The sequence below is a fragment of the Mandrillus leucophaeus genome, unplaced genomic scaffold (assembly GCF_000951045.1).
Source record: "Mandrillus leucophaeus isolate KB7577 unplaced genomic scaffold, Mleu.le_1.0 Scaffold330, whole genome shotgun sequence".
NCBI lineage: Eukaryota > Metazoa > Chordata > Mammalia > Primates > Cercopithecidae > Mandrillus > Mandrillus leucophaeus.
In genome coordinates this window covers 1,819,934-1,964,112 of record NW_012103477.1, presented here as the reverse complement: position 1 = coordinate 1,964,112, position 144,179 = coordinate 1,819,934, and the positions used below count along the sequence as shown (strand labels likewise).

General features: G+C 50.5%; 1 protein-coding gene across 1 annotated transcript; it reads right to left on the bottom strand.

Moving 5' to 3' along the window:
* Positions 1 to 38,480: 38,480 nt before the first annotated feature.
* On the bottom strand, positions 38,481 to 111,039 carry AJAP1 (adherens junctions associated protein 1). The gene is made up of 6 exons (XM_011988448.1): positions 111,008 to 111,039; positions 109,517 to 110,313; positions 51,701 to 51,788; positions 49,137 to 49,382; positions 47,105 to 47,236; positions 38,481 to 39,066 (listed from the first exon to the last, which is right to left on the bottom strand). Exons 2-5 carry the CDS (start codon positions 110,307 to 110,309, stop codon positions 47,164 to 47,166), a joined length of 1,200 nt encoding a protein of 399 aa, XP_011843838.1. The 5' UTR covers positions 110,310 to 110,313; positions 111,008 to 111,039; the 3' UTR covers positions 38,481 to 39,066; positions 47,105 to 47,163.
* Positions 111,040 to 144,179: the final 33,140 nt, after the last annotated feature.

Here is a 144,179-nt window from a genome sequence, read left to right as displayed (position 1 = left end):
GCGGTCTTGTGCAGATAAAAGGTCGCTCAGGTAGTAATAGTCTGGGCATGGTGTCAACTTCCAGTTTTCTCCCCTGTGATCAGAGTTAATCTTCCCTGGTTGATAAAATTTCTGGGGAAATGATTCATTACAAGGGCGCTCCTTTTGGATAATCCAGTCTTTAGGCAGATCAAGGAAGCTCAGAGAAAGCCGCTCCCTGCATTTGCTGCTTACCAAGTGCCTTCAGTTTGAAGTAGTCAGCACACAAAGTGGCACGTTTGGGGTAATGTTTTCTGAATACTTTCATTTGCATAAAGAACAGTGCATGTAACATCACTGATCAAATTAATACATAGTTCTGAAGTACATGACCACGTAACCATCATTTGAACCAAGACATGGAATATTACTAGCACCTCAGAAGGACCTTAGGATTCCATCAATAGGGGTGGCCAATGTAAGAGAAAATAAAATTTCAGGACTCCTTAAATTTATTATGCCAAGGGGGAAGGTAAGCCCTGGAGACTGAGTCAGTAGCGTATTTCCAATTCTGCTTCTTAGATTATAGCATGACTGTCTTCCTCATTGTTCTTTTTCTGTAAATGACTAGGAGAGACAGAGACCAGATCTCCCCTCTTTCAATCACTGATCTTTATTACCGATTAAGTGCCTCTTTGTTGTTCCGTACCTAACTCTGACCAGATGGCCACCAAGTCCCCATGACTCTTACATCTTCGGTGTGGAAGGTTAATATACCTTCCCCGTAAGAAAAAGACCACCTTGACTAATAAGGTCGTTGTAACTATCCATTAAGGCTTACATAGAAAGATGTTGACATTCTGTTAAGCTTCCCCAAAATTTGTGTATATACACAGTCCCAAGGTTCAACACTTCACAAGACTGAATGGAAGTCAGTGGAAGACTGGCTTCCACTCTTTGGCATCTGTGCTTTCCTGAGCAGCCTGTCTTCAAACTTTGGGCTTGAATAAACCCTCTTTAAACTAGATTCTAACTCTTTTGATAATTTTAAGTTGACACCATCATCTTGACTTTCATTGTGACAATTTTCTTGCTTTTGTTGTTGTTGCAATAGTTATGCTGCCTAAGTGCGTATCCCTAAATACCAGACATCAGCTTTGCCTGTTGTGGAACTTAACAGAATGTGTCTTATGTTGCATCTGACTTCTTTCATTCAAAATTACATTTGTGAGACTCATCCATGCGTGTAGATGTACTTCGTTCATTTTACTGCTGCTTAAGTATTTTTTCATAAGCATATACACAATTCATGTATCTATTCTACCAGTGATGGAAATCTGGCTTGTTTCAGTGTGGGCTGTGAAAGTAAATAATTCAAACATAAAGCTGTTGAAACTTTAAATTATTTTGAGCCTTGAGAGGAAAGTGGCTATGTGGCCTGAGTCACATAGCATGCAGCTACAACTTCTGCTTTTTCCTGTAAATGAATAGGAAAGGCCTTGTGGCACTAGAGATAAGACCCTCAGATCATCACCCCTCTTCATGTAGTGCTAAAGTGATCTTCCATGGAATATAGTGAGGTGTAACCAACCAAATCACTATAATTATAACCAACTAAATCACTATAACATACATACTGAACATGTATGGAAAATGTTGCAACCCTGTCAACAGCCTGTATAAAGGAAACCTTAACCTCCCCACTTTGGAATGCTGAGCTATTCTTTTGGAGTCTGTATTTTCAGGCAGGCTGTTCTCAAGCTTTGTGCTCAAATAAATTCTTGGCTTCATCATATTTCCCAAAACTCATTATTTAAGGTTAACAGGGCTATTACAATAAATGTTGCTATGGACAATCATATATATATATATATACACACACACACACACACAGGTGCATTTAGGCACCAGGGTATATACCTGGGAGTGAGATCAATGTCATAGGAAATGTGTACATTCAATTTTGGTAGATAACACTCCACTGTGTTGCAAAACAGTTGTAACAATCAACACACGTTTCTGTTGCTCTGCATCCTCAACCAACATTTGATGATGTCAGACTGTAACTTTTGCCAGTCACACAGTACAAAGTGGCATATTCTAGTGGATTTCATTTGCATTCCTCTGATCACTTTTTTAATGTGTTTATTGGCCATAGGTTGATACTAAGAAAGATTCTTTGCTTGACCAAACTTTAGTCAGGCTCCTGAACCTTCTCCTTGGCCCATCTGTGAACTTTCTTGCAAAATTATATTTTAGCAAAAAACCCTGCAAAGCAGTTTAGCCAGAACACACCATGCTGGTCACACTCAGTGATATCTGATCAGTTTCCTCATCCTCCACCCTCCCCGAGGTGAGGTCTGATCACCTTGGCCTGCCTTCAGCAAGGATCCTATTAAGTGATGTTGTTAGCAGAATGCTCCTCACTTCTGGTGTTTCTTTTCTCTTAGTCATTTTCCATGCACTGACTCCTCCCTGTTACCTGGCTATAAATGCCCACTTCCTGTGTTGTGTTTGGAGCTGAGCCCAATCTCTCTCTTCTACCACAAGACCCCTTTGCAGCGGTCCCTATGCCCATCACAATGGTCCTGAATAGAGACTTCCTTCCCGTGCTTAACAAATGTCATTGAATAATTTTTCTTTAACAAGATTCCTTCTGAGGTGTCCGCTCAACATGTTTGGCTCTTTTTACTGGAGCTATCTCACCTTAATTTCTTTTATTTGTACATTTGCTTGTTTAATGGTGTATTAGCCAGGATTCTCTGGAGGGACAGGACTAAAAGGACAAATGTATACATGAAAGGTAGTTTATTAAAGACAATTAACTCACACGATCACAAGGTGAAGTCCCATAATAGGCAGTCTGCAAGCTGAGGAGCAAGGAAGCCAGCCTGAGTCCCAAAACCTCCAAAGTAGGGAAGCTGACAATGCAGCCTTCAGTCTGTGGCCAAGGGCCCCAGAACCCCTGGCAAACCACTGGTGAAAATCCAAGAGTCCAAAAGCTGAAGAACTTGGAGTCCAGTGTTCCAGAGCAGGAAGCATCCAGCATGGGAGAAAGATGGAGGCCAGAAGACTCAGCCAGTCTATTTCTTCCAGGATCTTCTATTTCTTCCAGGCTTTATTCTAGCTGCGCTGGCAGCTGATTAGATGGTGTCCACCCAGATTGAGGGTGGGTCTGCCTCTCACAGTCCACTGACTCAAATATAATCTCCTTTGGCAATACCCTCACAGACACACCCAGGAATAATTCTTTGCATCCTTCAATCAAGCGGACACTCAGTATTAACAATCACAAATGGCTTGTCTGCTCCTCATCCCTTGAGCAAATCAACTTCCAAATCCTTTCACTTTTTATCTCTAAATGCTTTTCCTCAGCTGTGCTCATTTTCCTCTGCTTTCTACATATCTAACTTCATCCCTAAGTCTCCTGTCTGACCTTTTGCAACTGCCTAAGAGGTTCACCTTGCCCACTACCTAGACACAGACCATTCATCAAGACAGGGGAATTGCAAATAAGAAAGAGTAATTCATGCACAGCCGGCTGTGCAGGAGACCAGAGTTGTATTATTACTCAAATCAGCCTCCCTCAAGCATTCGGGGAGCAGAATTTTTAAGGACAACTTGGTGGGTGGGGGGAAGCCAGTGAGCCAGGCGTGCTGATTGGTCAGGAATGAAGTCATAGGGAGTCAAAGTGCTCCTCTTGTGCTGAGTCAGTTCCTGGGTGGGGCCACAAGATCAGATGAGGCAGTTAATAGATCTGGGTGGTGCCAGCTGATCTGTCAAGTGCAGGGTCTGCAAAATATCTCAAGCACCGATCTTAGGAGCAGTTTAGGGAGGGTCAGAATCTTGTAGCCTCCAGTTGCACGACTCCTAAACCATCATTTCTAATCTTGTGGCTAATGTTAGTCCTACAAAAGCAGTCTAGTCCCCAGGCAAGAAGGGGGTCTGCTTTGGGAAAGGGTTGTTATTGCCTTTTTAAACTATGAACTGTAAGCTAAGTTTCTCCCAAAGTCAGTTCATGAATGAACAAGGGCAGCTTGGAGGTTAGAAGCAGGATGGAGTTGATTAAGTTAGATCTCTTTCACTGTCTCAGTCATAATTTTGCAAAGGTGGTTTTAATCTTACAACTTATTATCCACACGAGTGCCAGATGTGAGTATGGGAAACAAATCTCGATACCTTAGTTCCTGATTGAAACCCTTCATTAGTCAACATTCACGAGATACATCTAATTCTTAGTCGACCACGTGAGGGCCATAGGTGGAGACCTTGCTCCCCTGTCGGTGGGTTCTGCTGGGTCTTCCTTTTCATACTGTAGACTGTAATGCTAGACGGATTGCAGTTGCCCCTGCAAGCTTCTGTGTTGTTGCATCTAGTTCTTCATGCTTGCCCCTGGAAAACCCTTTGTACTTTAAAATATCAGCTTTAGGCAGGATATGGTGGCTCACATCTGTAATGCCAGCACTTTGGGAGGCCAAGGCGGGAGGATGGATCACTTAAGCCCAGCAGTTCGAGACCAGTCTGGGCAACATAGCAAGACCCTGCTCTAAAACAAACAAAAAAAAATTAGCCAAGAGTGGTGGCACAGGCCTGTAGTCCCAGCTACCCAGGTGGCTCAGGTGGGAGGATTGCTTGAGCCCAAGAACTCAAGGCTGCAGGGAGTTGTGATCGCACCATTGCACTCAGCCTGGGTGACAGAGCAAGACTCTGTCCCAAAAAAAATAAAATTAACTTTACAGATGTGTACGTTAAAAGCCATAAAACTTATTCATTTTAAGTGTAGACTTTTGACGAGTTTTGGCAAATGTGTAGCCATCACTGACAAATATAAAATATTTTTACCACCCCCAAAAGTTGCCTTATGTTACTCAATGATCAACCTCCTCACCCCCAACCCTTGACCCCAGGCAAACTCTGATGTGCTTTGTGCCATCAAAGGCTAGTTTTGTCTATTTCAGAATTTCATATAAGTAACATCATACAGTGTGTGCTTCTGTTATTGTTTGCCTGCTTTACTCCTCCATACCATCATATCTATCCGTATTCTGATCTCTTGTGTTGCTGACTAGTATTTCTGCGTGTGGATCTATCTTCTCTTTATTATTTCACCTGAGGATGAACATCTGGCTCTCTCTCAGTTTCTGTGAATAAAGTGGCATTGAGCACCTGTGAGCACATCTCTGTGGACATGCATTTTCATTTCTCTTAGGTAAACGTCTGGCAGTGCATTGCTGGATTGCCTGGTAAGTGTATGTTTAACTGACAAGAAGTTATCAACACCATTTTCCACAGTGGTTGCTCATGACCAGCAAGACATGCAGATTCCAGGTGATGCATCTCCTTGGAATACTTGGGATTCTCACTTCAGTTTTAGCCATTTTAGAGGTACAAAGGGATATCTCTCTTTACACACTTTAATTTGTATGTTCTGATGACTGAGGATGCTGAGTGCCTTTTCTTTTTCTTTTTTTTTCTTTTTTTTTTTTGAGATGGAGTCTTGCTCTGTCGCCCAGGCTGGAGTGCAGTGGCGCGATCTCGGCTCACTGCAAGCTCCGCCTCCTGGGTTCACACCATTCTCCTGCCTCAGCTTCCCGAGTAGCTGGGACTATAGGCGCCCGCCACTGCACCCGGCTAATATTTTTTGTATTTTTAGTACAGACGGGGTTTCACTGTGTTACCCAGGATGGTCTCGATCTCCTGACCTTGTGATCCGCTCGCCTCAGCCTCCCAAAGTGCTGGGATTAGAGGCGTGAGCCACCACGCCTAGTGCTGAGTGCCTTTTCATGTGTTTATTCGTTACTCATCTTTGTGATGCATCCAATTGTTCTGCACATTTTAAAAATTGAGTTGTTCGTCTAATTTTATTGGGTTCTTTAAATAGTCTGGATACATGTTCTTTGTCAGGAATGTATATTGTGGATATTTTCTCCTAGTCAATGACTTGGCCTTATTTTCTATTTATTTTTATTTTTATTTTTGTGAGCAACATGGCTGTTTATTTCACCTGGGTGCAGGTGAACTGAGTCCAAAAAAGGAGTCAGCAAAGGGTGGTGGATTATCGTTAGTTCTTATGGGTTTTGGGATAGGTGGTGGAGTTAAGAGCAATGTTTTGGGGGTAGGGGGTGGATCTCACAAAGTATATTCTCAAGGGTGTGGAGAATTATAAAGAACCTTCTTAACGGTGTGGGAGATTACAAAGTACATTGATCAGTTAGGGTGGGGCAGAAACAAATCACAATGGTGGAATGTCATCAGTTAAGGCTATTTTCACTTCTGTGGATCTTCAGTGGCTTCAGGCCATCTGGATGTACACATGCAGGTCACTGGGGATATGATGGCTTAGCTTGGCCTTATTTTCTTATTGATATGTTTTTTATTTTTTGAAAAGTCAAAGTTTTTAACGTTGAATGAAGTCCAATTCATAATTTTTTATTTTGTGCTTTGTTCTTTTTGTATCTCATAAAATCTTTGCTTACCTCAAGGTCATGAAGATGTCTTCTATATTTTATTCCAAAAGTTTATAGTTTTAGCTTTTACATTTAAATCTAAGATCTATTTCAAGTTAATTTTTACATATGGTGTAAGATAAAAATGAAAGTTCTTTTTTTTTTTTGTATATGGGTGTTCATTGCCTCTGGACCATTTTTGGAAAGACTATCATTTCCCCCATTAAATTACCTTGACACCTTTATTGAGCATTAATTGACCATTGAAATGTGAACTTACTTCTTAGATCTCTGTGCTGTTCCATTGACTTATACGTCTATCCTTATGCCCATACCACACTGTCGTGATTACTGTGGCTTTATAATTCATGTTGAAATCAAGAAGCAGTAAGTCTCTTTTGTTGCTATTCTATTTTCAAAAAATTATTTTGTCCATTCTAGGTTTTCTTTGCATTTCCAGTAAATTTTAGAATCAGTTTTTTTTTTTTTTTTTAATGTGCTGAGTTTTTAAGTGGGGTTATGTTGAATTTTTAGTCAATTTGGGATGAATTAACATCTTAATATTGAGTCTTTTAATCTTTGAACAAGATATTTCTCTCCATGTATGTAGATCTTTAATTTCTTTTAGCAATGTTCTGTAATTTTTTAGTGTATGCTTAATATACATATGTATGTAAACATATATCCCCAAATATTTACATATTTTATATATCTGATATAGTATGTTATACATTATATAATTATACAACTACATTGAATAGATATCCTTAAATATTTCACTTTTTTGATGTTATTGTAAATGATGCTGTTTTATGTCTCATTTTTCTTTCTTTGCTGCCATTATATGGAGATAAATTTGATTTTTATATTTTGATTTTGTTTACAGAGAACTTGTTGAATTTAGTTATTTATTCTAGTAATGTTTTTAGACATTCCTTAGCATTTTCTACATTCATGGTAGAAAATCTGTGAATAAAGACAATATTACTGCTTCCTGTTCAATTTGTATGCCTTTCATATATTTTCTTTGTATTGTTACACTGGCTAGGATATCCAATAACATAGCAAATAGAAATAATGAGAATAGGCATCTCCTTGTTATGTTTCTATAAACGGTCAGGTTTTCATCATTCAGTGTGATTTTAGCAATACGCTTTTGTTCATGCTTTGAATGCCCTTAATCAATTCATAATGTTTTGTCTGACTTCTACCTTGATAAGAGTTTTCAACATTATAGGTGTTGAATTTTGCCAAATGCTTCTGAAATGATCTTATGGGCTTTTTTCTATTAATATGGTGAAATACATTAATTGATTGAAATATTAGACCTACCTCATCCCTGAATAAACCCAGTTGGTATACCCTTTTTATGTATACCTGAATTTGGTATAGTAAGTTTGTATTAAAGATTTTTGCATCTATGTTAATGAGGGATATTGGTCTACAGGGTGTGTGTGTGTGTGTGTGTGTGTGTGTGTTTTCCTTGGTAAAGTCTCATTTGGCCCCAACACATATATGAGGGGGGAAGTATATATTATTTTATTTTGTGAAAAAGGTATGGAATTCATATTAGTTCTTCAGAACTGGCATTATTATTATTTACCAGTGTGAAACCATCTGGACCTGGCCTTTTCACTGTAGAAGGTTTTTAGTTGTGAATTGACTTAATAGTTATAGAGCTATCCAAATTTTTTCTTATCGTATCAATTTTGGTCACTTGTATCTGTTAAGGAATTTGTCATTTCATCTACATTGTTCATCTTATTGGCCTAAAGTTGTCCCTAATACCCCCTTATTGCCTTTTTCATGTTTGGAGTATCTGTGTCCCATCTTTATTCTGATATGTTATTTTATCTGTTTTTATTCATGATTTGTTTAGCTAGAGTTGATGGTTTCTATAAATATTTTCAAAGAACTCATTTTTGTTTCATTGATTTGCATTGTTTATTAATATTTTTTCTTGATTTTCACTCTTGTTTTTATTATTTTTATATTACTTTTGGGTTAATTTTCTTTTCTAAATTATTAAAGTGAAAAATTAGATCATTGTTCTTAGAACTTGATTATTTTATAATATAAATATTCAAAGTTATCACTTTTCCTCTAAGCACTATTTTAGCTGCATCACTCAAATTTTCATATGCTGTATTTTTATCCTCATTCAGTTCCGAATGTGTTCCAATTCTCCTTTGTGATTCCTCTTTGTGTTTTCATTGCAGTCTGCTTAAAATATTTTCTCATGTCTCTTCTAATTTTTGAGAGTGTTAATTTCTAAATGTTTAGATACAATGCAAACATGTTATGGTTTTTCATTTTGAATAAAATCAAAATCAGAGTACATACTCTGTATGATTTAAAATATTTTAAATTTATTGAAACTTGTTTTATGGCCCAATACATGGTTTATATTGGTGAATGTTGCATGTGCACTTGATAAGTATACATATTATTTTGTTGTTTGATGTAATTTTTGAAAAATGTCAAAAAGGTCAAAGCTATTGAGAGTGTTGTTCAAATCTTCTGTATCCTCCCTGATTTCCTGTCAAATTGTCCTATCAATACTAAGGAGTGTTGAAACTATAATTTCAAGTATATCTGTCTTTCAGTTCTGTCAGTTTTTCTTTAGTGTCTTTTGAAGTTCTATCATTAGTTGCATAAATATTTAGAACCATAATGTCTTCTGGATAAGTAGATCCCTTTATTAGCATAAAATACCCTTTTTATCAAAATTTTCTATGTCAGAAATTAATGTAACCACTCAAATTTTCTTATGCTTCTTAGTAACATTGTACATCTTTTACCATTTTTTACAGTTGCAACTTATCAGTGTCTTTATATTTATGGTGTATTTCTTGTAAACAGTATATAGATGGGTTTTTAACAGTGATGTGCTGGGGCCAGCACATACTGACTCACAAGAGCTAATTGTTACATCTTCAGGAATTTTGCAAGATGGTAGATGTCACCTTGTACCTTGACATTGATCATAGTGGAAGTCCCCAAAACCCACAATTGATACAAATGAGGACATTTATTCCTCTGTGGAGCTGGTTGTTGAACATTTAGCAGCAGACCACTAGTTTTTTCTTTTTTTTTTTTCTGTTCTATGATCTCTGCCTTTAAATAGAATATCACAACTATTTACATTTAATGTAATTACCAACATGGTTAAGTTTAAGTGTATTATCCTTCGGTTTGTTTTCCATATGTGTCATTCTTTCTGTTTTAAAGAAACAGACTTTTTTTTTGGAGCACTTTTAGGTTTACAGAAAAACTGAGCAGAAAGTACAGAGATTTCCCAAATAGCCCCTGCCCCCACACAGGCATAGCTTCCCCCATTATCAATATCATCCACCAGAATGGTATGTTTGTTAGAACGGATGAACCTACGTTGAAACATCATTATCACACAATGTCCATAGTTTACATGGGGTTGATTTTTGGTAGGGTACATTATATGAATTTGGATACACTTATAATGATAGGTATCTACCATCACAATATATACAGAATAGTTTCACTGCCCCCTAAATCCTTTGACTATCTCTCTCTTTCTCCCCTCAACCCCTAGAAACCACTGATAATGGTACTGTCTCCATAGTTTTGCCTTTTGGAATGTCGCGTAGTTGGAATTATATAATATGTATGTAGCCTTTTGGTATTGGCTTCTTTCCCTTAGTAATATGTATTTAAAATTCATCTATGTCTTTTTGTGGCTGATAGCTCATTTCTTTCTAGTGCTAATAATATTCCATTGTCTGAATGTACTACAGAGTATTTACACATTAGCCTACTAGAAGATTATCTTGCTTGCTTCCAAGTTATGGTAATTATGAATACAGCTGCTATAAATGTCTGTTTCCAGGTTTTTGTGTGAACATAAGCTTTCAACTTCTTTGGGTCAACACCAAGGAGCACAATTACTGACTCTGTTAAGAATGCGTTCAGCATGAAACCATGAAACTGTCTTTCAATGTTACTGTGCTATTTTACATTGTCACAACAGTCAATGGGAGTATCTGTTCACATCCTCATCAGCATCTGCTGTTGTCACTGTTCTGGATTTCGGACATTCTAATAGATGTGTAATGGTATCTCACTGTTTTAGTTTGCATTCCCTAATGACTTACAATGTGGAGAATATGTTCGTATTCTATTTGCCATCTGTATATCTTCATTGGTGAGGTGTTTGCTAAAGCCTTTGGCCCATTTTTAAATTGAGTTGTTTATTTTCTTATTGTTGAGTTTCAAGAGTTCTTTGTATATTTTGAATCACAGTCCTTTATCAGATGTGTCTTTTGCAAATATTTTCACCCAGTTTGCGGCTTATCTTTTTATTCTCTTGACAGTGTCTTTCACAGAGCAGAAATTTTTAATTTTGGTGGAGATCCAGGTTATGAGTTCTTTCATTTATGTATCATGCCTGTGGTATTGTATCTAAAAAATCATTACCAAACTCTAGGTCATATAGATTCTCTTCTATGTTGTTTTCTAGGAATTTAGTTTTGCATCCTACATTTTGAGTTAATCTTTGTAAATGTGTAAAGTCTGTGTCTAGATTTATATCTTTGCCTATGAATGTCCAGTTGTTCCAGCATCATTTGTTAAAAAGGTTATCTTTTCTCCACTGTATTTTCTTTTGTGCCTCTGATAAAGATCAACTGACTATATTTATCTGAGTCTACTTCTGTGCTCTCTGGGTGTTCCATTGATCTTTTTGTCAATTCTTTCACCAATACCACATTGTGTTGATTATTGCAGTTTTATAGTAAGTCTTGAAGTTGGGTGATGTCATTCTCTCAATTTTGTTCTTCTTCAGTAACGTGGAGGCCCTTTGTGGCCTTTTGCCTTTCCATATAGACTTTAGAATCAGTTTGTCAATATCCTCAAAATAACTTCCTAGAATTTTGATCAGAATCGCATTGAATCTATAGATCAAGTTGGGGAGAACTGACATCTTGATGATATTGAGTCTTTCTATCCATGAACATGGACTAGTTCTCCATTATTTAGGTTATTCAATTTATTTTTTCAGAGTTCTGTCATTTTCTTCATATAGATTTTGTACATAATTTGCTAGGTTTCTATCTAAGTATTTATTTTGGGGGGTGCCAATGCAATTTATTTTACTTTTAATTTCAAATTGCAGGTGTTCATTGCTGGTATATAGGAAAATGATTAAATTTTGTATGTTAATCTTACATTCTATAACCCGGCTATAATCACTTATTATTTCCAACAGTGTTTGTGTGTGTGTGTGTGTGTCAATTCTTTTGGATTTCCTATGTGGATAAACACGTTATCTGTGAACAAAGATAGTTTTATTTACTCCTTCCCTTCCCAATCCGTGTACTTTTCTTTTCTTGCCTTATTGCCTTAGCTAAGACCTTCTTTACAGGAGCTGAAATTCAAAAAGTTTGGGGTCCCCAGTGAAAACCTTAGATTTTTTTTTTTAAATCTTTCATACTTGTTCACCATGAGGTCTCAGTGGTTAATCAGTTATTCTACCTTGGCCCTACTTTCTGCAGAGGTTTGTGCTCTCATGTGTTGTGATTTTCTGTATCTACATCTGTCTCTCCAATTTTGAGGGCAATAGTTTGCTTGTGATGTTACTTCTTTTATGGATCTAAGAAGAGTTGCTGATCTTTTCCATCTATTCAGCTTTTTACTTTTGTTAGGCTGAACTAGAAACTGTGTTTTAAATTTTTATTTTCCATCTTTTTCTGCCATACTTTGGATTAACTGAGTATCTTTTAGTATTCCATTTTATTTCCATCTCAGCTATACCTCTATTTTAATTTTTTAGTTATTTATGTAGGGCTTACCATACACGTTTCAACTAACTCTTGTCTGAATTCATCCTAATATCATACCATTTCATGTGTAACATGAAAACTTTACAAAAATGAACTTTTATTTCTCCCTACCATTCTTTGCGTTAATATTGTCATATATTTTACTTCAATATTTCTTTAGTCTCTGCAGAAAACTATGTTTTTTTGCTTTAAACAGTAAGTTATCTTTTAAAAAGTCACAATAAAAATATTTTATACTTACTCACTGTATTACTCACTGTTCTCACACTGCTGTAAAGAAATACCTGAGACTGGGTAATTTACAAAGAAAATAGGTTTAAATTGGCTCACAGTTCTGCAGGCTGTACAGGAAGCACGATTCTTGGCTCCTGGGGTGGCCTCAGGAAACTTACGATTATGGCAGAAAGCAAAGGGGAAGCAGACTCATTTTACATGGGTAGAGCAGGAGTGAGGGGAGCGGGGGCAGGGGCGGGGGGAGGCGCCACACACTTTGAAACAACCAGATCTTGTGAGAACTCACTCACCATACAGTACCAAGTGGGGATGGTGCTAAGCCATTCATGAGAACCCTGCCCGCAATCCAATCACTTCCCACTAGGCCCTACCTCCAACATTGGGGATTACAATTGAACACGACATTTGGGTGGGGACACAGATCAAAACCATATCACCCCCATGTTTACCGTTTATGTTTTTCATTGTTTTGAGAAAATATGAGTTTCCTTTCGGTGTCATTTTCTTTCAACCACAAAAGTTCCGGTATTTCTTTGTGCAGGTCTGCAGATCATGAATTTTTTCAGCTTCTGTTGTCTCTGAAAGTTTTTATTGCCCCTTTAGTTTGAAGAATATTTTTTCTGAGTACAGAATTTCAGGTTTAACGTTTTTCTTTTATTTAAATTCAGAATTTCAGAGATTTAATTTCCTTGACTTCTGTCTTGAATTGTTTTCAATGAGCTGTCTATAATAAGTATTATCTTTGTTGCCCTATATGAAAGGTGTCTTCTTACCCTGAATATTTTAAAGATTTTCCCTTTATCACTATTTTTTTTTTTTAGCAATTTGGTGATAATGTGTCTTTGTGTGGTTTTCTTTATGTTAATCCTGACGAATTAGGCTCCTGATGGATCTATTTGGCTTCTTAGATCTTTGGGTTATATTTTCATCAAACTGAAAAAGTTTTCAACCATTATTCATTCAAATATTTCTCTGATCCCTTTCCATCCTCTCTTTCTGGGCTTCCAATTACATATATGTGACACTGCTTGATTTCTCGATTTTGCCCTACAGATCACTAAGGCTTTGTCCTGTTTTATTTTTTATTTTTTTATTTTTTAGTCTTTTTCTGTGTCTCAAATGGGTAATTTATACTTACGTATCTTCAAATTCAGCAATCTTTTCTTTTTACTGATTGAATCTGCTGTTAAGTTGATCTAGGGAATTTTTCATTTCAGACACTTTATATTTTAAGGTCTAGAAACTCCACTGGGTGCTTTTTAATATCTTCTATTTTTCTCATTATTTTGGTATTTTTCTTTAAATACTTGAGCATGTCTATAGTTACTGTTTTAAAGACCATGTCAATTAATTCTATCATCTTTGTGGTTTCTGGGTCTGCTTCTGTTTAATAAGTTTTTTTTTTGCGTAGTTGGTCAAATTATCTTTCTTCCTCTCATGTCTACTAATTTTTGATTTAATGGTAGGCATTTTGATTATTACATTTTTAAGTGTCTACATTTTTTTATCCTTCAGAGTACATTGAGTTTTGCTCTGGCCAAAGTTAGGTTACTTGTGGATCCTTTTGACATCTCGGGTTTTTTTTGTTTCATTTTGTTTTCCTTTTTGAGACAGTGTCTTGCTCTGTTGCACATGTTGGAGTGCAGTGGCATGAATACAGCTTAGTGCAGCCTCAACCTCCTGGGCTCAAGTGATTCTTCCACTTCAGCCTCCCAAATAGCTGAGACTATAGGCTTATGCTATCACATTGAGCTAATTTTTGTATTTTTTGTAAAGACAAGGCCCCACTATGTTGCCCAGGCTGGACTCGAACTCCTGAGCTCAAGGGATCAACCCACCTTGGCCTCCCAAAGTGCTGGGATTATAGGTGTGAGCCACTGTGCCCAGTCTCTGAGATCTACTTTTAACATCTTTTAATACAAGTCTATAGTAGCCTTTAATCTATAGCCCTATTAATAAGGCATAACTCTGTGGTCTCCCTTAAGTGGCACAAGTGTTAAACAAAGTGTCTCTATTCTGGCTGATCAGAACTCAGGATTCCAGGAATTATTCATTCTCAAGTTCCTTGGTAGTTCTTTCAAAGTCTTGTAGAGCTGTACACTATGTGTTTCTTGCTCAGCATTTGGCAGTTGACTCCTGAGCATCTCTATGCAGATTTCTGAAGCTCTTTATGTCAACATGATTCTCTTTTCTTCAGCATCTAATCCTAGAACTTCCAGTCTCATTTTTCCCAAACTCCTGACTCTGTCTCTTCGCCTCATTGAGGCTGCTGTTGTCTACTTAGGTTCCCGTTCTCTATGCCACAGTATGAAAAATATGGCCAGGGAGAAAGGATTTGCCTTACTTGTTTCCCTTTTCTTAGGGACAACAGTCTTATCCTGCCTGTTGTCCAGTGTTTCATAGTTTTTAAAATCCAGCTTTCTAGTTGTTTATGATGGGAGTACAAATCTGATTCTATCTGGCATGATGGAAACATAGCTCTATCTTCCTACCCACTCTTGAGTCAGTAAATCAGACCAGTCTGTCACTCAGTGTCTGGCTTCTCATCTGTAATTACCTAGAGGACATTTCCTGCCCTGCCATTATCTCTGAGTCACCATTTTCTAAAGTGAATTCCTCGTCTTTCATTTCTCATCAGCTCTTCTTTCCAGCTCCCCTGTGTCTGTCAAGCTGAAAATCTTGGTCATCTTTAAATATTCACTTAATTGCTCATCTCCTATTTTTAATCAATTCCCATTTCAAGGCATGCCAATTTTTCCTTGAAGATCTTTTAAATCTACTCCTTTCTCTCCATTTCCATTGCAGCCTTACTAGGACAAGCCTCATCAATGCAATAATAACTTTCTAAATGGAAACTGTAGGGGGAAGCTGGATGAAAGCATGTATACCAAAGGCACAAGAATACCTCTGAATAATCAACAGGGTGCTTCAGAGATGCCTTGCCCACTTCATATCCTGTGCCCTGAGCACATAAAGAACAATATTTATCCCCTCCACCATGCTTTTTCCCATCTCTGAATCATCCCATATAGTATTCCCTCTTCTAGACTCACTCTTCTTTCCAACCTCTCGTCCCCACTCCCAACCACAGTTGGGAGGATAAGTTCTACTTATCCTTCAGTTCTCAAATTAAATACTATTGACCCTTGAACAACATAAGAGGTAGGGGCGACCCACCAGACACACAGTTGAAAATCTGCATAACTTTTGACTCCCCAAGAACTTAACTGCTAGTAACCTACTCTTGACCAGAAGTCTTACTGATAACGTAAACAATCAATTAACACTATTTTGCATGTTATATGTATTACAAACTGTTTTTACAATAACATAAGCTAGAAAAAGGAAAATGTTATTCAGACAATCATATGGAAGAAAAAATATATTTACTATTCATTAGGTGAAAGCAGATCATCTTAACAGTCTTCATCCTTGTCATCTTCACATTGAGTAGGCTATGGAGGTGGAAGAGGTTAGTCTTGCTATCTCAGAGGTGACAGTAGTGGAAGAAAATTTATGTATAAATGCACCTGCACAGTTCAAACCCAAGTTATTTAAGGATCAATTGTCTACCTTCTTTTAGAAATACTTCCCTTTCCTCCTTTTCACAGTTGGGGTTGGGAGGCCCCTGGGTTTCTTTCCCAGTGGACCATTTCTCTCATTGCGCAGTTTTGAAATTGTATCCTCCACCAGATTTTAGGATGAGGTTCCTGTAGCTTATATATTCATGGTGCTGCTACAATTACTACCCTACCAACAGTGCCTAACACAGGACCTGGCACAAGACGAATTATCACAAGATGATCAAGAAATATTTTTTGGGCCGGGCGCGGTGGCTCATACCTGTAATCCCAGCATTTTGGGAGGCTGAGGCAGGCGGATCATGAGGTCAAGAGATCGAGACCATCCTGGCTAACACGGTGAAACCCCGTCTCTACTAAAAAATACAAAAAAATTAGCCAGGCATGGTGGCGAGTGCCTGTAGTCCCAGCTACTCAGGAGGCTGAGGCAGGAGAATGGCGTCAACCCGGGAGGCGGAGCTTACAGTGAGTCGAGCTCGCAGGACTGCACTCCAGCCTGGGCAACAGAGCAAGACTCCGTCTCAAAAAAAAAAAAAAAGAAATATTTTTTGAATAAATGAATACCTGGATGAAGAAATAGAGTGATGTATACACTGTATGTTCTTGGTTCCATCAATACAATCAAACAGATTCAGAGATTTATAGGAAGTCAGAGTTAGAAAAGACCGACAGGTAACTTGGGCTAATCCTCCATTTAGAGTGCACACCCCCTTTGCCACTCCCTAAGCAATAGTCAGCCAGACTGTGTTGAACCCACTCAATAACTGGGAACTTATTTCGGGTCATGGCATCCTGTTTCATCTCGGAGCTATTTTATTGTTAGAGATTGCACCAGAATCTTCTTCCATATAACTTCTATCCACTGGTCTCAGTCCTCTCTGAAGGAGTGTAGACAAGTGTTGTTCTTTATGCCCATGATAGTTCTTAAGTATCTGAAGATTTTCTGCATCATCCAAGTCTTCCGGATAATGATAACAGCTGTCATTGTATCAGCTGATATTTTCAAGTGTTTACCTGCTTGCTTGAATTTTACAACAATCCCCCGAGATACTTCATATTTTCATTACTGTTTTAGAGATGAGAAAACTTAAGCTCACAAGAGGACCATGGAGAGATAGAGAGAGATGCCTAAGGAGCCCCAGCTCCTTGAGTCTCCCCAGCCCAGGCGCCACACATGAGTGTGGGAGTGGTCAGAGGATTCCAGCCTCAGCCACCATCCACTGCAACCATAGGAGAGACCTTGAGGGACAACCAGCTAGCTGAAGCCAGTCAACTCTCAGACAAGCTGGCCATAAAAAATAAAATGACTGTTTTTATGTTAAATGACAAAGTTGTGAGTGGCTTATCCCACACCAGACCACTCACATCTTGCACTGTCCGTTTAGGCGGACATTAGGACAGACTGTACATTAGGTGTGTGCAGGGTAAATGCTCAGTAGATGGTACTGTTGTTGCTGCTCCACTATCACCAATACTGCTGTTACAGCAATGGGCGCTGTGCGACGGGCATAGCCCAATATTGTGGGAGGATTGGGCAGGGATTGAGTAAACCCAAGTGATAGATAGGAGTGTTCTGGAAGAAGGAAAAGTGTCAGATGAATTGTATCCTGGAGAGTATGAAATACCTTTCCTGGGAGGATAATGTATGCTGTGCAAACAACTCAAGCATGGGCCCTGAAGAATAAGTTATATTGGGGACAATTGCTTTAGTCCCTGGATTAAAGGGTAAGATGGGTGAGGAAGGGGGCTAAAAAGGCTAGAAAGGTGGGGAGGAGCCCATCCAATCTGATATCTTTTGAGAAAAGGAAGCAACTTCTCATTGGCAGAAAAATAGGCAGGCTCTATAGTCTTAATGTTTTGGCTCTTCTCTGATGTCCCAGCCTGTGTGGGTTATCTTACTTGGGGTTCGAAAGCAAGAGTAATGGCCCTCCCACTTTATCTCAGGAGTGAACAGAGTGAACAGAGGATTTATCAGATGCTAACAGAAGGGCTACATCCATAAAAGATATGATCCTGATTTGGCCATTTCCCCACCATAGTTTTGGAAGTTGAGATTGTAAAGTTGAGATGGTGGCAAGTGCCTGTAGTCCCAGCTACTCAGGAGGCTGAGGCAGGAGAATGGCGTCAACCTGGGAGGCGGAGCTTACAGTGAGTCGAGCTCGCATGACTGCACTCCAGCCTGAGCAACAAAGCAAGACTCCATCTCAAAAAAAAAAAAAAAAGAAATATTTTTTGAATAAATGAATACCTGGATGAAGAAATAGAGTGATGTATACACTGTATGTTCTTGGTTCCATCAATGCAATCAAACAGAGTGCCTGGGCACTCTCCTTCTAGCTCCTTGTGTGCTCAGCCCAGCATCCCCAGCTGCAGGTAGGATACTGTGGAATGCTTGCCTACGCTTCCAGAACACAGTGGGAAAGGGCAGAGCAGAAGACGGATAGGCTGCCCCTCACGGGTGTCCAGCAAAGGGCCTCAAAATGCCTCTATGGGCTAGTGTGTGTGCTTTCTGTGATGTTTGATATTCTTATACCTGTCACCAGCCAGAGCCAAACTTTAATAAAAGGGAAATAAAGAAACCCCCTTCTGGTGGTGGGTTTCACCTTGGTCAGTTCCCAAAACTATGTACAGATGAGAGAAGACACCCAGAGAATAGCTTTGGGAGAAAACTGCTGCCTGACCATAACTAAACTAGACCTAGAAAGCCTGGATAAGACAGAAGTGAGAATCCCCCATGAAGGAGAAAATGGAAATATTCTTAAAATAATTGGCTTTATCTTTGATAGAAAATACCCTCCCATCCCCAACAGTTGTCAGTTTCCAGGGGACTGCTCTTTTTTTGGCAAAAAAGTGATTTCAACGGTGTCTATTTCCTGGGTAAGTGGATGAAATGAACCCCAGCCTTTCCTCGGGGCTGTCGCAAAGACAGAAGATGAATGAGTTTAGAGTTCTGTTAAGGCATTTAGACCAATAGGGAGCCACTGGAAGTTTGTGCAGAGAATATTAAAGGTCATATTTGTGATGGCAGTGGGAAGAGGAGGAGAGAATCCCAATAAGGACGTGGTGTAGACAGACTGGGTGCAGGTTACTGAGGCTTCATCAGAACAGCATGTGTGTTAGTCCATTTGTGTTGCTACAACAAAATACCATAGGCTAGGTAATTTATAAAAAACAGAAAATTTATTTCTCACAGTTCTGGAGGCGGGGAAGTCCAAGATCAAGGCACCAGCATCTGGTACTTGGTGAAGGTCTTCTTGCTGTGTCCCCTCATGGTCAGTGGGAGGGAAAGTGGGGATGAGTATTGTGCCCTCACATAGCAGAAGAGCAAGAAGAGTGAATTCCCCACCCACTCTGTAAGCCCTTTTTACAGCAGCATTAATCTATTCATGAGGGAAGATTCCCCATGGCCCAAACCCTCCCAAAAGACCGTATCTCCCAACAGTGTTGCATTGGGGATTCAGTTTCAGCATAACTTTTTGGAGAGGACAATAGCATTCAAACCATAGCAATGTGGGAGAGACAGAGACAGGGGAGGGTTCAGAGCCATTTCTGATGGGGGATCCCTGACACGTGTGGAGAGCTGGCCTCCCCAGTGATGGCATCTTCATGCTTGGGTGGTCCTCGTTGGCTTCTTCAGGACTTGGAAGCTCCCACGTTCTGCTCTTGCTCCTCTGTCCTCACTCAGTAGCACAGGCATCTTCCTCCCATCTAGCTACCTTCCTGCAAGCTTGAGACAGAAACAACTGTTGTATCGAGTCCAGTGGGTGGTGAGCAAGAGGGCACCCTGGAGGAGAGTTTGGGGTAATGGGACTCTCATGACCTGGTCAGGATCCAGGTGTCCGTTTCCTCCCCAGATCACACCAAAAGACCTTCTGCCCCTGCCCAGCCCCACTGTCTTTGTTACTTGTACACATCACTGCCAGCCCTGGCTTGGGTTTGGAGCAGCTGTGTGTGGACATTTTCCAGCACAGACATCTGGCTTCCTGGCGAGTACCCCAGTTGGCCATGGAAACAGCTCTGTGTTTTGCTCCTCCTGCAGGCCTGCCCCTCGGCCACGGGTCTTCCTCAAGTGGCCCGTTGGTCTGGCTGCCTGCTCTCAAGGCTCCTCTCTGGACTGCTGGCTCTAGTTTAGCTTCCCACTCAACCTCCTGCCTGTATCTCTTTTTTCAAATTCAGTCCTGTTCACAGCACTTCTTTGCAAAAGCACGAAGGGCTCCTCTACTCCTGAAGATGTGATTCTGCCCAAGTGGGGCACATCTGAGCCACCTGGGACACCCTCTAACATGAGACCCATTTAATCCGAAAGTGAGCCTCTTGTCCAGGTGACCCAGTGTGTTCCCCACTGGTCTACAGAATGAAGTCAAAGTGTCTGAGCTCAGCATCAAAGCCTTCCATTCACAGCCTTGACCCACCCCAACAACCTGCTGGAAACTGTACCTGGACAAGCTTCTGTGGCAGACTGGTCTCCTTCATTTCCCAACAGTGCTACCATCTACAATTTCCCTGGATACCTTCCCATCCTAGCCTGAATATGAGGCCCTGCAGGACTTACGTGTTAATGCTTTATTGCAGGGAGTGTAATTCTGGGAGTGAAACTGTTTGGAGGAAAGGAAGAGAGTAGGCGTGGAGGAAAACAAATGCAAGGTGGTACTGAGTTATTGTGCTGGCCACAGCCTCCCAATGACCTTTACTTCGTCAGGCTGGAATTCTCCAGAGAAACCACCTAGCAATGCCCTCTTTGGAGCAATCCATTAGGGAAAGGAAAGAGAAGAATTTATCCACACAGCTCCTTCTTTCTTTCCTTCTCTCAAAGTGTGTCACTCAGTTTAAATGACCTGGCATAGTGTGGCAGTCTCTGGGGAAGCTAAGCCCTATGTTTTACAGAGGGAGCTTCCAGGAACAATGTGCAGGGTGAACCACAGGCATCGGCCATGCACTGTCTGCCCACAGCCTGCAGCTGCATCTCACAGCCTGACCTTGCAGACAGGCACGTGTGTAAGGGCCAAACAGGTCTTGGGGCATCTCATACAGCTAAGGCGACAAGGAGGGTGGAAGATGGGAGGTGGGGGAATCAAATGAAGCCTTGTCTGGATGCAAGGGGCAGACACAGTGGCTTGAGAAGCCCAGTGAGCGGCTTGTTCAGGGGCCCAACCTCCACCATGGAGGCTGTGCCTCTTCTCTGGACTTCATGGACAAGTCTGGTGCCTGAGGACCGTCCTGGAGCGGCATCAACTGCACCAGTAGAATGCCTGCACTGTGTGTCCTAGGGAGGCAAACATAATAGGGAAGGTGCAGCATCCTCCTCTCCCATGGGGCCCCTGGTCACTTGGCCTGTAGGCTCCATCCCCTCTCAGGGCTCCCAGGCCCTCTCCTCTGTAACTTTTACACGTACGAATCACATGCTGTCTTTCATTGTTTATGTATGTGACTCTGTTTCCCTCCCTCTCCCGATGATACTTCTTCCCAGAACTTGCAAGTTCTCAAAGAATGCTGCTGGGAGAAGACCTTTTTCTAGAGGGCTAGGCCAGAAGCCACTCAGCCCCCATCAGCGTCTGTCATTTAGTGTGGTCTTTGACTGGTAGTTTCGCAGGGAAGGGAAGCGTGTGGGCACTGAGGTTCGACTATTTTGGCCGAAGTCAGGCTGTGTGATCCAGGGCAAGTTCCTCAACCTCTCTCTGACTCAGGTTCTTCATTGGTAGAGCTGGATGACACTAATGCCTGCTTCATAGCATGGTCATGAGGAATAAATAAGGCAATGCAAGCTGTGTGCTTGGTGCTAGGTCTGCAGTCTGGAAGGGCTCGAACCCTCCTGTGATGCTGCCATGGAGCAGGAGAAAACTCATGTCTCCCTGCAAAGCTGCAGGATCTCTGGCTTCAAGGCGTTCACTCTCCCCCTCCTCACCTCCAGCAGCTCCTCCAACAGGGTAGTTTTCGTTTTCTTAGCAAAGCCCGGAAGGGAAGGAGAAAGGTTCCACTCAAGGGAGTGTTGAGGCTGTCCTCCTTAAGCTCTAAAAGGCAGGCCCCATTCAAACCAGAGAAGTTGACATTCGGTAGGTGGGGGAGAGGGAGAAGGGAGGAGAGAAAGTAGAAAAAGGGTGGTATGTGGGAAGAGGGTGAGGAAAAGAGGAGACACACCATCCCCCGGGTTTTGGATACAAATGGTCCATGGAGGAGACCAGCCCTCATCTTCCTCCTGCCCCTCCCAATGGCCCTGCACGGGTAAAAAACCTGTGTTGCGCGTCTTAGGAAGGCACAGGTATTCTGAGCCTTCCAGCAGAAGAGGAGCCGCACTACCAGTTTTCATCACATGTGAGTTCAACCTAGTTATGTTGCTAATCAGTATTTATGTCCAGGCAAGTTGAATATGATCTTGGGAATTGGGTTGGAGGAAGTATCTCTCAGCCACTTCTCCAAAGATTCTGTGTGGAAGGCGCCAGGGTGAGCTCAGGGCTTAGAGACTATGCAAGATGTGTGATCAATGGTTGGTGCATGAATGTCTCCCAGCCCAGTCCTTAAAGGTGATAAAATTTTGCAGAGAACTACTGGAAGATGCTGTCACTACGGGAGCAATGCCCTTGAAGATGTTGCCAGAAACTTGACCGTACCAGTCAGAAAGAGCCCACAATAGATACGACTGTGTGTTAGTCTGTCTCACACTACTAATGAAGACATACTGGAGACTGGGTAATTTATAAGGAAAAAGAGGTTTAATGGACTCACAGTTCCACATGGCTGGGGAGGCCTCACAATCATGTCGGAAGGTGAAAGGCACATCTTACATGGCAGCAGGCAAGAGAGAGTGTGTGCATGGGAACTTCCCTCTATAAAACCATCAGATCTCGATAGACTTATTCACTATCACGAGAACAGCATGGGCAAAACCAGCCCCTATGATTCAATTACTTCCCACTGGGTCCCTCTCATAACACATGTGGATTATAATTCAAGGTGAGATTTGGGTGGGGACCCAGAGCCAAACCATATCAAACTGAAACAACATCATCTTTTACCTCCTTTTTAGTAGAACTAGTGGAAGATTCTGATTTGTACAGTGGAGGTTCTGCCACCTGGGATTGGACAGGAAGTAAGAGGAGGGGAAGAGGTGATCAACATTGAGTATGGCCTGGGACCCACTTGGGGAAGGCCAGGGATTGAGTTGGCTAGTGTCTCCCACATTTCTCTGGGTGTCTCACCCTTGCTCCTCAGTCTCTGGCCACATTTCCGCCACACACTGACCACAGGAGACAAGTCTAATGCCCATTAACACTCAGAAGAAAAGCCCTAGGTTTCACTCTCACCCCACCAAGACCTGAGGGCCTCCCTCCTCCACATGTCCCTCCAGCCTGCCTTGAACTGGGGCTTAAATATAGAAGACATCACACAGAACCCAGCATTGCTTCCTGTCCCTCCCAGTACTAGATCCTCCAAAGACAGTTTCCTGTGTCATTGATTCCAGAATGAGATGTTCATTTGCTTTTGAAAATAACATTCAGAATCATTCAAACAACCCTCTTCGATTCCAATAAATCACAGAGGATGGAACGGGAGCTCAGGATTGTATTTCATTTACAGGAGCCTTGCTCTCCTGGAGAGCACCCAGCATTTCCCAGTTGAAATACAGCTTCCTCCTTAATTTCATTCTACAAGCCCCCTGCCCACTGTCAGTTTGATTTAGGTGGTAACCCAATCCCAAAGTCAGCAACATCTTTGAATGGTTCTCATTATTTTCCTGCATAATGTTATCATATATGAGGTCTTGGACTGAAACACTCACTCCCCAACCATTACTCAGCCACGGGCCACAGTGTCCAAGCCAGCAAGGTTCTGGTTCAGGAAATTAGAAGGAAATAGTTCAGGAAATCTGCCTCATCTTTGGGGCGATTATGGTATGGCTTCCTTTCTCAAAGGAAGCACAAAGCTCAGCCAGATGCCTAAAATACGGCTTCATTATTGTTTTTCCTCCATGATCCAAAGCAATCCAGCATAATGGGAGGTCCCTTGCTGAATTGGAGAGGATATGAGATAACCCAGGTCTCAGGCGGAACTGTCTCGATGTGCAGCTTTAACAAAATCAAGGCCAAGTATTCTCAAGCCTGGGGAGGCTCTCCTCACTCAGCTGCCTTTGGTGATGACAGGCCCCACGAGGCCTGCTGGTGTTAATGGGATCCTTCAATAGGAGGTGGTATGTGGTCCCAGGAAGGTCTGGTCTGTGTCCACAGCTCATTCAATGTCATTAGCAAAAGCTCATTATTTTGTAGCTTTGCAGAAGCAATGGTTTGCATAGAGTTGCTCTCAACAGCCACACTGTGGGTGATTGTCTATAAAACTATCAGCAGGAGGTCTACACGTTCCAAAGAGTTCCAAAGAGAACAAGTGAACTGAGCCAGCCATCTCCAGCAGCAAGGACACTCTGGGGACCTACAGCCTTCTGGACCTGTCTGTGGGCGGAGCTGCAGGCACCAGAGCAGGACAGCCACAGACTCTGACCCGCTGCTAAGGCTGACTCCTCTCCATCCCACCCTGCCTCCTGCTTTAGTGCCTACAGCCTCACTCCTAGGAAGGCTGCCAGTCTGGAGAACCACAGCCTCGGGGGGTCGAGATTTTGCTGCATCACTTCTGCCAAGTTCAAGGCTGAAGAGTTAGAAAACGTGGGGAGGGCTTTGGAGAAGAGAGCACATAGAGAACAGAGTCTAGACAGATAACAGGATTCCTTTGCAAACCCAGACCATTTTGCTAAAGGTGAGCGGGAGAAGAAATACTGGAAAGAGCCCACCGAGTCACAGGCAAGTGGCCAAATGACTCTCCAGCAATGGAGGCCTCCTTCCCTCCTGCAGTGCAGCAGATCCTAACTGGGGGGCACTCTCCATGCTGCCAGATGAAGTGTGCCAGAGCCAGAGAGGAAGCTCGGAAATTCAGGGAAGAAGTGAAACAGAAATAAGAAATCGCAGATGCAAATAAAGAAGGAAAAAAAAAGAGGCAGAGCTCTGCATTTGCAGCTGTTCTCTGTGCAAGGAGTTACGTATTCCGCTTCCCTCGCTCTCCTTTTTTTCTAAGTTTTATGACAGCATATGACCGTGGCAGCTGCTTCACCTTTATCTGGCAACCTGAAACCAAAACAAAAACACTATTCTGGGGACAGTCACTTTAAGAGGAAGCTGTTTCTCCTTTTGAAGCCCAGCTGAACCTCCAACTAGAAACCCAGCTGCCTTGGTTTTAAAGGTGAGGCCACCACCATCCCCATTGTTTCCTGGATGAGCCCCACTAGCTTCAGTTGGGGGAGAAGAAGGAACTTGAATCTCCTTTCTGGGCATCCCCTACCCCTCGCTGCCTGAGGCCCTTTATGTTTTCTCAGGATAGACACAGAACAAAGGAAAGTGGGGCAGGTTCCGATACAAACGATGGCATCCCTGATTCCCCAGTGTCATGGGTTGAATTGTGTCAACCCCCCTGACCAAACGTATGTGCTGCAGTCCTAAGCCCCAGCAGCTCAGAACGTGATTATATCTGGAAATAGGCCCATTGCAGATGCAATTCATTAAGATGAGGTCCTACTGGAGAAAGGTGGGCTGCAATCCCACATGACTGGTATCCTTATTAAAAGGAAAAATGTAGACACAGACACACACACACAGGAAAGATGCCATGTGAAGGATGGAGGGAGGCTGCCACATGCCAAGTAACCACCAGAAGCAGGACAGAGGCCTGGAACAGACCTTTCCCTGGTGCCTTCAGAGGGTGCCTGGCTTTGCCTCTCTGGATCTCAACCTTCTGGCTTACAGAACTGTGATGCAATACACTCCATGGTTTTAAGCCATCCGGTTTGTGCTATTTTGTTATAGGAGCCATAGCAAACCAAAACACCCAGGCTTTAAAAAAACCTGGGAAAGGAGAGCTCACCCTGTGCTTCCTGAGATAACCCTGATGTTCCCTAAGGAAGCTGCTGGCTTCGGGAAGACCTGACGAGCAGTGCCGATTCTTGATGACCCTCTGCATAAAGCAGGTCGACTTCAGCATTTCCCGGAACACTGCTGTCAATGTCAGCACTATTGACATTTGGGCCCGGATTGTTTTTGTCGTGGGGCTGTCCTGTGCATAGCAGGGTGTTTGATGGCATCCCTGGCTTCTAAATTCTAGATGTCAGTGCCTGCTGTACTACTTAGTTATGACAACCCAAACTGTCACCAGCCGGTGCTAAATCTCTCCGGGAAGAGAGTCATCCCCTGAGAACTGCTGTCCTAAAGGAACCTATCCTCACACCTTAGAACTTCATTTCTCAGCTCTGAAGTTAATGCCCATTAATAAAGCAGAGGAGATGCATCGATTTGAACAAGCACTTATTACGAGTCACAACAAACGCAGAGAGCATCTGCAGACTAATAGGATCCAGAGTCCTACAGTCTCTCCCAACTTGGCACCAGCCTGGGTTGCTGGTTCCAGCTGGTTTTTGGAGAAGACCGAATGTGTACCTTTGACTCTTAGCTCATCGAATGGTCTTCACTCCGCTTCCCAAAACCGTATTTCCTGCCTCCTGTGGCCCCATACATTTGGTAAGGACAGTTTCTAGGGAGAACCTGTAGTTGCACCAGCCCCTCCCGATGCCCAACCCGCCTTCGCTGCGCTGGAGGGAGTACCCACAATCTTGTTCAGTGCACAAGGTTTCTGTTGTGCTTGCGTGTTCAAAAGCCCATCACAGGCAACTCTGCCAAACTTAGTCAATCATACTGGGACCCCGTATTTATTGTCTTGGCTTCAGTTCAAAGGCAAGAGCTCTATGCACTAGCAAATGGATACTAGAATTCCAATTTCCCCCTCTCACTGGTGAGCAAATTGAGTTTACTTTAATGGTATCCAGGCTGTTGATTTGTCTAAATCAGTTAAATGACCAAAGTGGTATTGTTTTTTTTCTGCTTGTTAAAGACAGTTATGTATCCCGTTCATCAGTGTGTCTGAGGACATTAGGCCCCTCATTGACTCAGACTCCGGAGAGGGTGTCCTGGGGAGCCAGTGGTCACCTCGGCCATCTGCCAGCCCCTGGCCTCACAGACAAACGGAAGCTCCCGGGGTGGGGATAAGGAGGAAGACAAAGGCACCGCGGGATGCTGAGGAGGCTGGAATGGAAGTGCTTTTGTCACAAGTGCCCTGCGCCTGGTGCTGGATGAGGCACTGGGTAAATTGTCCATTGATTCTCTGCCAGGTGAGGGATAGGGACTGGGGAGGAGCACCACCTGCTCTTCAGAGCTAATTAGGGGAAAATGCTGCTTTTACCAGGCTTGTAAAGAAGGCTCTTCACTCTGTGTTCGGGCCTCAGCACTCCTATGTCTTGGAGATGCCTAAGGCTGAGCACCTCTAGCTCTGCAGGCCTTTGGTGTGCATCCTTTTCCTACGTGCAGATCAGATCAGCTCTTGGTGTTGACTGAAACTGCAACCGTGCCTCTGACTCACCTCTCCCCCTCATCTTTCTGTGACTGATCCTTGCCCTTGACAATGGCTTTGATTAAGAAAGAAGGGCCAGACCAGACGTGGTGGCTCATGCCGGTAATCCAGTGCTTTGGGAGGCCAAGGCAGGAGGACTGCTTCAGGCCAGGAGTTCAAGACTAGCCTGCATAACAGAATGAGATCATGTTCCTACAAAAAATATTAAAAATTAGATGGGCATGGTGCGTACGCCTGTATTCCCAGCCACTCAGGAGTCTGAGGAAGGAGGATCACTGGAGCCCAGGAGTTTGAGGCTGTAGTGAGCTATGACTGTGCCACTGCACTCTAGTCTGGGTGATGCAGAGCAAGACCCTGTCTGGAAAGAAAGAGAGGAAGGCAGGCCAGAAAACATAGCAGCAGGATAACCATGTTCTGGAGATGTGTCTGGAGGTGTGAGAGGCTGCGGCTGGAGCTGAGGTGGGTTAGAAGAGGTCTGGGTCCACTGGGACCCCCCTGCTGGTCTAGGGACCCCTTACCAGCCATGCTCCTGTGCCGCTTGCTTGGTCTGCCCCATTTGGCAAATGGGGCAAAGTCATACGTGAGTGATGCATACGACCTTGGTGATATGTTCTGGTAATTTCAAACATGTGAAAAGACATTGGCAGGTTAAAAGGTGCTTAGCAGGTGTAGAGTACACCTGGGGCTGAGCCGCAGGGTTCACTAGAACACAAGGTCGCCCCGCCAGCCTTGCTTTCTTACCCTGAGGCTTAGCTCCAGCTGGCCCAGGGACTTTTGACGTTGATGTGAGGGCTTCACCTTTAAGTCCACACCAGGGTGAAAAATCACCCTGCCTCCCACGGGGAGCAAAGCTAAGTGCAGCATCCTACCCAGGTCTAAGAGGGAGTTTCTCAACCTCAGCCTCCGGGGCTGGACGACTGTGTAGGGGGGCTGTCCTATGCTGTGTGGGGTGCTTACCAGCCTGCTAGACTCTGCACACTAGATGCCGGTAGCACCCCATCCCCGTAGTAACAACCAGAAATGTCTCCAGACATTGTCAGATATTGTGGGGGTGAGGATCACCCCACATTGAGAACTGCTGGCCTAGAGGCAGGGGCCTTGCTCCCATATACTCTGCCTGATCCCAGCATGTCTGGAAGTGGGCAGAGCTCTTTTGCACCCCGCAAATACTGTGACTGTGCGAGGTACCTCCTGGCTCTGATACTGGAGGCCCTTTGCAATGTTTTGCCTTGGCACCAGCACACAATTATAAGCCTTGGGCCGACCTTTTCCCCAGGGTACGGTTTCCTCTGCAGGGATCTTTGCAAGACATTCGCTGGCCTGCGACTGCCCATAAAGGAGCCACTGGAACCCCCCAACCCTGAGCTTGTGGGCATTTGTGGTCTCAGGTACAATGTGGTAGAATCTGACTGGTTCACTCAGACTCAGTTAATAACCAACCCCAGGGCCCAGACACTGCGACTTGAAAGTGTTTTCAGAGATGTTTAACTGAGCAAAGCATTGGTTTGGAGATAATGAAGATTCAAGGAGGAAATCTTAGACTTTGTGAACCACAGGCATAGAAACAGTGCCTATGTTCTTAGAGGAGGTCTCAGATAATATTGTTAAAAAATAAACAAAGAAGTAACATAAAAAAAAAAAAGTCCTTACGAGGTCATGGCCTGAACTCATGGTAATTCTTTTTTCTCTTCTTTTTTTTTTCATATTATGTTTTTTTTTTTTTTAATAGCAACATCAGAGTACTAAATATACACAGGAAAGTTAATATAGGTGTTTCATTTACAATGTTTTCCAAATACATAGCTTTGAAATACAGAAACAACTTAAAAAAATCTGGAATAAAAGTTCACCTGTACGGAAATCACACCCAGCCACCTGCCCCCCGCCCCCACCCACATATATTGTGTCATTTTTGTTTATTCACATGATTATGATATGCATTTAAAGAAAAAAACACAACATTAAACTACAGGAGGTTAACTCTCTCGAGAAGATGATCTATAAATATGTCTAGAGAGACAGCTGTGGTATAGATATACGGAGAACATGAAAACAGAGAGGCTTTTGTTTTCCTTTCGAAAAATAACAAGTGCTCCTTGTAAAAGTATAAATAAACAGTTAACAGTTTATTGTATCAGAAAATAATTTAGGAAAATGAAAATAAAACCAGTTTTGGTATACATGAGTAAGGGGGTGGGGGATTAAGTTCTAAAACATTCAATGCAAAACCTGTGAAAAAATAGGCCATGTGGCCGTTGCTGTTTAATTTCTTGTCCTGTGGTTCAGCTTCAGGTTTGTGAATTTCTAGTTCCATGGGTGAGCTGAGGAGGAGGAGGGGACAAAGGGCTCCATCTTTAAATAAATGCAGTGAGACCTGGTGAATTCAAGAGTTATTTGAACACACTAGGAGCATCAACATGGACCTGGGTCCTTCTATTTCTCAGATCTGTGACCCTTAGAGAGATGCCCCATAGGAAAAATTCAGTCAATAATTTGGATGTTTCTCTGAGTATCCTGTTTATTCCATACCAATGTCCAGATGTGCCCAATGGCCAATGCTTGATGTTGTCAAAATCAAACATCCAAATGGTTGACTGTCTTTTCCACTTAATCGTAGACACTCTAATGATCAATGGGAAGTTCAGTGCATGACAAGTTCAGCTGGCAAAGATGCATTTGAAAGCTAATCAGACTTCATAAAACATACGTTGGAGCCAGACTTGTCCCTGGTGCTAACTCTGTGACTCGTCCCCACTCATTCAGCCTTCAGTGAACAGTTTCCACAGAATTAAACAATTGAAAGTTTTCAAACATTTCCCTTCTGTTTGGTTATTGGTATTTTCTAAATGGTTTGCAGTAAACATGTGTTCCTTTTGAAAAAATAATGTAAAAGACTCTAAAAATGTTATCAATGCATGGCCTCAAGCTTCCTTCAATGTCCAGTTCAATACTTTCTGGGTCTAACTCACATTTCCGGGGCTCCTGCTCTGCAAATGTGTGGAGCAACCTGATCCTGATCCTGGCTTTTAGTCCCACTCACCTCTCATCAATCCAGGTACCAGTGGTAAGTTAGTAAGGGTCATTGATAAGGTCATTTAAGTTCATGTGAGACTTTGCTGTCATTCTCCTTTCCATTTAAATCATTTCAGCTGGAGAGTGACCCCACTCTGGGCTCCAGCACCTGCCATCCTGTTTCTCCAGGAAAGAAAGAGAAGAAATGATCCAAATGGGGCTGCCAGAAGAGGAAATTAAACAAAAACAAAAACAAAACAAAACAAAAACACCTCTAAGAAGACCGGTATTTGATGCTGCAAACTGGGCACATGTTTCTGCCAAATCTCAATGTTTTATATCAACACACTGTTTGAAGGAGCAGAAACTGATGTGGACTCTGTTCTTTCGTCTTCACACCAAGCAACATGACATGTGACAGATCCTGAGACGTATGCTGAACCTCTGTGTGTCACCTCAGGCTGGGAATTCATCTTTAAGGATCACAGTTATCATCAGTTGACTGATAACTCACTTTGCCAGGACCTTTCATCCTCTGGCTTCAGAGGAAGCAACGCAAACACAAGTGAAAACAAACCGGAAATAGAACAAAACATATCTGCGGATAGATTGTGGCAGTTAGATTCAAGGAGGGTGTGGCCAAACACCCCCTCTGGCATGCCAGCGGGCTTTTCAAAACCAGTTGCCCCGCTTGTCTTCCAGTCCCTTAACTGGGAGAATTGTGCTTGTATGTGGAAGTGACACCGTATCTAAGAGCACCTTAGAGAATCCTGCTCCCCACAGTTGCTAGGGTCCCGTTCATGCCGACTTGCTGCACACTCGAGAAAAAAACTCCCATGTTGTTTTGTAGGCCTTAGGTGGTAGGCAGTCACATAACTCAATATTAGAAATCCACACGTATGTGAGAGAAATAATAGAGAATGGCGTTTCCACCCCAGAATAGACTGCGGAGGCACCAGAAGAGGATTCCCCTGGGGGCAGCAGTTGCCGCCCTATAGAAAACCTTGTCAAGAGCCATGCCATTGGCTTGCTGCTACGCCCGTACGTGGTTCTCGGCAGCCTGAGACTTCAGCAAAGCCCTTTCTCCCTCCTGCCCCAGGTGAGTCCTCCAAAGGTTGGAAATTAGGGTTGGGGTGTCACAGTGGGTTTTGAATTTTCCCTTTTGGCTTGGGATGACTGAAGAGTGAACAAGAACGGGATGATTCTGTTAGGAAATGAGACGCTGGCCCGGGCATTGGTACAATGGTATTCACCCCTGCAGTTCCCTGTACAATGATTTCAAACAATGATGCTGGGGCTCCTCAAAGTGTCCCCTATGCTGTATTAGCAGAGGCTGTAAGTCTTCACGGTACATAATGGTGCCAAAAACAAAACAAAACAAAAAACAGAGCTTAGGACTGCATAGTGTTCTTGCTCCTTCCATGGCCAAAGCTATCCCCAGTTTTCTGGGGGCAAGAACTCGTCCAACCCAGTAAGACTAGAGTGAACTGCCAATTTGCCAACCCAGAAGCTATCAACATCAACACTAAGAAATTTTGTTGCAGAAATGGCGAAATCTGACAAAAGCTAACCAGTGTGAGCTGCTTATGCCCATGCAAGACCGACATCTCTACGGAGTTGTTATTTAATGTTGCAAATATTTGGATGTTGAATTACAACATGAAAACCCGGGTCTCCAGGGGATTCTGTTTTAAGAGAGGGCCACCAGAGACAAAACTAATTAACTTGTATAAAGGAGAATTTCCTACAGTCCAACGCTCCCTGCATCCTTTCCCACCACATGTTACTTAACAGATGTTTTACTATGGAATCCAAGACATCGACAAGAGTTAATCCAGTCCCATGTGCATGTCTTAAGAACTCTCTTGGCTTGGCACATTAACCCATTTAATTGACTGTTATCTATGGCATACGTAGGTTCTGATTCCAGCCTACATGAGAAGACAAGTAGGTCATTTATATGGCCATTTATACAGTCACTGTTCCCTTCCCCCGCTACTCACTAGTGTTTAATCTCTATAAACCTGTGTGTCCCAGATTGGCAAGCTTGGCCCAATTCATATTATGCCTCTCATATATGACTTAGATTTATGGCTCATTCAAAAATGCTCTCTCGATTCTATGCACAGTAACTCTTAGAACATTTAGCAGGGAATGCTTCAAGAGGAAAAGGCAATGGAGCTACAGGGAGGATTCATTTTATGCTTTTAGCTCCAAAACAGGCCCCTCACCGTCGAGTTGACCATTCTCTTCAGTCACCTTTACAATGGGGCACAGGCTGTGCGTTTACAGGTGTGGAGGGTGGACTTGTGGTTGATATGTTTGGGAATCGATGGTGAGAAACTTCCTCCCCACGCCCTACTGCCTTAGGGACCCCAAGACTAACATCGCTTGGGTCCCTGGATATTCTGGGGACCATTGTGCACACCGCTGTCTTAGTCTGCTGTGGCCTATGTATTTAACTCTCTGCAACCAAAGTGAAATAAGACGGAAGATGGGATGTTCAAGTGCTTCTGCCCCAGGCGGGCTGTTCCAAAAGGAGCTGCTTTCTGTTTCAGGCAGAGAGCAGGGTGGAGCCACTCCTCTGACAAAGGGCAACTGCTCCCATGTTCCCATGGGCCCTTCGGAAAAAAGGGAGGTTGTGCAAAGAGTTAAGTTTCCTAGCTAGGGATGGCTTGGTCACATGGAGGCCCGTATAAACTCTGGGGATTGCCTACTTTTGTGCTCACTAGCTGAGACCTTTCTAGAATGATCTGAGATCAGAAGAAGCTCATTCTTTCTGTTCCACCGAGGGCTGGGGGGGTTTAAAAGACAGAGGATCTCAGCCTAGACCTGTTTTTAGTCACTCCTTACATCCAAATACAAGCTGTAAACCCAGACACACAAAACCACACAGGGCCATGCTTCACGCTCTTTGGAAGGAAGGGATGGTAGCATGTTTCAAAACCCCAAACAATCATTTAAGACCTCCCTGGGACCCCCGGATAAGGCTGAGTGTAACTAACAGAGAGATCTGGGCTCCCAGTGAGCAAAGAGGGAGTTTATCTTCCTAGCAGGCGGCACATCAATGTACAATAAGTGGGGAAGAATAATCAAAGATCCTCAGATGATGAGTTTGGCTCATTTATGTGGGCTGTGCTATTTACACTGGAAAACAAACAAACAATCAAAAAACAGTATGGCAGAGCAAATTGACAAACTGCACCAAAGTAACCACTCAAAAATTACATGAATCACGGCATGTTTTGGAATAGCTGCTTACTTAAAAGCAGATGCTGTTTAAGAAGGATGCCACTAAGTACGCTCAGTGCTGGGGGAGCTTCTGGAGAGGCAGCTGTCTTTTGGCACCAAGAGGAATGGCGCCCCCATGGTGCCCGTGCCCTCTGGGCCAAGTCACTGACGTTGAACCCCCTTTTCCTCCTTGAGATCTGGTTGACCTGAGACCTGGTTGGCCTGGCAACCTGACAGGTGGGACCAACATGGGGAGGGGATGGGGCAGAGCCAGTGCCCAGGGATGAGGCAAGCTCATCTCCAGGACAGCAGCCCTCATCCTGCCCCTGCCCCTCTGCTTCCACTCTTGCTGGAATGGCTGAGGAATTTGGTGAAGAACCAGGCATCGTAACAACTGCGATGTCTTATCTTCAGCTCTGCACTGAGTTTTTATCCAAGAGCTAAGACCAAGGCCTTCTTGCTCCATCCAACACCAGACCAACCCTCAAGCAGCAAGTGATAATTTCCCAGTAGGCGATGGGTGGCAGGAGGAGATGCAGACAACCCCTTCCTCTCTTTCTTCCCCCTCAATCCCTGCCACTCTCTCCCCCTTCCCCTCTCTCCTTCTCTGCACCCTGGCCCCATCACTCTGCTCTGTTCTCTTCCTGCCGCTTCACTCTCTGGAAATTATTTTGGTTTTCTTTCACATTAACCATCTACCTCCTTCTACTATAGAATATAAGACCCACAAGGGCATAACTGTGCTCATCTTGCCTCCGACTGTATGGCCAGTGTGGTAGAAGTGGAACAAGTATTTGTTGAAGAAGAGGATGAATGACTGATCAGCTCATTACGGTGATCCAGAATGGGTTGTTTCTCTCCAGTGGCATATGTGAGTAGTGTCTTAAAGAACTCACGTGCTGAAACAAGAATGGTCCAAGAAATCAGGCATCTTGGTATCTTTTCCCACTGTGACTTGGGAAATGGCTTTGTGGAAGGGGGCAGGGGTAGGGGAGAAGACAGTCGAGTGGAGCATCACATCTCACGTACGCCCTGATGAAAGAGATCACCTTGATGAAAGAGGGTGATGGTGTCAACAGGTGGTCAAAAGAAGGCGTGTCCTGGTGCCATCTTGAAAAAAGTATGGGAAGACCAAGCCTGACCATGAAAAGGCTGAGTGAGAGTCCCACTGAGTGAGAGTCCCAGCCTCACTCCTGGTTCCTGGTCTTGTCTTTCAAGATACAGGGTCAGTCCAGCTTCCTGAGCTACAGACAATCCTAGACCACCTGGGCAAAGAAGCAAAAGGGTAAAATACCTCTCCATGGGCAACAGGGTCAAAACAGAGACCATCCAAGGTGACAGGGTCGATCCTTTGGTGTGTTCACCTTTTAACACAGTCTACACCTTAGGCATCGCACACAAAATGTTGACGACCAACCCCTGTAAGCATGGCTTTTCCTGAAGCTAAAATATGGCTGTGAAAGAGTCATGTATTTTCGAAAGAAAGGATTGATTTAAGATGGTAAGATCACATCCGTAGAAATGGGTTTCCTGGTGTCCCGATTCAAAGACTGGGTGGGGTTTGCTGATGAGTCCAGGTTTCTAATTTCACAATGTTCCAGGAAGGACTGGAGTGAATTTCTGGGAGCTGAGTGTAATAAGAGAAGTCCACTCAAATTCAAGATTGGGAAGGACTAGAAGTACTTTGGAGAAGACAAGTTCCCCTAAGTGGCCTCTCCCTTCTGTGTGCAAGGAGGGCAGTACATAGGAACAACAGCAGCCACCTCCACACACCCCAGGGTGTCACTACGCTTCCACGTTGCGTGAGAAGGCTTGGCTTTGTCTCGGTCATGGTTGGAATCTGAGCCCAATGGAAAACGGTGAGGAAGCTCCCCGACCATGCCTGGAGAACCCCGCCTTTCTCACACCAAACCCGGAAACAAGAGCAATGACGCGCATATTCCAATCAGAAAAAAGCGACACCAAGCACGGGAAGATTGGCAGCGACTTCGTCTGGAAACGGACTGGACTGTACAACAAAGAGTGCATTCCCAGCTGTTTGTAAAGCTTTAAGGGCAAATGCAGGTGCCAGGAGGCTGCCAGGGGGTTTGCGATTGTGGGATCTCCGAGGAATAAGATGGAAGTGGACAAAAACTGGGGAACCCTAACAAACCACGTCACACTTCCTTGGAGTTCTTTTCTTGAGGAATGAAAGCTCAAGCAAAGGTAAGGACCAGGCCTCGGGTGGGGGAAGGGAGGTGTCTACTGTTAGACTCTGAATTCCAGGGGCCAAGCAGGGGAAAGAGGACAACAACTAGCTTGAGACACTACCCCAAGGTGCAGAAGGACTGATCAGGCCAATGCAGCAGCCACCGACACACAAAGTGCATGGGCATTACATATACCCAAGGCCCGAAGCAGGACAATTCCGTGCCCTGGTGCAGACTTCACTGTGGGTGGGGCTGCGTCTCCAAGGCCCAGGCACTTTCACTCACTACCTCCTCTTACCTAGACGATGATCCCCGTTGAGGGGTCTGGGAGAGCAGGTAACCATTTAAAAAAGTAAAATGATACGTCTTTCCATACACTGCCTCAATCATCCAGAAATAGCGGCCTTCACCTGTGTGGATTTACCTTGACGGATGTCATGTCGGCACAGAAGCAGACTTTCAGGTGTGGAATGGGCACACACTGGCTTGTCTGGTGGTTGCGCCTGTGTGGGTCTCACAGCCCTACCTTGAACCTGTGGCTCTGACGGGGGACAAGAGGGCTGTTGCTTTACGCCTCCTTCCAAGGCTCTATGTCTCATGGACCCAGGAAAGAGTTCAGGGCATCCAGGGTGCCACCCATGGTCGGAGAAGGGGGCTGAGCAGCTGGGAGATGACAGAACAGATACCAGGAGTCCCTCGGGAATCCTGGGTTCTCATGGTCAGTGAACCAACGGGGCCCCCCTGCTGTCACCTCCTCCTCGGTTGGGCTCACTCTGGAGCTCAGAACATCAGAGACCAAAGCAGCAACCCCACTGCCTGCTGGACGCTGCCAGCCCTCACCACGCACTCGCACCACGCTGTGCTCACCTGGAGTCAGGAGGCCCACCTCAGCGGAAGGGAGTGATTGAAGGAGAATGGGATGGACGAGGCCGGATGGCGCGCGGAGAGAGCTGCAGGCTGGAGCGCCGTGCAGGTGAGTGCCAGGAACCTGGAGATGGCCAAATGCCAGTGGCGGATGTTTGCATTGTCTCTGGATGTGCCAAAGCTTGGGGGTGGAAAACGACAGAACAAAAACTAAAGAACAACTTTTCCTAATTTGTGAGCAATACCATGGATACAGATCTCAACACTGCTGTGTCACAGAAACAGCCCTTTCCCCTCCAGAGGCATGACTCTAGGTTCACGTGTTTCAGGAGATACAAAAGTGAACTTCTGAAGCATATCTCAAGGTGTTTCAGAGGGAGACTGAACCCGAGGGAAGAATCAGGTCATCAGCCTGGCCAGTGAGGGCAGTAAGGTTAGCTGTCTGCCTCATCTTTAACCTTTTCGCCTGGCCTGCGATACTTCACTGAATTGCCTCATGCACTCTACTGCTGAAATTAAAGTTCCACCTGGGCCATGTGTGAGAAATAGAGTCTTTGGAGACAGGGACCCACACCACATTAGGCATCTCCCATAGACAGGAAACATCCTCCAAGCAGGCACAGCGTGGGCCACGAGATGCATCCCTAGATCCCGACAGCACTCCCTGTTGACAGCAAGTCTGGGCCACCAGTGAGCCCGTCTCAGGTGAGGCTTGTGAGGAAGGCCCAGCGGCATGGCAGTATTTTTCATAAAGTGTGTGTGGTTGGGATTCTCTGTACTGAGGCTCGGGTCTGGGGCCCGTTTCCACTGGGTAGTTCTACAGTAGGATTCTCGATGACAAAACAGAAACATCCATCGGCCAGTGGAAGCTGACAGGAGAATGGCATCTCTGCCGAGGCTTCCCCCAAGATTCCAAGACACCGTTGGGGCCCTAGAAAAAGCGGGCAACACCTGCCCACCTGCGCAAGGGAAGGCAACGCAGCACAGGCTGGGCTGTGGGGCAGCCTGCGTGGTTCGCACACAGAATGACGATTTTTCGTTTTCAAACCAACTGGGGCCCTTCACGTATGTCTAAGTTCTGTCCTGACATTACACACACACATCGTAAGGATATATTCCTTTAATATTTGGAACTGGAAAACTTCTTAATCCAGTCTATGCTTGTATGACACACACGTCCAAGAATCCACCACCCACCCAACCCAGGGCTCAGGCCCGTTTGTAAGCAACCAGCTACATAAATGTGAGTGTGGCTGTTAGGCAGCATCTTCCAACATTTAAATGAAAAAAAACACATATGTATGCATGTGTGTGTGTATATATATATACAAAAACATATATATACACACACATATGTGTGTGTATATATCTACACACACATATATAAAACCACGGCTTTCTTAGTTCTGGCCCAAGATAGTAAGTCACACATTTGATGCCACTCACCAAACATCTAGCAAATGCAGGCTGTCATTTAAGGGCCTCCTTGTCTGGGTCGAGGCTGTCCCCTGGGGTAAACGGTGATGGAATACCAGGTCACCAGAAAGAACATGCTCACCTGTGGAACTGCATTTCCAATAGATGCGTCTATATGCATGTATGTGTATTGTGTGTGTATGCGCACATGTGTGTAATATGTGTGTGACGTGAGTTGCCAAAGTAGAAAACACTGGTTTATTCTGTTCATACTAAGCATGTTAAATAAATCAGATTTTGTAACCTATAACACAATTCTTTTTTTAAAAAGGAACAGTTAAGATCTTCAAAAATTGCTACAGTACAAAAAAAGTGTGTGCGTGTGTGTGTTTGTATTTATATATTTATATATGTATATTAACCAGAAATAGCGACTCTATCGGAAGAGATTCCCACCCCTGTTTTCTGTAAGATTTCTCCGCGTGATTCGCTGGGCCCCGGCTCTGCGGCCGAGCCTTTCGGGTCAGTACATGGCACATAATGGTATTATTGGCACAGGTTCAGAATCGTAGGACGAATCCTAGGTTTCGGATGCTTCCTCCCGTCCCTTTCGTTGGGTATCCTCGTCTCTCTGCCTCCGGTTTCTTTCTTTCGTTTCTTCTTTCTGTTCTCCAAAGAAAACTCGGGGAGAAGGCAGAGTCACCCATAGGCGTGAGCATTTTTACAAAAATAGATTTTGGCCTAGAGCGTCCTGCTCTGTGAGTTTCCCACCGGCAAACAGAAGTGGTAGGTGCGGGGACCCTCCCCCTTAGATAGCTTAGTTTTAGGTTTTGTCTTTTTTGTTTTGTTTTGTTTGTTTTGTTTTTACAGGTTCACCAACGGAATCCTGTGTGGAAAGAAAACAAGAAGAGATTAAATGGCAGCAGGCCGAGGGCGCGACAAGTCCGTGGGGCTCTCGGGCGACCAGGACCCCCCGACACAGGACTCCTGCGTGCAGAGCCCGGTCGCTGCCTTTATCGGTTCACTGACATGGAGGGGTCCTTGGAACGTGGACAAGACCTCACGAGAACTGGTCAGCAGGAACTGGAAGAAACACTGGGAATCCCAGGGGTGTGAAGTGGGGGCCTGAATCTTGTGTGAATTCTGGTCATCTACAGAGCTCTGAGCTTGCTACCAGGGGCTGGGACCACCCTGTCCACTAACGCACGGTGGGGGCGCCGGGGCATCTGGTCCCAGGCGTGCACGTCAGAGGGCCTGAGTGTGGCAGCCCCGCTCACTCCCTGTCCAGCCTCCTCCTGTGGTCCCAGGCGTGCACGTCAGAGGGCCTGAGTGTGGCAGCCCTGCTCACTCCCTGCCCAGCCTCCTCCTGTGGGGGGTGCCGGGGCATCTGGTCCCAGGCGTGCACGTCAGAGGGCCTGAGTGTGGCAGCCCCGCTCACTCCCCGTCCAGCCTCCTCCTGGGGGGCCTGTTCCACTCCTTTGCTGCAGGAGAAAAGGGAGTCTGTGTCCGTCCACTGCTCAGCTGCAGCCTCCCCGAGGCCAGGACTCAGGAGAGAGAAATGGACTGCACCAGGAAATCCTCCTCCCGTATTTCCCCAGAGGTGATCTTGCTGGAGAGAGAGAAGGCGAGTCCCACCCGGGCGCAGGTCGGGTGATCTGACTGCGATTGCCACCTTCAGCAGGCAGGCTGAGAAGGGCGGCTGCCACCCAGCCAGCCCGAGCCTCAGAAAACGGAAAATGCAGTCTCCCGGGCTGAGTGAGAACCCCCAGTAGGTCAGCATCCCTCAGAGAGTCACCCCGGGCACGGCCACGTGAGCTGGAACACATCACGGTCCCCCCCAGGGGACCTTCTGCCCAAAGCTGCGTCTCCGTCACAGGGATGGGGTGCTGTCTGGGTCCCTCTGCGGTCACTCAGAGCTCCTCTCAACTACAGGCAATTAGGACCCTCAATAATAGAAAGAAAAGGCTACCGCATCCTCATCTGTGCAGATGACACGTATCAGAAAGTGGTAGGATGGGGCGGGTGTACCCGCTGATCCCAAACTGAAGTCGGAAAAGCACTCAGTGGGAGCTCTAGAAGTTTTCCAGCAGCTGCAGGCACAGCATGCGGCCAGACCGGCTCCATCATCACCATCGTGGGAGCTCTGCAGAAATACAGATTCTCAGGCCCACCTCTGCAGACCTGGAATCAGGTTCTCAGGGTGGTGCCTGTGAACATGGGTTTTCAGAGTTCCCCAGGTGAGTTCAGTGACTGCCAGTCCTGGGTCCATTCCCTGGTCCTTCCCAAAGACAAGAGTGTGGCTTTCTCTCCCCTGAATCAACTGAGCCCACCGCAGTGATTCTGGTTGGGACTGGGGAGGAAGAGCTCCAGGTGGGACAGGCCTGCCCTCTGCAGGACACATCCTAGGAGTGGACAGGGAGGTTGGCAGGCCCCAGGACAGCGCCACCTGCTCAGCACTGTGTCCCTGATCATCAGCACGGTGTCCCTGTCATCTCCAGGAACCTCAGTGTGCCAGAGTCTACTCATTTGAAGGTGAAGGTGAGAGGCTGGGTCTTTCCCTGGAGCCCTCTGCGTCTGGACAAGAGGCTGGGCCCTGGGCGTCACCTTCCTGCTTGCTGCCTCCAAATGACACCGTGTGGACAACTCCATGAGGCTACAGTAGAGTGTCTGCTCAGCTACTGTGGGAGGACCAGCTGCTGTGGGCACAGGGGTCACTGCATGTAAAGAAAGGAGACGTCCTGGCCAACATGGTGAAGCTCCATCTCTAGTGAAAATACAAAAATTAGACAGGCATGGGGGCGCGCACCTGTTATCCCAGCTACCTGGAAGGCTGAGGCATGAGAATCACTTGAACCTGGGAGGCAGAGGTTGCACTGAGCTGAGATGGCGCCACTACACTCCAGCCTGGGCAACAGAGTGAGGCTGTGTCACACACACACACACACACACACACACACACACACACGGGGGGGCGGGGGACGTGCCTTTGGGTCAGTGCCGGATCACTCTTGGTAGCCTTACTCTAGCTGTGCCCCACCCCCGCCCACCTCTTCCACATTCCCTGGATCTGGGGAAGAGGGGCTTGAAAAATGAAGTAATTATTACAATACAGAGAGAAATATCCCTCTTATATCTTGGTAATTTTTTTGAAAGTTAAAAAATGTGGAGACAAATGCTGTATGATTCTACTTATAGAAAGTACCAGAGCCACCAAATCCACAGAGACAAAGAGTAGAATAGGGGGCCAGGGGGTGGGGGGAGACGGGGAGTGAGTATTGAGTGGGTACAGAGTTTTAATACAGGGTGATGGAGAGAGATGAAGGGCTGGCTTGTGAAGATGCCTGCACAGCATGGTAAAGGCACTCATGCCATTGAACTAGACATGCATAAAGGGTTAAAATGATATATATATATATATATATATTTTTTTTTGAGACAGATTCTTGCTCTGTCACCCAGGCTGGAGTGCAGTGGCACGATTTCAGCTCACTGCAACCTCCGCCTCCCGGGTTCAAGCGATTCTCCTGCCTCAGCCTCCTGAATAGCTGGGATTATAGGCACTCACCACATGCCTGGCTAATTTTTATATTTTTAGTAGAGACGGGGTTTCACCATATTGGTCAGACTGGTCTCAAACTTCTGACTTCAGGTGGTCCACCTGCCTCAGCCTTCCAAAGTGCTGGGATTACAGGTGTTAGCCACCACGCCTGGCTAACATAAAAATGATAAATTTTATGTTACATATATTTACTACAATTACAAGTTTTCTTAAAAGGGAGATAAAAATCCTGGGGCTTGGAGACCCTACATTGGGTCCTGGTGTCCCAGGACAGTCACGGGTTGTGAGCTGCTGTCCCTGTGTTCCCTGATCATTGATGATTCACAAGGCCAACCTTTCTCTCTGGAATGTGTTCAGGGTTGGACCATAAGTCATATGGCTGCCACCTTAATAAGAATGATTTCCTAAATGAACCTTGGCCCTGGTTGCTTTCCAGTCCTTGATCCTGACGTTAAACAGGAGAATAAAGCCCGGAGGAGCAGCTTCCAATCCTTACGTCTGTCTGGCCAGGCTCTGGAGGTGCTCCCAGGTAGACTTCATCCTCCCACTTTCCCACGTGGAAGTCTCCCGGGTGAATGCGGACGTGGAGGTTGCAGTGAGCCGAGATCGAGTGGCTGCACTCCAGCCTGCGCGACAGAGTGAAACTCTGTCTCAAAAAAAAGAAAAAAAAAAAAGCCTCCTGTACTTCCCATGCTGGCTAATCAGATCCTTCTGCCCTGGGTCCTGGCCACCTTTCCACCTCGCGCTTCCTCTTCTTCTTCCTCTCAACGTTCCAGGTTCCTTGATTTCACGTTGCAAATCTCAAGCCTCCAATCCTTCAGGGTTTGGCTGGAAAGATCACCTCCCTGGGAAGGCCTTCTTGGATGCCTCCATTCCTTCCTACCCACATCCCCTATTTTCCTTCTGTCTCCTGGAGCACTTGCTTGGTGACATCTCGGGCATGGGACCATCTGCATCCAGCTTATTTGGACAGATGTGCAAGGCATCCCCTGCTGGCACGACAGCACCCTGAGAACAGGGGTCTCCTGCCTGTTCACCACTGGTTCATGCAGGTTCCAGCTCTGTGCCTGGCCTGGAGCAGGGAATCAACACTGGATGAGGCTCAGAGACGCGGCAGGGGTGTGAAGCAGTTTTGTCCTCAGTCCCTGAGACCCATCCTTAATGGCAGGAAACCACCTCCGGGGACTGACTACAGGTAGATGCTGATGCCAGGAGCCACAGACACGACGTGGAAGATCAGTGAGTGGGTGGCAGCCTGTGCCCCGAGCGCCAGACATCCCTGGCTACGCAGGGAAGGGAGCCTCTTCCAAGACTACAGGCATCTCTCTCTGCTCTGTGTCTCAGGACGGAAAAGAGAAAGAGAGGTAGAGAGGGGGAGAGACAGAGAGAGAGAGAGATGGTGCCAATCCTGCACCTTGAATGACCATTTCCAGAGCCATGCTGGCTTTGCAGAGGGTGGAGAGGTTTCCTGCAAGACCAAGGTGTGGTCACAGCCTCTGGCCCAGGAGGAGGGTCTCACGTTGTCCATGTTCTGCCAAAACTCTGCTGCTCAAACTTCAGCTTCTTGGGTTTTTCTGTGCCACACTAGCACGTGAGCCTCTCATCTTGGCACTAAGCCCAGAGAAGGACTGAGGATCCTGGGCCAGCTGGGAAAGACAGATAAGGTGGGGCCTGGACCCCATGGCTGGAAAATAACGTGGCTGAAGGTGAACATCCACCCGAGGTTCCCTGGCCAAAAAGGGAAGCTGTGTGTATCTTGCAAAGCCATCTTCCAGATCGGGATCTGGGATAAATTCTGCCCTCTGCTGCCTGGAAGGAGATCCTCGGCTGGCCTGGCCCCGCTGGGCTGTATGCTTCACAGTGGGTCACTGGGTGTAATGACCAATATCTGCTTTTGTGGGAAAAAAACACAAAAGCAAACAGGCTACTGCCAGGTATCCCTGGGGCACAGCAGAATTTCTTGACAATCTGAAGTGGTCACTTTCTCCCAAAGTTTTCGTGGTACCGTTCTCAGCTCAGCAAGCACAGCTTCCAGAAACGTATGGATGTTGCTTTGAAAAATAGGCGCCTTTGAATAACAAAAGTTTGATATTCTATTAATGTACATTTCGGAAGAACAAAGTGGGAAGGCACAGGTGCACTTCTCATTTTTTATTAGTTATGTCTTCAATGTGTTTTTGAAAATAATAATAATGCATGACTTATTTCTCACTTGCTTTGGATTCAACAGCTTTTATGACTTTGCAGGCTCTGTTCAGAATGAAGCGGCCTTGGCAAAGGGAAAGAGATCAACATTAACGAGGTTTGCTGAAATTTACCTGCTGCATGAAAGATGACCGTGTATTAGTCCGAGAGCCAATGCAGGCCTGCTCTCGAGGTCCCCTTCCTTGGAGCATAAAGGCCAGCTTCACTTTGTCCAGAGCAATCTGGCCCCACCACGAAGGTGGTCTGAGGCAAGAATGTGTTGGAAGCTATCAAATCTAGGGTCCACATCTGCCCAGGAGCCACTGGCATTCCAGACAACCACTTACAGGAAAATGAACTTGGCTGCCTTTGGGTCCCAAACATGCACATGGATTAGACTTAGAAGACAATGGTGTGGTAACCAACGACCGCATCATCATTAAAAATGCATTTGGAGAGGCTTCCCAGCCATACGAGACAGAAGTAGCTCCACTGGCTCTTAAGCCTTAATTAAATGTTTGAGTATTAATTGCTATTTATTTAGGCACAATAAGTACCCCAGCAAATCTGAGAGATGTTTCTGGCTATTCTGCACCCGATGCTCATGTCCAGGCATTAATTGCAAGATTCAGAGGATACTTAGAATCCTAACGCTTTCATCCTAGTGAGTGATAAACGGTCTGTCCTGCAAGCGGCAATGGAATCTTATAAGCATTTATCAAGGACTAACGAGGCTGTGTGCGTAGCCCTCCTGGTCCGCAGCTACTGAGGAAGCCACCAGGAGTGGGCTGTGGCTTCGTGTCGGCAGATTCCGAGGCTGAGTGCAGCTGCCTTCAGTAAGTCTCACAGGGTCTTCTGAACTCTGCGGACGACCTACCTGACCTGAGAGCCACAGGGAGGGGTCAGCTCTTTAGACGCAGAGATGTTTCCTTGTGTAAATGCCGGTGGTCCCGAAACAGCTCCTCAGGCACAGCTGGGAAGCGGGGTCCACCTGGGGCCCATCTGGGAGCACCCGTATCTCTTGCCTTTGCCTGGGGCTGCAGCACAGGGACAGCCCCCACCAACAGTGTTTCTGGGGGGTCTTCAGTGCCCCATGCTGCTGAAAGGGGAGGACCAGGCTGATGAGACACGAAGGTTTTCTGGGACAGATGAGTAAATAAAACACCTTTTTTCTGCCCTATTTTATCTTTTTTTTTTTTTTTTTGAAAAGTCAGCGCTGCAGCTTCCTGTTCTAATGGAAAAGAAGGATCCTTGGGCCCAGGCCTTTGGAGTGGGCGGGGAAGTCCCGGAGCCAGGCAGCCAGCGGGTGATCCAGCCCCACCACTTACAACCTGACTGACCTCGGCCAAGTCATTTAACCGCCCACTGCCTCAGCCTCCCCACTTGTAAAAGGAATTGCTGGGAGGACTGGGTAAGTAAAATGTGTTCCACGAGCTGTCGTGCAAACATTAGAAAGCCGTCCCCTCTCCCCTAGGGAGCTGACCTCGGTCAAGTCATTTAACCGCCCCCTGCCTCAGTTTCCCCACTTGTAAACGAGATTGCTGGGAGGACTGAGCAAGTAAAAAGTGTTCCACGAGCTGCCGTGCAAGTATCTATATTAGGGAGCTGTCCGCTCGAGTTGACCTCTCCAGTTCTGTGGGCCTGTGGCTCTTGGCGAAAGGGACTGAGGGTCTTTGACCCTAAGGCCCTGCATCTCCCAGGTCAATGAATTACACATTAACAAATTTTAAAAATCATAACAGAGATGCTGGCAACCACCAGGACCCAGTCCCTACAGAGGCCTTACCAGGCGGGTCAAGGACTACACGGCTAGCAAGCCGGCTTGCTGTGGCTAGCTTGGTTGGCACTCCAAAGGGGGTTCCCTTCATGAGGGGAGCTGTGGTGAGGCAGACAAAGGCACTGGCTTCTGACGGATGCTCTAGGCTGCACATCCCCCCATTGAATGGTGGGGACAACCTGCCTCTTACCTGCCGCAGCAGAGGCCCTTGCAGGGCAGCTCGGTTCCCATTCTAATCTAATTACATTTCTTTGCCAGTTGGCAGATCATGTTGGCTTCAGGATAAGGAGTGAGGGCCGGATATTTGATTTGGAGCAAACACGTGGTCTATTAGTGCCAGGATGAGGAACTGACCGAGTCACTCCCTTCTCTGACTACAGCTGGTTCCCCGGCCACAGCTAGGTGCGGCCGGCTGAGTCCTCCAGACCTTCCCTGTCCCCGGGCCCCTGAGGACGTTGTCCATTCAGTCCTCCATATCAGAAGGTGGGCAAAAAGTAAGAAAAAGCTATTTTCAAATATTGGTATTTCATCCTAGAAACAGGATGGGATCATGGAAGGGATCAGAGGTCACCTTTGGAAGGAAGCAAGATGAGGATGCAGAGAAAGCCTAGCATCGAAAAGAACCATGAAAACCACACGAAAACCTCAGGTCGCACCCATGGGCCGTGCTTATAGAATGCATGGGATGTGGGGCCATGAGAGCGAAATGCTCTCTCCCCTCAGCAGCCTGAGTGCTCCGAAGACTCAGCACAGAAGGAGGCAATTTAACGTTAGCATTAAAGTTAATATCACTGAAAGCAAACCAAATGTTCCCATCCAGCAGAGCATGGAAAATTCATCCTGTTTTGGTGCCGGTTCCTGGCTTCAAATTAGTAGATGTCTCAACTCTTCCCTTTCTTTCTTTATCATTTTCTTTCTTATCTTTTATTTTTATATTTCAAAATTGTATTTTAATTCTGCCTTGCGCCCTCCCCCGATGTAAAGACATGTGACGGGGGCGCGATTCCTGCCTCCCTAGCCGCTGCCCTAATCTCTTCCTGTTGCGGGAAAAGAGAGCTATAATTGTCGCTTGTTTCGGGGAATGACTTTCCCTGCCATGTAGGCCACGCGCGTCGTGGCCTTCCTGAGGGAAGGAGTGGCACTGGTAAGAATAGTGAGGACGTGGAATCAGGGTGTGTGAGCGTCTGTTACTCTCCTCCCCCGGGATGGGGAAGGCACTTCTACCAAATCCAACATCAAGATCAAAAGGCCAGGTCCCCGGCTCATGTTCAGAGAAGTGATGCCATTGGAAATCCACCCACCGTGTCTAAAATGGTTCCCAATTATCCCAAAGAGTACAGGGGAGGGCAGTGGGGAGGGGAGGAAAGGGAATGAAAACAGGAATGTCCAAAGAGAGGTACCTACCATGAAATAGACACATGGCGTCTGCCCTGCCCCCAGGAGGTAAAAAAGACTTCGGCCAGTCAGCAGGAGATTTCAAACCATTTCTCAGACACGAAGGCCACAGGAATAAGATGCCGATCAGAAGAGGAGGGTCTGCGGTGAACAGAAAAATGGGCTTTGGTACTTGACACATGACAGGCAAGCCGGGGCAGGCCTGCGGTGGAGACTGACTGGCTTCTTGAGAAAGGAAGCACTAATGTGGACTCCTGGCCTTGCCAGGAAGGGACCCCCGCCATTCCCTGTGGCTGGGAGAAGTCCTCACACACGAATGCTCTCTACCCTGGGAGGCTTTGGAGGACACAGACCGAGGGATCTGGGCACACGAGCACTTTGCTGTGCAGGCTGTGCCGTCTCCAGATTTTCGTTTTTGAATTTGCAGGATTAGCCCAGAGCCTGGAGTCTCTGCCTCTGATGGCAGATTTGACCCACTTTATTGCACATGACAGAAAGGATGGAACCTGGCTCCCAAAATGTCTCCCTCATATTTTGTCACCTTTGAGACTAAGCTATTATTTCCCAAGGCCCGTGAAACTCAACAGAGCATGACCTTGGGCCAAAAGGCAAGAACTCGTTCCATCCGATGCTTCCGTGCCAGGGCCTGAGAGCACCAGCTATGCCAACTCCGCTCTTGGACATCCCCCCACCCCACCTCCCTGCACAACACAAGCACAGAAGGTGGGAAAAGTGAAGCACCAGAGGCCAGCCCACGGCCCTCTGCCCTCTACCCACACAGCCCAAGCAGTTGCTGGCCCAGATTCATATCCAAGCCAACATCCACATATTCAGTGAAATGGTTTGGAAATCTGTTAGCCAGTTATTTGTGAACTCAGCCTTCTGGAAGGCTGGAATGGCACCCATGAGCTCCCCAAATGTCTGAGTGTAAAACCACTGAGGTTTAGAACAACAGTTCTGAGGTTCTGAGTGCCACCGTCCTCCCCTGCAAGGAAAGGGAACATCTAAGACAGAGAATATCACAGATGGCAGAATGCAACGTGGACATGCAAGAAGAGGCGTGGCCAGAAGGTATTTCAGGAACATCTGCTCATTCTAGCCAACAGGACAAAGACACATTAACCATGGATGTGACAGCCCCAGCAGCCCTCGCTCTCCAAAGGCCCCTGAACAAATCAGCAAATAGAACGAAAGGGAGCATGCGGCCAGCCCCTTCTAAAACAACTCGAGTCCAGTCACCTCGCCCTGGGCTCCAGGGGAGCCCTTTCCGGGGGCCTGGGGCAGTGTTACCCTAGGTGCTAATTCTGTTGCTCATGGTGGACCCTTTGAGGCAGCCTCCCAGCTTCCTCCTTTCTTCAAGTTGTTGGAGATTGTTTTATTTTAATTTACAAAACGATGCATAAATGTATGCTCACTTAAAGGAAAGCTTATTGATATTTTAATTTAATTCTGGACAAACCTTTGAAAGCTGACTCAAGGGTTTCTTAAACATTCTCACGGGTGGTTGTGGGGTATATTTTCTTTGAGGGATTACACATGAATAATAAAAAAGGAGAAGCATTTAGTAACACACGTCCGGTCTGGGAGTCTGGTCGGTATCTGATAGTTTTGCTAATATTTGCCGCTGACGTTTTATTGACAGGGCTCAGAGACACTGACTCTGGTAGGAGGCTGTTGTCATCTGTTGATATTTAGGAGGCCGATCACCACCACGGGACTGGCCTTTGAGCTCTGGGGCATGAAGGATGACAGCTCAGAGCGAGGGCTGGGAGACTACGCATTTCCCGCCACTGCCCATGGCCAGGGGTCTGGAAGGAAATTCCGGCCACTGTGTTCTCTGGGAGCAGCTGAACGCCTGTTTGCTGTCAACCCTGCCTCTCTCGTTTTGCCAAATTAGCAGTCCGCCTTGGCTCGGGCCCTCAAAACCACCTCAGGGAAGACCTAAACCGACCAACAGCTCTAAGCTCAGCCACCGTGGCCCCGGGGGGTCGGGACCACCAAGAGCTTCACGGCCGCAGGGTCTAGCAGAGCCCAAGCTTACCGGTTTCCATTAAAGGTGGATTTGTACTCCCCCGTCGTCGAGTGCAGCGTCTCGTCGGTGTACACGGGCACAGACGCCCTGACGCACTCGTGTGAACACTGCAGGGTCTCGTTATAGGCCGTGAATATGTCCAGGCTGCTGGGCACCCGGGCCGAGGTGAAGTCCGTCAGGTTCTGGCAGCTCTCTTCCTGCTGGTTGGTCTTCCGCTGGTGGCTGTTCCGACGAGTGTTCCCGCTTTGGGCACAGCTGGAAGAGAAAGAGGTTGGGGTGGGGGGACGGGCAGAGGCCAGAAACCCACAAGCACAACTGCAGACTTCCATTGTGGGTCTTTTGCTTGCAGGCATGTGCTACGCATCATTTCATATTAAACGGTAATTCCCAGCCTCTTCAGAAAGATCAACCACAATCAAGCAATCAACTCTTTTTTAAAAAAAAAATGAAATTTGAATTTTAAATATGGCTATTACAGCAGGGAGGATGAGGGGTAAGTGGTGAGCCATGTGATCGCAGAGCTAGGGACCTGCTTAACTAAAGAGCATCAGCCAGACCATGGTGCTGACTCAGTGTCCCCATGAACGCCTCAACGGGATTAAAGCCGTGGTGGGTCCTTCCTGCCAGAGGGGCCTAGAGCGTGTGGGAACCTTTGGGCACAGGTTGGGGTGGTCCGTTCCTTCATCTCAGAATGGACAGTGGACCCGTCTTTGGGGAAAGCTGGTGCATGAGAAGGCCCCTGTCCTCAACCCCACCCAGGGGCACGTACACAAGCTGGAAATGACGAGCTGGCTTGTCCTTCATCCCTGATCAAGTCTGCGGAGGGAAGTGTCCTGCACGCCCTGCTTGTTATGGTCTAGTTCCTGTGAACCACAGGGGCTTCCAGAGGCCACTTAGAGTGACCATGGGACTTCCACCCCTGACTCTCCAGGGATTTGAGAAAGCAAGAATCGGGGCCGCTGGATGCTGCTTCTATGATGAGAGCACAGGATGGACAAGGGGGCTGGCTGGGAGGCCCCTCCCCTGCTGGATGGGGAGCCCACATTGGGGGCCATTTCCCCTGCCCACCCCTTCCCCTTCATGCTCAGGGCCTGTGCACAGGGAGGGGCTACGCGAAGGCAAGGGGCAGGGGGGATGGGCCTGTCTCCTAAGTCTTGGTTATTTCCTGCGTTGGTTTTCCCAATGAAAGGAATCCCGATTCAAGGAGTAGAAGCCCCCTACCCCATAAACCAAGGTCATAAGGTGAATGCCAAACCCAGGGGCAGCCCCCCAGAAAAGTCTTCCTCAGAGGGAGGTCAGGTTCACCGAACTTGCTCATCCAGCCTCCCGGACTGTTCTCCCAAAGGGCTCTTTGAAGGTCTGCTATAAGCTCGAGTGTGGGAAAAGCAAGATGAAGGCTTGTCATCAACCTGTCACAGAATAGGCTACAAAGTCCCCTGTCTCTGGGGAGATGAAGCCCTTCACTGAGATGGCCAGTGGGATTTGTCCTTCCATACGCCCACACAGTCCAGGGGTCCAAAGCCCCTCCTCTGGCCAGCCCCTGCCTAAGAAGCCCCGCTGTGAGCTCCGTGTTGTTCTCTCATCGCCTGTCTCCAGAAAATGCCTGGGGTCCCAGTTTGCTACCTATCAGGAGGTGGCTTTGAGCCCTCGCTAGCCGAGTGGGAGGTCTGTTGTGGGCTGTGATACCTCCCACCCTCCCGTGGCCTGCCAAGGGGTCCCACCTCCTCTGATCCCAGAGCCTGGCTTTTTCTCTCTCACTTTCTTGTGTTCCCCTGTGATTCTGAGGCTCTGATGCAGTTTCCACCATCAGCCCTGTCTGATTCATATGGCTGTACGCAGGCAGCAAGGGGGCCATTTGGGTCTGTTCTTCTATGAGGGAGTTTTAAGCCTGGATGCCGAAAGGAGACACAGTTGCTGGAGGAGTGGCTGCAGGCAGGTGAGGTCCCCAAGGCGCTTTTGAGCAGCAGGGTCTCCCAGCAGTCCCCTGATTTCTCAGGGGCTTATCAGGTGTGTACACCCAGCAAGGCCAGCCTCAAAGTAGGCCAATTTCCAGGAGGAAATAGGCAAAGGCAGGCTGCCTGGAGCAAAGCGGTAACCTAGTTCAGCACACAGAGTGGCTTTGAGAGGAACGAAGAATACAAACAGGGCTGGTTCAGCAACCGGCCGCCAAGCCTGAGCGAGGGATGTGGGATCCCGCTGGGTGCTGGTAGAAGGGCCCCATCCCTACCTTTCCAGGGAAGGGGCAGAGGAGACAAGAAATAGGGACTGTGTGCTGGGTGGACAACATCCCAACGGACACTGGCATCGAGAAAAAGAATCTGGAACCCGGGACCACACACACCCTGAGAAGCTTTGTCATGAAGGCTGGGCTCGCTGGCCTTCTGCAGGGAAACCAGGATAGGGGCCGGGCCAAAGGGCAGCGCTGGACGGCGAGCAGCCTGTGGCAGCTAAACTGCCCGGGCAGAAGCCAGTAGAACAGGTTGGCTTTGAAAAGCGGGGGCCTTTCTGTGTTCACCACCCGGGGACCCCTGCAGTCCCCCATTTCTGGGCCAGAAGGGCCCAAGGAGCCTTACCAATTTTTTAAGACAAGAGTTGTGATGAGAGCAGCTATGACCATGATGAGGGAGACGGTGATGGTGATGATCTGATGGACAGCCAGACCTGGAAAGAAGGAAAGAGGGAAGAGGGCACCCGTGAAACCAGGTTCAGGAGGCGAGGGAGGGCCGGGAAAGGTGAAGGCACATCCCCCCAACCCAGCTGGGGATGCCAGGTCCCATCCACAGCGGGGAACTCGGGGCAGCATGACAGGTGCTCAGTTCTCTCCTCCTGGACTGCAGGCCCTGGGCATGAGGCTGCTCTCACCTGGGGTCCAGGAAGGGGGAGCTCCAGCTCTGGGCTCTCTCCTTCCACCACCCTCTCAGTCTCCAAGCCGTGACTTGGATCATGGGCAGCTGTGTTCTTTCCTGCACCTGCCAAACCCTTCACCTACCTCGTCTACCTGGCGGCAGGTCAGTTCTGGGTGAGATATTCCCCGTGACCCCTTTCTCCCCTCACGCCCTGGGCCAGTTCTGCTCTTCTATTCTGGAACTGTGAGCCCCAGGGCTGCTGGCCTATGAGTGGGAGCGGGGTTTGCCTGACCCAGGGGGAGCCAGGATGGGCCAGCACATATTGGGGAGGTAAAAAGAAGAGCACATGGGGTGACACCTTCACAGACATGGGTCACTGGGTGGCATCTTCCTCTTTCCAGAGTCCTCGCTAAGAAGTTCACTACTTCATGAGGTTCCAGGAATGAAAGTATCAGGCCAAGGGTGGATGCTTCCCACAGCCCCAAAGGAGAATCTATGGTCTAGCCTTGTTGCCCTGGCCCCAATCCCTGAATGGGGAGGTGGGAGGCACTGGAATCGGCAGGACAGGGACCAGCCACTTCAGAAGTGGGGCAGGTAGAGCTCTGGCCAAGAGCTGTTTACTGACACCCACAGGCACGATGGCAGAAAGCAGGGATTCTCTCGTCCCCCACCTCTGTCCCAAAACCTTCTGCAACATTTGCCACTAACCACAGACCCAGGACAGGGGAGACAGGAAGGCAGGTCTGCAACAGCTCCTGCCTCTGGTCCCTACCCCAGACCACCTTCTTTTCTGACTGCACATCTGTCACATACTTCCTGGGACATATAGGATGCTGGGGACATTACTAGCCAGCCAGGGCTACCCCAAAGGTCCACTTCAGCACCTGAGAAACTGGAAGATCAAGGCAGTGAGGGAGTCCGCCAAGCCCCCAGGTGGCAGCACCTCCTCCAACTCATCTTCCCGTGTCCTTCCGCCTGAGATCCAAGCAATGGTCCTGTCTCCACCTGGGGTTCCGTCTTGGTGTCTGCTTTGCAGAGACCTGCCCCTCACACCTGACCAACCTCTTGGGCTGCTGGGGTGAGAACACTGCATGTGCGTGTTTCAGCATGGTGGATTTCAGTGTCAAGATTTTTCTGGCGGCCTCCCAAGGACAGTCTCTTAAACAGATGTTACCTCTCTGCTGGATATGATCCTCATGGGGGAAATTATTCATAAATGATTAAACGCTGGCGCAGCCAGAAAACAAGCTTTGTCTTCCTGTTTCCCCCTCTCTGGAGGTAATTGTTGTTTTTCATGAGGGATTCCCCTCCAGGACCCACAGAATAACAACACCTGGCAAACAGTGGAGCAGACACATGAGTGTGGCGGGTCTCCCCCAAGCCCTCTTCTATCCATTGATTCAGGAACTGTTTGTTTTGCACCTATTGTGTGCTTGCTGCACTAGTAATGCTCACCCATAGGCAACAGCTGCTCTGATGCCCCCTGAATAAAGGTGCTGCAGTCACTGCAGTTCTGGCCAATGACCTCCCATAAACCTGTGCCCCAGCTGTGGCACCTGATTTAAACCTCCAGGCAAGTCCTTTCTCTGGGACTGTCAAGTTGGTTTGCTAATGAGTTGAAAGCTAAGTTATGCCACAGGGACCACCCCTAATCCCACCAACAGTGGAGTGTCTACCAGCTCTGGTAATCCCTATGTGCCAAGTTTCATGAGACCCAACTCAGACCTCGTGTGCAGAGGAAGGATTGAAAAAGATGGACAGCTGCGGAGGGTAGGTTGCCTGTGCAGTCTCCTCTTGCTCTCTACCCACACACTCCCTCTGGCCCAGTCAAGAGAAAGCCATGCTGTCACGAAGCATATGTGCTCATCCTGTGTCCGTGCTTCTTGTGATGAGAAGGAGGTTGCTGCTGCTGCTGCTGCTGGCGATGGTGATGGTGGTGATGATGGTAATGATAATCATGGTGATGGTGATGATGATGGTGATAATGATGGTGATGATAATAGTGATGGTGATGGTGCTGTGGTGATGATGGTAATGATAATGATAGTGATGGTGATAATGGTGATGGTGGTGGTGATGGTGATGATGGTAATAATGATGGGTATGGTGATGATGGTGATGATAATGATGGTGATGATGATAACAGTGATGGCAATGAAGATGGTGGTGATAGTGATAATTATAGTGATGGTAATGATGATGGTGGTGATGTGATGATGGTAATAATGGTGATGGTGATAATGATGATAGTGATGGTAATGATGATGATGGTAATAATGACAGTGATAGTGATAGTGATGTGATGATGGTAATGATAATGATGGTGATGCTGCTGACAATGATAGTGATATGATAATGGTGATGGTGATGATGGTGAAGGTGATGCTGATGATAATGTGATCTTAGCTTCATGATGTATCATTAAACTTGTAACTAAGAGGTAAAAAATCAGAAACCAAGTTAACAGAAAGAAGGATAATGATCTACTTCTGATATTGGCCTCACCCTGGAGGCCCTTCTCCTGCCTTTTGTGTAAATTTTCTTCATAGATTTCCCACATAAACATGAAGGGTGCATTTTGGGCTAATCACCAGCTAAGAGGGTCTGGGCAGACACACACCCGCAATACAACAGCTATGCTTTCTACAGGACCCCTAGATGCACCTAGTTAAGCCTTCACACCTGGTATCGATTTAACCCATCTCCACCCTGCATTTTTTTGTACCTGTCTGACAAACTGGGTGCCTGATGCTAAAGAAGAAAAATGACTTTCCCTGGTCAGCAAGCAGAGCCTGGACAAAGGTAATTCTCTGCTGTAGTGTCCCCAAGAAAACCAAACATCTAAATCAAAATCCCACACACCTGTGGCCACATTCTGTTGTTAAATAAGTTCAAGATCAACAGTTTACTGCCCCTGCACAGACTTTCCTTGCAAAGTAAACAGCCGTGTGCTTCAAAACCTGGAGCGTGGGTTTTAATGGGTTCCCGGGCTCCTGCTTAGGAAGTTACAACTATGAGAATAAACTACAGACCCTCATGATGGTTGGACAAAGACTGGGACTTCTGACATGTGGTCCCAATAATATTTCTAGGAAGCAGGCTGAAATATGGAAAATTCAGAAGGGCTCTTTATTATTTCCTCTCTTTGGAAGGCTGCTCACTTAGAAGAAAGCAAAATAACACAGGAGAAGTCATGCATGTGGTGTTTATAGCATGTGCCCCATTATTTAGTCTCCCCAAGAGCTAGGAGTAGTTTCCTCCATGTGGAAATCTTCATGTGGATCCCAGGTAGACAAACCTTTTCTTAAAGGACCAGACAGTAAATATTTCAGGCTTTACAGGCAGTATGGCCTCAGTCACAACTACTCAACTCTGCCATTGTAGCAAAAACAAAAGCAGCCACAGACAATGGGCAAATAAGCAAATGGTGCTGTTTTCCAATAAAACCTGATTTACAAAAACAGGCAGTGGCCATGTTTGGCCCATGGACCACAGTTTACAGATACATGATTTAAGTGAGTAGCTCAAGGTGGCTCTGCTTATAGATTAAATACAAGCATATTCCTATTTTGGATGATTGGTTAATGCTTGGAATCAAACTGCAATTTTTTAGTTTGAAGGACTAGAACAATCCCCCTCCACCATCAAAGCTTTGCTGTGTGCCGGTCTCTTCACTGGTCACTGTTCAGCTGGTTTCAGAGAGACCCACAGCCTCTAGTTTATGGCTGGCTCTTAACACCCAGCAGCAGTGGCTGCACCCTGCTGGGTTTGTCCATACGAAGCCACTTGATGATAAATCACTTTGCATGAGGGTTTCCCTTGAGAAGTCAATTACACAGGATTTTTGATTTTGGGAAAAAAAACTCAGAAATTTACCAATTGATTCCTTCAATGGCTCTTAGAAATATTTCAGCCACGTCTATCTCAATATTCTCCATGTAAAAAAGAAATAGCATCTTGCCAAACACAAGAAAGTTCAGATTATGGAATCATTGTGTGGAGAGGGACCATCTCTTATTGGTCTGTGGAAAGGACTTTTCCCACACTATGCAAATGGCACCATTCTCAGGAGGCTTCGACTTTTCTCCGTCTTCACTCATGTCTCTCCTTCTTCACTCATGTCTCGCTCAATACTCTCACCTTAAATAACATTCCCTCTGGTCAAGTTTCTGGTGGCTATTAGCTACCTCGGGCAGGAACACCTGTCCCATAAACCCTGCTGCCCCTGAGCAATCCTGGAAAGGTTTCCATGTCAGCTGTCCAGGGGCTATGACTGGATTGACAATGATGTCATCTAAAGGGAGCACACACTCTATGCCCTCAAGGAAGGAACACACAAGCAAACTTTTCCCTCTCCACTTCCAAGGTCAACACTGAATCCCATCTTCAAACTCCTTGCAATTCAGACCTGGTCCCAGAGCTCAGAAGCATGCTGTGTAGGAATTCTTGCTTCCCCTTCCTGACAGGTGTTATTGTTCCTGCTAATGTGGGGGCTTTTTCTGCTTCTGGTAATTGCCACTGTATACTAATGCGTGAGGAATCAGCTGCCATCCAGATAATGAAAAATTATCTCCAGAATAATGGATGGGGACAGATGGATTACCAAGCTCTGCATCAATCAATAGGGCTTTTATGGTTATATTTGTGGTGGTTTGTAATAAGATCAGGCCCTGAAGATTGATGTGGAAGTTTGTAATCCATCTCTGGTCTGAACAAGGTCTTATTAAATGAAGCTGAATCAAATACAGGCCATTGTCCATGGCAAAAACAAACCCACCAAGGGCTTTCTTTCTAGGACGGGAGGCACGTTTGGCTGGTACACTTGGATGAGGGCAGGAGTGATGGTCCTGGAATTGGCCAAGGCAAACAGATTGCTGTGCGTATCATAGCTGATTTCACAACACAGGAGTCTGCAGCGTCTGAATTATGCAAACAAAGAGCCATGGCCACGGGACACAAAAATGTCTGTCATGCAACAAGGGTAAGTATGACGGGTGACAGGTGATATTGGGACCTAAAGTGCCAATTCCATCCCAAAAAAGCCACTCCTTTTCCACAGAGACCTGCAAAATGTCCATTTCACTGCAGTCTTTGAAAAAGAGTCTCTGAGAACACGTTGGCCTGACTAGGGAGAAGCTCACAGTACCCAATGGTGGACAGATGAGAGGCAGCTTGACTTGCTAGAGTTGGAGGAATCTCAGCCATTAGGCTTAGTCTGAGTCAGTTGCTCACCTCCCGGGAACAGGCCACTAAGAAAAAAATGCATCTTCCAAAACTGGGATGCTCACAGCAGAACAAGGCCACCAGTTTTTATGGCAGGGACACAAAGGAGTGTGCTGTTTTCTGAGTGACCCCGCAGAGTCTTCCAAGGGGTGAACGTATTCGTCAGGGTTCTCCAGAGAAACAAAACCAATAAAATATAGAGAGATCTATAAGAAGAGGTTTATCATGGGATTGGCTCATGTGATTATGAAGGCTAAGAAATCCCATGATCTTCTGTCTGCCAGCTGGAGAACCAGGAAAATTGGTGGTGTCACTCAGTCCAAGGCCAAAGGCAGGAGAGGATGGATGACCCAGCTCCATCTACACCACAGGGGGTTTGGGTCAGTGGGCAGGGACACTGGTGGAAGTACCAGAGTCTAAAGGCCCAAGAACCAGGAACTCTGATGTCCAAGTCCAAGGGCAGGAGAAGACAGATGTCCCAGCTCAGATCTCTCTCTCTCTCTTTCTCTATATATATATACACACACACACACACATATATATATAGATATGAGAATAAACTGCAGACCCTATGGTCATGACAGTTAGACAAGGACTGTGTGTTTTGACATGTAGTCCCAACAATATTTGTAGGAAACAGGCTGAAATATGGAAAATCCACAAGGGGTCCTCATTATTCTCTCTCTTTGGAAGGCGTGGGGGGAGGGAGAGAAGGAGAGGGAGAAAGCGGGGGAGAAAGAGGGAGGGAGGGGGAGGCGGGAGGAGAGGGAGACAAGGGGGAGAGAGAGAGGGAGGGGGAGAGGGAGAAAGGCGGCGAGAGAGATGAGGGAGAGAGGGAGGAAGAGAGAGACAGAAGGAGAGGGAGAAAGAGGGGTAGAGAAGGAGGGACAGGAGAGAGGGAGAGGGAGAGAAGAGAATTTGCCCTTTCTTCGTCTTTTTGGTTCTATCTGGGCCCTCAGCAGATGGGATGCTGCCCACTCACGTGGCTGAATGGGGGTCTTCCATACTCAGTCCACTAATTCACGTGCCAATCTCTTCCACAGACACCTTCACAGACACCCCCGGAAACCATGCTTTATCAGCGCCCTGGGCATTCCTCAGCTCAGTCAGGTTGATGCATAAAATTCACCATCACAGCGGGTGATGGCCTGGCTCAGGGAAGTGCTTCAAGACGACACTATGTGGAGATAAAGTCTCTCCTCATCGGAAGTCCTTCCAGCTTGGGACAGGATCACACGCTACAGAAACAGAACTCCCGTAAGGAAATACCTTGCTGACATCTCACAGGCCTCGGCTTGGACACAACAACACAGTGAAGGGCAGCCCCCAGGGAATCGCCCCAAAGGGCCTAGGCAGGTGGAGCAGTGGTCCTTAGCCAGGGACATCTCGAATGTCTGGAGACACTTTGGGTTGTCATAGCTGTGGGTGGGGAGTGGTTCTACATCTAATGGTAAGGGCCAAAGATGATGGTAGATGTCCTCCGAGGCACAAGACAAGCCCACAGGACAGATATCACTGCAGCTGAATCCTTGGGTTGGAGGGTTACTGACCCTCAGTGTGCCTCATAGGGTGAGGTGTGAGTCCATCCCCGGTTGCTTCCTCTTAACACCCCTTCTCCCTCCAATGCTTTCCTTATCAATAACAAAGGCAGGCGGGGAGAGAAGTCATAGGGCTGACATCTTGGAGCCACCGTAGAGCCACCCCAAGTTTCTTGGTAGAGGGTGCTAAGCCTTGTGCCAAATAGTGCGTTCGCAGCTCACTACAGCACCGTGAGGTGAGTACAAATATGTTCCCCAAGTCCAGAAGGAGGGTAAGGGATTTTCCCAAGGTTGCACGGTGCCATTTGGGGTCCCCACAATCACCCTCAGGCTTAATAATTCAGTGGGAGACTCACAGAACTCAGAAAGCCATTATATTTTTGGTTATAGTTTATCACAGCAGAAGGAAGAGCACCAGGAAGAGAAGCATAGGACAGAGTCCAAGGGAGACCAGGCACGAGCTTCTGGATGTCACCTTGCAGTGGAGAAATGTGGACAGCACTGTCTCATCCCAGCAATGATGTGTGACAACACTCATGAAATATCAGAGAAGCTCCCTTGGGCCTTGATGCCCAGTGTTTGTGCTGGGCTCTGCCACAGGTGACCCTTGGCACGGGTGACCCCAGTCTCCAGCCCCTCTGAAGCTAATACCACAACACCCCACGACCCCAGTTCCCACCATAAGTTGTACCGTTGTATTATCTGGCCAGGCCCAAGGCCCCCAGGCAAAAAAGACACGCTTCTCAGGCAGGACATTCCAAGGGCTTAGGAATTGGGGGCAAGGACATTTGGGCAAAATTAACCCTGTACTGCACACACAGCTAAGACATGGCAGACATGGAATTCAACAGGCTTGCTCCAGGCTTCAGCCCCTCACTGCTGTCCGGCACAGCCTTTTGGAGGGTTGTAGGAAGCATAGTTGCATTATGTTAGGCATAACTATGACCTTGTTATTGTCTTTATTTGAAGATTATGTATAATTTCAGGAGATGTGTATGGGTTCAAGTTGACAAGGGGTGGACTTGTGATGGTTAATATTGAATGTCAACTTGATTTGATTGAAGGATGCAAAGTATTGTTTCTGATGGGTCTGTGAGTGTGTCACCAAAGAAGATTAACATTTGAGTCAGTGGACTGGGAGAGGCCGACCCATCCTCAATCTGGGTGGGCACAATCGAATCAGCTGCCAGCACGGCCAGAATAAAAGCAGGCAGAAGAATGTGAGAAGACCAGACGGGTTTAATCTTCTGGCCTCCAGCTTTCTCCCATGTTGGATGCTTCCTGCCCTCAAACATCAGACTCCAAGTTCTTCAGCTTTGGGACGCAGACTGGCTTCCCTGCTCCTCAGCTTGCAGATGGCCTATTGTGGGAATTGTGGGACCTCATCTTGTGAACGTGTGTCAATTCTCCTTAATAAACTCCCTTCATATATACATCAATCCTATTAGTTCTGTCCCTCTAGAGAACCCTGACCAATGCAGATTTTCGTTGTTCTCTGCACAGGGATGGTCAATGGCCATGGCATCACGGTCTAGAGAGACTTGGAGATCTTCCTAAGTATCTGTCTGGCTGTGGGCTCCAGAAGGGACCTGAAGTTGTACTCATGTCCCTTGACCCTAGGACCAGCTACCAATGTCACCCATGGGTTTCTTTGTGTTTGAAGACTGCTCTGAGCTTAAGAACACAGAGTGCTACAGGGGGGACTCAGAGAGCCCAGGGGACAAGTCTTGGCTAGAAAGACCCCATGCCACCCAGTTGCAAGCCTAAACCAAGGCATCAACCCACCTTCCCTTCTCAGGACCATTTTCTTGGCCAAAAATCAGCACTGCCCCTTTCAAACCTGGGATTTTCAGCAGGAACACCGGGAATGGGGTGAGGACGAGGTGGGTGGAGAGCTTGGGAAATGAATTCACTGGCAGTGAGGTTTACCCTCTGAGTTAAAAGGCTTTCCAAAGGCTCGGGCACCCTGGGGGCTCAGTTCGGGTCAAGGGGGCACAGAGCCCTCACCTCTTGTTTGCAAGATCATGAACCACCCAACAGCAGCCTTCGGAGCCATGATCTCCATGCACATTTCACATGGAGACTGCACAACCTGTAAACCTCAAATATGTACAACTGGTCCTTTAGGAAAAGTTTGTGACTCCTGGCCTACAGGATCTCAAGAATCCCAGAGTGGGCACTTTGTGTGTGGCATGACTGGGGGGGGGCACAGATGGGCAGTCTCTGCTCATGCGCCCCCTCCATGGTGTGGCCACATGCCTTGGCGAAGGCCAAGCCTGCATATTCGCCCTTTATGGCAAACAGAAATGCTTAGACACACTGCTGAATTGAATATAATGACTGAAATGGGTTACAGGCAGAAGGAAGCCAGGCCCTGTCCATCTGCTCCTTCTGACCTGCATTCAGAGAACACGGCCCAGCAGATGGGAGGGGATCAGAAGGCTGCATCGTGGCCGGGAAACGTGGCTCCCCAGCCGTGGACCCTGGACCATCCCAGGGGAGTCAGATCTGCTCCGTGACAGGCAGCAGCATCTTCTGCAGAGCAGAAAGTCCAGTGCTGGGGGAACTGGAACCCCCTCAGAGACAGCATTCAGCGCTTCCAGGACAGCTTCCAAAGCATGCGCACACACATGCATGAGCACACTCACATATACACACACGTACATTCTCACACACACACAGACTCACACACATTCACACACACATGTACACACACACGCGCTCACACACATGCCCCCACACACACACACCTAGACAGACACACATGCTCAAACACACACTCTCACACACATGCTCACACACACTCACATATTCACACACACAGGCTCCCTCACACACAGAGACTCACACACATGGCCTGAATTTTTGGCTTGTGTAAGAACAGAAGCCACTGATACTCAACTTAGAGCTCAGTGGCCAACAGGGAAATGACCCGTTTCTTTCACTGAACTTCCACTGTCATTTGAGAAGTTCCATAAAGGATGGTGGCTCTGGAGGTCGGTGCTGGGGGAAAGGAAGTCAGCCTCGCTGCATGCTAAGGAGAGGTTCAGGGTTTGGGGAAGAGACACCCTATGACCGGGGAGGCTTTGAACCAGCCGAGGGGCCCTCTGCTGCTGAGATGCTCCATTCACAGCCGGAGCCTGGCGGGAGGGGCCGGGACCTGCGTGTTAGCTGCGGAGTCCCTTCTGACAACTCCCAGCGCCACCGCATCCATTGTCCTCAGAGCCTACGATTAGCTTATAAAATAGTCAGTGCATCAAATCTCTAAGCAAATGGCGAGGCTCCCCCTCCACAAAGCCCGCCTGCACCTTGCTCTCGGAAGCAGGGTGCTGTGACCTCGCAGTTTCCATTCAGCAGACATGTACCTCGTGTAGGTGGGAGAAGCCTTCCATGGCTTCTTCAGGGGCCCCCACACAGAAGGTCCTCAAAGAACAGTGGCCTCACCCTCGTTATGGTCACTGCAGAGTCTATGCAGAGGCTTGAGTCAGCTCCCTGGAGCAGAAGAGATGGGGCTGGGCACATCCAATGCAGTCAGTGGTCCAGGGCAAACATTCTGCAAACTGGGACTAACATCAGCCCATCCGGCCTCCAGCAGCCCCAGAGGCCAGATTCTTCCAATATTTTTATTTTGAACTGTCTTTCAAAATATGCTCCCTGTCTCCCAGACACCTAATGAAATTAAACCGACTATAAGACATTTGCCTCCCTGTGTTTCAAGCTCTCACCATGGCCTTATTTTCACTGATGTTTCAACACTGACCCTGGTTCAGGACTGATGTGCCATCCAGCAGCCCCATCTAAGAGGAGCAGGTCCATGCACACCTTTTAGAGTCAACACACGAGAAGGAGGAGCAAGGGATTCTCAGACACCAGCCAAGTACCACAGGGTGTGCCAAGCAGGCCAGAAAGAAGGCTCCTTACCTGCAGTGGCTGCAGACAGAAACAGTCACAGGGCCATGAACAATATAATGAACTTGATCAAGTATGGAGCTGGTTCAACCTGCATCCTGACCTGAGCTCTGGTGCTGACCCTCTTCAGAAGTACTCTGGAGTTTGCAGAGTGCACAGAAAGCCTGTAACCCAGCATCCAGCTCTGGGCAGGTGAGTGATCTGCTCTGTCCTAGGATCTTGGGTCCAGGGAAGAGCAGTGCCTGGGACTCAGCCCTGAGAAGCTGTCTTCAACTCCTCTGCACTCCGGCTGTCCTGGGAGCCATGCTGTCAATCCTGCAGCAGCCTGACATGTGCACCACACTCTCCAGCACAGGGTGGGGTGGGATCATGGCTCCATGGTGTGCCCATAGGACCTCCTGAGATGGTTATGTTTTGTGTCCCCACCCAAATCTCATCTTGAATTGTAAGCCCCATAATCCCCACTTGTCAAGGGAAAGAACAAGTGGAGGTAATTGAATAATGGGGGTGGTTTCCCCCATGCTGCTCTCATGATAGTGAGTTCTCACGAGATCTTACGGTTTTATAAGGGGCTCTTCCCCTGCTTCACTCAGCACTTCTTCCTGCCACCCTGTGAAGAAGGTGCCTTGCTTCCTCTTCACCTTCTGCCATGATTGTAAGTTTCCTGAGGCCACCCCAGCCATGCAGAACTGTGAGTTGATGAAACCTCTTTTCTTTATAAATTACCCAGTCTCGGGTATTTCTTTATAGCAGTGTGAGAATGGACTAATGCACTTCCTATGCCAGCTCCTGATGTTTCTTTCTCATGCCCGTATAGGGTCTGACAGTCTCCCAAGGAGATATGACTGGGGAGTGACACACTATATTAGTCTGTTCTCACATTGCTAATAAAGACATACCTGAGACTGGGTAATTTATAAGGGAAACATGTCTAATTGACTCACAGTTACACATGGCTGGGGAGGCCTCAGGAAACTTACAATCAGGAAGGGGAGGCAAACATGTCCTTCTTCACATGGTGGCAGGAGAGACAAGTGCAGAGCAAAAGGGAGAAAACCTCTTAAAACCATCAGATCTCATGAGAATGAGAACTCACTCATTACCACAGAAACAGCATGAGGGTGATCACCTCCATGATTAAATTCTGCCTCCCACGGGTCCCTCCCACAACACGTAGGGATTACAGGAACTACAATTCAAGAGGAGATTTGGGTGGGGACACAGCCAAAGCATATCACACACCTTGCCTCAATGTATTATAGAAAAGCACTCTTCACTCATTCAACAGCTGCTTATTCAAGACCTACTGTGGGCAGACACTGGGCTAGACCCAAAGGCAGTAGGGGAACAAAAGCAAGCAGTGTCCCCATCCGGAACAGACTACAATCCAGGGTAATGAGGACACCAAACAACCAATCACAAATACACATGCCAGTGCACCTGTGACAAGAGCTTCCACTACCGGAGGTACCATGAGTGCCTGTAACAGACCGACTCCCCAGGTACCTGTGAAGTGTTTCCACGGTGGTCCCAAACCTTCACCCCCTCTGGCCATGCTCATGCCAGGACGCTTTGCGGTTGCCTCTGGGCTGGGCCAGTGTTGGGAGCAAGGCGGTGCATGAGACTGGCCATTTTGTCTGTTTGCCATCATGGTGAGAACATGCCCAGCCCAGTCCACGGGAGGCTGAGAGACCCATGGGCCACAGCTGACAGCCCTAGCCCCCAGCTGAAGCCAGCCCAGATCAGCCAACAGCTGGCCACCCCGGGGCATATGAGTGAACCCCAGCAATACACTGGTAGCACTGCATGCCCCTGGGCCTGGCACTGTTTGTGGCATTTCAAGGCATAGCTCACTGACAGGGGAGGTGGAAAGGGGAGGGATCTGTGCTGAAGGTAAAGGAAAGGATCTGCTGAGAGAAGGACCAGAAGTGGGGTGGCCCCCACTGACACAGAGAATCAGATGTCTCCAGGAACCACATGAAATCCTCCCAGCCTCGCTGGGGCTCCCTTATCACCTCCCCAAACAATGACTCATGTGTAAGCCTCTGTGTCAGGCTCTCATCTAACTCCAGGGAACCCCAGGCTCTGCCACAGGCATGGGGGAAAAGGGCTGGGGGACAGGCAGGTGTGGCTTTGTGACAGAAATGAGGCTAAGGAGGGCTGGGGGCAGCCTGAGGTTCCACACTTGGAGTGAGCGTTGCAGGCTCCCTACCCTCCCCAAAGACCCTTCTCAGCGTTCTGAGAAAACCCACAAGGGTTCTCTGCTCAAATCAGGGTGGGAATTCTGTGTAGGAAGCTTAGTTCCCTCCTGGAGATTCACGAAACTCAGGTTTGAGAGGCCTCCAAAAAACAAACCTTTTCAGGTTTGCTTAACCCAGCATCTCACAAGTTTGGCATCTGCACCCTTGTTGCACACAGCCTAAGCATCTGAACCCCAGCAAAACAAATCCTCCATGAACTCAGCAGGACGTAGGCTCAGAGAGAGGAGCGAGCCTCCCTGCCTTGGGTTCCACTCACAGCAGGCCCTCCAAATCCAGCCATCTCTGTTCTGCCCTAGACCCTCCGTAAACATTTGTGAGACGGAGAGAAAGAGCTCAGCTCAGGAGACATTGACCCAGGAGAGCATTACTTGTTGCTGAATCTTGGTCCAGACAAGCCCCTGCTGAGGAGTTTGGGTCAGAAAAGGGCAGGCCACGCCATGAGACCACCACACACCTGGCCCAGGCATCCTGAGCACTGGTCCTGGGCTCCCAGCCAGGGACTCCAACGGTGCAGACACAGTCATTTCACTCCTTGAGCTGCTTTTGGCGGGGCCGAGCCCCTTACCTCCGTGGGCTTCTTCTGTTTTGGGGCCCGTGATGTGAAAAGGGACTACACTTCTATTTCTGTGCTGAGAGGTGCTTGCTCACTGATGCAGCTGCCAAACCCCACCAAACTCAGTGACAAAGATCCTCTGCCTGGCGAAACTCTCATCAGGCTCCTGCACCTTCTTCTAGGCTCGTCTGGGCACTTCCTTCTAAAGTCTATGCTTAGCAAAGAATCTGCTAAGTGAGTTTAGCCAAAACCCCCACCCTCCACATCTGATCACCCTCCATTTCTGATCTGAGTGTCATCCTTCACCCTTCCCCAGGTGACGTCTCATCACCCTGGCCTGCCTTCAGCAAGAACCCTGTTAGGTGGGTTTAGCCAGAATCCCCCTTACCCCTGATGTTTCCTCCTAGTCATTTTTAATCCACCAACCACGCCGCCCTGCCCCTTGGCTGCAAATTCCCATTTGCCCAGGCTTTGTTCAAAGTTGAGTCCAATCTCTCTCCCCCATCACAAAATCCCATTCTGTGGTCCCTGTACTTGCTGTGATGGCCCCAAGTAAAGTTTTCCTTACTGCGCTCTAACAAGTGTCATTGAATAATTTTTCCTTTAACATCCAAGACATGCCTTCCAGCAAGGTCTGAGTCAAACCCCCAGCGTTAGACTGAGTCCATGGGCAGGCGCCACGGGTCGGGCGGGGAGGGGCAGCTTAATCTCCCTGGAGCAAGGTCGGAAGCTAGCAAACAGAGGCCCGTGGCCAGACAGGGTGCTCTGCCTACAAAACCCACTGGCAGTGTCAACAGAGCCAGCAGGAGGGAGATGGTTATCCCCTTGTTTCATTAAAACCTCTATGCAGCCAGCGAGTGGGGAAATTGCAACGCAATTTGAAGTGTGGGGGTGGTGTGAGAGAGCAGGGGCACATGTGAGAATCTCCTGCACCCACTTCCCACAGGGGTTCTCTGAGTGCTTTTCAAGGCTTCCTGCTGCAGAATATTGTTAAATTCAATGACAGCTGCTGCCTTTATGACACCAACAGCCATTTTATTAAAAACAATAAACAGATATACAGAGGCACTTGAAAGGCCCCCCGGTTACCCCCATACCTTCCCTGTTGCCTTGGACAGTCACCTGGTGCCCCTTCTCCCACCAGGACAGGAGTGGGCAGTGCCATCCAACCACGGCTCCATGCGCTGCAGCGAGGGCACATGGTGAGAATCCCTGTGCTCGTACCACCTGGTTCCAAGGCAGAGACAGCTGGTGGGTCAGGAGGTTCCTGCCCAGGCATGGCTGGTCTCCCTGCATCTTGCCCACTGGGGTTGTTGCAAGTCAGGACGTGAAAGGCCCAGGCAGTGGTGGCTGTGGGCACTGTCCCTACAAATGCCCCAGGTTGAGATGAGGGGACAGCAGGAAGGAAGGCACAAGGGGGGAAGCACAAGGCAGGGTCGCTCGCTTGCAAGAAGGAAGCCTCAGGAAAACAGCCACTCCCTGCTTTGCTCTGGGGTCCCAGTCACATCTTAATCCATGTTTCCAAGAAGGCCTTTCAAAGCACAAGACTGAGGCCCCGTCACCAAAAACACACAGAAACAAACAAATAGACAAATGTTCCGTTTCAGTCTGGAAAATCAGAAACTGGGAATTCCCTGTGAGTTTAGAAGATGCGAGATGTTGTCGTCTCATCCCCAAAGTGGCAGCTGCTTAAAGCCAGGAAGCCATTCATGGGCTGGGAAGCTTGGAATGGAGGTTGGAACTGTCAAGGAGGATGGGCTATCTGAGAGGCTGGAAACTCACTTTCTTTCCACATAGTCGCAACCTAGTGGCTAGCCAGAAGGGAAGGGCAGTCCTTGCTACAGGAGAAATTGCCTTGGGAGCAAGAACTGGCAAACTTTTCCTGCAAAGGGCCAGAGAGTCAATAATTTAGGTTTTACTGACCGTACAGTTTTGGTAGTAACCACACACTCCTGCCTGTGTAGCTCAGAAGTAGCCACAGACAAATGTAAACAAATGAGTGTGCTATGTGCCAGGAAGACTTTAATTATGGACACTAGAATTAGAATTTCAAATAACTTTCGTGTGTTGCAAACTGTTATCCTTTTAATTTTTTTCAACCTTCTAAACATGACAAAACCATTCTTAGCTCCCAGGCTGTACAAACACAGCAACCAGGCAGGACTGGTCCATGGACTGTAGTTGGTCAATGTCTGATTTAGAGCCATGAGTCATCTCTATAACTTTTCATGCACAATGTCTAGCATTCAACACAAGATTACCAGGCATACCAGGGGACAGAACCAAGTGAACAAAAACCAAAGAGAAAAAAATAAAAGACAAAAGACATAGTCTCATAGAATAAGTAAGTATTGGAGTTATCAGACACCAACCTTAAAACAGCAATTAGGCCAGGTGCAGTGGCCCATGCCTGTAATCCCAGCACTTTGGAGGGCAGAGGTGGGCAGATCACCTGAGGTCGGGAGTTTGAGACCAGCCTGACCAACATGGAGAAACCCTGTCTCTACTTAAACTACAAAATTAGCTGGGCGTAGTGGTGCATGCCTGTAATCCCAGCTACTTTGGAGGCTGAGGCAGGAGAATCGCCTGAACCCAGGAAGTGGAGGTTGCTGTGAGCCAAGATCATGCCATTGCACTCCAGCCTGGGCAAAAGAACAGAACTCCATCTCAAAACAAAAACAAAAACAAAAACAAAACAGCAATTAGTATATTAAAGAAAATAGATTACAAGATGGAGAATTTCAAGAGAGAACTGGGACACATATAAATACTACTACCTTATATATAAATAATATATATGAATAATTTACATACCTATATATGAATAATTCATAGGAATATTTTTTAAGAAAATGGAGTAAATTCCTGCTAATTCGTGTGCAATCAGCCTTGGGACATTTTCACTTCCTTTTTGGGTGTGAGTTTTCCCATCTGTGTAACAGGAAACTGGGCCTAGATCAGTAAGCCTCAAGGTGTTCTCTTGAGCCTTAATGTAGCTTCCAGGGGCTGGAGAAGAATCAGAGGAAGCTCCAGGGCACCCTCTCTATATATATACACTGCTCTCTCCCCTCAACCTATTTTCCATGTTGGGGATGAAAGATTTAGCTGAAAGAACTGTGAAAGTCTCGGGACTGATTAGCACACAGGGCTCTTCCAGCAGCAATGATGTAAAATGCTGTAAAAGAAGGAGAAGATTCATGGTAGGCTCTCCGGCTGGCATCTTTAGAAGCAGGGATGGTACAGATGGAGAGAAGATCATAGAAGGGGACCCACTGGACAGTCCAGAACAAAGGCATGTGGCCAAGGAGCACCCCAGGAAAGGCTGGCAGGAAGTCTGAAGAGAACATGAGGAGGTGTGAGCAAAACAGGTTGTGTCTTCGGGGGCTCTGCAAGGCCTCCTTCTCCCTAGAGGACCCAGTCTTTGTCTCATGCCTTGAATTCTTCCACTTGGATCCTGGTTCTATAGTTGTCTTTCAAGAAGCAAACTCTCCTTAGAAGAATAAATTATTCAAATGATAGTGTAACTGGAGCATGGGGGTGGGCTTCAGAGTCCATGATTGTTTCTTTGTGGCAGAAGAGATGCAGGAGAGCAAGACAGTCCCGGTCCCTGAAGCAAACAGTGGCATCTAAGTGAGGGAAGGAAGGAGGCCAACCCTCATCAGAGCTGCATGCTGGAAGCTGTGCTGGGCTCCCTCCTGCTGATTTAATTTAAACTCCATAATATGATACTACTACTTGTTCGGAGCCCGCTATGAGCCAGGTGGACCACTCGGTCCCCATAGCTCATAAGATGGGGAATGGGGCTCACAGAGAAGGTATGGGCATTCTTCCTGGGCAATCCCATCAGCCCTGGGCACTGCCATTATCATCTCTAGAGCAATTACTGGTCATGACATCCTCTCTTGCCCCGATCCCTCACCTTTTGCATTCTCTTGTCTACTGGACATCTTTCCTGGGGAAATTCCCAGCTCCTCAACCACACAAACAACTGTTTATTTCCTTGTTCCTTCATCTCAGTGAAGCAAAGCCACCAATGTCTTCTCATCCCCCTTTCTCTCCTCCTCTTCCTCTTCCGTCTCCTCCCCCTCCTCCTCCTTTTCTCCCTCCTCCCTCCTCCTCCTCCCCTCCCTCTGTTCCTCCTTTAATGACATGCTGTGACCTTACTGCTTCCCTTTCTCATGTGTCTGAGATGGCACTTCCTCCACCCACCTGAGTCGTATACTTTGCAGTCACTTGCCCAGCTCACTCACTCCTGTGGGCACCACTGTTACCATCTAGCCAGATGCCAAGTACCTGGCATAAGGAGGTCTGGTTGCATTAGGCTGTGGGGTGTGGGCAGGGACTCAGTGCCCCCTGTGTGACTTCTCAGCTGCTGTGTCCAGAGTCACCTGTGAACTCAGCTTCTGCTCCGGCCCTGCCTTGGCTGCTTCTGCGCCCGCGACTCAATCTTACTGTACACAAAGTAGAAACGCACCTTGCAGAGCATGCGAGTGCTTCCTCCCTTGGCTTGTGTTTCAACTGCACTCTACTCCTGGACAAAATGCCATAATCGGTGTGGCCACCAGGCCTCTCCGCTCTTTGGATGCACTGGCTGGGTCCTGGGTAAAGTTGTGAGCAAGATGACTCCCAGACAGAATGTGCGCAGCCAGGAGGACGAGCTGCCAGACCGTGGGCTCCAGGCAGAGGCAGGTGTCTCTCTTGTTCATAACTGCGTCTCCAGAGCAGCAGCCACATCATAAATACTTGGCAAATGAATGACTGATTGAATGAGTGAGTGAAGACGGCATCTGACTCGGTTCCAGGTGCCTCCCTTTCTTTTCAGCCGTCTCCTTGCTGGGGCACACCTGGCTGTGGGCTGGGACCTCTCTGCTAGCTCCTATGCCCTGCTGAGTCAGGAAGCATCAGCTAATAGGTTCATTGCATCAGCTATGTTCTGGAACTGAGCGGAACTGGAATGTTTGTCAGTGGCCACCTCCACCAGGGAAGAGGCTGTGCTGGATGAAGGTGTCCAGCAACCAAGGCTGGATCCTTCCCAGGTCACCAAAGGCTCTGCCGGGTCCAGGCATGGTGCCATCATCTCCAGACAAAACAGAGGGGGAGAAATGGGTGGTCTGGAGGAGGAGCACCTGTCCAGGTAGGTTCCCAAGGCAGCCATGGGAGCGAGAAGCACTGGGGATTGTGCAGGAGGCTGCCTTGGGGTCACCCAGATGGATCCCATCATGGCCTGGTCACTATCGGGTGGTGACCTGCTAAAAGGGATCATCTGACCACTCAGCCTTGGATTCTACACTGGGGATTGGGAGAGGCTGACCTTTCCACTGGCCCTCCCAGCCCAGGTCAGGGGATTGGAGGTCTCTTCCCTGCTTCCTGGCACTTCCATCTAGTATGCCACCGGCTCCCTGGGACAACAAACAGTGTTGCTGGAGATGAGAATAACCACCTCACTCCTCCTTCTCTGAAGGTCACATCTCTTCTTCTCTGGTCCAATCAGACCAACTTGGACCCCTGGTCTTCTTCCAAGGTGACAGCAGCATCCTCTAACAGTGATGGAGGAGGAGGGTGTGTCACTGGAGATTTCTGAGGCTCACTGTGCCCATCCGGCACACCTTACCTCCAGTCCTGCTCCTAGAGAACCCACTAATCCCAGCCTGTCAGAGGGGACTGCTCTGTCGGCAACCGTGTCCATCCCAGCACACCTCACCTCCGGCTCTGCCCCTAGGGAACCCTCTCATCCCAGCCTGGCAGAGGGCACAGCTCTGTCTGCAAAGGCTGTGGCTGCCACATGCACTTTTCACTTCAGGCTCACAAGCCATTTTCAAAACAGTTATGAGGATGACAAGGTGGTCCAGCAGGGCTCTGTGTCACCTCTCGACTCATTCTATTTTTAGCACACAGGTCTCCAGGGCAGTGGACAGCCAGACTCTTCCAGCATTGGCAGCGAGAAGTGTGTTCACACCTCCATTACCCCCTTAGGTGCATGTGTGTGTGTACACACACTGTCCTGCACATGCACACACAAATGCATAAACACACACAAATGCATACACACACACACACACAAACATGGGCATGCACACAGAGACACACATACACACAAACACATGGCCGGGGACAAATGCACATGCCCACACACACACATGCACACACAAACACGTATGCACTAGCATATATTGACCCAAATACAACCACACACACTGGCATATATAGATGCAAACACACACACAAATACATGCACACACAGACACACAAACACATGGATATGAACACACACACATATGCCTACTAACACACAAACATACACACATGAACGGACACATGTGTACACAAAAACGCTAGCATACATGAGCACAAAACCCAACACACACACATTTGCAAACAGGGACACAAAAGCACAAATGCATGGGCACGAACGAACACACAGGCACGCATGCATGCACACACACACAAGAACTGCATGCATGCATGAACGAACACACAGGCATGCACGGGTGCACACACACACAAAAACTGCATGCATGCAAACACAGGCACACTCTTAAAGGCACAAGCACTGCCACACACACACCCACATACCCTTCATGGAACACCTGCCTGGATGCAAAGCCTCTGGCACACAGAGCCGCTGCCTCTAAGGAGCTGGCGTCACTGTGTCCCTCCGTGCATAGCTCCCGGTGATGACAGAGATGCACCAAATACACTGGTTTGTTTTTTCCTGGTCCTCCCCACTCTCGCCTCCCCCCGGCCTCCACAGCGTGCCTCCCCACGTCCGTGGAGGGCTGGCTTGCCCACCCTCCGGAAGCCGGCAGTGGAGAAGACAGAGGCATATAAGTGCATGACAGGAGCTGCACCCATGCGGGGATCCCACACATCTGGGACCATAGCGTCTCGTGTCTCGCTTTTTACAGAAACCCCATGGGTGACAGGGTCAGTGGAAGGAACGCTGTCTTCATTTTGCTGATGTAAAGGCTGAGGCTCCAGGGACAAGGTGGCTTCTGCAAGGGGAGGTATTCGGCTTCGAGCAGAGCAAGACTTGGAGGCAGTGCCTGACTCCGTGTCTGTGGAAGGTGTGTCCACCTGACATGGTTTTGTCCTGAGAGCATCTGCAGGTCCCAAGGGACCTCAGCGGGTCACACCCTGCCTACTGTGTGAGCTCACGGAAGGCCCTTCACAACCCAGCAGAGAATATGATGTTGATGAGACTGGAAGGAGCTGGGCACTGAGAGCTGGACTGCAGGGCTCTGGCAGGCTGGGGGACAGTGTTGCTGGTTGAACCGTGTCCACCAGAAATGAGAGGCTGAAGTCCTGGCTCAGTCCACTCCTGCGGTTCTCACACCTTACCTTGGGTGACTTGTAAACACAGACTTTTTTCTCACAGTTCTAGAGACTGGAAGGTACGAGATGAAGGTGCCGGCAGGTTCGGGATCTGGCGAGGGCTGCTCTCCGCTTCTAAGATGGCGTCTTTTGCTGCATCCTCATGTGGCGGAAGGGCAAAAAGACTCCAGGGTGCCCTGTAATCCTGTTTGGTAAGAGCCCTGGTTCCATTTTTTTTTTTTTTTTTGAGACAGAGTCTCACTCTGTCACCCAGGCTGGGGTGCAGTGGCATGATCTCGGCTCACTGCAACCTCCGCCTCCCCAGTTCAAGCGATTCTCCTGCCTCAGCCTCCTGAGTTGCTGGGATTACAGGCACCTGCCACCACACCCGGCTAATTTTTGCATTTTTAGTAGAGACGGGGTTTCACCATATTGGCCAGGCTGGTCTCGAACTCCTGATCTCAGGTGATCTGGCCGCCTCAGCCTCCCAAAGTGCTGGGATTACAGAAAAGCATGAGCCACCGTGCCCAGCTATTTTTTGTATTTTTAGTAGAGATGGGGTTTCACCATGGTGGCCAGGCTGCTCTCGTACTCTCAACCTCAGGTTATCTGCCCGCCTCAGCCTCCCAAAGTGCTGGGATTACAGGCATAAGCCACCACACCCGGCCAGAGCCCTGTTCCATTCTTGAGGACCACAACGCTGCGACTACCAGTCACTCCTATGCAGTGCCTGCCCCTTGCAGGTGCTGGCCAGAGATACACACAACAACTCAGCTCACGCTGGCATCATGAGTAATAGGAGATCATGCATGTAACACACCCAGTACAGCAGGGTGATCACGCACGTGACGCACCCCACACAGCAGAGGCACTGAGATGGGACAGAGGCCACGGGAGGGTCTTCTAGGGTTAGAGTCAATGGGAGGGAGTGGCTGATGGACGGGGAGGGGAGGATGCAGGGGCGAGGATGAGGCCAGAGGCAGTGGCTGTGAAGGCCAGGTGAGGGGATGGCCAGGTTGGCACTGTGTAGGGCTGCACCCGGCAGCAAAATCTGGGTGCTGGGACACAGTGGGTGGGGTTTGGGTTGGAGAGTAAGGAAAGGAGTATTTTTTTGTTTTTTTTTTTTTTTGAGACAGAGTCTGGCTCTGTCACCCAGGCTGGAGTGCAGTGGCATGATCTTGGCTCACTGAAACCTTGGCCTCCCGGGCTCAAGAGATTCTCGTGTCTCAGCCTCCCGAGTAGCTGGGATTACAGGTGTGCGCCACCACGCCCGGTGAATTTTTGTATTTTTAGTAGAGACGGGGTTTCGCCATGTTGGCCAGGCTGGTCTCAAACTCTTGACCTCAGGTGATCTGCCTGCCCCAGCCTCCCAAAGTGCTGGGATTACAGGTGTGAGCCACCATGCCCGGCCCAGGAAGGAAGCTTCCATCTGAGGTCGGCGACGGTGGACTTAGACTCAGCCTGACAGTGAGCTATCTACTCCTTCCACGCATATGTGTGGATGGCAGGCAGCTGCTCTCCCTCAAGGTGGAGGTTTTGCACGTCAGGTAGAATGGGGCCCAAGAGGGACAAGCGGGAGGACGGTTCAGTGCCTAGGAGCGGAGGGGGTGTCACACCCAGACCTCACATGGGCTGGAGGACGGGGGTTTTGAAAGAAGCCGAAAGGCCTGAAAGCCCAAGGAAGAGGAGGAGGCCCTGGCCAACCCTGTCTGCGAGATAGCAGTTAAGAGACAGAAGCTACATGAGGGCTCCCAGGAGAGGCAACGGAGGCCGGGCGAGGTGGAGAGGGGGACGGCATTTGGAGGAGTAGGGGCCAGCTCGGGAGCAGCTATGGGTGTGTCGGGGTGTGGGCAAGTGGAGAGGGCCAGAGTACAGGCCAAAGCAGGACATGCACGGAGCCATCCTGGAGGAAGTGAGGCTGACGACGGCACAGCAAATGCCTGCAAGGACAGACCCCTCAGACCCCTCTGTGGGACATCTTCCTCTCCTTTTTTCCCCTTGATACCACATCTGTCTCCTTTGGCTCTGGCTGACATCTGGTTTTGTGTCAACACAGAGGCTGGGACAGTGGCGTTCTCCCCCAGGTGACCTCACATGAACACAGTCTTGTCCTGCCTGGACTACAGAGTGAATGAATCTCTTCTCTGCAGACGAATCAGGTGCTTTCACCTTGGTGTTCCTGTCAAGACCCACAGTCCCTGCAGCATGGGGTCACAAGGCTGGTGGTGAACACCTAGGAAATGTCGTACCACCAGCTGCCATGTCAACGAAAGTCCCAATGGTGGGGAAGCAATTTCCCAGGCTGGGGAGCACACAGGCCAATCTATGACACCCAAATGCGCGGGCAAACCACGAAGCCTGGGGTTCACTCTGTGCCCCTCTGTCACCCCAGAGGCTGCCTGCTGAGCTGCAAGGAATAGAATTCAATAGCAGTCGTTGGTACTAAGTAGGACAATTTTTCATTGTAAGCCCTAAATCGTATTTTCAATCATGGTACAAAATTAGCCTTAGAAGGCACCTGGAGTGGTCGATTGTTGGACGGTTGTGGTCCCCGGACAGATGCTTATGAGGGGTTACCGTGTGTTGCGGGCCTTGCTCTATGCCAGGTGCTCTGCTGGACCCGTCCCACGCGTTATTGCTCATGTTTACAGTAACCATCTCACAAGGTGGGCGATGCGGGTTAAACGGTGCTCCCTCCCCCAAAAGATATGGCCACATCCTGGCTCAGATACGGGTGCATGGGACTTTATTTGGAGATAGGGTTGTGCAGATGTGATTAGCTAAGGATCTCAATCGCCCTGGACTCAGGGTAGACCCTAAATCCAGTGACAGATGTCCTTATAAGGAAAGGAGATGGAGATTTGAAACACATAGAGATACAGAGGAGGCGGCAACGTGATGATGGAGGCAGAGATTGGGGCGATGCAGCCACAGTCCAGGGAATGCCTGGAGTCCTCAGAAGCTGGAAGCAGCGAGGAAGGCTCCTCCCTGGGAGTCTCCAGAGGGAGCATGGTCCTAGGACACCTTCCTTTAGACTTCTGGCCCCCAGAATTATGGAAGAATAAACTGCTGTTGTTTTAAACCACCCATTTGCGAAACTTGGTTGCAGCAGCCACGGGAAACCAATAGAATCGGCTTCACTGTTTTCATTTTGCCAAGAGGAAAGGGAGGCTGGGAGAGGCTGAGACACCAGTCCAGTTTACCTGAAGTCTGGTCAGTGGCAGAGCCTGATTCCAGAACCCACGCTACCGCCACATGTCCCCAAGTCCTAGCCAAGCACTGAAAGCCGTCAACTCACCCCAACAACAGAGGGACGTCAGGACGCTGGCCTTGGAGAGGAAGCGCTGTCCAGGACCCAGCAGCCTCCTTTGCTCAGACTCCACCCACCGTCCCCACGTGACCTGCTGACTCTGACTCAAAGCCAAATGCACAAGGTATGTTTCACACCTCTTGGAGGAGGCCTTTCATCTCCTATCCTCTGTGCTCTGGGAGCCCCAAGATGTGCATAATTCATTCCTAAGCACCAGCCAGTGTGAGAAGGGCACTGTGAACCGCAGAGCAGGGTAAGGCAGTCTCGGTGGAAGGAGGAGAGGACATGGAGGCTGCCTCAAAACCCCAGGCCCCCTCCTTATGTGGGGCGGAGCTTGATCCTTTCCTCTCCAGAGCCTGGCAGAGCCCTGCCTGCCGTCCAGGATGGAGGACAGGGCACCATTCCCCACAAAGGTGTGGCCAGAAGCCAAGGCTGGTAACGTGGGAAAAAGGCAGAGCCCTGGAGACCCGTCCCCTCCCTCAGAGGATGGAACCCAGCGTACCTCGATACACAAGCCCACAACAGCCTTCTCGGCGCTGGCAGAGGTGGGAGGGCCCGAAAACAACTCATTTAGGAAATTGTCGCCCTAGACTCTCCAGCAAACTGGGCCTTTGAGGGTGTCTCTGACGTCCATTTGTTATCATTGCACATTGTTATTTAGTATGATTGCATGTGATTATTTTGATTATTTCAATTCTAGCTGCGGAGGGGAAGAGCAGCTGGAGGTTCGGCTAGGATGGGCTCACTCAATCTTTCCAAGGACGCTCTGTTTGAGGGCTTCCTTCCTCGGTGTGGTGGCCTAACCACTGGCCCCAGGACAGGGAGGCACAGGAGGGGTCTGGACCCTGTGGCCCCTCAGGAGTCTCCCAGCCCCAAATCCGGGCCCTATTAGGTCTGCCTCTCTCCTGAAGCCCCGAGACCCAAGTGGGTGTGTGTCCTCTGCTTGTCTGTCACACTTAACAGTGACACCAGCAGGGATAAATCATGTCTGGCCTGGTATTTGTCTTTGTGTGTGCATGGTATGTGTGCCCGCACCTGTGTGCATGCAAGCGTGGGCCTGTGTTTTGTGTCTGCATGTGGGCATGTGTGCCAGGGTATATATGACTGTGTGTTATGTGCACATGGCCAGACGTGAGGGTGGGCGTGCTTAGGCATGCACGTGTGTGTATGTGCGTGTGTGTGTGCATATGCATGTGGGCATGTGTGCATGTGCATGGGTGCCCCTTCATGTTGTGTGCACACAGCTGGGAGTGACGGTGTGCATGCATGGGTGCACCGCTGTGTGTGCGCGTGAGCAGGTCTGCATCTGGATCCTGCCCTGTCTTTCTGGCTGGGCCCAGCCAGGCCCACATCCTCCCCCGAGGCCTCTCCCCACGGCACTCAGCAACACGCGCTCTAATACAGTTTAATAATTGCTCTGCTGATTGATTCATTGACCTTGGACAAATCACTTACGTTCTCAGCCCACTCATCTACCAGAGGAAAAAATACGTGAGAGTCCTTTAAAAATCACAGATCACAGAGCATTATACAAACGGAGGGTTCTGTGTGAGGCTTCCGAACAGCAGGAACGGCCACATGTCAGACAAGACGCGCCTGCCATCAACACTCGGTGGCCAAGGCTCCTTCTGGGTCAACCCGCACACGCGTGGCTGCACCAGCTCAGGCCTGGCTTTGCTGCCCTTGACAAAATGACTCAGGCCCTCAAAGGCCCATTTGATCTACACACTTGGATGTCCCTGGAGGTCACGTCCCAGTCTCTTCCTATGACCCCTTTAACTATCCCCTCCAGCCCTGTTCATAGAGATCCCAGCTCTCTCCCAGATTAAAAAAAAAAACCCGCATCACTTCACCTCCCCATCCCAACCTGACGTCCGAGCCTGGAGAGCTCTCGCCGTGATGATCCCGGGCGCCGTGGCCCCACCTTCTCCCGTAATTATATCATCAAGACTGAATCAGCACACAAGCATCATTGAAGTCAGGAGGCCAATTATTCCCCAATCGATTCTGACCAGGTAAGTCAGGGATTGTTCTCGGCGAGACCTCCCATAGATGAGGTTGATCCAGTTTGACCTTCATTTTGCAAATCTGTCCCAGCTGCACAGAGCACTTAAGGGTTCAGGTCAGAATGTAAAAGATAAACGCGTTGAAGGGTGCAGAGGGAAGAAATTAGAAAATCATTCTGGCCAACTGATTGCAAGCTCCTGGCAATGTCTCAGCATTTGTTTGCTGGCCCGCCATCAGACGGACGGATGGATGGATGAATGGATGGATGGATGGATGGATGGATGGATGGATGAATGAACGTGGATACACACGCATTAACACATGTCTGGATGAATGCATATGCAGGGAGCAGGCGTGGGTGGCAGCTGCACTTCCTCTAAAGTGTGAGTTCTGTGTTTCTCCGTCCATCCTCAGCCCCTTCCCTTTTAGCTTTCCATAACCAGGTGCACTGTCTCGAGCCCCTTTTCTGCCCTCCTTCCCTGGCCCTGCCCTCCCGAACACACGCTGATCTCCAGCTAAGATGTGTACTCTTGTGCTCAGGTCTTTGCTTTTGTGACCTCTGTCTCTTGTTCTGTTTCCTCCTTGGGACCTGATGAAATTCCTATAACATTGACAAGAAACAGCCAAAATGATTCTGCAGGGCCCCAGCAGACAACACATGTCCATTCCAACAAGAACCTTTCAGGGTAGCAGTTGGGAGGTGGATGTCACTGCAGCCACCAAGGGGCAATCTGCGGGTGCAGGACAAGTTCCAGGATCCCCAACTCATTCCCCAGGGAGCTGTGGAATCTGTACAGGATCTGACAGGGATGGGGGACCTGAGGGGTATTTTCCAGAGCATGCTAGCACACTTGCGTCTCTTGTCAGGCAACTTGACATTGAAATCTGACCCAGTGGGTTGGTCAGTCGTCAACATCACCATCATGCCCACATTTTCCCCACCAGGAGGGGTCACCCAAAGAAAACAGCACGAAGACCATTCATGGTGCAGCAACCTCTGAATCAGTATCAGGGCTTCTGGGGAAAAGTAAAAGTACGACCCCTAAACTATTTTCTAAATGGGCTGGGGTGGGGAAAGGGTTGTGCTTCATGAAGCCAACGCACATTTTTCTTCCCGTATAGGTGTCTGACATTGCAGAGAGCGACTTAAGAGAGGAATTGAAAAGGCCGTCAGCTTTTATATTGCATCATTTCATTTATTTTACACTGTAGTTTAAAAAAATTCTAACTTCGAGGAAACAGGAAAAACAGGACAAAGACACCCTCGGACCTTCCCCAGAGCCGCCCGACCCTGATACCCCAGGGGCCCCAAGCATGAAAGAGATCCAGTTGAGGCTCCCAACTCGTCTTTCAATTGGGATCAATTTCCCAGCTCTTCCTCGACTTTCACGACCTTGGCATTTTTGAAGATTACAGGCCAGTCATTTTGTAGAATGTCCCTCAATTTTGATTTGTCTGACATTTCCTCATGAACAGATCAGGTGATGAATTTGGGGAAAGAAAATCATGAAGCTGTACTGCGTTCTCAGTGACTCCGGTCAGGCAGCGCAGGGGCCAGTCTGTCCTTTTACTGGAGAGTGGGGTGACTCGGCTCACTGGGGGCAGAGGTGCCCGCAAAGGATCTTCAGGGTAAAGTCACTCCCTGGCTTTGCGTAGCCAGCATTTCGTGGGAGATAATTGGAGATGAACGTCCCATTCGCCATCCAACGTTCACCCACTCTTTAAAACCCACTGATGTCTCCTGCCTGAATTAATCATCGCTATGATGGTTTCGATGGTTCTCATTCCGTCATTCCTTCCACGTGCATCACCTGGCATTCTACCGTAAAGAATTTTCCTTTTCTGTGTCGTATTCACTCACGGATTCCACTTTATTCTGTGAGTCAGACCACCATCTTTGTATTTTCTACCAGAAATTGTCTCTGATTTGGCCAGTGGGAGCCTCTTTGGGCTGGCCTCTGGGTCTTTTAGACAGGTGCCCATCATTCTGTGAATATTTCCCTACTTTCTGGAACGAGATATTCCAGATTTGACTTGTGCGCTCCCTGCCCCAGTCCTGGAATCAGCCATGGACCCAATAAGCCCTGGTTCCAGGAAATTCTGCAGACTGAGTCCTGGGTGCTGGGTATGACCATATCTGCTGGAGCATCACTGCCTAATGCCTCTTAATCGGAGAGCCAGGAAATGTATGTATGAACACTCACATTTGAAATCCTGAGTTTATACTGACACACCTCTGTGTTGGAATGAAAAATGTGTCCCCAGGTTCATGTCTACCCAGAACCTCAGAATGTGACGTTTTTTGGAATAGGGACTACAAGAATGAATGAAGATGAGGTCCCACATGACTGGTATACTTGTAAGACCAAGAGGACCCACAGACATGCGCAGGGCCATAGGGAAAGAGAGGCAGAGATTGGAGCGGTGTGGCCACAAGTCAAGGGACACCACCAGCTCCCAGAAGCTAGACGAGGCCGGGAAGGGTCCTCCCCTGGAGCCTCCAGAGGGAGCAAGACCCTACACACAGTCTGACTTGGGCTTCCTGCTCCAGACCCGTGAGAGGCTGCCATTTTCTACTGGGTTAGGTCACCCGGTCTGTGGTCCTTCCTTACGGCGCGCCAGAACACTCAGACGACCTCCAAATCCAGCCAAGACCGTGGGCTCATTCTCATCCCTTCTCCCAGGGAGAAACCTGGCTCCCGTTTTCTGTTTGTTCGTCCACCTGACCCCAGCGTGAGGCAGAGACCTCCCAGCCCTGCCAGCTCCTCCCTGTTCTCACGTCCTCCGTGAGTGCCCGCGGCCCCCACGCTTTCAATGACACTTCGCAGTTGCACAGTCAGACAGTAACTCTGCTGTGGAACCTCCAGGAGGCATTCTTGGCCCCAAGTCTTCCTGAGGATGAAGGTGGGTGCCGAACGCAAGACACCTGGACCCCACCCTGCAGGAAGCTCTCTCTGGCAGATCCTTTTTTTTTTTTAATTTTTAAATTGTGATAAAATGCACATAAAATAAAATTGACCATCTTAGCCAGTTTTTTTTTTTTTTTAAGACGGAATCTCGCTCTGTCACCCAGGCTGGAGTGCAGTGGCGGGATCTCGGCTCACTGCAAGCTCTACCTCCCAGGTTCACGCCATTCTCCTGCCTCAGCCTCCCGAGTAGCTGGGAATGCAGGCACCCGCCACCTTGCCTGGCTAATTTTTTGTATTTTTTAGTAGAGACAGGGTTTCACCATGTTAGCCAGGATGGTCTCGATCTTCTGACCTTGTGATCCACCCGCCTTGGCCTTCCAAAGTGCTGGGATTACAGGCGTGAGCCACCGCGCCAGGCCGGCCACTTTTTAAGTGTACAGTTCAGCAGCATTAAAGCACATTTACATTGTCGGGAAATCACCACCACCCTCCAACTACAGAACTTTTTCATTTTCCCAAAACTGAAACTCTGTCCCCATCACTCACTCACTCCCTATTCCCCTCCCCCACTCTGTCCCCATCAACACTCACTCCCCATTCCCCTCCCCTACCCTGTCCCCATCACTCACTCCCCATTCCCTTCCCTCACTCTCTCCCCATTGACACTCACTCCCCATCCCCCTCCCCCACTGGCTCCCTATTGACTCTCACTCCTCACCCCCTCCCCCACTCTGTGCCCATCACTCACTCACTCCCCATTCCTCTCCCCCAGGCCCTGGCACCTGCCATTTGACTTTCTGTCTCTATGCATTTGGTGACTCTAGGGACCTCATATGAGTAGAATCTCACAGGGTTTGTCCTTTTGTGGCCGGTTTATTTCGCTTAGCAGAATGTCCTCAAGGTTCAGCCACACTGTATCACATGCTGGAATTTCCTTTGGTTTTAAGGCCGAAGGATATTTCACTGTGTGGATGGACCACATTTTGTTTATCTGCTCATCCACAGATGGACCCCTGGGAGGCGTGACTTTGAATATGGTGAATAACGCTGCCATGAACACGGGTATGCACACATCTCTCTGAGACTCCGCTTTAAATTCTTTTAGATATGCCCCCTGTCAGGTCCTTGCCCCTTCCAAGATGAGAGCTGGACGGGGAGTAGCCACCATGGTGGGGAGCCATCCCAGAAGCCCTCTCAGGAGATGATGGGTGAGGCCTGGGGTGGGCTCTGCCCCTTATCAGACACTCTGATGCCAGAGGCACAAGAAGGAACCTCAGACTTCAGGAGGGACGCAGAAGAACAAAACACAATTCAACGTCGAGGTGAGGGCCGCCACAACCATGCTGTGCTGTGAAGAACAGAAATCACAAGTACAAAAGAAAACAGAAGAAAAAAAAAAAACAACCAAAAACAGAACCTGCTGCCTCCTCCCCCTCTTCAGATGGTTTTTTCTCCTTTTAAAAATACGCTCCAAGGGTCATTTCTGTGCAGCGAGAGAACACGAAAAATACCAACAGCTCGTGTGAAATACCAGCCAAGATGACTAAGTAAGAAAAGATGAAATGCAAATTGATCTCTGCCTCTTGGGAACTGATTTAAGAATCTGTTCAAAATTAAATTAACTTTTTGACTTATTTCCCCAGAAAGCTCAGAAGGTGGCAAGGAGACCTGGAGTCAACACGAGGGCAGGGGGCGGACTGCATTCCAAATGCATTGCCAACAATGGGCTTCCCGGGCCTGTTGCGTGGCTGTTGCTGCCGACAGACGGGAGATGTCTGTGCTTGGATGAACCCACTTTCCGAGGCTGGCAGACCCCAAAGCCTACGGATACTTGCATTGGGCAAAGTGGGAATTATTACACGTTTGCAGCATTGCAAGCAAAGTGGGATGCAGTGTGTGAGATCGTCCCTTCCCTGCCGGCAGTTTACGGTGGGGTTGCATAAGGGCACCCCTGGGACGGGAAGGCTCTCCCGCATGTGTTTGAGTGGGACCTCCACCAGTTTTCTGTGTCATTTAGCTGCAGGTACCAGGAGTCACCAAGAATTCCGGTGCCCATGGAAAATGCAATCTCCCGGGAGAGAGGAGAGGCAGTGGCCCTGCCTCCCCGACATCTCAACTCCCAACATGAACATGGTGTCCAAACTCCCAGATGTGCCCCCATGCCTTTCCCACCTCCTTCTCCACCCAAGTGGTCACCTTGCCCTGCTGCCAGGATCCTAGGTCTTCCAGCGGTTCTCTCTTCTCTTCTTCTCCTGCTCCTACGGGGCCTCCCTTCATGGAAGAGCCAGGTCAAGTGATGGCCTCCACCCACATTTTGTCCATGCATGTCCCAGGCACTTTCACTTCCCCCTGGAGCGGGATCCCTAGCAGGGCTCCCTACTTCCCACAGCCTCTCCTAAATCCAACAGCACGGGGAACCCTCCCAGAACAGAGCTCAGATCTTGCTGCTTCCCGGCTCAAACCCTCCAGCAGCTTCTCTCAGTCTCTGCATACCCCTGCAGTGCTGCCATGGCCTGGGGGGCCTGCCCTGGCCCCCATCCCCTCTCCTTTCTCTTCCCTTCTGCTCTGTGCTAATCCTGCCCACCACATCTGCCTGCCAGCAGCTCTCACCAACAACTGCACTCCTGCCCTAGGGCTGGCTTCCCTCCCACCTAGAGTGCTCTCTCTTAGCTCCAGACCAGCTACCCCCTAATCACCCTCCCCTTCTTCAGAGAGAGCACCCTCATGCATGCAAACTCCCCAGCCAATCCACACTCTTCTTGCAGAAACTCTTATGCTATCCTGTGTATTGACCCAGTTTGCTCAACATGGTTGACAATTATGCATTTATTTGAGTGAAATTCCAGACAATCACCCTTGCAGGCCTGCTAGCCCCAGGAGAGTAGGGTCCCCATTGTGTTGACCATGCCTGATCATGCATGCCATGGCCTGCCATGTGGCTGGGGGCTGCATGCTTGAAGGACGCCTGGGCTTTGGGTCCCATTACTCTTCTGATATATTAGCAAGAGAAGAAGTATAACATTTGGAATGAGTAAAATTTGTACTCAGTACCAGGTAAAATCAAGCCTGGGAAGCTGTCTCCCCCAGGCAGGCGCTCTGCACACCTTTGGGGTTTAACCAGCTCTTGTGAAACTGAGTTCTGGGCTTCTTCAAAATCCACATGGAACCATGGGTGCAAAAGGCAGCTGGTTTTGGTTTTGGTTTTGGTTTTTTTGCAACAGGGTCTCGCTCTGTCCCCCAGGCTGGAGTGCAGTAGTGCAATCATGGTTCACTGCAGCCTCAATCTTCTGGGCTCAAGCGATCCATCTGCCTCAGCCTCCCCAGTAGCTGGGACCACAGGTGCATGCACCACTACATCCAGCTAATATTTTAAATAATTATTTTTGTAGAAAATGGAGTCTCACTCTGTTACTCACGCTATTCTTGAATTCCTGGGCTAAAGTGATTCTCCCACCTAGGCCTCCTAAAGTGCTGGGTTTACAGCTGTGAACCACTGCACTTGACCCAGAATTTCTTTAAAACCCACAACAAGGGACTCAGGAGTCTGGGACCTGGGCACCCTGGCCCTGCCTATGCACAGGCCTAAGGAAAGGATGACCTCGCAGATCCTGGGGGGCTTCCGTCTCGGGGGGGGTCTTCCGTCTCTGCTTGCACTTGCCCTGCGTCCTATTGCTGCACCATGAAATCCAACGTGAGCCCCAGAAAAAAGAAAAAAATTCCCACCCCACACGTCCCCATTCCTGCCGGGTAATCAGTGCTATGGCATTTCCCTGAGAGAGGTGAGGGGCCTAGGGGTGGGTGGTGACGGCAGCTTGTCCAGGGACTCGGCAGAGCCCAGGGGCAGGCTCAGACTCAGCCTTCGGGGCCTCGCTTTTCCCCGACCCTCTGCTCTGCTCCAAACTCCTCCCAGCCTGGCTTTGGTGAGAGCCTTCCCCTCCCAGGGGTGCCCATCCACAGCCCCACAGTGAACTGCAGGCAGGGAAAGGCCGTTCTCACACAGCATCCCACTTTGCTCGCGATGCTGCAAACGGGCATAATTCCCACTTTGCCCAGTGCAAGTGTGCCAACTCTGGTACGTTCAGCGAGTTGCTCTAGTTCATTCAACCCTTTTGCTCTAGAGAATGGCTGGATTAAGCAGGGCCCTTGCTTGACCAGGACATGAAAATAAGCCCTCGCAGGGAAGAATTCTCAGGCCTCAATCCGCACCTGGTAGCCAGCCCTGGAGACCCATATCTGAGTCCTAGGGCTGCAGATCCACATAGAAACCCTCTTTCCATCCAAGCTGTGCACTCCAAGTTTACCAGTGGCCCCCGCACGGTCTCCCCAGATACCCTGGGATAACTAGGGGTTTGAGCTACAAGGCTTTTTCTTCATTCTTTAATTGTCATTTGCTTATTCAATAAATACCGACTGAACTCCCTACGTGTGCAAATTGCTCTGCTGTGTGCTATACAGAGAATAAAAAGAATCAAAGAGCACATCAAGGCTCCGGCCTGAAGGAGCTTGCAGGTTCACTGGGGAGTCAGGGCCTCACTTTTAATCCTATTTTGCAGTTATTTATACATATAAATACAACCAGGAAGGCAGCATGAACATTTGAGGAAGGAAGAGATTACTTCTGGAAGAGGATTAGAGGAAGATCGTGGGAGGGGAAGTACTTGTGGCTGGTGTTTTTGGAGCAGAGTGAGCTGGGAGGGGGTAAGATGTGACCAGCAGAGCCAAGACCGTGGGAAAGGGAGGGCTGCCCACAGAGCAGCAGGCAAGAGGAGGCCAAGGCAGAAGGCGATCACAGCCTGGAAACCAGGTGAGAGAGCCTGAACTTTCTCGGGGTAGGCAGTGGGGAGCTATTGACAGGTCTTGAGCAGGTGAGGGGGAACATCAGAGTTGTGGTTTAGAAGAACTGATGTGGCAACTGTGTGAAAACTATTCTTGTGAACTGTCTCAGGGACACCTTTGTAGCTCTTACTATGTGCCAGGGCACATTCCGAGCCCTTTACAAACATTAACTCTTCTTGTCCTGACAACCTTGGGAGGTTAGCATTTTTCTTACCCCTGTTTTCCAAACAGCGAAAGTAAGGCACAGGTAAGGCAGCTTGACACGGCAGCAAGTACGGAGCTGATCTGGGGCCTTAAGGAACCTGAGCGCCAACCTTCTTCCTCTAAGCTCTGCTCCCCGCAATCTGACTGGCAATGGCAAAGGCTGAAGATCACTGTGGGCACCCTGAGGAGGCAGGCCCCAGGGCTGAGCTGCGGTGACACAGGGAAGGGGAGCCAGCTCCAAGGCCAGAGGCAAAGGCAACAGGGGCTGTGCCCCATTCTCAGGAAGATGGGACCCCGGAGGAGGAGGCAGCTTCGGGAGGGGCTTACTGAGTCTCAGATGCTGCATTGCGTGAGTCAAGCCGGGGCAGGGCTTCAGGGAGCAGAGGAACAGCGAGGAGCTCACACATCACACAGCAGGCAGAGGTGCCCACTGTGCGGCAGGCAGCGTGGGAGGAGAGACCCAAGCGTGCAGCCTCCCGAATGTGCCTGGTTATTCAGTGGGCTGTCTTATCTTTTTAAACCTTTCTGAGCTCTTAGGCCAGTGTTCCAGGCAGAATAAAGCTGCCTGCCCAGTGCAGTGGGTGCTGAGACTGCATACCAGGCTCCTTTCCTGCAAGATTGGATGGGCGACAGATTCAACCAGGAGAGTCCCAAACCTGGGGCCCAAGTTGGTCCCCTCTCCCAACAGGCGTTCTCACCCCCACTGACGCACATTGCACCCTCCCTCCCACACGCTCCAGGCTGGAATTCCAGGGATGACTTCTCTCCCCATCTCCCCTACATGAGTGTCACAGAAGAAAAGACCTGCCGTGACCAGCTTTTGAAGTGACTTGAGCCCAGAATGCTTTTCCTGTCTTCTAGCAGCCAGGAGGCCTGGTTCCACCACGTTTTGCGTGCTGTGGCAGGCTTTTGTGAGGGTGTGCTCCTGATGCTGGTGCGGAGCTCACCTAGGTGTAGAAGAGAAGCCCCTGTACCTGCCCCGCCGTCACTCCCAAGGGTCGCCAAGTACACAGAGCTCCATACACGTAAGCAAAGCAGGACAGCTCCCAGGGAAGCTGAGGTGAAGACAGTTGCTGCAGGCTGAGCTCCATCACGCGGCTCAGCTTGCAGGCGATGGACGGAGGAGTCGAGAAACAACACTGCCATCTGTGCCGGTGGACAGAAAGCCAGATGGAGGCTGAGTGCTCGGGGAAGAGGAAACGCCACTGTCTCGGGCCTTGGAAGCAGAAGATGCTTCCCGGGCCTTAGAAGCCCTGTCTAGGGGAAGGTGAGAGCCTTGGCCCTGCCACCATCACCGACCCCTCTTAAGTGCTGCCCTTCTCCTTCCTTCCAAGACCACCCCAAAGACAGATCGTGCATCACATTCAGCATCGCCCACAGGTGCCACTCCAGCCCCATCCAGTGCAGTCCGAGCTCCTGCTGGGATGAGGACTGACATTCATTCATGGGCAGACCCGGACAGACTCCTTAATCCCTGTCTCCACTTCCTGCTTTGTAAAATACCATACACCCAAGGGATGGTGGAGAAGACCGAAGGAGATACAGTCAGATGAGTGCAGGGCGTCAAAACACCTTCCCTGGAGCCTAGGTTTGAATCCTGACTCCACCCCCGTTAGGCTGTGTAACCTCAGGCAAGTCACTTAACCTCTCAGGGCCTTTCCTTCTGCCTCTGCTGATTTAAGATTAGAGGAATGCCTTCTTCTTCCCAGGACGTGGGTCCTGTGGGCCTTATGAGATTTCATTCGGGTCAGCTGTCAGAACCTGGCTCCCGATAGGGACACGGTGCTGTTAATAGTGAGGCAGGAGGCGCAGCAGGGCGGGCCCTCCCCATTCCGGGGCTCAGATGGTGCACTCCTTTCATCTAAGAAGGAGCATCTGAGCGGGTGCCTCTCTTCCTCCACACAGAACAAGTGCCTGGGTTCAGGGCCCTTGCAGGTCTCTATTTGGATTTTAATTGTCATGATTGAAGGGGCCTTTTGCAAATCGCTCTCACTTTTCCTGGGCTGAGCCAAGTCAATACTCGGTACGTGATCGCTTACAAAAGCCGCTAATTGGAGCTCCGGCAAGGGCCCTGCTCGGGACGCACACACCTCGCGTGAACCGCTCCATTCAGTTCCCCCCGCCCCCACCTCCTTTGATCCACATCTCATAAGGGCATCTTGCCCTAGAATTATGAGCACAGAAATCAGAACAAGAATCTTCTGCGTTCTATTTCTGGCTCTGACACAGACGACGGCGTGTGGGCAGATCACAATGCCAGAATTTTCTCTGGTCTCTGGGAAATAGCACAAGTCACAGTGGCCTTCTCCAATCCCTGCCCACAAGGAGAACGAGGGGAGGGGTGGCCCGTCCTGGACCAGGTCAGAGATGGGTCAGGACGAACCGAATCCTCCCAAGGCCGGCCCGCTGGGATTTCCCGTGCTCGGAGCAGGATCTGTGTTCCACATCCCATTCTTCCGGAACAAGAAGGGCGGGCCTCTGAGGACAGGAAGACAGCTGTGCAATTGGACTTGCTCCCCACTGGACTGCATGCCGTGTGAGGACAGGGGCTGAGTCTGTGTGGCAGCCTGTGAAGGGGAGCCCTGGGCACGCGAGATACTTTGGTCAGCTGAATGAATGAATGAATGAATGAATGAATGAATGGTTGAACAGGTGAACAAGCGAATGAGGTTCTGTTGGGCAGCTTCTCGCTGTCCTGTGACCTGCATCTGTTGGGTTCTAAACCCAGGCTTTGGAAGTGATGACTCTTGGGGCCATCCAGCCTTGGGGAAGCACAGACCCGCGGCTCCGCTGGGACGCTGACGTCCTGGGTGGGCAGATCTGAAGGCAGCATTGCATTTAAAAAATCACGCGAAAAACCTAAGCCAAGTCCTGGGGGTTCTGCTACCTTCCCAGCCCCAATTCTAAGAGTAGAAGGGGGTCTGCGGTGGGGGCTGCCCACTTCATTGGAGGGGGGCATGAAATCCCACAAAAGTTTCTTGAGGCAAAAATCAGCATTTTAACAGCTTCTTAATTTTTGTCAGTGCAAACAGATTCTGAAATGTCCTGCTGGGCACAGAGGAGTCCAGAAATCCTCCTTTCATTCATCTGTGGGGAATTTGGACCCCAAGAGGCCATAGCTAGAAGTCCAGGCTGAGACGTCTATCTGGGGACGCAGTTCCTCCAAGGATCTCCCGAGAACGTCAGGGGAAAGGGAGGAAACGGCTTCAATTTTCAAAGCAGACTTTAACTGACTAAGCCTTCTCTCACTTCCCTGGTCTGGAGAACTGAGCGGGGCCTGGTGTGGAAGATCATCTCCACTGTATCAAGGAGCTCACTGAGGCTCCGGACTCTGTGACTCACCCCAGGTCTCGCAGAAGGGCCAGGGGTTCACCCTCACTCCCTCACTCCTGCGTTCCTGTGAAGCTGCTCCCACCTGTCTGCACAGGCACAGTGGGGCCTGGGACAAGGGACACTCTTGTTGACAGTAAGTTACAGCACTGAGAAGCTGTCTGTAGGCAGAGTGCAATTCTGGGGGGCCCCGTAGGAGCCCAGGTTGGGCCTCTGGGGCTCAGGGAACTGAGGGACAGCTGGCAGGCTATGTGATGGAGAGGGCCTAAGGTGGGAGGGCAAAGCCACAGGGCAGGGCAGCTTGGAGGTCCACCCTCCAGCAGCCACGTACAATTTCTCCCTTTCCCTTTCCTATAGGCATGGCCTTGCCTAGGTGGGCCCATGTGACACCCTAGCCATGCCAGGTCTTAGGAGGATGGCGGCAGGCATTAGGGCCTCGGGAACCTGCCTGTCCTCATCAGTACAGTACACTGGAGGGAGGGTCCTAGCACCAGCCGCTCCCTTCTCAGTCTCTTCTGGGGAAGGGAGAGAAGGTGGCCGTGCCCTATCCCCACATCATGGGGGCCTTGGGGCAAGAGGGGCTGGCTGGAAGGTGTTCCCTGTACGAACGTTCAGAGACCTAAGGAAACGTGTCCCCTGAACCTCTCCATGCAGCCTCTCCCCAAGAGCATATCCTGCTGGCCCTCAGAAAAGGGGCTCATGAGTGTGGGGCACAAGCTCCTGCCTCCCCACTCTGTCCCTAAGGCTGCTGCCTTTATCAGGAAGGGAGGCCTCCTGGCCCCCCAGGGGGTGTTGGAGGGAAGGGCAGCATGGAGAAGACGGCTGCAGGTGACGCCCGGCCCCGCTCCATGAATGTGGTGAGGGCTCCCAGCCTCCCAGGACCCACCTGAGCTGAAGGACTAGGGTCAATTCTTCCAGGAGCTGAGTTTGGCTTGAACTTTTCTCCAAAAACAGCCGGAAAACAGCGGCGGCCTGTGTGCTTCTCTAGCCTTCGTCTCAGGCAGCCTGGAGCCCAGGTCCCGGGCCTTTCTGGACCTCTGTGTAGAGCATCCCTGCTGTGGAATGAGCCAGCTCTGTTGGGGACCCTGTATGTTACGAGCTAAGCTTTTGGGTCACAGGCCCTAAACCACCTGCTTCTTCCTCCTTCTCAAGCTGTCCCCATAACTCCTGCAAGCTGAGGAAGTCCCAAAGCCCCTGGCTTTCTTACCTGTCACACACACCTTTCTGAAGTCTCTGGGGGCCACTAGAAAGGCAAAGAGCTGAGGATCTGCCTGGATCTGCCCGGCAGTGACAACATCTTGAAGGAGTCTGAGCAAATGTCAGCTCTTCAGTTACTTCAAAAAACACAATCAGGCCAGGCGCGGTGGCTCACACCTGTAATCCCAGCACTTTGGGAGGCTGAGGCAGGTGGATCACCTGAGGTCAAGAGTTCAAGACCAGCCTGGCCAACATGGTGAAACTCTGTCTCTACTAAAAATACAAAAATTAGCCGGGCATGGTGGTGCATGCCTGTAATCCCAGCTATTCAGGAGGCTGAGGTAGGAGAATAGCTTGAACCCGGGAGGTGGAGGTTGCAGTGAGCTGAGATCATGCCATTGCACTGTAGCCTGAGCGACAGAGAAAGACTCTGTCTCAAAAAACAAAACAAAACAAACAAAAGAACAAAAAATAAACAAACAAAAATTCCGCAAAACCTAAAATAAATAAAATTTTAAAAAATCAAAACATAAAACAAATGTTCTCATGGTGAAACATCTGCAATCTCCTTTTAAGTCAAGGAGTTGCGTTTATGAGTGAGACTAAGAGGACATACTCAAAAGGGGCAGGAACATACTTTGTGATTAGGGGAAAGAAGGGCTGCAGGCAGAGTTCGATCCAGCCAAGCAGGGGACGAGAACACTGGAGCACCAAGTGCAGGAAGGGCCAGGTCTGAGCATTGCTTGAGATGTCTGTTCTGAGTCCCTCTGGGTATCCAACTCCAGGCTGCACTCACAGGAGCTCAAGAAATGCTGGCCCAGGCATGGCCTAGGTGTGGCTCAACACGGAAGGTCAGATATGGCTGGTGTTTTCCTCCTGGGGACATGGGTCCTTTCCCCAGGCTTCTGGCTTCTGAAAGGTGGCCTGGGGGTAGACAATGCCTTTGCTAGGTGCAGAGGGGCAGCCCCGCAGAGGTTCCTGATATCTGGGTTAACAGCAGACACTGTGTGCCTTCCAGGAATCAATCACACACGCAACAGCTTCAGCAGAGGCAGCGGCTTGTGTTGTTGCTTTTCTTGAAAATTTGTAAAAATGAGAAGGATCAAGAGGAAGGTAGGCGCTCTCCCAACACCCGCTTCTCTGGGCTCCAGGCTGGGTGAGCTGCGGATTCAGCCTGGCTCTGGAACAGCTGTGCCGAGCGGTTTCAGTGTCTGTGTGCTATTTTTCTCCCCAGGAGCCAAAGGTAACAATAAAATCTGAGTTTACAACACACCTTGGCTACAAACGCAGCAGCAAGCTTGTTTGCTCCCTGTCTCCTCCTCTAATAGGATGTTAAATAAATCACTAGCAGCCATGGAAATCTTCTGGAAACTTCCATTCTTGTAGGTGTGGAATCTGCCAGGTGCACAGGCGGTGCGGACATATCCCACAGAGTCCCCTGCCCTCTTCGGACCCTGTGGACCTCTTACTGAACGCCTGTTTCTTTAAGGCTTCCCTCTTCTGGGGTTGCATGGGGGCCACTGCCCTAAGAACTATGTTTTGCTCACACGATGGGGAGGAGAAGGAAGGGAGGGTACTTTTGGGGCTGAACGTTTTTCCTCCAGAAGACGCTAACGTCCGAACGCACAGTGCCTTGAATGACACCTTATTTGGAAGAGGAGCTTTGCCGATGTGACTAAGGAGCTCATCCTGGGTGATGAGGGCGGCCCCTATATCCAAGGACAAGTGCTATGGGTTCAATTATGCGCCCCCCAAATGAATATGCTGAAGTCCTAACCTCCACTACCCGTGAACTGTGACCTTATTTGGAGATAGGGCCCTGAAAGAGGGAATCAAGTTAAAATGAGGCAATCGGGGTGGGCCCTCATCCAATAGGACTGCTGTCCTTATCAAAAGGGGAGCTTTGGACATAGACACACACAGAGGAAAGACAACGGGAAGCTCCGCTGGAGATGGCATCTCGGGGCACCAGAGCTGGGAGAGAGGACAGATTCTCACAGCCCCAGGAGCCAGTCCTGCTGCTCCCTCTGGTCTCCGATGCCTTCCTCTAGACTGGGAGACCCCACACTTCGATGATCAACTGTCAGCAGAATCCCACCCCGTGCAGCTCGAGGTCACCCTGTAGGCACAGCTCAGAGCCCAGGAGCCGAAAACCTAGCTCACCAGGAAGGGCCAGGGCACAGCTCCAAGTCTCACAGGGCAGCTCCACACCGGCCAGCTGGACCCCAGGCCCCAGGTCTACACTCGTAGGAGGAGCGACGCCCTCGAGTCTCGGGCCCTGCCCAGTGCTTCCCTCACTCCAACCTGCACCCTTCTCATAAGAAAGGGAGACTCATTCGCATCCCGGGCTGCGAGGCTGGGCCCGCTTATCCATTCACCGTGGATGCTGTGTAGACTGTGGGAAGTTGAGATGGCTGAGTTTATTAATTAATGATCCGTCTCTTGGTGTTGATGTATAATTCATTTCAATGATTTTTTTTTTTTCTCAGGATGTATCAGAAGACTCGGCCCCGAGCTCACCAGGGCTGGAGTTGAGCAGCAAGGCAGTGGGCAGCATCCTCGGGGTCTGTGGGCCCCACAGAGCCTTAGGGGCTAATGGAAACATGGATGTGTAGTCTGGCAGCTGGGCCCAGGGCCGGTGGAGCCCTGGAGAGCTCACATGTCCCAGGTGACAGGACGCAGGTTTCAATAGGGAGGAATGACAGAGAGCCCATTGGCAGGGGAGCCAGACTGAGCGAGCCCCGGGCCCAGGGTGGAGGGAAAACCTGACCACCCAAAAAAGTCATTGCAGTGTCCTCTGAGGAGCTGGGGTCCAGCTATCAGCAGCAAAAGACAGAAGTTTCCAGCACGTTGCAAAATGACCTTTTGCTGCAGAGGGACCCCTGGGCTCTGCAGTCGCGCCTGAGGGTCTGTCCTGCTCTTTCTGCCTTTCCACAGAGCACAGGGCTATTCAGGAGCTGGTCCCATAGACACAGCCCACCCTGGAGCAGGTCAGGCCCCACGGTGACCGCAAGAGCAGACTGTGACGGCCGCACACACCCCTACACATCATCGAGGCAGCCACTGGGAGCGGGAGTCACTCAGATGCAAACCTCAACCCCAGGACCGGGTGGGAACACGCAGGTGCATTTGGCTGTGGCAGTGTGAGCGCATTCCTCATGCTTGGACTAAAAGGCAACCATGGGCCACGCAATGAGTCCAGGGAAAAAAAGGGAGTTTGGAATAACCCTCCAGCATGCCATTGGAAGGGCCCCGTGCTCAGCCAGGGTCCGCGGGGGCCCAGGGCTCCTCTCCAAGCTGCCAAAGGCCATGCCTCATCGGCTTCCACACTCGGACCCCCTGCCCATGACCCTCATTTCCCTGCGCATTCACCCAGCACCCACAGACCCTTGCCTGGTTCCAGGCTCTACGAGTTGTCTTTGCCAAGTAGCAAATGACCATAAACGTAGCGGCTTGACCACCTGTTGGTGATCTCTGGTTCGGTGGGCAGGAGTCTGGCGACGGCTTTGTTGGGTCCTCTGCTCAAGGTCCCTCAGGGAACGCTGGGGCCAGGGCCCTGCTGTTCAGAGGCTCTGTGTACTACCCGGGGCTGGGCTGTGCTGTCACCTGCAAGCTCATCTAGAGAAGTTTCCACTTTCAAGCTTATTCCAGGCATTGGCAGGACCGGCCGAAGGACCGAGCGCTAGACCTCCTGATGGCTGTGGATGGGGGCCGCCTTCACTTCCTGGACACCTGCGAGCCCCTGCCATTTGGGCCCCTCCAGGCCAGCAGCAGGGAGCCTTCAATTACTAAACAGGGGAGAGTCCCATCACTGCTGCTGTAGCCGTGGGTTAGGGGCAGGCCATGGCCCCATTCACACTGCAGGGGAAGGGATTCCACAGAGGTGCAAATGCCAGCAGGTGGGCACCCAGGTCCACCTCAGGGTCTTCCGGGCACCCGGGTCCTGTGTCAGGGACGTGGCCCCAGCAGCGTGCCTCTCTGCTGCCCAGGGGTGAGAATATGGTTGTAGAGGCAGACACGCAGGTGGAGGACGTCAGTGACCAAGTGCTGCAGATGCAGACGGGGTCAGGGCAGCATAACCAGAGAGGCCCTGGTCCATGTGGCTGTGCAGTCAACGCCTTTTAAGGGAGACATTAGCCTTCTGCGCACCGTCCCCCACAGGAGAGGGCTGGAGGCAAATGCAATGGGCTGGGACCCCTGAAACACAGGGAGGGTGGGGCTGGGAGCGCTCCACACTCCCTGGGCTCCAGAGGGGACAGAGAGGGCCAGAGGCCACACTGTTCTGAGGCTGTGAGGGTCCTCCTGGCCTCTCCTGCTGCCCGCTGGGCTGCAAAGATGCAGCCTTCATCTGCTGCTCACCCGCCCGAGCCTGGGAACGGCCGCCTGGCACAGTGAGAGCTGTGTGCGCCCCAGCTCCGAGCCGATGACTCACGGCGGAACAGATGTAACCCAAACTGCGAAGCAACGGCAGCCTGCTGCCACAGGTGGCTCGCTGTGGCGGGTGGCCCACGCTGGGGGACTGGGCTCCCGGGGGCTCTCACACAGGGATCTGCATCCCCCAGAAGCCACAGTGAGGACACAGAGGGGACAAGCCTGGCCCTCAGCTTCCCTCTGGGCCAAGCCTCCGCCTCTTGGAAGCTCTTCCGTGCCTGTTTTCACCAGACACGAAGGCAGCCCCATCCCCCAGGGACCCTGAAGGAGACCAGGCCCGAGCTCAGCAGCTGGCCGTGCAGTGCAGGCCCCCGGCTCTCGGCTGCTGTTTCTCTGCCTCCCAGACCCACATGCTGAAGACAGGGCTTCTGAAGGCAGCTTCCTGGGCCCCTCCTGCCTGAATCAGGATTTCTGGAGAGTGGGGACCAGAAATGTGCATTGAAAACCAATTCCCCAGGTGACTCCCACCTTAACTAGAGCCACACAGTGGGCGCTGAGGGTTCAAAACTCACCTTCTTTGGGTGTTCAGAACCTGACCTCTTCCTCTGGCCCAGACACCCCCACCGGATCTCCTCTAGGCTCTCATACTTGCTGCCATCCCAGGAGCACCCACGCCCGCCCCCCTCCGAGAAGCCTCCCACTCCCCATAACTCCTGGAAGCAGACTCTGCTCACCCCACTGGGCTCTTGGGGTCCACTTCCCTGAATCACACCATTGTTCAAGTGCTCTCCCCTAAACACAGGATGATGCTGGAATACCGCACGCGCACAAACCCCGGCCACTGTGAGTCTCCAGTACGGCCCCCCAGGGTGGTGCTCTCCACCACACCCTGGCACAAGCACTGCAGCCTTCAAGGATTCAGGGCCTGCCCCTGTGCCCAGCTCTCTGCAGGATTCAGGGCCTGCCCCTGTGCCCAGCTCTCTCCATCTCTAGGCGGGGTTGCTGATGGAGCTCCATTTCCTCCTCCACCCCGCAAGGACTGTAGGTCTCCTGGGACCCTCTGCTTCCTCCCAGCGGAGGCACTCTTCCAGGGGGTCCTGATCCCTGGAGGTGGGAGGTGTTATGGGTTGAGGTGTGTCCTCTAAAAATTTGCATGTTGACGCTCCACCCCTTAATGTGACTGTATTTGGAGATAGAGCCTTTAAAGAAGTAATTAAAATTAAACGAGGTCATTAGGGTAGACTCTAATCCATGCTGACCGGTGTCCTCATAGAGGAGGAGATGAGGACACAGACACACAAAGGGATGACACAGGGGAGAGGACACGGGGAGGAGACGGTGTCTACAAGCCAAGGAGAGATGCCTCGGGAGGAGCCAGCCCTGACGACACCCTGACCTCAGACTTCTGGCCTCCAGGACGGTGGAGAACGTATTTTGATTGTGCTGCTCAGGCTGGACTGCTTTGCTGCAGCTGCCCAGGACACCGGCACAGGAGGCCCCCGGTTCCCTTGACTGGGCAAGTCCCGCCACCAAGGAAGGAGCTGGTGGCCTCTAGGGTGACATCCTGGACATTCTGAGTTCTCTCCTAGCCTCAAGCCACCTTTGAAGGGAAGGTGGGTGTGAACAGGGGGTCTACCTATTCATTAAACGTGTACTCTGAGCATCGGTCTCAAGCAAGCACTGGCCAGGCACGAGGAAGACCATGACCACAGACCTGCCCGTGAGCTCCACAGGGCATCCATGGGGCAGGAGAGGACATGGGATTCTATACCAAGTATCCCAGATGGCCCACCCCACTCACATTCCTCCCCCACACACAGGAAGTGAGTGCCCACTGGAGCAACCACTTAATCTAATGCACATCTGCCTCTTCCAGGGAACTTGAAACCCTCTTTCTTGCCTGCTAAGGGCCAGAGATCCCTTTACTACTCCTCTGCCTGGGTTAGAGGTTCCTGCTGCAGGCCGCTGTCTGCACCCACTGCCCAGGGACCAGCAAGCCTTGGCTGAACTGACGCCCCAGGTGCTCCCAGCTCTCTGGACCCTGAGGGCTGACAGGCAGTTTCATTGCTTGCTCTGGGCACAAGCGTGGGCAGTCCAGAGCCGGAGAGAGTGCGCCGGGGCAGGTTAGCCCTGGGTCAAACCAGCATATGCAGCTTTGCTTTGTGTCTGGAGCAGGAGGGGAGGGTGCTCGTGGAGAACAGCACCCCCCTCCAGTGTTGGCATCAGTGACTTTTAAAAGCACGGCACATTATCACCCTGGGTTTTCATTTCCTCTTTCTCTTTCACCTAAAGATCGCAAGATCTGCCTGGCTTTCAGCACTTAGGAACCCGCTCCCTGCAGCTGTCTCTAAGCCCAGAAGTTGCATTTTAAAAAACGGTTCAGACAATGGCTATGGAGTTGGCTGTGGGCCAGGAAGGGTGCTGGGAGCCAGGGGCACAGCAGGTGCAGGATCTGGGGGCAGGAGGCTTGTTGTTGCCCCTCAAGGAGTCTTGGGCTAGGTGACAGCCTGTGGAAAGCACCGTGCAGGCAGATGACACTGGCGATTCTTGATATTGGCGAGGGGCTGGGGAGGGACGGGCAGGCCCACTTCTGGGCAAGTGCAGGTGGCCATAATGAGACAGACATCGTGGTAAATGCCAGTCAATGGAGACAAACCACTGGTGGGCGGGGGCATCTTCAGAGATAAGAGGGGTGGGGGTGGGAATGCAGGGTGGTGACCCCTTCTGTGACCAGATGAGGATGTCCAGCTCCTGACCAGGTGAGGGGCCACAGGTGGGATCAGGCATGCCGCCAAGGCCAGAGGAGACAGAAATCCTCCCCTGGCTAACTCCTCTTCTCCAGTCAGACCTTGCTCAGGTGCCCCCTCTCCATGAGCCTTCCTCAACCCAGCTGCCATCACCACTACCGCCCGTGGTTCTGCCTGTCCTCTGCAGGTGCCCGTGGCCGCCACACGTGACCTCTGTGTGCACCTGCTCCTTGTCCACCCCAGCCTGGGGAGGCTGCCCAGCAATGGCGGGGGCCATGTCAGTGCAGTTCCCATGGAATTTCATTCCTCCAACTATCACAGACTCTCACAAGGAAAAGGGTAAAAAGGTCGGCCCTCGGGGAGAAACACAGAATTCGGAAACCAGGCTTCTCTTGAACGCCTCTTGAGGTCTCTACAGCAAGCTCAGCTCGTCACCACCACCTGTGCACGGGCGTCAGCCTCTCAACAACACACATCAGGCTTGTTCTCATCCCTTAAGGACTTGGCTTCTGTGTTGTCCCCGTTCCTCTGTCCCTGCCACATTGTCCATTTCCATTCTCTACTGGGTCATTTGCATTGGCAGACAGACGTGCCCGAATACTCCCACAATTAAAAAAAAAAAAAATCAAAATGAAACAGAAAACCAAAGCCCTCGTCCACCTCTATAGTTCTCCAACTACAGCTTCCCTTTCCCCAAACCCCTGCAGAGCAAAGCTCCTCAAAATACTCAGCTCCACCCACTGCATCTGCGGCTCACCTCCCACCTCCCTTCCATCGCCCTCGAACTCTTCCCTCACCCAGTGGCCTCCACCTCACAAAAGTGGCGTCTCTCGCATCTCTGGGAGCTCTGCCACAAGGACCTCTCCATGCTCTGGGAACAGCTTTCTCCTGCGGCCTCCTGGCCTCCTCCTCCCAGTCGGCTCTTCATCATCACTCCCGACTGCTCCTTCATTCTCCCCTCTTGCAGTCCTCACTCTGTCCAAGTGGTCCCCAGTGTCTCCATGGCCTTCCAGACCCTCCAAACACCTGAGGCTCCTCTGAGCTTCTACTCCAAGCTGCACCAGCCCCCAAGTGGCAGACTCAGGAATCCAAGGAGTACCCACAGGTGCTCCCCCGGACGGCAGCCAGGGCGGCTGGATTTCACATGAGTGACGGTCCGGCCCCAAGGGCTCCTTTCAATCTGCTGCTCCCCAGCTTTTGCCTCTCAATTAAACGCACCCCTTTCAGCCGAAGAAAGGGTTGCTCAGACTAAAACCTCAGGGACCCTCTAGATGGTTCTCTCCCTTATTCCCCAGCCGATGCTCTCTTGGGGCCCGGGTCCCACCTCTCCACAAGTCATCATGTCCCATCTGGAATCATTGCCTCCTGTCTTCCCCCTGGGATGCACTTAGAGAGCAGCCAGTAATTCCGGCTCAGATCACACCTCTCTTCAGTGTATCCTGTGACCCCCAGCATACTCAGAATAAACCCCAAATCCTCATGACAGCCTCCAAGCCTCCTGGAACCTTATCCCAGTCCAATGCCCTGACGTGTCCCAACCCAACTCACTATGACCTGCCTTTCCCAGCACACTGGGCCTGGATGTGACCATTCTGGGCCATCCAGGTGGGCCCTAAATCCAATGACAAGTGTCCTTAGAAGACAGACGCAGGGAGACAGCCAGGTGGAGATGCAGCCAGAGACCAGAGTGATGCCACCACAAGCCAAGAAGCACCTGGAGCCACCAGGAGCTGGAAGACGCTGGGAAGGGTCCTCACCCAGGGCCTCCGGAGAGACCACAGCCCTGCTCGTATCATGACTTCAGACTCCGGCCTCCAGAACAGCTGGAGAATAGGTTTCTGTTGTTTAAGCCACACAGACTGTGGCAATGCGTTACAGTAGCCCCAGGACTCACACACAGACGAAGACTGGGCCTCCCGTGCACAAGATGTGTGTGAACACAGAGGATGAGGCTCGTGCTGGGTGAACGTCTGCCTTCAGAATGTCTAGGACTACAGCAGGGATTCATAACAGAATGAGGCAGGGATGGATGCCGCAGGCCCTGCCGTGCACAGGACAGGTGTGCGGACCACGGATCGCCTCTGTGCTGTGAACTTCCACCTGTCCCGCTGCTCAGTCCTGCTAACCAACACACTTGGAACCCAGAGGGCCTCCTCTGTGCCGCATATGAACCCGGGGGATTCTCCAGTGCATGGCTGGAACACGCTGAAGTTCCCTCGCATGCAACCACCGAGTAAATCTAAAGAAGACGGTGCATTTTTGTCCCAAACATCTCTGAGAGTCGTTCATCATTTTGGAAAGTCATCTGCCCTCAGTGTGATGCAACTGTCCCAGCTGTGGCAGACGTGTTCCCAGTGACCCTATGCAGAGGCCAGCCTTTGACTGCCTCAGCACACATACAGATAAAATGCTGTATATATGCACGTAAGTACCAGATCCCTCCAGTGAAGATGGGCTGGGGCACTTAAATGCACATATACAGCGTTTTACCCTAAATTACTCTCCTTTGCATGTCCTCCTCAGCATAGTTAGGACACTACATCAGGATTTTAAAACACAGATTATATTTTCTATGCAAGGTGCATTGGTAGTGTGTAAAGGGAGTGTCACAAAATCCATCACAAACTCGGGCACTGGCTCTTCAAGGGTTAGGATAGTCTGGCCTTTCTTTCTCCTCCCTTTAGCCATCTTTGCCCAACCCAAGATTCCCCAGCAGCCCCTATCCACACAGCCTCTCTTCTTCCTCCCTGCCATAGACAGCACCGACTTTCTCCTTGCAGAGGTGAGAATAAGTGACAAGGACCCAAGGGGGGTCTCAGCAGCTTGGCCTTGGTCTCAGGACACATCCGTGAAGTCCTGGCCAGGGACGCACCAGAGGGTGTCTCTGAAACCACATGGTGGGGGACATCCGACTCTTCCATCTGCCTGTCATGGCTTTGCTGACATGATGGACAGGACCCCCCGGAGCTTCCAGAAGGGTCAAGAAGACAGGAATCTTCTTTGATCGTGGCCTTTGGCTTTGCTGATGGGCAGGACCTCCTGGAGCTTCAGAAGAGTCAAAAAGACCAGGAATCTTCTTTGATCAGTGGCCTTTACACACAGACCAAGAACTTCCACTTGGATCTAGACCCCACACTCAGGGCATCCTGATGCTTCAGGCAGAAGAGGTATGCGGTGGGAGGGTCCCCAAGCCCCAAAGAGCACCCCTAGAATCACGGAAAGTGCCATGGTCCTGCAGTCAGGAGAGCTGGGTTCTGCCCCAGTCCCCACTCACAAGTGCCTGGGCTTCTCTCAGCTGCAGACCCCCCTCCTTCCCCCTTCCCAGGGTGGTTTGGAGAACAACACATTCGCTGGGCAAACTGTGAAGTGCTATTCCAGGTATGTGAAGGGAGGAGCTATGTAAAGGGGAGAGTCGGGCCCCTTGCAAAGGAAATGGTGCTGGCTCCAGCCCCCATCTCTGTCCCCCATCCTCTCCATGGGGCTCTCACAAACTACGCCTCGGGTATGTTGACCTGGCACATTAAGGGAGCCAGACTGAGGGCTTCCTAAGGTAGGTCTGACCACCACAGTGAGAACTGAGGCCTTCCAGGCAGGGAAAGATCATGATATGGACAGAACAGCACTAAGCAGGCAGCCCTACCACCTAACTGACCTCAGAAGAGGATATCGAAGGTCACAAAAAGCAAATGGCATTTTCCCACCACAAACACCATGCGATTACCCCGGCACAGCCACCAGTGAGGTGGGCTTCGTGCGTCTTTTAAGACCTGACTCAACTACGCATGCTCCCTACGGCACTCAGCTTCCCACATGGGCTGGCACGGTCCCGTCTCAGAACAACCTTGTCAGAGAGAAACTGCTTCCCCATTCTGCAGGCAAAGATTCAGAGGACCATGGGGTCACACGGTGGAGCCAAGGACACCTGCAGCCATGGCCTGGGTCCATTTCGGCCAAGGTGGGTGCTCTCTCTGCTGGCACCAGCTTTGTTCCTGACATGTCCCACCCATCGGTCACCTCTGGGGAGAGATTTTCAGTCTCTGTTCCTCCAACAAACTTGGTTTCCCCAGTGCTGAAAGAAACTTCTGGAAAGGGAAGCTTTTTCCCTTTATTTTGCATCATCGCACCCTTACAACAGACTGCAAGGCGGACAGTTGTGAGATTCACTGAACCATGTTGAACAACATTGAAAGTGGGGACCCGAAGCCTGTTTTCACGTCTAACCATGTGGCACATGGGTCCATGGGCAGGCGTTCGTCTGCCTCTGAATTTGGCTGAGTCTCTGGGACTGAGTGTCAGTGACCACCTGGGGAGCCCTCAAGCATCACTTGCAACTTATCTGCTGCAAAGATGAGGGTGATGCTTCTTCTACCAGCAGGGTTCACATGGCAGCCTTTCAAGCTAGACATCCACACACAGTCCACTCCTGGGCAGAGGTTGGGCAGAGGGTTGGACCAGGAGAAAGGGTGACTCGCCATCACAAAATAGAAGCTTAAAATTGAGCCCACAGTCATCGGTCCCACCTGGCCCCCAGCTTGCCTGTGTGCATAGACCACGGAGCTCACTGCTGGGTCCCCAAGGCAGCCGACTGTGGACGCTGGCAGGAGGGAAGGGGTGCACCTCTCCAGCATTCTTTCACTGATGTCAAGTCAGGGAAGGGGGTCCTCCAAAACCATCCTTCCTGCTCCTTGCAGAGGGAACACCAGGACTCACCCATTCTTAGGGCAATTCGGAGCTAGAGGAGGGACCTTGGAGTCGTCTCATTCAGCATCTGTTCCAGAGGCCAAGAAACTGAGCTGCAGGGAGGTGGAGGCCTGGCCAGGCTCCCTCCACAATCCAGGCCTGCAGGAGCTCTGCCTACTCTATCTCAGCCCCCTACACCCCTCCAAGATGGGCTCTTGTGCCTCCCCTACCCACCCCAGGGCTCGGCTCCAAGAAACCTGCAACGGCTTCTGTCTGCTTCCAATCTGTATTGCCAGAATAACAATTGGGCGATTGATGAAGCTGTGGCTTGGTGACATTTCCTCTACCGTCCTTACCTGTCATTTCTCTCTTGTGCAAGGATATGTCTTTATCCATCTTGCTTTCCCAACTGGATTTTTTTAACTCCTAAAAAAGAGGAGGAAGGGGCCACATTTTGCATCTCCTCACCCGCTCCGACCCCAAGTAAGTGTGGCATTTACTATCAACTAAGCAGAGAGTTGATGGTTCATTGAATAATTGATTAAGAAGCCAGACATTCTAAAACTGGTCTTTGTAACACAGTAAAACAAAAAGTCTAAAAACGCTATTCTAACATTTAATCTCAACACTCAGAATCATTCCCCTGTGAGCGGATGGAAATCATGAATTCAATTCACTATATATCAAACAGATTTGTTATCAGTTCAGGGTTTTGTGACGTTCATGAGGTAAGGAAAGGCATATCCTACAAGGGTGTGTTTTGTGCAGCTGCCGGCTACCTGAGTAGTCAGTGACCCTCCCCTCCCCATTCCCTTAAAGGAGACTGGTTTCCAGGTAGAGGGGGGTGTGCATTAAGGCCTTCCTCTTCTTGCTGGAAACTCCTGAACAGGTCAACAAGTAAAGGCACCTCTCCGGGGCCTGGTGAAGGAAGATAGAGTTGAACCCAGCAGCTCTCCCACAGAAAGTGCCTTAGGAGGCCGGGAGTGGTGGCTCATGCCTGTAATCCCAGCACTTTGGGAGGCTGATGCGGACGGATCACGAGGTCAAGAAATCGAGACCATCCTGGCCAATGTAGTGAAACCCTGTCTCTACTAAAAACACAAAAATTAGCTGAGCTTGGTGGCACGTGCCTGCAGTCCCAGCTACTTGGGAGGCTGAGGCAAGAGAACTGCTTGAACCCGGGAGACAGAGGTTGCAGTGAGCCAAGATCATACCACTGCACTCCAGCCTGGTGACAAAATGAAACTCCATCTTAAAAAAAAAAAAAAAAAAGGAAAGAAAGAAAGTACCTCAGGTGAGCATCTCAGTTCTTAAGGATTAAAGACCTTTCACATCCCTAGCATGCCCTTGGAAGGAGAACGAGGGCCTGAGGCAATGAAGAAGCTTAAGAAGGACTACATGCAATAAGTTGAAGCCGGGAACATTTGAAAGGGAAATGCAAGAAGACTTGCAACACAGTCGTGTCCAGAAGAATCAGAGGCTGGATTTTCATGAGTTGGAGCACACTTATCCATTTGGTATGAACACAAGTTTGCTCAGCAAAAACACAGGGAGTGCTCTAAGAGGCTGACTGGATCCAGTGAGATGTCGGCCAACATAAAACCTCGACCACAGGCCACCACCAGAACCACGGCACTCAGGATTTGCCACGTTGCATCCATTCAGAAGATCCCAGTTAAGACCCTAAAGACCAGCCTCGCTGTCTACAAAGTTTAGGATCTTTTGTAGTGCTCCAAGCACTCATTTGTCCTTTGATTCTCTTATCCCAATTAAGCCACTCAAAACTTTTGAAGTTCATGAGTCATTTGCTTCATATATCTTTAAATTAAGGACAGATTCACTTCCCTGGTAGCAAACACCCAGCAGTTAATTAAAAGGGGCTCAGCATTAAAATGGCCATCGCAGCTTTAAACCAAAGGGGAAGAGGACGTCTCTCCCTGTGACATCTGCTTCTCATTTTCTTCCACTCCAATTCTAGTGTTTAGAAAATATTTCACCATCATGAGGCTTGCTCCTAAGATTGGCTGCCTTACATTGATGCTTAGCTCAGCTGACCACTGGGGTGCAGAGAAAATGACACCAGCTTGTCACCTGTGCTTACAGAGGGACACACCTAAAGGACATGGAAGGCCCCCCCACCTGCTTCCACTCGGTGACAAGGACAAAGCAAACTTGGAAATCATCCTTAGAAATGCATGAGTGAATTCCAATGTAAAAATTTCCAGGCCAGACTTGGATGACATCTGAGCCACCTCATCCTTGAGCTGCTGGATGTCACGAATACGTGACTGACTGAACAGAGGCAAACCCTGAATGACGATGGGAACCTAGAGGATTTCGGGGCCCCTCCTGGGTGGCGAGTTTTCTGAGAGACAGAACATGAGCTTGGGAAAGCGGCAGATTGGCCTGAGCAGGCGCGAAAGTCTTGGGGCCAGGTGCCAGCATGCAAGGTTTAGGAAACCTACATTGAGCACTAACTGTAGACCAAGTACTCCTTCCCCAGGCATTCCCACAGTGGGCATATTCAGAAACCCAAATCAGTTGGCTTGAATTCTCCACAAGTTTCCTTTACATGTTTTGAGATAAAAGCTCAGAAAATGACTTTCTGTTTTTCTCCCAGGAGACTCTGTGATTCCAGATTCGAAAACTGATCAGCAAGAGAGCTGTCATAGAAGGCTGGGGCTGCACTGTGGGGAGCCTCCTCCCCGACCTTAAGCTAGCTTCTGACCCATCTGACGGTGACACTGTGCCAGTGCTCACATGAGGCTGGAGCTCAATGCCTTCGTGAACCTGCGCCAGGTGATTTTCCATCCCAAGAGGTTCCTGGCTAGTGCCATCTATACCTCTGCACAGAGCGCCAAGGTCAGGGACGTGGCTGCAGGAACTCATCAAATGACCCCTCAATAGAGCAGTAAAGGTAGTGGCAGCAAATTAGCACAATGATAACCATCATCATCATCACCACAATTATCATCATCATCATCACTATCATCAGCATCATCACTATCATCACCATCTCAATTATTATCATCTCCATCATCACCACCATCATCATCTGTCATCACCATCATCACCACCATTTCCACCATTACCATCATTATCATCACCATCATCATCAACACCATCATCATCACCATTTCCACCATTACCATCATTATCATCACCATCATCATCAACACCATCATCACCATTTCCACCATTACCATCATTATCATCACCATCATCAACACCACCATCATCACCATTTCCACCATTATCATCATTATCATCACCATCATCACATCACCATCATCACCACCATTTCCACCATTACCATCATTACCATCACCATCATCATCATCACCACCATTTCCACCATTACCATCATCATCACCATCATCAACACCACCATTTCCACCATTACCATCATTATCATCACCATCATCTCCATCATTATCATCCTCATCATCACCATCATCATCACCATCACCATCCTTATATTAACAGCAGCAGGTACATACTGAGAACTGTTATGTGGCAGGCACTGAGTACTTGGCATGCTCTGTCTCACTGAATCTTTACAACAACATTATGAGATGGTTAACTCTATCATCCCCACTGGCACAGAGAGGACAAGCAAGTTGTCCAAATTTACACAGCGATCATGAGCTGAAGCCAGGAATTTGAAGACAGGCAGTAGGACTCTTAACCATTAACCTGAAACACAAAAAGATTTCCCAATTACTTCATAGGTAGGGTGAATCCTGACAGGGAACCCTTTAGTCATTCTAGCAGCTATCCCAAGTAACGTTACTTCCTGAGAAATTTCAGAGTGCCCCAAGTCACCAGCCACGTTTCCTCTCTGCTCCCAGCTATCCCAAGTAATGTTACTTCCTGAGAAATTTCAGAGTGCCCCAAGTCACCAGCCACGTTTCCTCTCTGCTCCCAGCTATCCCAAGTAATGTCACTTCCTGAGAAATTTCAGAGTGCCCCAAGTCACCAGCCACGTTTCCTCTCTGCTCCCAGCTATCCCAAGTAATGTCACTTCCTGAGAAATTTCAGAGTGCCCTCAAGTCACCAGCCACGTCTCCTCTCTGTGCCCAGCCATACCTGTGCTATAGACAGACAGAAAAATATGATGTGTCCCTTCTAAATATTTCTCTGCAGAAACAGAAATAAAATTTATAAATCCCCAAATGTGATACCAAAGATCTCTTTTTGGACAGGTGAAATTCACTTAATGGATGTTTCATCCACCTCCTAAAACTCTAATTCCAAATTCTGGGGTGCCCCACAGTGAGTGGCAAAGCTTGCTGTGTCTGAGATGATAAGACTCCCAAGTCCCTGGTAGCCTGTTCTGCCTCTGACACTGGAAACCCTGTCCTCCTCAGGCCACTCTTGCTGGGTATAAAAACAACTGATGAGTATGGAGAATTGTTTGGTGCCAGGTGCCTTATTTTATGCTCTGCGTTCATCCATGAAACTCTCACAGCAACCATTTAGGAAAAATATTTCTAAGCCTCAGTTTTGCAGGTGAAGAAAAGGAAATCAGGAGAGAAGAGACCTTTTCCAGGGTCACGTGGTGACATGCGACAGAGCCCAGATTCTCGCCCAGATCTTCAGCCTCGAGGCAGCTGCTAACTAACCTCAGCAATGCCTGGCCTCCCAGATTGCAGCTCTGGAATCCCCAAGACCACTCCTGCTGCCTTAGATGTCTGAGAAGTGTGAGTCGTGTTCACGTTCCACCAAATGTTGGGGACCCAGCTCTACATCTGATGACTGCCAAGCAAGGGGGTTCGAGGGAGTTCAGCCCTCTGTCCCACCACTCCTTCCATCCGGGGAAGCTTTAACCGTTGTTTTCCTCCCCCCTCCGCCATCCTCCTCTACTTGGGAGCTCCGGATAAGGAGAGTATGCAGCCTGTTCTCAGTAGCCTAAGCAAAGATCTCACCTCCTGCATCACCAACCAGTACTTCCCAGTGTCTAACCTAAATTGTTCTTGCTCTGGTCTAATTCATTTACATGGTACCCGCTGGGCTACGAGGAATCCCGCTAGGGGAACCATCCCCGCATTTCCTCTCTTCCCTTTGCCTTGGCCGGGAAGCTCAGGACGGTGGCCCAGCCCTGATGAGCGCTGCTGTAAACCACCTGTTCCCTTCCCTGTGGCCCAGCGTCGCGTTCCAGAATTAAGATTTCTCTGCATTAGAAACAAACACACATATTTTCCTCTTTTTAGATTTGTTTTGCTAAACAAATTAATCTAGCACCAGATTATATTATGAAGAACCATAAATCGCTTCCAAGATAAGCATCTGTCGAGATGGATTAGCAACATCCAATGCACTGTGAATTAATTTGCTAAGCCTACAACGCTGTCCCGGGTGTTTAACTTTAGTAATAACAAATGTAATTTGGAATAAATGGGAACTTGTTTCCTCATCCATGTCTATACAGTAAGTGACGTATACAGAGGAGGTGACAGTAAGGGAGAGGAGCACGAAATCCTATTATGACGATGGCTGCTGAGTTTACTGAGGTGAAAACGAACGCTCTGTAAACTGCTAGCAGGCGCCTGACAGCGCAGGATGAACTGCAGACCCTGCGTGTCCGTGGCTTCCCAAAAGAGGCTGCCTGGGAGGTAGCCGACGCAGGACCTCCAGAGTCTCTTCCTCCGGAGCCTCTTGCTCCAGAGCCTCTCCAGGCACGGCCCCCAGCATCCGCAGGGAGCCCAGGCCGTGCTTCCATAGAAACGCTGCTCTCTAGGGAACAGGAGCTCAGAATAAAAACCGCAGGTTCTCTTGTCCAGGTGAAGGAAGAAAGTAGGTCAGCGGCTGAAGGACAAAAGCCACCCACCCCACGAAAACCTGTCCAACGACTGCCCGGTGCCTGCCTGCCCAAGATGAGGAGGAACCAGGGCCAGGATGCAGTCTAGCGAGGATGCAGAGCGCCTGGATGCCGCGCCGGCCGCCTGCAGATGAGCTCTGGAGAGCAGCTGTCTTCCCTCCCCTTGATTCTGCAGAGGCCTGGAGGGAGCCTCCCGAGCCCACAAGCTGGAGGTTGTGGAAAGCAAGCTGTGAGGAGGCCACAGGGCGCCCCCACCCATTTTGCACTGATGCCCTGAAATCTGCATCCGATTTTAAAGTTAGCAAATGTTGCTGCTTGTCTAGATGTTCACAACCTAGATCTAGGTTGTGAACTTCTAAGCCAACCTGGCACATCGGGCTGTGCCTGTTAACAGAGGCAGAGAAAACTGGAGGGAGGTGAGGGTGTGCCCGGGGCTCTGCGCTCTCCCCCGCAGGCCTGCCGTGAAGCCTGGTGACATCACTGCTGGCTACCAGTTCAGGGACAAGCCCTGGCTTGGGGGATTTCCAAGGGCTACTCCTTTCAAAGCAAATGGAGGACAACGTATAGGAGGAAAATAAAAAACAACAAAACTGCGCAGAAGGAGATATTCCAAAGCCAATGAACTGTGTGTGTCCACAGGCAGCTAGGATAACAGCAGCAGAAGAACCAAAGCCCTTTGTTCTGATCTCCGTCCTCCAAACGCCCTCCTGACATATCCCCAGGGAGCCGAACGCTGCCACCTGAATCGCTGTCTGCGAAGCTTCTGTTAACACTGCTGGGAAGTTCTTCCTTTTAGCTGGCCTCGGCCTTTCTTGCTATTTAAGGCCATTCCTAATCCTTGACCAAAGTCAAGTTGGCAGACACCTTGCCCCCGCCCATGGGTCCCACACCCTTGAAGACTTTTGAAGACTCCGGGGCAGGGGGATCCTTAACTGTATCACGAGACGAGCAAGCATCTTACTCAAGGGTCGGCCCCAGAGACAAAATTCTACGAATCTGGAATATGTGGCTGTGTGTGGTGGATTCCACCGGTCTGTAATAGGGGTGCTGCACCTGGTGGATTCAGCTGATAACTAACAGAGGCACAAGGGGTGCAGCGCCCACTTCTAGGTACATGCTAAAAAGGGAAACTCTCCCTTCTCACGCCCCCTTCCTCTAAGGCACAGCCTGTATTTGCCAGTCTACACGCATGTGCAAGCTCACGGACACATCACGCCTGCATCTCTTGGAGCCTCCACACGTAGCTTCACCCCAGGGACATCTAAGCATCTCTCCCGAGTCACGCCCCCAGCCCTCAACCCCAAGCAAACCCAAACCAGAAGAGAGATGGCCCTACCTGAGGCCTCCCCCAGAATCCTTGGGGGCTGGGTGACTTCCCCATTGTTGCTGGGACTGGTGGAAGGCTCTGTTGTGCTAACCCCACCTGGGATCCTTCTCCGGGGATCCAGGGACTCGGTGAACCCCTTAGTCTGCAGCATCATGGGGGTGGCCGTGGTGGTGGTGGTGGTGGCGGCCACAGTTGTCTTCCGTGTTTGTAGGATGGAGACCGTGGTGGGGCCGTAAACGCCCGGAAACGTGTTGGACTCCAGGGCCTCCTCCTCCCCTGTGGGCCCCCAGGCGATGAACTCAGTCTCTGTGGTGGGCCGGCTGCCTCTGGAGTCGAAGCTGCTGAGACCGTCCCCCTGCAGGTGCCTCTTGCCCCTCCTCAGGAGGGTCTGCTGCTCCGGGGCCCCACCGGCCACCGCCGAGGACGAGGACGAGGATGAGGAGGCGAGAGAAGGGTTGGATTTGGCAGCAGCTGGGGGCTTGGCCAGTCCTGCCCTGGGCACGAGGGCGGCCGCCTGGTCCCGGGGCCTGTGAGCCCGTCTGGCTCGGGGCATCTGCATTTGCCCGTGGATCCGCTCCACGCGGGGCGGCCGGGGACTCCACACGGGGGCCGGGACCCGCGCTGGCTGTCCACTCCTAAAACTCCACAGCCGGGGCGGCCGGGGCGGCGACCGCGGCAGGAGCCAGAACTCGGGCCCCGGGCCCAGGGCCTCGCAGGCGGGCAGGTCCACGGCGAGCTGAAACATGGCTATCAGTATCCAGGCATGGCTTCCGAGGGGGCGGCCCGGCCAGCGGATGGACATGGAGCTGTGCGGAGGGGGGGAGAGAAGAGCGGTCAGTGGAAGCCTAGCGGGGGGCACTGGGCCCCGGGGCCCCCTCTCTCCACCCCCTACGGTGACAAGGACGCTCTCTTCTGGAAAGAGCTCCTCCTAACTTCAAAAGGGAAGCCGAACCCCTTCCTTCCTTCACTTCAAAGGCTGACTCACGTGCGGTTTATTCATCAGATCTGAAAAGAACAGTGTGGGCTGCAAGGGTGCGGGGAGCTGCTTCCCAGCACCGCGGGGCTGAGGCGCCTGCCAGGCACACAGCTGGCTGGGGGCCGAATCGTCCATTTCACTGGAGGGAAAACCGAGCCTCAGAAACCCCCAGCCTTCAGGTCAGTCTTGACAAGATGACCTGAAAAGACCTGAGTCCCTCCTTCCTTTTGACCATCACACGACGAGAGGACGTAAGTGAGAGGATGGCAGAACAGGACACCTGCCTCCACCTGGGACCCCAGGGCCAGGCGCTTTCCTCTACACAGCCCAGGCCACCCCCTGCCCACTGGGGAAGCGCCTCTCCAGGTCTAGGAGGAGCAGAGGTTTCAAGCTCCCAGTGTGATCGCAGGCGCTTCCTGGCACTTTGCAAACACCACCCGCTCCCCCTGCCCCTCACCCAGAGCCGGGCATGCATATCATAAACAGGCATCGCTTTGAATGCTGTGCATGGGAAGGCTTCTTACTTCTGGCCTCCTCTGGATCGTACTCAGGGAAATGAGATCTGCTCTGGATAAACTGAAAGTTTATTGACGCGAAGTGTTTGTTCTGTTGACATTTCTGCTCCCCCTGTTTATCTGCAGTGCCGGTGCCCTTTGCAACCCTGTTATCCACCTCCTCAGCTCCCCGGAGGGTTGCAGAAAGGGCAAACCCTGTGCAGCCTTGAGGAGGGAGGGGCTGCCTCGACACGCAGCGGGGCTGCAGGGGAGAAGTCAGGGCCGGCGGAGCCGCCCCTCCCCAGTTCACATGGAGCGGCTTTGTCACCAGGTCTGGGGTCGCCTCTGGACCAGTGGACTCCCCGGTGTCACGTGAAAACCAGGGCGCGGCAGAGAGCCACGTGGAAGGACTCAGAGGAGACAGGCCCACGCTCCCTCTTCCGCCAGCACAGATAATTGAGGACTGATTATAGGTGTCATTCAAAGTCATTTCTCGTCACCAGCCTCACATCTGAAAGTTAAAATGAATCCAAAAACCGTAATGACTGCAGCGGGTGGGGTGCGGGTGGGGGGGGGTCTGAGGGTGTTCAAGTGCCAAGCACCAGCCTGATGCCGCCCAAAGCCAGGCCTGGAAAGCAAGTTGGGTAGAGTTTTTCTTTATAAGGCAGTGAGTGACTTCACAAAGGAAGGAAGCTGTGTGTGTCATTGTAATGCGTGCACAGAAGTGTGTGTGTACGTGTGCATGACTGGGTGTGAGTGTGTGCGTGTGGGTCAAGCTGTGTGAGTGTGCCAGTGTGAGAGTGAACCAGCATACGAGAGCGTAAAGACGCATCTGGGGGTGTGTCCACGAGTGTGAGAGACTGTACGTGAGTGACGGCCAGGGCGTCCGTATTTGGCACGTGTGAGTGTGAGAGTATACTGTTGTATGACTGTGTCCATGTGTGTCAGCACAGAAGTGTGTGAGTGCATCCATGCTCATACGTGTGTCAGTGTGTATGAGTGTATCTGTGTGTCCCTGAGTGTGCGAGTCTGTGTCTGAGAGTGTGTATTTGTGTGAGTGTGTGTGCAACTGTATCTATGTGTCCCTGTGTGAGTATGCGAGTGTGTCTGTGAGTGTCCGTGCGAGTGACTCTATGTGTGAGTGTGTCTGTGTGGGAGGGTGCAGCTGTAGCTGTGTGTGAACCTGTCCCTGTGGGCACGCCCTCTGTTCAGTACTGAAACCCTTGTGTCCAGGGCTGACTCTCCCTGATATCTGGGGAACAGATGGCCCCCCGGTCATCAGGATGGTGCTCATTACCAAAAAGGACTAATCCCCAAACAATAAGGCTTCAGTTTTTTAATCAGAATAGAAGTGCTTTGCTGCAGAAATGAAGACCTCCTCATTATGCTCATCTTTAGCACCGTGTTTCTGCTGGTGTGCAATTTCTCTGCACTAGCAGCCAAGCTCGGGCCAGGGACCAGGACCACTGTCACCACAAGGAAGAATTTAGGTTAGGGTAAAATTCCCCCGTATACACACTAAGCTAGCTCCTCTGTGGCTGCAGGTGACCCAGCAAGGATGGGAGCTGGTTTAGAATCTCTAGTTCTCCCATGACCTGCCGAGCTGGGTGGGAGTCTAGGCCCCAGGAAGATGAGATGCTGCTCTGAGCAGGTGCAGGGCCTCACCAGGCCCTACCAAGTCCCTTCAGGCTCCATCAGGCCTCACCAGACCCTACCAGGCCTCACCAGACACCACCAGGCCTCACCAGACCCCACCACACTCCACCAAGCTCCACCAGGTCTTACCAGACTGCACCAGACTCCAACAGGCCCCACCATACTCCACCAGGCCCCACTAGGGCTCACTAGACCCCACCAGGCCTCACCAGGCCCCACTCCACTCCACCAGGCCCCACCGGCCCCCACCAGACAGGCTGAATCAAAAGCTATGACAAGCAAACCTGCCTGTCATCAGCACTTAGAGAAATATTGCCCCAGGAAATTAAAACCATAGCACCTAAGCCTGTGCCTGCCTCCCTGGCATAACTTCACACACAGGATATTTCTGTGATTTTTCACCAATCATGGCTGTAATTGGTTACTATAGAAACCCCCTCATTTCCAAGACACCCAGCTGTTATGCAGAAAAACCAACCAATTGCAACAGTGGCAGGGAGAGGTCGATTTATTTTTCCTCTTCAAGTCTGGTTTCTTCCTTTTTAAAGTGATTGATTTGTTCAAAGAGGAGAAAAAAGAGGGCAGGTGGGCAACCAGGACAGAGGCCCCAGCCCACCCCCAGCAGCCAAGAAATGTGGCGGGCAGAGGGAGAGCCCCTCCCACAGGAAGATGTGTAGGGGCCACCGCTCCTTTCTGTGCAAGGCCAAGGGCCCCAGGCTCTGTGTTGCCACCAAGTCGGCTGAGCTTCGTGTGCTGCCTGGACCTGGTCCTGAGACTCTCGGGGACCCCTCGGTGAGAGGCTGCATCACTGCAGGAGGAGGATTTGGCTCTATCTCCAAGGAATGCTGAGCAGCACAAACAAGCTCTGCCCTCATCCCTTGGGGGGCTCTGAGATGAGGCAGAGTCTGGGAACGCTCTTCTCACTGATCCTGCTCAGCCTGGGGCTGGACCCTGAGCAGCTCTCATTTCATGATGAACAGGTTCTGAGAGGGCCTCTCCCCACAAGGCATCCATGGCACCGTCAGACATGCACCAAGATGGCAGGCGACCCCACACCTCCTTGGGAGGCAGGCCCTGCGGCATGGCTGCCAACCACAGTGCCAACTGTCAGGAGGCGAGGTTGTGGGGCAGGCAGAGGTGGCACCGGCTCCCCCAAAACTCAAGCATCCACAGGCCCCTTAAGAACATACCGCCCGGCCAGGCACCATGGCTCACGCCTGTAATCCCAGCACTTTGGGAGGCTGAGGTGGGAGGATCACGAGGTCAAGGGATCAAGACCATCCTGCACAACATGATGAAACCCCATCTCTACTAAACATACAAAAATTAGCTGGGTGTGGTAGCACATGCCTGTAGTCCCAGCTGCTGGGGAGGCAGAGGCAGGAGAATCGCTTGAAGCCAGGAGGCGGAGGATGCAGTGAGCCAAGATCGTGCCACTGCACTCCAGGCTGGAGATGGAGCAAGACTGCACCTCGAAAACAAAAACACAACAAAAAAATACCACCCGTGTCACACCCACAGAGAGAGCTACAAGCAGAAAGACTGAGAACATGAAGTGTTGGCGAAGACACGAGGAGACAAGAGACCTAGTATGCTAGGTGGGAATGAAAACCAGAACGCCTCTGAGCAAAACAGTTTGGCAATTCCTTGGAACCCTAAAGACAGCAGTGACCCTGCTGCCCCTCTCTTAGGCACAGACATCTGTCCACATGAAAACTTGCACAGGGAGGCCCAGGACCACACTCACAACTCACAATAGCCAAAGCTGACTCAGCCCACGTGCCCATCAGCTGAGGAATGGATAAATGGGATCTGGCGTTACGTTACAATGGAGTATCGTTCAGCCTTTAAAAGGATGGAAGGATTACTTGATCTATGCTACGATGTGGATGCACCTTGAAAACCCTGAGAAATGAAAGAAGCAAGGCACTCAAGGCTACATGGTGCCGGGTTCCATTTATAGGAAATGCACACAGTGACCAAATCCATACAGACAGAAAGATGAGCAACTGCCCAAGGCTTGGGGAAGGGTTATGGGGTAGGGGGTTTCTTTTCGGGGTGACAAAATGTTCTGGAATTGTGTGTGGGGGTAGCTGCACAACTCTATGCCTATATGAAACCCACTAAACTGTACATTGTAATAGGTGAGTTTTGTGCCATGTAATTATATCCCAATACAAATCAAAAGGAACATGCTAGAGAATGGGGTGTGTGCAAGGGTTCGGGGGGAAATGTGGAGTGTGTGGCATGGCATCCTGATCCTGGCCCTGGTGGATGGGTGGAAGGCAGAGCGGCCCCTGGAGCTGCAGGCACGTGGGCAGGAGGAAGCCATGCAGACTGAGTTCATCCACCCAGTCCTCGCTGGGACACCCTGAACGTGAGACAAGGTCCCTGCCTGAGCACCTGAGGACCACATCCACACCCTTTGAGAACAGGCGGGGGCACCTCCCTCTCAGCAGCCTCCAGCCTATGATTTTCAAAGAAAGAACAAACTCCTTAGCCACCCCCACCCAGCTGCTTCCAAATGGGGAACTACCGCTTCTAGTTTGTGGCTTTCTTGCTTCTCTTCCTTTTAAATTTTTATTGAAATCGTTTTTCCCCAGGAACAGTTTAATAAGACTTGGTGAATTGAGATTCAATTCAGTACCTTCTGTATATTTTCTTCACAGAAGAAAATCATTGTCAATTAAGGGGACAAAGACATCTCTTCCACTTAAAGTTGCACCTTTCCCCGAGCCGGGAGTGTGCAGGGTGAGCCTCCTGGGAGAAGCTAGTGTCTGCCTTGTGGGAGCACCGGCGCAGACAGAAGCAGGCCAGGCCCTGGAATTGTTCCACCAGGGAACAGCCCAGAATCTTCAGGGTGGGGCAGGACCTGGGAGCTGTGCCCATGACCAGTCCACCCCAGTCCTTCCATGAAGACACCCACTTCCTGTGACTCCTCCAAGTCCTGTCGTTCACTGGCTCTGTGGCCTGGGAGAAGGATGCTGCATTTGATGGAGAAGTTAGCTTGGCATGGGCTTGTCGCTTCCCGCTCTGCAAGCCTCATTTTTTTCTGTCATTCACACCAGTGAGTTGGGGCAGGTGGGCTCTGAGGTCTCCTCCTCCCTGTTGAAGAAGACCCGTGCTTCTACGGTCAATAATTCACACGGCACCGTTAGAAATGATCTCCAGGAAGCAGAAGGAATAGACACAGACATAATTGTTGTATGACACAGCGCTCCCGTTGGCTTTTTGTGAGTTCCTGCTCTTTCGTGGAAGGCCCCACCCCAGAAGTGGACCTCCTTTCCCTGAGGGCCCAGGGTCTACCCCTCGGTCCCCAATGACCCGTGACCAGATGCTTCTTGACTCCCACCTTACTTCTATTGGTTTGCTTCAAAAAAGCTTTTTATTTTAAAATAGTTTAAGATATTCCAAAAAATTCCAAAAGAGCCCAGAGTGGTGCTGGGAATTCATCTCCAGTTACCCCTGAAGGGACACCTCAGATCACGATGCCACAGCATCAAGGTGTGTAACCAGGAACTACACACGTGGCTTGGACTTCTCCAGTTTTCACTTAGCGTCCTTTTTCAGTCCCAGGAACCCACCCAGAATCCCACGTGGCATCAAGTGATCGCATCTCCTTGGGCTCCTCTTGGCTGTGATGGTTTCTCAGGCTCTCTCTGTGGCTGATGACCTTGACGGGTCTACGGAGGACTGGTCAGGGATTGCATACGATGCTCCTCTTCATTGGTTGATTGGTCTGAAGCGTGTCCTGTGATGAGACCGGCCTTCTGTGTTTTGGGGGATGCCCACAGAGGGGAAGTATCCTCCTCACACAGGCTACCCAGGGCACCTGCTCTCAACAAGACCCCTCCCTGCTGAAGCTGACCTTGAATAGTATTTGCCGGGATGTCTGCCTGGTGCTGTCACTGGGAAGGCAGTCCTGCTCCTTTCCGGAATCTTTGGAAGCAGGTCAATAAGCACCATACGCATTCTTGGAGGGGGAGGGGTTCTCATTAAAAAAAAAAAAAACTCTTCAAAACTTCCCCGCTTGGCAGCTGGAGCAGGCAGGAGGGAGCAGGACTGGCTAGTGTACGCAGGTAATTCTCCACAATACAGTGGATGGGGAACAGGGCACTATTTTTCCTTTCCTTAACACCTACCTTCAATGTTCCAAACGTTTCTGGGCTTTGGAAACATACAGGGCGCTGTGGGGAGAAGCAGGGTGAAGGGCCCTAAGCTGCCCAGGCTCCATCTAGAGGGCAGAGAGCCTGTACTGCCAGGGATTCCCAGCCCAGGGAGCTCGGGAAGGCAGGAGGGGAGCCTTCTTGGAGATTTGTTCTCAGGGACATTCAGATGCATCTTCTCCTGAATATGGCAGCGTATTCTGTTCTTTGCAAAGACAAGAGATCAAGGGGCCTGGGTTCGGGGTCCCCCCGAGCTGGTGTCAAGCCCTCTGTGACTGGGGTTCTGTGCTGACCCAACTCCTGACCTTTGGGTAGGATAAAACCTCCTACCTTGGGAAGGAAGTACCTTGGGCCTCTTTCTCACCATCCTAATCTCCCGCTCGCTGATAAGATATGAGTTCCACCAGGAAGAGAAAAATGATGTTAGGCGGGATGCGAGATTTCACTTCAGATGTGAAAATGGCCTCGTTATCCCTAAATTCTCCTCTAATTCCAGGTTCCCTGGTGGTTCTGCCCTTGAGAGAAAGGGGGAGTGTCTCCCAAAGCAGATAGACTGCCATCCCTTTCCCCTTCACACAAGAACCTCTGACTCCCCCAACTCAAGAGCAGGCTCACTGTGTGTCCCCCTGAGTCACCACCAGGACGGTGCAGATGGCTTCCCGCTGAATTTCAGAGCAGAGACCAACCCCCTCTACTCAGGGGACACGGCCGTCCCCCAGTCTCAGTCCCCAGCCCTGGCGCAGGAAGGAACACCCACTTTCTTCTGCAGTCCCTGGTGCAATTTCCCTAATGAAAACACATTAAGCCATGATTCACTTTCACGGCTTTCCCAGCCTGATGTCATTGTAATGTCCTGTCAGAGCCACTCTGCGCTCTACCTCTTGATTTAATATGATTAAAAACATCCCTCCTTTTTGGAAGGGAGCTCCAGGTTGCCTAGAGGCTTTCATCATCAGAGGCCCATTGGCATCCAGCGCGCACGCGATACTTGACTCATGGAGAAGCAGTAGCGTAGCGATGACTCACTTGGGTTGGACAGAAACCTCCAGAACCACAAGAAGGCTTTCTGAATCCCATCACGGAATCTCTGGCTACTGTCTTTCCCCAGAGCTTGGAAATCAGCCCTGGTTGTCTGGGGTCCTCCCAATGCCCCATCCCCAGGACAGCAGGTCTAACTCCTGCTCTGAGATCAAGGCCCACAAAGCTTCCCCAGACAGCTCTGGGAGGTGGCCCAGAACCTGGGGTGGTCCCAGGACAGTGTAGAGGAGAGCACCCAGTGGAGGCTCCTCTCAGGAGCCAAAATCGCCCCCTCCCTGCCCCGGCACAGCCAGGGGTCACACTTACAAGGAGGGGCACTCCCTGCAACTCACCCGCTGGCCTCATCGGGAGCCCCAGGACGCCCCAGCTGGAAGGGACCATGACAGTAGTCTGGCCCAGCAGTGAGCTAAGTAAGTGAAGCCAAACTCTAACTGACCTCCTTTCCACAGAACATCTTGGGAACCGGTGGATCGTTACTTTGCAGGCCATACGTGACAAAGCACTAATCTTAATCCAAACCTGGTTAATGCCAGTGTGAGACCCCAAAATGGAGTGGCCTGACTCAGGTCACAGTGAGCTGGCCTCTGATATGGACTCAGAGTCTAGGCCTCGGGGAACCTGAGATCTCTGCTCAGGAATGAAGTCCCGACAACCCTGTTAGAACCCCGGGCACACGTTAGAACCCCGGGGACGCGTCAGAACCCCGGGCACACGTTAGAACCCCGGGGACGCGTTAAAACACTGAGGACATACTAGAAAACTAGGGCCAAATCAGTAACTCCTGTGACCTGTAACTTCGGGGACTACTTCCTGGGCAATCTATGAATGCCTGTGCACGGCGGGGTGCTGGGGGAGGAAGGGGAAGGGAGGTGAAGGTGGCTGTGCCCTGTGGGGAGGGACATGGGGCATGCCTTGTGCCTGGTAGGTGCCAACCTGCATCTACCCAGCATCACAGCCCAGCGGCACAGCGGGCCTCAGTGAACCACATGGCCCCTTGCAGAAGATGGTAAAAACGGCATCCTGTGGTACCACAGACCATTTAGACACATCACCAGTTCTTATCTAAGGGTGATTTTACCCCTCAGGGGACATTTGGCAATATCTGGAGACATATTTGGTTGTCACTATTCAGGTTTGCTACTGGCATTTAGTGATAGAAACCAGGGATGCTTCCACATATCCTGCAGTGTAGACAGACCCTGCCACAAAGATCAGAGGGCCGAGGCTGGGACACCTGATGGCACGGGCACCACTTGCTCCTCCCAGGCCCAGTAAGGGAGGAATGATGGTCTCATCTCCAAGAGGAAAGAGGCTTGCAGGCCCTGCAGCTCTCCATGGCTGACCTACAGCTGCTCCCAAAACAGCATGGCGTGGGGGTGACACGAGACGGCTTTGGCGCTTGGCACTGCAACCCGCCAGCTGCGTAAGCATGACTAATCTGTGTAACCACCCTGTGCTTCGGTTTTCCCACCTGTACACCTGCCACCGAGTGGCAGGGGTGTGCGGGAGACTAGACGGTGCATATTTTAAGTCTGGTTCTTTGTGAGTGCTCATGGGAGCACCCAGCATTCCTCCACTCCCATCCCCTTTCCCCAGGAGCTCTGGAGCACAGAGTCTGCAGCAACTTTGGGGCACGGGGGATGCTGCTCAACAGCCTTCGCAGGTGCTCGGAGGAGACTGAAGGATAGCAACGGCGCTGGCGTTCTGGTTGCCTGGGCAACATGCCCGCAAGCATTCCGGAGGAGTGAAGTGGTGACAAGCAGTGGGTGGGCAGGATGGTGGGTGGCAGTGTTCTCAGTCCCTGGGAGGGGAAACCTGGCTGTGTGTCTTAGCTGAGCCCCTGCTGCTGGGCCCCGGTCCCCTGTCCCTACTGCAGGGTAATTCCACAGGAGGACAGAGGGGTGGCCATTCCAGACCAGCTGCCTCATGAAGGGCCCCATAGGTCCCCTTGGTTCAGCCTGCTCCTCTCTCACCCCACATCACATCTGTGCTCTCTGGGCAGCACTCAGGATGTGAGCAGTGCAGCCTCAGCTGCTGGGCAGCCTTGCCAAGTGCCCCAGGCCACCTCCTGTGCTTCCCCTGCATGTGTGGACAAAGTTCCCAGACTAGGCCCCCACACGAAATATCCCATCCCAGCGTCAAGCACTAGCTCTTCTCCATCTCCCCCTGAGCAAAGGGACAGACTGGCAAAAGACATGAATGGGGCAGGAACAGAACTCACTGGCTGCGAACCTCATCCCCTGGGGGTCAGCTCAAAGCGAGGCAGCTCAGAAGAGCTCTGGGAGGGCAAGGTCTATTGTGCAAAGCCAAGGAGAGGTTCTCAGCCTGGGCTTCACATGAGGATCCTCTGGGATCAGGGAGGAGGGAGTTCAGAAAATGCTGAGGCCCAGACCTCAGGCAGATCCACTCACGGGCGCCTGCGGGGGCGAGGCCTAGCACTGGTATGTTATGGAAGCCCCCAGAGTACATCCCGGGTTAAGAGCTGAGGAGTGCCCCCAGGGCCTCCCTCAAACCTGGTTCCATCCTACTTTATGTCTATTTCAACAGGAGATACAGGATGTGGGCAGTGGGCAAGAAGGGTGCCACAGGCCGGCCCGGTGATGAGGATCCTTCAGTACGAAAGGAGGAGGTGGATCAGGAGCACACAGCTGCCCTGGCACCACGTGACACGGCCCCTTCCGCAGCTCAGGGCCCCTCAGCCAGAGCTGCCAGGCCAGGAAGACGCTCAGGGGAGAGCTCTACGCAATCGTGCAAAGACACAAGCGCCATCACACAGATGCATATTTAACTAGAGAAAACCAAACTGAAGAGGATGGCGCGCAGAGAGAAAAGACGGCGTAGGATACTAAAATAATACCCCACAGGGATCCAGCCACAGCGACACGCCAGGCACTGAGCTAAGCATCTTACAGGAATTGTCTCATGCTGTTCTCACAGTAACCCTAGGGGAAGAGTTGGCATTGACTCTCTCTTGCAGAAGAAGGAAAAACACAGAAATAGTAGCTGTGTCTTTCTCTGGAATGAAGTCTCTTAAAAATACAACTGAAAGAAGGTGGGGCTCAGGGAGGGAAGTATTCGGCTGTAGGGAGATGCCGGTTCTAGGAAGGATGTGTCCCTCCAAAGGCTTCAGATTTTCAGGACGGCTCCATCATCTCTCCTACATTGGGCAAATGCATTCCTCACAGAGAGCATTCCGCAGATCGCCGTTTCCCAGTGACAGCGCTATAGCTCATTCTTGACGGTCTTGTCCCTGAAAAGGGAACTGAGAGGAATAAATGTCAGGTTATCGCCAGCTTCCAAAACACTCACTGCAGCCCCTCTGTCTTCATAGGAAATATCTATTTTGGTTTCGTTGCAATTGTTATGTTGGTATTTACGAAACTCGGTATGCATGCCAGGAGCTTTTGAAGCCAACTAAGAAGGATGGGAGGAGAACAGCAAAGGCTCTGCCTCCGGAAACAGTGCGTGGCTGTTCCGTGGGTTTCTAGAATTTGAAGACAGGAAAAGAATGGCATTGGTGGAGGTGGGCAGGGTGCAGCGTGGGGCCAGGAGAGCAAGATGGTCAAGAAGCAGCTTGAGGTTAGGTGGGTTTGGGCAGAGCATCAGCTTCTCAGTGGGCTCACTCACCACGCACCCTGGGGTGAGCCCCTTCACCTCACCGGGCCCCAGGGTGGGTGTGACGATGATCACATGCTACCCTTGTTAGGAGTGAGAAGGAGGTTCTGGACTCTGGCCACAGGAGGCCATGCCCCCAGGGCAGCAGTGTGCCCTGTTACGGAGGGGGCACACAGCCGCAGGTGCACCGGGGAGCCAGGAGCAAGGCAGAGGCCAGGGTCTGGGACCCCTTAGCTGTCCGCAACCCTCCCAAGCCACTCCTCTGACCTGCAGAAACACCCTCGGACCATCCTTAGTACAAGCCGCAGCCAAGGGCTTCCGTTCCAGGGCACCACTGAGAGGGGCTCAGTGTGGCTAAGGCACCTTGGGTTCTGGCACATCAGGGGGCACACAGTGAGGAGGACAGAATCGGGAGTTTCAGAACTCAGAGCCATGGCCAGGGGTAGGCCTTATACAAGAGCTGAAATTACAGAAGGATCTAGAGCGGCTCAGAGTTTCCTGGGAGGCACCCACGTGTGTGACCGTCATGCAGAGGAAGGATGCTCCTCAGGTGGCCAGGGGAGGAGGCCCTGCGGTTGACTGAGGGTGAGAGAGGGCCAGTGACATTGAAGGTTCCTCTGAGTCTGTGATCACTGGATTTCGGGGGAGGGGGAAGGCCAGCCTGGCCTCACACAACTGAAGGTGTACAGCAGCCCACCTAAGGTGTTGTGGAGACCTCAGAAGTCCTCAAACGGCCTTCTCCATATCCTGCTGTGAACACCACCATCCCCAGTCCCTTATACCTCAGTGCGAATGACGCCTTTGCAGGGGACCAAGGTCTATGACATGAAGGCTCATTTGGTGGCCTCCAGGGAACATGTGGCTCCTGAGAATAAGCACAGCCCCAGAGGCTCTCAAGGGGCAGGGACGTGGCAGCAACATGTCCTCCAGCTTCAGGCTCCTTGGCGGCCCATCTAGTATCCCACATCCATGGTGACGAGCAAAGAACGTAGTGATGGGGAAATATGCTGGCCTAGCCAGAGGACGTGAGATCATCCGCACAAATCACTCAATGGAGGCTGTGGTTCTGTCTCATCTTCAGCTACAGAAAGTTTCCATTTTCTCATCAGGAGAGGAAATGAAAAGAAGCGAGGCTCTGCTGCCTCAAAGGAGATGCCACGATGACTGCACAGCGGAATCTCCTCCCGGCTGCCCGCCACCACCCCACGCTGGTGCAGAGTGAAGCCGGCTGGAGGAAAAGAGCACGGAACGTGGACTCAGCGGTCCCCTTGGCTCTTACTTCTCCTCCAGCCACTGGAACGCTGCCCTAAGGACAGGCCCAGGACCAGGCAGGTCCAGATCCAGCCCATCAGTGGCCACTGCGAGTCTTGGCCCTGCCTTTGCTGAGGTGGGTGCACTCCATGGCTCAGCTCCTGTCCAGGTCTTCCTGGGACCATCCTGTTAGATGTGTGCACACCCCCAGGAACAGACACGCTACTCTCCCCATGTTACCCCTGAGGGGCTGGCGTTTTGGAGATGGTGGCACACGTGCCCAAGGTCACCAGCTAGTAGGTGGCACAACACAGACCTGGCACCAGCCTGTGGGACTCGGGTGCCCATCTTGAAGCTGCACAGAGGAAGGGGAGCAAGTCCAGCCATGGTCACTCAGAAGTAGAAGAGGCCTGGAAAGAGTTGTCCTGAGGTGATGTCACTACAGTAACAGCCACCATCAGCATTTTCCCAGCCTCTGTTTGAACACAAACCATGACAGGGAACTCATTACCTACAGGGACCACTGAGCGAATGTTGGCCAGGGCCTCTGTTGGAAAAGCATTCTTTGTGTGAAGCCACAGATGGCTTCCTTTGATTTCTCCTGCATTCCCATTGCCAGCCCTGTGCCGTGGGCACCCAGGACTCGCATATACAGGTCACATGTGCATAATGCACACACACAGACACACATGCACAAACGCAGACATGCACAGAACATAGACGCACACATACAGCCACATACAAACTAATACAGTCAGGCACACACACACAGAATACAGGCACACATCTGTACATGCAACCTGAGCGATACATGCATATTCAGAAAACACAGGCACATAGACACACATGCACGCACAAACTAACATACACACACAGACACAGGTGCACACACAACACAGCACGTGTGCATACAGAGAAAGCATGCACACATACACACACGCACATGTGCACATGCAGAGACACACGTGCACACAGAATATGCATGCATGCACACACAGTCACATTCACACACAGAACGCAGGTGCATGCACACACAAACACACCATGCATGCACAGCCAGTACACAGATGCACATGCACACCCAACGGTCACTGGCTGCAGCTTCCAAGTCCTTGCAAGGTTCCCTCTGCAGCCTGGCTGTGAAATCCCACCACCCTGGCCACCCCCTGGGCATGAGCTTTCTCCCTGGGTTCCCAAGTGGAGTGTCTAGAGCAGACACAGCCTGGCATACAGCTGCCCTGGCGGCTGCCCGTCAGCGTGGGGATGAAGCACTGTGGGTTGGGTAATTCTTTCCCAAAGGGACACAGCAGAGTCAGGGCAGCCAGGCAGTCCAGGGACAGGGCTCCCCTGGGGCTGGAACTTCCAACTCCCCCTAATGAGATCATCCCATCCGGAAGCTGTTCCTGAGAAGGTGTCAGGAGGACACTTGCTAAAATATCTGGGATGCGTAGCAGCCTTTCCAGGAAGCCCTGGCGTTTCTGAGCAGTGGCTATGACTTGAAGGCGGCAAAAAACACTGTTTCCTGGGAAAGTCTATGTTTCTGAATGACCAGGAGCCAGCACGGCCTGGGCCAGGAGCCTCCCTGCCCCCACCCTCATCCCAAAACCCCCTGTGTCTCACGTTCTGGTTGGCTTTTGATAGGAGCCACTCCCTGACCACCTGCTGGCTGCTTCCAAAGAGAGATGGGTCTCAGACACACAGAATTCTCCACTCAAGATATGGCTTACTGTGATTATCTAGAAGGTTCTCCCCCCAGACACAAATGGCCGTGGAGTTACTGATGAACCCCCCAGTACGAGAGGACTGAGAATGGGTGCAGCAATGTCATCCCACAGGATCGTTCTCCCGTCTCCCTGAGGCTCTGCTAGGGGATGACTTGGGTCTCCTCAAGTTCATACGTGGGAGCTCTAGACCCCGGTGTGACTACATTTGGAGACAGGGTCTTTACAGAGGTAATTAAGTGAATACAAGGGTATTAGGGTGGGCCCTAATCCAATATGGTCTTAAAAGAAGAGATGAGAACAGACACACAGAGCCCAGACCACGTAAAGGTACGGGGGAAAGATGGCATCTGCAGGCCCAGGAGAGGCATCAGCACGAACCAGCCCTGCAGACACCTTGATTCTGGACTTCCGCCTTCGAAACTACGAGGAAACACATTTCTCTTCTTTAAACCACCCAGTCTGTGGTACTTTCTCACAGCAGCCAGGCCAGCCTGAACCAGGCTCCTTCCTCCCCCCCGGTTCCCACTCTCCATCTCCACTCTCCCGTGCAGCCTCATGGCTCAAGGTACTGTGTTTGCAGGGGACACTCACAAGCATGGGCCCACCTTGGTCTCACCTTGCCTGGCCAGCTGCAGCCTCCTGACCCTCATGGGCAGCTCACAGCGGAAACTCAGCATGGGCCCCACAAAACCTTTGCCCACTTCTACACAGTGTGCTCACCACGGTGCCCAAATGCCACCACGGCTCACCATGGAGTGCAGCAGGAAGCCCCCAGACATCGGAGCCCACCATTTCCTCATGGTCCCAAAATACTTGCTCATAGGCTCTGCTCATCCTTCCTCCTGCAGGGGTCTTAGTCCCCACATGGCCACCCCCTGCAGGGAGGGTAGCATCCCTGCCTCCACCCACGCAATGCCCACAGCACCCTCCCCCAGGTTGTGACCACCAAAAATGTTCCAGACATGGCCACAGGTCCCCCGGCGGCCAAAGTACCCCCAGTGTAGAGCCTTGGGTCCATGCACTCCTCTGGTCCCATCTGACTCCCGGCCATCTCCAACCCTCCTCTGGCTTCCATCCTGGCTCCCCACAATCCAGTGTCCACTCTGCTGCCAAAGCAACACGGAGGCTAACTCGACCATGACCTTCCCTCCTGCACAGCCTCCTCTGTTCGCTTCCACTGTGCTCACAACCTAAAGCTCCCAGGGCAGCCCCTACCCATGCTTGGCTCCCCGGGCACCTGCTGGCTATGGGTCTCGCCTCCAGCTGCACTCCTGCTCCCTGCAGCCACGTGGGGTACTGGCACTTCTCCTCCTTCACCCTAGCTGAGCGTCGTCTCCCCACCTCCACCTGCCCACCTAGGGGAGACTCCTTGCGTGGCCCACGAGCTCATCTCCTTGTCGGTCTGGTCATTCCGTTTCTGACAGTTTAGTTTCTGATGTTCTATCTGCTGTGGGCCTGGACCACTCGGGAGTTTACGCTCCGGGAGAACAAGGATGGTGTCTGTTCCCCTGACCAGGGCGTCCCAAGGAGCAGAACAGGCCCAGGGGAGAGGAGGCTCCCAAAGATGTTTGTTGAGAGACTGAATGAATGAATGGTGAGGTGACATGGCCACACCAAGCCTTATTTTCCTTCATGTGTCAGACTGAAAATAATACCTGCTGTGCAGGACTCAGGAGCCAAGACCCAGGCCTCGGAAGCACCCACTCCTGCTCAGTTACAAGTTTGTAGGTGGGGGCTGGGATTATGACAGCATCTGATCGTTTAGGGGCCATCCCCACCCTGGCAGAGGAGCTGAGGGCATGAAGCAGGTGCAGATTGGTACCATTGTGAACTTGTCACAATGGATTACGGGAGGCTCACCCCATCCCTCCCAGCTCTACAGGGCCCAGTGGCCACCAGGAGCAGCCCTGGGAGTGCACTGGGCAGGTGGAGGGGCAGCCCCAATGCAGGTCTACCCTCCTTCGCTTGTCCCACCCTGCCTGCCTTGTGAACGAGGTCGCACTTTTCCCGGCACTGCAGTGGGCTGGAGTGTCCCCAGACGCCTCTGTGGAAACGTAATCCCTGTGCCGCAGCTCCGAGGTGGGACCTGGAAGAGGTGAGGGGCCCTGAAGGCTCTGTCCCCTTGAATGGCTGAATGCCATTATCTCCCCCGAGTGGGTTCCTGATCAAAGGACGCGTTTGGCCCCTTCCTCCCCTCCATGTGTTCTCTTGCCCTCCTGCCTTCCACCACGGGACTACACAGCGGGAAGCCCCAGCGAGATGTGGGCCCCTCGACCTTGGGTGCCCCAGCCTCCAGAACTGTGAGAAATAAATCTCTGCTTTTTATAAAATACCCAGTTTCACATATACTGTTAGAGCTGCATAAAACAGGCTAAGACAGGCACTAATCAAATCTGACATGAGCTGGCAACTCTTCCTCCCTCCCGCTCCCAGTTCCCTGATGCCCAACGCACAGGCTGCCAGCCCCGCGTGGGGAGGAAGGGCCATTCTGCAGCTGCTGGGTTTGGGCTCTGGTGCCTCCAGGGAACGCTTGGAGGCTCGGTCTTAGCCCAGAAAACCTACCTGCTCCTGCTCGGGCCTCCTCCAATCCCTCTCCCCCACTCACTGCCTCCAGGAAGCCTCCAGGACTCCCAGTCCCCTATGGGGTTTTCCCCTCTGAAGCCCAGAGTCCCTCTCCATCAGCACATGCCCCTGACGTCCCTGACCACGGGCTGCCTCTCCCCTCAGTCGAGTGGCCTGGTGTCTGAAGTTCTCACGGGTGCCTCCCCACACGGGTAGGCCTTTGGATCCTGAGCAGCGTGGGGCCTTCATGGGGGCTTCTCCAAGGTTTCCTCAGTTTTTCCCCATAAACTGGGAGAAAATCCGGCCCTGTCAACCTCCCTGGGCCACGGTGAGGGAAGGGTGGCTTCCAGAAAACTGTAAAGCACAGCTGAGGTGGGCATTTAGGAAGCTTAATTCTTATTTAGTATTAATTACACCGTAATAGAAATATTAACTTTCCTTATTTTTTTTTATTATTATACTTTAAGTTCTAGGGTACATGTGCACAACGTGCAGGTTTGTTACATATGTACACATGTGCCATGTTGGTGTGCTGCACCCATTAACTCGTCATTTACATTAGGTATATCTCCTAATGCTATCCCTCCCCCCTACCCCCTCTCCACAATAGGACCTGGTGTGTGATGCTCCCTTTCCTGCACCTGGAAACCATCACTCTCAGCAAACTATCGCAAGAACAGAAAACCAAATACCGCATGTTCTCACTCATAGGTGGGAATTGAACAATGAGATCACTTGGACACAGGAAGGGGAAACTTTCCTTATTTTTATACGGTTATTTGATAGCCACCTAATGAAGCACATGCAATCATGAGCGCTGGGTATTAGAATGGGGCACACCTCGTCCCTTCCCTGTCTAGTCCCAGCACAGAGCACAGGGCTGGGCTTGGAAAAATGTGCGCTTAATGCCCATTTGTGGGCCAACAGACGGAGGGACCCAGATGGGGAGTTCACAGTCCACTGGGGGAACAGGCATTTCAGCTGACAAGATCTGGAGGGAGGACAGCAGAGTGCCAGGGTGGTTTCACCTCTGCTTGGCTGAGCCTGGAAGGCTGCCTGGAGGAAGTGATGGGTCTCCAATGCCGGGTAGGAGTTGACCCGAGAGAGGAGGCAGGGAGAGAAGAAATGGTGAGGCTTGATTTGTGGGGTCCACTAGGGAAGGCCCCGTCATGGTCAGGAGGCCTGCGGAGGCCAGGCTGGGGTTGAGCTATTTTTCTCTTTTTCCAGGAAGCTCCTCCCAGCCCCCTGGGGTGGGAGATTTGGGGGCAGGTGCTTCCTTGGGATCCGGCCAGCAAACCAAGTACAAGTCCTCCTAACGATGAGTCCCGCAGAGTCTATGTCCCTCCGCTGCACCCTCAGACCTGCCCTCACCCTCTCCTGCAGGCTGAGAGGCCAGAAGGGAAAGGGCTGCATGAGGCGCCCAGAGACAGAGAGAGAGGAGAGTGGCCCAGGGCGCGGGGTGAGGAGCCAGAGAACCCTTGACAGCCCTGTCCTGGTGGCGGGAGGCAGCAGCAGGAGCCTGCCTGGCACAGTGAGTGTCTCTGTGCCTAAGTTTCCTCACCTACAAAGCCAGGCTGACTCCTAAGCCTTGAGAAGGCGGCGACGATGCAGAGACACCACATCCACGGAGGGCCGGCGCCACACTGCCTGCCAGTCCTGGCAGGAGCACGGGGCTGAGCGGAAGAAAAGCCCCAGGGCCACGGCCAGCCTCAGGGACACCCGGCCTGGGGCAAAGGCTGTTCTTGGCTCCCTCCAATCCCGCCCCCACCCCACGTCCCACCCACACCTTCTTCTGAGCCCTGGAGAGCCTTGTCCCTCCGCAGGTCCCCCACACTCCTGAGTCAGGAATAGGATGGAACGGATTTTCCTGCAGGCTCAGGACGGGAGGAGGCAGGACTCCCTGCCAAGTGGTCCTGGGTCTGCAGGTCATGGGCCCCCTCTGAGCGCTTGTCCCCCGCACTTTTTCACCACCGACCTCAAAGCCCTTGCCCTGTACCTTTCTCTCTGCCACTCACGCCTGCCCTTCTCCTCCCTTTGGGTCCCGTCCCTCCTTCCCAAGCACCCCGACTCCTGGAGCCAGCCGATGGGTCGCTTTTGCTATCCAATGGCAAGTGCCAGTGTCTGTCTGGGCGTCCCGTGAGCTGGGAGTTAGCTCCGACTCTCCTCCAGCACCAGGGATTTTGGTCAAGAGGCACACAGGACCCGGCGGACCAAGTTCCTCTCTGGAGCCACTCCCGGGCCTAGCACCATTCCCGAGCCCCACTGTGCACCAGCCCAAAGGGCCAGCCGGCGGCAGAGACACCTGTCACCTAAAGCACTGGCCCTGCTGACAACAGAAGCACAGGGCACCTTGTCCACAGACTCTATGGCCTGGAGAGGACAAAGGGGGGCAGTCAGTGTGCCCCGCCTGACCCTGGCTGCCCAGCTCCAGCCAACCTGGGAGAAGGTGGCCTGGTCCCAGGAAGGCCAGGAGGGAGGGAGGACACCCGAGGGTGGCGGGACATCCCAGCCCCAGAGGCTCTTTCCCAAGCAGGGGCAGAGTCTGTTTCGGGAGCCTGATGGGGACTCTGGGCTCCGGGCTTCTGGTCCCAGCTTAGTCGCCACCATAAGCACAATGAGCTCACGGCCATGAGTCACCCACAGTGCATCAGCCTGTGTTTCTGAACCTGGGGTTGGAATCTCGCTCAGTGGCCCTCCTCACCCCAGGCCTCAGCCTGGCACCCCTGGCTTCAGGCTTATCCGGTGACCAGGCAGACACGGCCTGCCCTTCTGTGAGGCCGAGTCCAGCACAGGGGATGGGAGTCAGACCCAGGCCAATGACCCAGCACACACTTGACCCCCAAGGTCCCTGCTCCCGGAATAAGAAGTCAGGTGGACTGAGGCAAAGACACCCCTTGCTCAGGCACCCGCGGCCGCGTGGAGGTTTCCCTCCTGCCAGAAATGGTCCCAGGACCTGAGTGTGGACAGAACTCAGGGAAGTTCTCTCTGTGGACCGTGTGGCCTGAGACAGCTGTTTATGCTTCGTGTCCCCATCTGTAAAATGGACACTAAGATGCCTGTCTCCAGGATGTGTGGAGAGGATCACATGAATTAATGTCTGTCTGGATCCAGGACTCAGGCACAGTGACACCCAATAAAAGTGGGGGATGCCGTGTTTCTGCCAGACAGGGGCAGTGCTCTGCAACCACCAGCCAAGAGGCGCAGAAAGCAGCCGCGATGTCCCCCTGTCCCGTGCTGCAGCCACCTCCACGCGCCCCTGGTGACAGCTCCTGGTTGTGGCTCCATGACAAGGAGAGGGTGTAGCTGCAGTGGCCACTCCACAGGCTCCCATCCTTGAAACAAGAGGTCACACAAGTAGCTGAAGGTGGGGAAAGGCTGGATTTTGCAGACCCAGCTCAGCATCTAGGACCTCTCGGTGGCAGGAGGGTGGGCAGCGGCCCTGCCTCGGAAACAGGCCCTGGTGGCAGTGAAGGAGCCAGGGAGGCTGACTTCAGAGCCCACAAACCTCCTGGAGGGTCTGGATGTGCACAGCCCCTCCTCGGGCCTCCTGGGGGGTAAGGGGCATTTCCTGGCCCTGGGCAGTGGTGTCGCCCCATGCTCCACACTACCCCTCCAGGGCAGGCACTGAGTCTTGTCTTTGTCAGCGAGTGGGAAATGCATCCTTCGCTGGCCAGGTATATACCAAGTTCCTACAGGGCCAGGAGGTAGGGGGACTGGGGAGTCTCAACTGGGGGCAGTGATGAAATGTGGATGCTGCCCCAGGCCAGGCAGCCTGGCCGAGGGACAGTCACCCCTTTTCTTGTTGGAAGGAAAGCCAGAGAACCAGCCTCTCCCCAGACCTGTCCCCTCCAGGCTCTTGTCCCCTCCGCTGCTGTGCACCCACGAGAGGGGGTGGCCTTGGTGGGGCTGTTTGCCAGCGGCCAGGATTTCTCTGCCTCTCCTGAATGTTTTCCCAGGCTCAGCTGTGCTGGGAGCTTGACAGCTTGAAAGTGGTTCATGCTCGTGCTCATGCCGGATGCTCATGACTCCTGGGAGCAACAGTCAATCCCGAAAGCTGTGTTTCAAGGTGGAGGAAACGGACGCTCCAAGTCCAGTATCTTTTCCTGGTGCTTCTCACCCAGGGAGCTGAAACCAAGCCCAGGCCTTCCAGGCACCCCCATCCTGCACCTTGTCCGGCCTTCACCTGCCACCACTTCCAGCCAGGGCCCCCGGGGCCATCGGCTTAGAGGCTTCTGGCCCCTCTGTCATGTGCACGATCCTGCCAGGAATGCCTCCCCCCTCCACCTTCCTGGGCCTTGTGTTTCTGCCCTCTGCCTGCTTATGGGTGGGCTGTGCGAGGCTCCACTCTCCTTGCCAATAAATCAGAAAATAGGTATTTTAGGTGCAACAAATTGCTTGTTCAGTTGTTAATCGGGCAACCCTTCGGCAAGGGAAAAACAATTGAACCACGTTAATCAGCTGAATTCATACCAGGCGCGTCGCTCTGATTTATCGGTAATTGTCTCTGAAACCTCTTTTGAGGCGAGGATGTCAGTGTGTTTCTCTCTCTCCCTACAGTCTGTCAGGGACCGTTCTGGACACCCACCGAAGCCGCAGGCCATGGTTCCCTAGGAACCCTCACCCTCCACAGGCGAGTGAGGGGGGCAGGCGGGGGTCTCAGACTCGCCCTGAGCACGTATGTGAGAGGCTTTCTTCCCACCGGTGGGTACTGGAGGGGCACCCGCTCTGAGTGAGCAGGGCTGGCTGGTTCACCAGATGCCTCCCTGCCTCAGTTTTCCCACCTGTAGAAGGGAGATAATGGGCTCGGCGTCCTCCTGTGAACTTCCCAAGTTAATACAATTTGAGTATGGGGTCATCGCCATGGCAAGGAAAATAAGAAGGGCATCAGGATCCTTTCTTTCTTTCTTTTTTTCTTTTTTGAGATGGAGTCTCACTCTGTCACCTAGGCTGGAGTGCAGTGGCACGATCTCAGCTCACTGCAACCTCTGCCTCCCGGGTTCAAGCAATTCTCCTGTCTCAACCTCCTGAGTAGCTGGGATTGCAAATGCACGCCACCACGCTCAGCTAATTTTTTTATTTTTAATAGAGATGGGGTTTCACCATATTGGCCAGGCTGGTCTCAAACTCCTGACCTTAGGTGATCTGCCTGCCTCGGCCTCCCAAAGTGCCAGGATTACAGGCATGAGCCATCGCGCCCGGCCCCATCAGGATCCTTTCTTTTCCAGAAGTCTATTTTCAAGTTAATCACTTGTTTGTTTTTAAGTGAGAAGCTACACCTTGAATGTTTTCACTACATAAGACCATGTTTGAATGTCAACCAGAATAGTTACGTTTCTCACAGGTTGCATTTCATTCCTGAGGACTTCAGTCTCTCTCTCCCTCTCTCGCTGTCTCTCTTGGATGGCACCTGCCCCGCGTGTGGTCACAGTGAGTACATGTTCCCGCTCCCCACGCACACCAATGCCTTGGGCAACGTGCCACCAACCTCCTAAGTGTCATTTCCCTCCCAAGACTACCAGGCGCTCCAAGGGACCCCCACCTCACTGGGGCCACCTCTCCGGCCTAGTCCAGCACAGCCCAGCCTCAGCTGCCCCCTTCCCCATCCTGGCTCCCCACTGCTGCGTCCTCCAGCCTCAGCAGAAACGCCTCCTGCCCTGGAAGCCTTCCAGCTCACTGGGAGAGGCTGGACCCCAGGGAAAGGTTCTGTGGGCCCTGCTCTTCACCAGTGGCCACTCAGAGCTGCAGCCCCTTCCTCAGCTGTGCAGAGTTTGTTCATCATTGGCCTTGTGTGTGGCCTGATGTCTCAGTTCACCTCTGTGTCCCCAGCATCCCCACACAGAGGCCTGATGGATGAAGGGGGCTGAATGAATGAATGAGTGAATGGATGGATGGATGAATGAATGGATGGAGCTGGTGCCCCTGCCCTTCCTTGACACCTCCCTGGGCTGGGCGTTCTGCCTGGGCTGACGCCCTAGCACAGAGCTCTCGTTCTTCTCAGAGTGACAGGGACGTTCACTCTATGATTCAGTTCGGCACTGAACAGCTGTGGCTCGAGTCATCACAATCCAGGTGCCAATGTCCTATTTTCCTAAAGCAGCCGTAACTACCAGAGGGCAGAACCTTCCACTGTCCTCCCCTGAAACTCCTTGTTCCTTCTCTGTCTTATCTGGTCACATTTGACCTTTGCCCTCCCCATTGGACAGCAGGCGTCGTGGCCCCAGCCCAGAGGCTGCCCTCAGGCTGCCCAGACCAAGGCTTGACCTCACGCTGGGCACGACCTGAATCAGTACTTTGAGGCTGATGGAGGGCGTGCCAGCATTTCTACACATTTTTATGCTCGGCTTCAGGGAAAGTTATCTCCAAATAACAGCTGAGGCACCAGTCATGGGAGATTGTGGAAACCCATCCACAGCTTCCCAGAATAAACTCTCCCAGGGTCTCACCACAGAGCGAGTGCCCATGGTGGCTTTCGAGAGGCATTCAGGTCCTCAAGCCTGCATTCTGGCCGTGATCATGATTTCTAAAACTAAATTATTGTCCATGTCTATGGAATGGATTCTGTAAAGAGGAGGAAAGGAAAGAGAGAGGCAAAGGCAAAAATCTCCATAGAGGAAAAGGCCTACACAGAGGTTGGAAGGAGGGGTGGGGCTCCAGGTTCCCATCTCCATCCACGGTGTTCAGGACATGGCCGTGCGGGGGTTGGTTGTGCTCTGCAGCTGGCAGAGGCAGCCCTGGTCAACTTGGGCAGGAAGTGGGCAGCCCAACCTCAGGGGCACTCCATCAGCTCTGACCCTTCTGCAGAAGTGGAGATTCCCTTTGCTTGGAGGTTGACATCCTAGAAGCAGGGCTCATAAAAGTGACTGCATCAGAGAACAGAGGCCACACTGAGAGACTGGAGGGCACGCAGCTTTTGCAGGCTAAAGGGGACACAGGGTCAACGGGGCTCAACTTGCCCCAGAGCCAAAGGCCAGGGCCACACTGGCCTCCTGACCTCAGCCGGGAAGAGCAAGCCTTTCTAGAAGAAGAGCTCCATGCACGTGAGCATCTAAGTGACTCTTCCTTTTTATTTCATGGCATCGAGATCGGAACAGTAACAGTGAGAAATGAATTCCCATTGAAGGCCTCCTGCTCGGCAAAGCTCTGCGGAAGGCTGGCGTGGGTTTATGCACTCCCGCAGAATTGCTGTTACCCACAAAGACTCTGGGGTTTATAACTGTATTTACCCATTGAAGCCGAATAACTATGTATGGGGTGCTCCTTTTGGAGATGGGGTTATTCTGGGAGCCCAAAGAAACTGATGGACTTACCCACGCACTCAGGGAAGAAAAAGAACTTGAACCCAGCCGCAGCCAGGCAGAGGAAGGCGGGGCAGTCAAGGGTAGGAACGTGAACCTCGAACCCAGCTCATCCCACCATGACTTTGGACTTCTGGCTGCCAGACCGAGACAACAAATGTCTGCTGCTATAAGCCACCCAATTTGTGGAATTTTTGTTTGTTTGTTTGTTTGTTTTGAGCTGGAGTCTCCCTCTGTCGCCCAGGCTGGAGTGCAGTGGCGTGATCTCAGCTCACTGCAAGTTCCACCTCCTGGGTTCACGCCATTCTCCTGCCTCAGCCTCCCGAGTAACTGGGACTACAGGTGCCCGCCACCATGCCCGATAATTTTTTATATTTTTAGTAGAGATGGGGTTTCACTGTGTTTGCCAGGATGGTCTGGATCTCCTGACTTCGTGATCCACCCGCCTCAGCCTCCCAAAGTGCTGGGATTACAGGAGTGAGCCACTGCGCCCAGCCCAATTCATAGTAATTTGTGATGACCACACCAGGAACCTAACACAGTTGTGATTATTTGCTAAGGAGTTGCTTAGTGGAGAAGACGCTACTGGCTTCAAGGAGGAAGTGAGGATGAGGCCACATCATTTTGTCAGCAACACAGAGGTTGGAAGGAGGGATAGGGCTCCAGGTTCCCATCTCCATCCACGGTGTTGAGGACATGGCCGTGCGGGGGTTGGTTGTGCTCTGCAGCTGGCAGAGGCAGCCCTGGTCAACTCGGGCAGGCAGCTGTCTCGTGCCTGGCATGTGCCAGATACCTGGGCAAAACCTCCAAGGAAAAGAAACCTCTGCCCTCAAGCCTGCAGTTTGGATTTACCTGCAGAAAACAGGAGGTGATCCCTAAAGGAAGGGGTCCTTTCAAATTTGGGGTGCATTTGATGGCCACCCAGGTCCCTCTGTCCTCTGACACTTCCTGCCATCCCCAATCCTGATAATGGGGTACAATGACCTTGCAGAGTCCAGCCCCACAGCCTCTGGATGACCAGATGGCACCTGACCCCACCAAGGAGGCAGAGGGGAGGCCCCCACGGTGCACCCTAACATGGCGCCAAGGAGCCTTTTCTGGGGAGCTTGCCTCTCCTTCGCCTGGGGTGGGGTCTTGGTCTCGGGCCCCGGCAATGAGCTCCCCCAGCAGCAGCTGGAAAACAAGACACTGTGCTGGGCGATCTGTCGATGCCATTGGATGGCATTATGGCTGCCGCCAGGCTCCAACAAATTGTGAAATACAGATTGTTAGCAGCTTGCAGACCATTTGCAAATAAACCGTCACAGTCCGGCATTAAAAGACCCCCTAAATAAGCATCCTCGGGAAGGTAGTGACATGGGAGCTTGTTTATATCCTATCTGACACTTGTTCCATCAAAGGGAGGCTGTGCTCAGCGCCGTGGAGAGGCTATGCAGGCGGCATTTAAAATGCAAAGATCTGCTGATTTTTCATACGGAATTATACAAATGGAACCGCTCTTCCATTTTATGAGTGAATTAGGTAATGTATTGATGGTGCAGAAAGAACCAAGGTTATGTCCTTGTTTTCCATGATTTATGGACTTGGAGCATTTCACAGCTCCTGGTTCTGGACACAGCCATGCACCATCACTGTGTTTCTGGTGCCGAGAGAGCTCGCTTTCACACAGACGCTGGACGCTGGACAGATCAGAGGGGGTTCGGGGCCATGACTGCATCCTCCAGAGAAGCCCTGCTGGGAGAGGAAACTCCAGCATCAGCAGAGTGCCTTTGTTGTTGGGCCTTTTTCCCTCCTGCCGTAATGACTTATGACAAAAGGCAGAAGACAATGGCTTGGGATCAGGTCTGACTCCATCCTCTGAGGCTGCCAATGGGCCTGGCTTCTCAAGAAGGAGATCTGCTGGCTCGTTGTGGCACCTTTGACAGTTCTGGTGGAGGAGGCTGGCACAGCCAAGGGGCTGGGGGAGGTGAGGCGAGTTCAATGGAATCAACGGCGTTCCCATTGCATGGAGATGGGGGGTTTTAGATCTGCTCTGCATTTACCAGCAGCCCCTAGACAGTGATACCTTTGTGCCTCAGGGTTCCCACCTGTGAAATGGATAGATGTCTGTCTGTCTTGAATGATTAAGATGTAGGTCCATTTGGAGGCATGTGAGAAGCTGGAAGTGCTTGCAAAAACCTTCTCAACCCAGGATTCTACCCAGAAAAGGCCATGGCTTGAGAATGTCTAAGAAGTGGTGAGAAATAGCTCCTGGAAAGAAGGTCCCCCTGGGAATGTGCTCAAGGTACTCCCTTCCCCTCCCCCAGGTGGCCAGGCTGGCCATGAGGCCGCCCTAGACCTTGCTCCCTGGTCCTGCAGTCCATGACGGTGATGACTCAGAAAGCAGGCACTCAGAACACTCATAAAGGTGGATGTGCAGCTTCCTAGACCCAGGCGGGAGGTGAGCCTCATGGCCTCCTCCTCCCACCTGCCCCGTGAACTCTTAAACCTGGAGATGTGCTGAGCCAGGAGCGGATGGAATGAACATGGTTTCCACCGAGTAAAATTATCAGCGTGTTAACAGCTGCCCCCCAAGCAGCTGGGGATGCATTCCCAGCCCTGCACATGCAGACAGCAGCAACATTAGCTCAGCCTGGGGGCTTCAGAGACAGGCATGACACTAAATCTTCCCAAATCCATTGAGGTGAGTCCAGATGCACCAACTCAGAGGATCTAAAGGCTCGGCCTTTTCCAGACCATTCCTGGGGCCCTCCTTCCTCCATCTCCTTCCTCCCCATTCTTCATGCCTCCCTCTCACCCTGCCATGTGTGTCTGTGTCTCATGAATGCCTGTGCATCTGATACTCCCTGGAAAGCCCCTTACCATGCATACTCCTCCTCAGTACCCCCTGTCCTATGCATCAGGCTTTCCTGACCTTCTCACGCTGCATCTGTGCAAGTCCCACCCTGGCCTCTCTGGGGACAGCGATGTTCTTTCCTTGCCCCCTGAGCCCCATCCCCACTCGGGAGCTGGCACACAGGGAGTGCCCTCAAATGGCTGTGGGACAGGTGAGAGGAAGGTGGTGTGACAGCTTGTTTTCAGCCAGGTGAGTCCCATGGAGATTTGAGTCAAGTGTATTTGCAAGAGTCCCCAGGGGGAAATGCTGTGGATACCCAGTGCAGGATGAAACATTTTCCTAAAACCCGTAGAAATTCCTTCCTACATTTCTTTGCTTTCCTGGATGTCTGAGGTCACATTTGCCTTTCCCATACATTAATGTCCCAGTGGACCCACTGAAATGGATGGACAGTTTCAAGGGTCCTCAGAGTTGGGTCCCCAGGCCAGTGGCACCAGTGGCACCTGGAACTGGTAAGAAATGCTTACACTCAGACCCAGCCCAGACCACTGAATTGGAAATACCGAGGTCAGGCCGAGGAAGCTGTATTTTAACAAGGCTTCCAAGGATGCTGATTCTGAGCTCGGCGGGTCAAGTGAGACTATCAGCGGATCTTCTCTGGGCACTCTGGGCAGGCCCAGTGCCAGGCACATTGTCCCATGAATCATTTTACTCTTCCCGTGCCCCTGAAGGAGAGATGCTGCTATTAACCCCATTCTACAGATGAGAGAGTGAGGCACAGAGAAAGGGAGTACTACGGCCAAGATTACACAGCACGTAAGAGTCCAAATTTGAACCCCCACCATCTGACTCTTGCCATTAAGAGTGCTGGATCTCCAGCAAACAGGGCACTTGGAGCCTACACAGTATGTGGCTGGACTCCAAGGGGCCAAGGGCCAACTGAGGCCTGAACTGACACAGCTGGAAAACGGTGCAGCCTTGCTCCTTTTGGAATAATCACAATCATTCTCATTATCATCACGATCACCATCATCGCCATCTCCAACATCATCACCATCACCATCACCATCATCGCCATCTCCAACATCATCACCATCACCACCACCATCATTACCATCACCACCATCACCATCACCACCACCATCATTACCATCACCACCATCACCATCACTATCATCGCCATCACCAACATCATCACCATCACCACCACCATCATTACCATCACCACCATCACCATCACCATCATCGCCATCTCCAACATCATCACCATCACCACCACCATCATTACCATCACTATCATCACCATCACCATCATCACCATCACCAACATCATCACCATCACCATCGCCATCATTACCATCACCACCATCATCGCCATCACCAACATCATCACCATCACCATCACCATCATTATCATCACCAACATCACCATCATCACCATCGCCATCATTACCATCACCACCATCACCATCATTGCCATCACCAACATCACTGCCATCACCATCACCATCATTACCATCACCAACATCATCACCATCACCATCGCCATCATTACCATCACCACCATCACCATCATCGCCATCACCAACATCATCACCATCACCATCGCCATCATTACCATCACCACCATCACCATCATCGCCATCACCAACATCGTCACCATCACCATCGCCATCATTACCATCACCACCATCACCATCATCGTCATCACCACATCATCACCATCATCACCACCATTACCATCACCATCATCACCATCACCACCATCACCATCACCACCATCATCACCACTATCATCATTATCATTACCACTGTCCTCATCACCAACATCATCATCACCAACATCACACTCATGTCTGAAACCCTACAAAGGGCTCGGCATAGCTCTGGTTGGCTTTAGGGGTTGGAGGGAGGATACAGGAACCACACAATGCAGTGTTGGGTAGAGATCACCACTCATGAAAGAGCACAAACCAGGCAGATTCCATGCAGAAGCCACAGAGCACAGATGGGGCCATGAAAACTCAGGGCTGGTGGAGACTTCAGCTGCCAGAAAGGGCTGATAGGGCCTCATGGCTGGGCTCAGAGAAAAGGCATTCCGGGCATAGTCTTGGGTGGAAGTGGGGCCCAAGCATGGTTGTGGGGAGGGAGATGCACGGGGGAAGGTGGTCAAGCTCCACCTGGGAATGAACAAAGCATCTCTGAGACTTGAGAACGGGAAGCTACTATTTTAGCAACTACAACAGCAATGATCAGGCACCATATGAAGACCATCGATGAGCAGCGCAGCCTGCCACGTCCACACCTCCATATTTCATGGGTTCTAACATGCATGCAGCCTGCATGTTTACCAGCTCTGAAGTTGGGAAATTGGATGTGTGGCCAATTCAAGGCCTGTCGGCATCATCAATGGACCACAGTATCGTTGGTGGAGTCTGCATCAGACTCCCTGGAGCGATCCCAGCCCTGGCACTTCCTGGATATGTGGCCTTACTATGTTCCTCGCCCTCTCTGTGCTTCAGTTTCCTCATCTGTAAAGTGAAGATCATTACAGGATTGCTATGAGGATTGACCAGACCTCAGAGCAGCATCTGGAACTGATTGGCAGGCTCCAGAGAAGCTTTTCCGGTGGCTGCTGTCATCCCCTTCATTTTGCAGGTGGGGAGACAGAGGCAGAGATCATGAGTGAATCATCCAAGTTCATACAGCTCACCACTGTGCCCCATCAGGTGTGTCTGACCCCAAACGTGTGGCCTTCCTGCACGTGGTCTGCCTCTCCTTTAGAGCAGAGCGGGACAAATCCAGGGTGCACTATTCTGGAAAGACCTTGATTTGTCCAGTGCCTCTGATGGGAGTGAGGCTTGGTCAGAATGAGAAGGCAAAATATTCTGCCCCAGGCATGGCCTCTGTCTAAGCCTGTGCTCTCTGCCCCAGCTGTACCTGTCTGAACAAGGTAAGCAGAAATGTCCAGAATATGGCCAGAACCTGGCCCTTCTGCAGGCCAGAAGACAGAGCCCGAGGCACAAAAATTACTCCCTATGGGCCCTTTCCTAGAACCCTGGCTGCCTCATGGGTCTTCCCAGAGGCCTGCGCCCGGGGTGGGTGTGGCCGGCGGCCCCTGCCTCGCTCTGGCAGGCACCCAGCCTCCTTTCCTTGGCCTGGGGCTGGCAGAGGGGGACGCCGACAGTGTGGCCCAGTTGACACTCCTCTCCCTTGCAGTCTGTGGCAATTTTGCACACTGTCCGTGCTGCTGAAAACATGGGCTTCCAAAGGGCTTTACCAAACACTGCGGGCATTTAGCGGGCTGCGGGTTAACAGTGGGGCATTTCATCAAACTGTCTGAAATAACACTTGATGTTTGTCCAGTCTAGACAAAGGGATTTTGTATGAGTTTGGCTGTTTAATCTAAAAACTGCACCTGTCTCTTTGATTTATTTAACTCTTCCCCCCAGGATTTTAAACCAATAACGGGTGCTAGAGAACACTCCATTTCAAACAGAACTTGCTCAGAAGTTTATCTTTGCTATATTTCCAAATCCGCCTGAATTCGAATGCCAAAGCCCTATTATTTAGCTCATATATTGTACAGGTTATAAGACACTAAAATGTAATCTTGCACAGAAATAGTCCATTTCTACTCTACTTCAGCCAAAAGTCCATTAAAAAACACCACTAGAAAGATGTTTGGGATGGAATCAAAGATCATAAGTAGCAATGCTACACTGAACTTCACCATTCTTACTGGAATGGAAACAAATTTTATACAATTATATATAAAAACTCCAGTGCACCTGAAAACACAGCTTTAATTCCCTTTTTCTGGCAAGTCATTTATGCCCAGCATATGTGCCAGACTCAAGGGTGGCTTTACATGAGAGATAAGTGGACATCAGTGGCCTGGATGGTGGCCAGCTTTGTAATGGTCATTCATTCAGAAACATCTGTGGGGCAAGGCTCTGGGCACTATAGGATAGAAAAGAAAGCAAGCCGGCTGACCCACAACCCAACTCCTACCCAGCCTCTGTTTCCCATAGGAAGGTGTAACTGGGTGGAATAGTGCCTCCTGTCCACTTTGAACCTCAGATTGTGACCTTAGTTTGAAATAGGGACTTTGAAGATGTATTTAAGATGAGGTCATATTGGATCACCATGGACCCTAAATCCAATGATAAGAGGGTTAATTTTACTTGTCAACTTGACTGGGCTACAGGGTGCCCAGATGTGTGGTCAAAGATTACTCTGGGTGTGTGGGTGAGGGTGTTGCTGGATAAAATTAACATTTGAATCAGTGGACTGAGTAAAGCTGATTGCTCTTTGTAATGTGGGTGGGTGTCATCCAATCAGATGAAGGCCTGGATAGAAAAGACTGACAAAGAGGGTACTCTCTCTGTCTGACTGCTTTGAGCTGGGACATTGGTCTTTTCCTGCCTTCAGACTCAAACTGAAACATCAGCTCTTCTTGAGTCTCAAGCGTGCCAGCTTCTGAACTGGAACTACAACATTAGCTCTTCTGGTTCTCAGTTCTACAGTCTCAAATGAGAACTTACACCATCAGCTCTCCTGGGTCTCCAGCTGGCTGGCTGCAGATCTTGGGGCTTCTCAGACTCCCTGATCATGTGAGCCAACTCCTTGTAAGTCTCTCTCTACACACACACACACACACACACACACACACACACCCTATTGGTTCTGTTTCTCAGCAGAACCCTGATAAATACAACTGATGCCTTTATAAGAAGAGGCAAGGACACACGTGGATGGAGGAAGGCCATGTGAAGTGGAGGCAAAGATTTGAGTGATGCATCTATAAGCCAAGAAACACCAAGGACTGCCAGCAACCACCAGAAGCTGGAAGAGGCAAGGAAGGATTCTATCCTACAGATTTCAGAGGGAGTATGGCCCTGCCAACACCTTGATTTTGGACATCTAATCTTCAGAACTACAAGAAAATATATTCCTCTCATTTTAAGCCACCCAGTTTGTAGTACTTTATGGCAGCCACATGAATCTAATGCAGACAGCCTGAAGTCCTCATGTCACTTATGATCTGAGGCCCCTAATAAAGATTCCACAATATAAATAACATTCATTCATTCATTCATTCATTCATTCATTCATCACTCAGATATTTCTTGTGTGCCTGCTATTTGTGCGTCTTTGCTCTAGTAGCTGGGGACATGGGACAAAACTCACTGCCCTCCTGGAGTTCAGGTCCCAGGAGAGGAGACAAGCAGGAGAGAAGCCGATGTGTAAAGTGTACAGTGGACCCCATGGTGATGAGTACTGTAGAGAAAAATTACTACATCAGGCAGCAGGTTGCCAAGTGTTAGGCTGCTGTTTGAAATCGGATGGTTCTCTTCCAAACCTGAGGAAGTTGGCAAATGCACGGCCCTGAGCTGTCTCCCAGAGTCCAGGTCTTGGTCAGCAGCTTGCCCTTGGCCTTCCAGGATGAAGCAGTTAAGGGCATGTGCACCTGACTGTGCAGTTCGAATGCATGCTGTGTAGCCTTGTGCAAGTTACTGAACCTCTCTGTGAATTGGCTTTCTGAGCTGTGCAATGGGGTTTAGGATAGGAGCATACCTACTGGATTGTTATGAGGATTACATAAGATGGTTCAAATGAGATGCATCTGGCTCACGGTCCTGTTGAGTCAATAAATCTTAGTGATTATTTGGAACTGCCCGAATAGAGCAACTGACCGCAGCGGTGAACATGCTCTAAGGAGGCAAGCAGGGTCCCTACCTCCTGGTGTTCAGTCTTAGATGGCGCATTCCCTCGAGTGTGGGTGGGAGGACCTATGACTCACTTCTAGCCAACAGGATACAGCAAAGGTGATGATGTTACTTCTGTGATAATGGTACATGAGATTGTAACACCCATCTCGCTAGGGGACTCTCTCCCTTGCTGGCTTGTTGTGAGTTATCATTTGGAGAGGGCTGCAGGATGAGGCACTGACAGCCAGTGGAAAACAGAGGCCCTCTGTCAGGCAGCCTTCAAGGAAATGCATGCTGCTAACAACCACAAGAGCTTGGCAGTAAATCCTTCCCCAGTTGAGCCTCTGATGAGATCACAGACCCAGCCAACATCTTGGTTTCAGCCTTGCACAGGGCCCAGCTAAGCTGTGCCCAGATTCCTGACCCAGGGAACATGTGAGATAATATGTATGAGTTGTGGTCATTTGTGAATGAGCAGTAGGTAACCAATAGATAGCAGTGCACACTCCTGGACCAGATTCACTCATATTTGTGATACAATTGCAAGTGCTCATTTCTACCCAACACCATTCTAACTGCTTCACAAGGATTCATTCTTCTTCAACTGCACCCAAAGGAATGCTGTGAATTTCAGGCCACAGGAAATATTCATAAGGGAGATGGTAATTCAACATAGCCCCTAGCACTGGCGAAAGGGACACCCTGCTCCAGTCTTGTGGACGCGGCTTTCTCTGCTGTGTGTGGGAAATGCATCAACCCACCCCACTGGGAACTGCTGTACCCACCATCTGACAGCACCAGGGCTATCGACACGCTTCACAAGCCACCAGGAAATGTGCTACTCGTGAACATAACAAGTACTCCTCCTCACCTGATATTTATGTTTTACGAAAATGAGTGAGTTGGCATTCCAACTGGAAGCAATAGTTGGCTCCAGCACTATGGACAGAGAAACGAACCGTGTCATTTTCATCACTTATGAGATATATTTAGCTACTGGTTTCTAATGACCTCAACACACAAGCACACGAGTTTTTATTTTTGTTTTTGTTTTTTTTTTGAATGCCATGTCATTTTCATTCAGAGCATTACCTGGAATATCTTCTGCCCCGTATGAATACCCGCTGGCTGACTTTTTAAAAGAGTTTCTCCTGCACACCCTGGCTTTATGCCCACTGAATGGCAAGCCTTGGTTTCAGATGTTAAATTTTTTTTAATCCTTCCTTCCCTCCTTAATCCCTTCTCTGTCATCTGCTTGGCTTCACAGAGTGGGCCGAGAGAGGTGGAATCCCCTCTGGAAAGAGAAGAGAAAAGCCGCTGACCAGCTCCTGTGGAAGCCTTCCTG

Coding starts and splice junctions, on each gene's coding strand:
- AJAP1 (XM_011988448.1), bottom strand. CDS start 110,309: ATGTCCATCCGCTGGCCGGGCCGCCCCCTCGGAAGCCATGCCTGGATA. Junction 51,789..109,516: donor GATTCTGGGGGAGGCCTCAG/GTAGGGCCATCT, acceptor CCTTCTTTCCAG/GTCTGGCTGTCCATCAGATC. Junction 47,237..49,136: donor TCCACCTTTAATGGAAACCG/GTAAGCTTGGGC, acceptor TGTTCACCGCAG/ACCCTCCTCTTCTGATCGGC.